Source organism: Haliotis asinina, chromosome 6 (assembly GCF_037392515.1).
Source record: "Haliotis asinina isolate JCU_RB_2024 chromosome 6, JCU_Hal_asi_v2, whole genome shotgun sequence".
NCBI lineage: Eukaryota > Metazoa > Mollusca > Gastropoda > Lepetellida > Haliotidae > Haliotis > Haliotis asinina.
This window is the reverse complement of record NC_090285.1, coordinates 2,761,054-2,882,949: the sequence shown is the minus strand read 5'-3', so window position 1 is coordinate 2,882,949 and position 121,896 is coordinate 2,761,054. Positions and strand designations below refer to the sequence as shown.

General features: G+C 39.9%; 2 protein-coding genes across 3 annotated transcripts; one reads left to right on the top strand and one right to left on the bottom strand.

Annotated features, from left to right (window-relative positions):
* Positions 1 to 13,567: 13,567 nt before the first annotated feature.
* On the bottom strand, positions 13,568 to 16,813 carry LOC137288231 (soma ferritin-like). The gene is made up of 4 exons (XM_067820676.1): positions 16,474 to 16,813; positions 15,198 to 15,344; positions 14,434 to 14,559; positions 13,568 to 13,974 (listed from the first exon to the last, which is right to left on the bottom strand). Exons 1-4 carry the CDS (start codon positions 16,573 to 16,575, stop codon positions 13,837 to 13,839), a joined length of 513 nt encoding a protein of 170 aa, XP_067676777.1. The 5' UTR covers positions 16,576 to 16,813; the 3' UTR covers positions 13,568 to 13,836.
* A 17,503-nt stretch (positions 16,814 to 34,316) lies between these two features.
* LOC137286236 (neuronal acetylcholine receptor subunit alpha-10-like) lies at positions 34,317 to 78,395 on the top strand. Of its 2 annotated transcripts, none has more exons than XM_067817966.1 (7): positions 34,317 to 34,505; positions 68,522 to 68,676; positions 71,104 to 71,258; positions 71,980 to 72,437; positions 73,066 to 73,152; positions 74,405 to 74,523; positions 75,151 to 78,395. In XM_067817966.1, the coding sequence occupies exons 1-7, from the start codon at positions 34,454 to 34,456 to the stop codon at positions 75,502 to 75,504; spliced, it is 1,380 nt and encodes a 459-aa protein (XP_067674067.1). In that variant the 5' UTR covers positions 34,317 to 34,453; the 3' UTR covers positions 75,505 to 78,395. The 2 variants fall into 2 exon arrangements, with proteins under 2 accessions (XP_067674067.1, XP_067674066.1); XM_067817965.1 differs by having other exon boundaries at positions 34,399 to 34,505; positions 68,522 to 68,688; positions 75,151 to 78,388.
* Positions 78,396 to 121,896: the final 43,501 nt, after the last annotated feature.

The following is a 121,896-nucleotide window of genomic DNA, read 5'->3' as shown; positions in this document are numbered from 1 at the left end:
AACTGTAGCAGGTTCTGGACACCGTGTCGCTCACTCGAAATGATGGTTTCATTATACATTACAAAAATATAATGTAATGATTATGAGCTTGATATTCTGTGTGAAATCCTGGCTTACCACATTTTCTGGACTTGCACGGGCTTTCTTGGATGGATTTGTTTCCGGGTTTGCATGACAGACACGTTGTGGGGAATAGCTGGGTGTGTTACTCACTCATAGACTGAGTCCTGCGGGTTGTCTACAGTGACTATGAAGGGCCAGTGCTTGATCTCACAACAGACATAATGAGCAGTTAAACATGGTTGACAGTCTGCAACAACTAAATCATGTTCACACTGAACTGTGGAATGAAATATTTAATGTAACTGAATCATGATAAGCTACCGTCTTCTTACAAATTACTGTAATCAGATTACTGACGCATTTCCAGTTACATCGCATACAGGGAACATGACAATGCAGTTGTGGAAATAATGTCCTTATTACCCATCCATCCATCACACTCACATGGTGTGTCACGTGACATGCTCCTATTGTTGGCTGCAACTTCCTTATCGTGAGACTTCTTGCGTGATAAGCCCCGGATATATGTTTTCTTATCAGCAGAGTTTTTACTCTTATCCTTTGTCGATACCTCGAGGTATTCAATCTGTTCTTTACACCCATGTCTCCACTTTAATGTGTATTCACTCTGTTCATTACTCTCCTGTTCCCAGTTTAGAGGGCATTCAATCTTTTTTAACACCCTTGTCTCCAGTTCAGTGTGTATTCAACCTGTTCATTACACCCTCGTCTTCAGTTCAATGTGTATTCAATATGTCCTTTACACCCCTCTCTCCAGTTTAATGGGTATTTAATCTGTTCTTTACACCCTTGGCTTCAGGTGGAAGGGTTTTCAATATGTTCTTTACACCCAAGTCTACAGTGTAATGGGTATTCATAAATGTTCTTTACACCCTTGTCTTCAGTTTAATGGGTATTCAACATGTTCTTTACACCCTTGTGACCCGTAAAGGTACGGGTTAAAATATTGGCCTTCATTAACCCATGCTTCTCATCAGAAGTGATTATTACAGCAACCTATTGTCAGGTTCGCTGACTTGGTTGACAGTTGTGCTGACTGATGCTCATGCTCTTGATCACTGGATTGTCTGGTCCAGATTCGATTATTTATAGACTGTCGTCATATAGCTGGAATATTGCTGAGTGCAGCGTAAACCAACTCACTCACTCACTCACTCACTTGTATCAAGTTTAATGGGTAGTCAGCATGTTCTTCACACCCACATCTCCAGTTGACTGGGTATTCAATATGGTCTTTACCCCGTGGGTTCAGTCTTTTAGCGATTGGATGAGTACACGGAATGTTGTTTTACTGCAGAAATTGTGGAATTCATGCATATTTTACAGATAAGCAGCAACAAACTCTTATTATCTAGAGCTCTGTGAGTAATAACGAATTGGCAGAAACAATTGTCCTCCCACCAGTGCCTGTTTTCGTGGCTAATTATTATGTGGATGGTGAATGACCGACTGAGATTGGGAGATTAGAGATGAGATCGGGCATCATGTGGTGAGATGCTGTATAGTCTGTGCTTATAGATGACATAGAGACGTTCACTGATAAAGCCAGGTGATTATATGAGAGGTTATCGTGTTATCACATCAAATGACTGAGGCCAAGGTTTTCTGTCTTGTCACCTCTGGGAACACCTATGCTTGTGTCAGAATCCCCAAATTTAGCCGATCGTGATGCAGGTCCACGCCCGACGTCCACCTTTGCAGTTAACGTTATTCGCTTGCAGAAGATGAAACGATCACCAATAATATACAGTCATTTGGGTGTGAGTGCTGAGTCAGACTCACAGAGCTCTAACATCGTTTGTTGTTGTGAAAAGTAGCAAACCTGTCTAAGCCTCAGCTTATATGAAGAAGGTGAAGAGAATTGAAGATATACTGAGAGAAACAAATAAAGCAACACAGGAAAGATCAAGTGTTCCTTTGATATTTTCCAGTTTTCATCACCCGCTTTGAATAGTACTGTGTGGGGAATCCGAGAATAAAAGAATCAGTACTGCCCCAAAATGGTGTTCACTTATTTACTTCCCTCAGTATGTTAAGAGTTGACGGTGATATATTTGGGTGTGGTCACAGACAGGGGTCAACAACTGCATGTACAGCCCCTTCAACATTTCAAACAAAACGAGGGCAGATTTGTCTTCTGCAAACAGAGTTAATGGATCGAGTACATAATTTATAGAGAATCTCAGTCTCAAATATATCACAACGAATTTATAGCTTTACAAATATCCGAGACTTGCGGAGGATATTTTTACTTTAATCAAGGAGAGCTGCTATATTTGGCATCAGCAGACACGAGGGTGAGATTTTACTTATCATAAAAAATCACTCTTCATTATTATTCAATGAGAAATGTTCATTTCTGAACACGGCATTACCATTAGACTTTCAAAGCAGTTATATCATAGCATTGTGACGCCATAAGCTTTTTGACGTCACAGGATTGTAAGTCATCTCATTGTGAGTTTACTACCTAAATGTTGGTGTGTCCCGAGCGAAAGCGAAAACGGCATTTAGGCACGAATGTGTATTACCGAAGTCGCTGAGGAAAGTTAAGGAAATAAACCCAAATCTACTTTCAAACATGAGAACAGAAGAAATGTGACGTCATGGCATTATTCATGACGTCACGTTACTATGACCTAGGGATATTTTGGCCTAGGGCATCGTATGGAAAATATTAAGCCCGATATGTTCCCCCTCATAGGTAATAATCAGGAATCCATGTCCACGGATACCACATCATGTAAAAGCATTAATCTCTCCTTGATATCGGGTGGCCGTTATTTGCTGACACTCTGAACTTGATCATTTTGAACTACCGATTATCGGTGAACAGTTTACTGACATGATGAAGCAGGAACCTGTCAGTAGTGATCTCCTACTGTTGCCGAGCCTTCATGCTTTAGACGGGTGTAAGGATAAAGGATAAGGGTAGACCTGATACCGCTCAACAAACCGACCCAGCGAACTGTCACGAGAAAAGGCTTGGGTCAATAAATCTCATGAATTCTTTCACAACACACTTTTATTATCTGTTATTCAAATGCTATTAATATAGCAAATTATATTACTTACATGAATATATCAGTTAGCAGTTAATCTTATTTCGCATGTTTAAAATTAGAAGTGTCCACACAATAAATAGCAATCTAATTCTGTCAGTTTTCCATGCAGTACTGACAACACAGACATGTGTCTGTATTAGACGCAGTACGCTTAACACAGATGTAATATTTTCACTATCACAGGGCAATACATGTAGTGAGTGAGTGAATTTATTCCAGGAGGTCAGCGATCCTGGCCCCCTCTCCCGTGAGTCGTCTCCTACAAACATGGGTTACAGAACTCCAATATTCTACCCCGGACGTACCCGATAACAACACAGAGGCGAAAGGTATACTGACGACACGTGTGTGTGTAATGCATATTGCTGTCTGTATGGTGGACACAGGTGTCTGTAGAATGCACGTGGTTTTGCGTAATGCAAATGGGTTTACGTACAATGCATGTAGTTATCTATGGGAGTGGGATGAACAGTATCAGCATTTCCTCCCTTAACGTTGGCTGTTACATTCAACACTTTGTTTTATATATTATCTCCCGGATGTATGTATAGATCGTGCTGTTCTTATGACACTTACAGACATAGATGGAGATATTCTCTGTTTTAAACATTTTTATTTCCATAATATATACTCGAACTTGATAAGTACGTACATCGATAACGCTCTAGTATGCACACATTAAATCAGAAACGAAAAATAGTGAAGGCAAGGTAGATGTAAAAAACCAAATAACACCAAAGGATATAATCAAGGTGTGTCGGGTATGATGAATAGGTCACACACACACACACACACACACACACACACACACGCACGCACGCACGCACACACGTACGCACGCACGCACGTACGCACGCACACGCACGCACACGCATACACTCATGCACTCGCTAATGAGACATTTTTGTCAGGAATGAATTTCAAAATTGATTGCGTGATTAACATTTGCAGTTTCTATGAGGGTACATACAAATTTTTTAAAGTAGTATTATCTATTTATTTTTCAGATTTGGTTTCGAATGTCAGTAAATACTATTCATCCATTGCTTATCATGCGGCCTCACCTGTAACGATTCTAGTTAGACCTAATATTCAGTAACCCATGCTTGTCCTTAGAGGCGACTGAAGGGATCGGGTGATATTCAGTAACCCATGCTTGTCCTTAGAGGCGACTGAAGGGATCGGGTGATATTCAGTAACCCATGCTTGTCCTTAGAGGCGACTGAAGGGATCGGGTGATATTCAGTAACCCATGCTTGTCCTTAGAGGCGACTGAAGGGATCGGGTGATATTCAGTAACCCATGCTTGTCCTTAGAGGCGACTGAAGGGATCGGGTGATATTCAGTAACCCATGCTTGTCCTTAGAGGCGACTGAAGGGATCGGGTGATATTCAGTAACCCATACTTGTCCTTAGAGGCGACTGAAGGGATAGGGTGGTCAGGCTCACCGACTTGGTTGTCATCGGTTCCCAATTGCACAGATCGATGTTCATGCTGTTAATCACTGGTTTGTCTGGTCCAGACCATGATCACTTATGGACCGCCGCCATACGGTTGGAATAACGATGAGAACTAAAGTCACTCACTCACTCACGACCGACAGTCGCCTGGGTATGTCTCACACATTCCTTGGTATTACAGTTCTTGTACAGTTTTTGTGAGGAGACGTTATCACCCAGATGACGTCATCCACCACAGACAGGTGAGACTTGGAGCGGCACATGATCATGATGTCACAGATGCATTGCTGCATGGAGGTGAAGACAGACCCTGCTTTTGCATACAACGAAGTTACGCTCTCAAAGTGAAGGTTTGCTAATGACATTTTTAATGACATTTCAAGCGATATGCGTACAACCTTCTGGTTGTCAGCTACCATGATTTACAATGATTTGAATACAAACATACAGATTTACAACATGGTCTGCAACTAACAATGAACAACGCACTCAGCATATGATAAACATATAATTAGACACTTGCAGAGTAAGTGCATGTCACCGGAGACGCTGAGGCTGATGAGACATTTCCCTTGTGGTAGCTCCACCAGTACACGGAGTCAAGAATCAGTCTTATTGTCTTGCCTAGAAACGGTTTTCAAATCTTGTTCGTTAAATGAAAGGGTGAGACGTTGGAAAGTTGGTGCGAAAACATGACGTGATGATGCATTTGTACCAGTTATTTAGGGTACATTTAGCAGAATTTAATATAACTGTTACCAATTTAAAAGGTCGCGGTATTCTTAGTTTATTTATTTCAAATGAAAAAAACTCACCTCGGGCACTTATATAACTTCTTATACAAGTAGCGGACTTTTCAGCAACGAAAGAGGACAGCTAAGTGACCGTTATCTTATCCGAACAATGGTGTCTTTCATCACAGGTGTGACTTATGCTTTTAATATCACCTGGGCCTTCTCCCCGTGGGAAGCTGATGTATCAAGTGTTGATACCCATGTTTAATCGGTGACCTTAGATATGAAGACCACAACAGACCGTGGCATCACTGATGTATCTACTCATTATTAGCGTGCGTACGACGTGAACATGTGTAGAAATCAACATGTCAGAGAGGTGGACAGTCTGCTGGGGGTTGGATGATATGAATTAAATGTTTTGTGGACTTTCAATGAAAATTAAGTAAAACATGGTCTATATGTGTCGCGTTGTTTTAAGTTTTCAGTCACTAGAAATTCTCCGGAAATGAAATTAAACACGGTATATATGTGTCAAGTTCTTTAAATGTTGACCACACTCAAAACTATTCTCATAGCCAAATTTGTTAAGCATGTGCAGAAATATGGTTTATGTTTAGTTAGCCATGGAGACCAACATGGACGATACTATTCCGAATTCCGTTATAAATTAAAGTTCCCCCTTTATAAGACCATTTCCGTTTGACCATTGTGGTAAAATCTCTCAAATTGCAGCTTAATTCTGTATAGGTGAACATCTGAGACACCGCTGGATACATGCTGTCGAAACTGTAAGTTCATATTACTAACACTATATGAGTATCCATTCTCATAATGCTGTGTTCTGATGCATTGTTGTTTGTTTGTTGTTTAACTCCTCACTCAGTCCAGCTATATATGGCAGCGGTTTGGAGATAATCGAGTCAGGAGTAGAAAATTCAGTCATCATCAGCATGAACATCGGTCTGATGTATCGTTGCAAGAACGAGCACTGTTCAGATGTACCATTTCCAGTGTGACTCGTGGTTGGGTGGGTTCCTGTGGTGAGGTAACAGTTGTTGTATCCTTGTTAGGGTGAGTTCGGTTCTTGTGCAAGTTTTTCGGGGTGAGTTCTGTTGGGATGTATGGTCACCACACGGTCAGTTTACCTATACATCAACCTCCAAACAAACTTTAAGTGCACTGAAGTTTGAAATTTATTTTTTAATCATGTTTCGCAGATATTTCAGACATGTTCAAACACAGACCTTGGCCTCAATTAGAGATACAGAGGTAACGTGTTCGTACACGTGGCATGTTGTCTGCAGATGACTTTGGTCTGTATAATTGATAACCTTCACCAGATCTGACACAGTCAAGTATATGTGATCTTGGACCACTGCAACTGGGTCAAGCAGCACCCTGTTGTGTTACAAGGACAAATCAGTGACACTTATAACTATATTTATAATCGGGCACAAAGTATCGATGTCAACATGTCCAGTGTTCTTGTGTTCAGTTGGTGACATAGACAACCTCACTCGAATCAAACACAGACACCAATCACGGAGTCAGTGGATTATCAGCACTGTGAAGCTTCCCTTACCCGTTAGCCGTTCGTGGGCTCGTGATCAACCCGCTTGCTTTTGTTACATTCTACCATTGTTGTCCAATGTGTGCGTGCGTCAACCCATAGTAAACAGACACAGTGTGAACCCAGTTCACATTTTATGCTTATCTATGCATTGTGTTGTAATGACGAGGGAACGCCATCAGCTACTGGTCACAGTTATGAACTTATATGTATTTTTCTATATCTAAATATATACACTGGACAAAAATAGTTAGGGATATATGTAAAGTTTGAAATTATGACTAATTATCAAGTTATTCATTGACATACTGATGAAATATACACATAAGCGTTACTTAAGCACCACCAAAAACAATTGTCGATTGTAACAAAAAATGATCAAAACAGAGACGTCAGCCAGTTATATCTAAATACACATGCAGTTAGCATGAAATTCAAGTGCTGACTCAAATACATGCTTTTCATGCTAAAGTTCCGTCATGGTACAAGCGACTGAGGGGTATAAAAGGTGAAATGAAGTATCCTCATTGCTTTCTTACTGACGCATCAATAAGCGAACAGTGCTGAAACTGGACTTTTTGTAACATGCCGAGGCGTAGGCTTTCTGAAAGTACCAGATGGCAGATTATTGGTATGCATGAAGCTGGTTTGTCCTGTCGCAGCACTGATAGACACTCACTGATAGACACAAGGCTCAACGTTTGGCGTGGTGTAATCAACGGCAAAACCACAATCTGAGGACATGGTGCAGGATCCATTGGTCCTGTGAAAGCCGTTTTCTTCTTTGCGTTACTGATGGCCGTTGACAAGTTTGGAGAAGGAGTAATGAGGTTAATCAACAGCGGATGATCCATGCAGCTGAACCCTTTGGTGGTGGTCCTGTAATGGTGTGGGGGTGTATCTCCTATGACTGTAAGCTGAATCTTATCAATATTCAAGGGACACTCAATGGTCAGAGATACCAACAGGAAGTACTGGAAGCTGCTGTTGTCCCGCATTTTGATAACCACCCCTCGCCAATCGGCCAGTATTTATGGACAATAATGCTTGGCCCCATCGTTCCAGAGCTGTTATCGCATACTTGCAGAACAACGCAGTTGACAGATTACCGTGGCCTGCGAGAAGCCCTGACCTCAACCCAACTGAGCATTTATGGGACCATCTGGGGCGTCAAGTTCAAGTAAAGGATCCACTTGTTCAAAATCTACAGGGATTAGCACAGGTTCTTCATGAGGAATGGCAGAGGATTCCAGTGATGCACATTACAGTTGACTTAGGATTGAACAGTGAATGTTTTTGAGAACTTTGTATACGTCTGACCACAGACATTGTCTGTGTGACCATAGTTTTGGACAGGGTTATTAATTTATAGGATATTAAACGAGCTTCCCCTTTCATATCAAGTTTATGTCCCTCGTGAAATACTTGTCACGAGCTTTAGTGAGTGACAAATCAAAATTATTTCACGAGGGACATTTAATTTGGAGCGGCAAACTCAACAGCAAAGATGAACGTGAATAACAGGGAACTGTATGTCTCAAATAGTTGAACTTAATGTTCTTCATCGGAGGACGAGTTACTGTAAATAATTTGCCGACGCTCATCTCGGCTTGGAATTCCCACTTGTCGAGATTCGATGTTTATGTTGAAGACTCCACCGAAAATTGGGTCTGAAAACACAGCCTACAACCTCGAACGAAGACGATTTCAAGCCTATTGTGTTCAGATTCTGGGAAGTGGTTTTGAACCCCTACATAAGAAACCACGGGAGGCATGGCAGTGACAATATGTTTGTGCGGAAGGACGCGAATGGATGCGGCTGACAGTGGCAGTGATAGAGATACAAGAGCGCCGCTCGTCTTTTGATGTTGTGTGTTACTGTGCAGTCCCGACAACATACACGCAGAAGGTATTCAATCTCTTGACAGCATTTACAACTCTTCCAACCAACTGTCCGTCAATTTTGACGAAATCAATCTTTTACGGGCGACGCCATATTTGTTTACACTCATGAGAGGCCTGCTAGACGTATTTGTTTACGTATGTTTATAGATTGTTTATTTTCGTTTTTATTACAGAAACTTGAGTTAGCATAGAATTGAAAATAATGCCAGTAACCACAATAAATGAAATAAATTTTATCTAATTCCATAGAAGTGTTTTCGTTTTACATGCTCTCAGGTGTGAAAACGTGAATGAAAAGCATGAATGAATGAGTGACGAAAGTAGTACCAGTAACGTCAAAGTTCACGTATTAACCAATCAAATCTCTCGAAGGTGTTATGACACATATGTTATGAAACACCTTTACGAAGTACCACGTGGGTAATAAAACCCCCGTATGACCGTCAATAAAATACAGTTAAAAGTAGCGGCAGTGTTGGTAGTTTATGGATTGACACTTCAGATGGTTCAGTTAACGAAATTATAATTCAAACAATCCAGAATGCACACAATGAAGAGTCTACATATCCAATCTTATGAAGTGAAACCACTTCAAGGTAACACTCTGTGTGCATTGTTCCGTATAATCTTTGTCAAGCTTAATTTCCCGTTTACACTGTCCAGTAGATAATGCATCTTCATTGCGTGAATAAGGATTGGTGAAGAAGATGTTACAGCTAATGAGGAAACATAATACGGACTGCTACACATACACATGTATACATAGCAGTTTCCAGCTGCATATCGAATCAGGAATACATAAAAATAGCTACAGCTGACACGTGTTGTGTGTAGTTTTTATTTCCCTCATCACAATATATAGAATCTGACACGAAGCAGTGGACATAATGTAGATTCTGAATGTCTACCTTTGTGTTCCTTGTGACATATTTGTCGTCAGAAAAAACAGAATCTAAGGTGAAACTGTAATAGTAAGAACACGGTTTTGTAGATTTAAGTAAGATTTGGACAAATAAGAAAAATGAAAGCAATCTTCATATTAATGGCCACAGGAGTAGTCCGGGTTGAAAAATATGGGTCGAGAGGCATTCTCGGTCAACTAAATATCCATATTAAATTTTACCGTGGTTTAGTAGCAGCAAACTACAGAAGTATGCCAAATATATGGGCATTTAGATCATTACAGCCGAGTTGTATTATGTGGAGGAAGCTAAGATGAAACTCTGTCTCTCTCTGTGTCCCTGTCTCTCTCCCCTATCTCTCTGTGTCTCTGTCTCTCCCCTCTCTCTGTCTCTCTCTCCTCTCTCTCTGTGTCTGTCTCTCTCCCCTCTCTCTCTGTCTCTCTCTCTCCCCTCTCTCTGTGTCTCTGTCTCTCTCCCCTCTCTCTGTGTCTTTGTCTCCCCTCTCTCTGTCTGTATCTCTCCCCCTCTCTCTCTGTGTCTCTCTCCCCTCTCTCTCTGTGTCTGTCTCTCTCTGTGTCTCTGTCTCTCTCCCCCTCACTCTCTGTGTCTCTCTCCCCCTCTCTCTGTCTCTCTCCCCGTCTCTCTCTCTCTCCCCTGTCTCTCTGTGTCTGTCTCTCTCCCCTCTCTGTGTGTGTCTCTGTCTCTCTCTCCCTCTCTCTGTGTCTCTCCCCCCTTTCAACCCATTCTAGTATGTCTCAGTCTGGGATCGACCGCCGACTGTCCGTCCTCAGGTGCTTAGGCCACCACACCAAACAGGCGTTATCCTCATCGGCAAAAATGATCTGGTGAGCTGACACCCCAAATTATAATATCAACAAGTGGTACAGTTCTAGCCGGCGTCTAGGTGATTGGTGCAATAAATGGACACTTATCATATCTGTATACTGTATATGGAATGTATACACACATCGAGTCCAGGCGTCAATGTCTCCCAGTCACTATCTGTATGCTGTAAATGTGTTTCGTTATGAAATATTGTCCCCCTGGCCACTTGTCAACCTGTCTCTCTGCTATGACGACTATGGAGCTGCGGAGTTTATTGACAACACAGGGACATTGTCAGGACTCCGTGTTGAACTGATCCTTATGTATTCTGGAAGATGTTTGCACATTTTCACACACTGTCACTTGTTGTATTGTTGTTCTGTGGTCGTCAGGTACATCAGTCGTTAATGCATACATATAATAAAAATATAATGTGCCAAGTCATCAAGTGTATGACAGGCACATGTACATCCACAACCATGGCGTAGACGTCACACACGTCAAGACATCGACACACACCAAGACGTGCATACTCGTCACACATTGACGTGCACGGTCCTCACCAGCACATGTACACACACACACAAGACGTGGACGTGCAGGTGCCCACACATATCTGCCATAGTGCACCTAAAGTGGCCTAGGTGTTCACCTGGGAAACTAACACATGTTATCATGCAGATGGCTTGGCAACTGGAACTCGCAGAACTTTTCATTTGAGCCTTTATAATATAACAGCACTCAAGATTCCAGTTATTCGGGAGCGTTATGTAAATAAGATTGATCATGATCAATATCATGAGCCACGTACACCATGTCGGGTTAAGATAATCCGCATACATGTCCCCGACACCGAGCGCTCCATACATTTAGTCTTCTTACGACTGTATCAGCTTATTGTAAAGTATGATTAATCTCTAGTATGATATTATGAAAGAGGTGAAACCAGTGTGTGACAAAGGCGATGAGCGAGGTCACAGGAGGAAGTTGTGTTAGGTGTATTATTCACACGGAATTGCAAATGTGCTCACAGTGAGTCTTTACATAATACGTCATTTGTGGCGTATGAAAATAGGATTCATATCTAGTGATATAAATGTTGATTTAATGTACTGTACTACATCTTTATGAGGTCAAATCCCCCGGAGTTTCAATGGACGTATTGATAACGCTAGACAATTATGTATCATCACACAAAGTTATGTGTAATCAGGCGACACTGATTTGGACATGGAGTAGATGGACAGGGCCGCCCACGAGACGATTGTGATGATTTCACAAAAGTTTTAGTGACAACATGAAGGTACTAGAGCACCAAAGGAGCGTCGACGTAGTAACATGCGACCCTACGTGGACGATTTTTTCTAACGACCTTCCTCCACCTGAAAGTGATGTAATAGTAAGATGGTGCTGACCAATCTTGCCACCGTTTGCTATGGAAGACAACTCTTCTTTCTGATCTTGAGGTCAAAGTCAGGGGGAGGGGGGCAAGGATTTAGTGGGATAGCCGAAGAAAGGTCTCCCTTAAACCGTTAAAAATTAGTGTTACAAGTCTCACCACGATGCAGATAGATAATATAACTAATATCTTCGATACTGGCTAACTACAACTCCATACACCAACACCATTAGCGGCAGAAAGGGCAACTTCACAGCGAGGTAATTGCATGCATGGCTGCGGATGCCGTCACGTGTCCTGTATTCGTTAGCGTCAATACATACAGGAAGGTGTTGGTGTTTCGGGGTTATTCATAATCATAGTGTAATCTGTTTTACCACAGACCACTAGGATTAAGTGGTAAAAAAGATAACTGATAATAACCGATATGATATTAAAATGCCACTTAAAATATACAGTCCAAAATATAGAGGCGCATAGAAGCAGCGTTACATTACACTTGAAAGCTGCTTTATTGTTCAGCTCCCTGATATGTATATAACGATGTCATACCTAGTTGTAATAATCTTACATTTGTAATCTATATTTCAATCTGAATAGAGAACCTTCACAGTGAAGCTTGAAATGTGAGCATAGAGTGTAAGGCGAAGAGAGCTGAACGCCGAATGCAAAATGTAGAATGCAGACAGTTGACAGAACAAAGGTGCACATATGCCAGGGATATCGCCGCGCATTTGTCAGTGATGTCCTCTGAAATGACCATTAGCTCCTGGAGCAAAAACAGAGTGAACATCTCTCTGTACTCTGCTGACCATACCGCTGATGATGACGTCAGCTTGAGAAACCTATTACCGGATGTAATGGTTTCCTGAGGGTTATGACCCTTGACCTTCGGGTACAGCCACGTGTCTGTTCTGTTTGTTAGAACCGTAATGGAAAACTGCTGATAATTTGTCAGAAACAGTCCAACAGGATGCTTAGGTGTCTCTTTCGCTGCGCTACGCTTTTAGTTAATTATTTGAGTCCACTTATTCAATCGTCATATCAGCTTTACAGAATCCACACACTCGTCACACATATACAAATTAAGAGTTTCACCACAATCGTAGTAACCCGAATGTTTACAACAGAATACAGAAACTCAGAAAGCAGAGAGTGTAATGTAGAGCGTTGAATGTACGGTGCTGAGGTGCGGCAGACGTCCTCTGCGAACATCGTAGATCGATGCTCATGCTGTTTATCAATGAATTCTGTGATCCAGACTTGATTATATACATACCGCCGCAATATGGCTAGAATATTGCTGAATGAGGCGAAAACTAAAGTCAACCTGGTATTTTCCACTGTGAGGCCTTAGGGTTGTCTGGTGTTTAAAGTATTAGCTCGTCACGACGAAGATCCGGGTTCGATTCCCAATATACATACAGTGTCTGAAACCATTTTGTTGTGTCCCAACGCCTGGATATTGCTGGAATATTGCTATTAGCAAAACTAAACTCACCCATTCCTTTCTGACGAGTCCTTCTGTAGGAGGTCCAGGGAGACCACCACGTACGATGTGATTCCATGCTTACTCATGGTACATCACTGAGGATGTATACAGAAGATGAACACGTCCATTCACATGCTTGGGTTTATTGCAGATGTTCTTTTCCAGGAGTTGTTTATAAGGAACATTAACAAAATTCAACAAATAAAATATATAAAAAATAAGACACGTATAAAAGTTAAATGTTTCATCTCATTTTGGAATTCATGTCAGTTGTCCCTGGATGAAGGGTGCCTGTTACAAGATTTGGGTTCTTACAAGAAAGTACTGGATATAAGCGGTTGGCGTTGTCGGTCGTTAGCATCTGTTACCATGGTGACCGGGAGGCCGGGAACCAGTTTAACTGAGGGTCTCGTGGTCAAACTGGTACTCTCCGAGACCTGGTCCAACCCGCTTCAGGTTGGTCACGTGATCGGAGAGCTTCTTGATCATCTCCACCTCTTCTTCCAGGAACTCACTTTCCAGGAAGTCCATCATCTGTGGCAGTAAGAGGACAGAGACTTTGTTGATTTGTGGAAAAGGAGAAAAATCATTCATGGGATGGAGATTTGATCTTGTATCGATCTGAGTCCATCATGGTCGACACACACTAACCGACAGTTTGGGATCTGACTTAAAACGCATTCTTATGTATCTTGACCATATCGACTTCCCCCTCTACCTTTACGATGTTTTTGCCTGATATTTAATCGTTATCCCCTCCACCCTTTACGGATATTTGACCTGACACTTCACCGTCATCTCCTCCACCCTTTACGGGATTTGACCTGACCCTTCACCGTCATCTCCTCCACCCTTTACGGTATTTGACCTGACCCTTCACCGTTATCTCCTCCAACCTTTACGGGATTTCTTTTTCTTACTGTACTGAAGTTGACATTTCAACGTCATCTCCTCCCCACGCGTTCCCCGGTCCCTGCCTGTGACAGTACGCACCTGTGGGTCAGTATTGGAGTCGGCGATCTTGTGCAGGTCCAGGAACTCCTGGTTGACGCTCTTCTCCAGGGCCAGGGCAGATTGCATCACATCCAGGCCCGTCCCCCACTCATCCTGGCGCGGCTTCTGTAGCAACAGGTTCCCATGTATGTGACTACATCGACATCGCATAATGGTAAAACGATTCAGTCTGGCTACATTGTCTGAAGTCTGCTCAGATATGTTGAGATATCAAGAGGTTTTAATTTTCTGAACTTATCAAATGGTGAATTGGCAAGAAAACATCACTAGGTGTGAAATGATATTGCTTTGATGTTTACGAAGTTTCCAGAAATAGTACACGTGGCCACGTATGAATCTGTTTCCTGCTAATGTTGGCAGCACTTCGACAGGAATGTCAATATAGGAGAGTGAAGGTAGTTGTGTATAATGGCATGCGTCTCTGTTGCACTTGGCTGTGAAACTAGGTCACATGTTATCATTCACAGTAACCTTTGCACCAACGATGTTTTCTGTAGCCTAGTGGTTAACTCAGATATCTGTGACCAAGATCACAAATGACATTCATTATCTCTTCCCCCCCCCTTCAAGTAAACGAGATGTTGTATAGACCCGTGTTAATGGCGACGTGGATGTCAGACCTCAGTGGTGATAGGACTCATGGTAGCCTCACCATGTGGTTAATTGAATGGACGTTAACTGACGGGTTAGAGCAAAACCTCAGTCTTAAAAGTGATACTCTGTAACCCAATACCGAGGCTTACCTGGATGTCCTGCAACACGATGCGGCCACCTCTCTTGTTCTGGTACTCCATCAGCTTGTTGGCGAACTCCCGCTTCTTGCAAGAGGCATCCTTGAGGAACTCGAAGAATCCCTTCAGGGCCACGTCATCCCGGTGAAAGTACCAGGCCTGCAGACAGAAGATGATACCCAGGATAAGCGGATAAATCGAACAATATGCAGAACCTCCAGTCTGATTAATATGACGTCAAGTTGTACTTTGCTGTTTATGACAGAGAAGTCAATTGCAAGACAATGTGAACATTAAGTAGAATATCGTAAATCACCATCATAGTCCTCTTGAACCACATTACTTCCCCTTCAACCCACCCCTTTCTGTAATACAAACGCTCTACATAAATCAAACCTTAACGTCTCAGGATCTGCATTTCTGATCTGAATCATATACATTTTAAATGTATTCTATATAATATATTTCTATATAATTTAAACATTTTGAGTTTTCAGTTTATCTTCATGTGTATAGTGGAGTAATATCACACGCTGAGACAGACACGTAGTTGACAGACAGCCAGTGTTACAGTCATACTTGTATCTAACAAATACTGAGGTTGAAGGTTGAAGGGCTGTTTGTCTGAACTCTGTGAGGGTAGCTATGTTGTATTGGCTGGTAGGTTACATATTACCCAGCAAACTGTTGACGATGCATTGCGGGTCACCTCACCCCAGCCCACGTCGGGACGCGTGCACTGTGACTACGAAGCTCAAGGAAAGGAGCGTTTCTGCCGGGTGGGGTCTGGCCAAGGTGTGTGTTTGTGTTTGTGTTTGTGTGTGTGTTTGTGTGTGTGTTTGTGTTTGTGTTTGTGTTTGTGTTTGTGTTTGTGTTTGTGTGTGTGTGTGTGTGTGTGTGTGTGTGTGTGTGTGTGTGTAATAATGAGATGGGGTGGGAGCAATATCATGATGGGAAACTATGACACTCACCATGGAATAGTAGCCATAGCAACAGGTGTGACACCCAGAAGGGTAGACATAGTCATAGACGTGACATCCAGACATGGCAGACATAGCTTATAGGCGTGACACCCAGAATGGTAGACATAGCTATAGGCGTGACACCACAGCTATAGGCGGTACATACAGGCTTGACTTTCTCCATAACATGGTAGAAACAATATAGTCGTGACACTCACCATCGATCGGTAGACAGAGATAGACATGACACTCACCATCGATCGGTAGACAGAGATAGACATGACACTCACCATCGATCGGTAGACAGATATAGACATGACACTCACCATGGATTGGTAGACATAGCTACAGTTGAGCAACACGTTGATTTGTTTGTTGACGCCTGCCTCGCTGTTGACGTGGAAGTTCTGACGTACTTGACTCTGCATGGTGTCAAATTAGTTCTCTTCTGATATCTGAATGTAGATGAAGATTTGACGTCCCGTCTTCCTGCCCGTACGCACACTGACGCAGCTAAGCAAAGAATAGACTGGGGCCACTGTGCTCGCCTGCAGTTTATATACCCATCCTGAAGCTATCTCTGATCACGTGGTGTTCCCGGGCCTAGATGACGACTTGCTGACGGGAACCAATGGCTGTAACAAGTCAAGGTGCACCTTGCACAGTGAATAGAACACGACGGTGTTGTGTCATCTTGACATCAAGACAACACTGGCGTGAGGGAGACGTTTACACCACGTAGCATTTTACATGTTATGCATTTTCCCAGTTTGTGTCTGGTTAGGACCTATGCTGTAAACTATCCCTACTTTGAGACAGACATACATTGTGCTCGCGAACTCGCAATAAATATGTGCCGTTGTGCTGTTATAGTGCGGGTGTATGGATGACTGCGTGAGTTGTTCCCATGTCTTACTGTTGTGGGATTATTTCTACCGGAATGGCAAGTCAGTGTTTAATCGTAATGAGTGTGTGTGTGTGCGCGTGTCTGTGTTGACGTAAGTGTACGTGCGCACGTAATTTCGATGAAGTGTACACGTGTCTTTGAGCGTTAGTCTGTGGGGAGAGGTGGGATTGAGCAACTATTAGTGTTTGCGATATTACATATCAAATGCATATCAAACATACCAAATTGCTCTGTCACGTGAATGTCCTGAGCCTTACAGTTGCGATTCACAATTACCATTCATGCCGTTATGCCTAATGGAATGATTGCATTACCTACTCTTTAATGTCTCCACATCTGTGGTGATGTCATATTACTATTCAGGACTCGTTCACGTGAGCGACGTGTTTGCCAATTTAATCCGTGACACATTTATGAAAATGGAACATGATGATGCATAAATTATTTGTTTTGTACATTTAGTGAGTTGGAGTTTACAGCGGCCTTAGCAATGATTAAAGACGTGCTGCTGATGACACACTCAGTGATCTTCCCGTCCTGTGCCATGTGACAGCCCTGGGCGTGAACAGCTTAATCATTACGCCACCCACCGCGTGTGCTGTGTTGAAACCTTTTAGCACCTTGTGTACACGAAACAAAACCAAAACCAAAACCAAACAAAAACACAAAAACAAAACAAACAACAACAACAAACAAAAACAAAAAAACCCAAAACAAAACAAAAAAACAACAAAAAACAAAAACAAAACACAAGCAAACTAAAAATATCCGGACGAAACCATTTAAATAACCACAGATTTGATGATACCATGGGCTGGTAGTCAGATAAGAAGCGACAAGACCAAATCATCTGAATTCAGTCCACAAGATAATGACAATCAAATAACAGATATTGAGAAATGAAAAGATTTTAGATAAATTCTGGACTCAAATACAAGTGTTGGCAATTCATTTTAACATTCATGGCACACAACAGGACTGGCGGTAAAGTCGGATAAATAGATACGAATAATATAATTATGAAAATGACATTTATGTAGCACATGTACTATCTAAGTAAAGTACAAATTCCGGTACTTTTCGGGTAGAATCCATGAATCTTTCGAAACCACACATACAGATTCACCCACCCAATCACCAGCACAGTCTGTGATCTAACCCACTAAGCCACCTTAGCTTCCGCGAAATGGAAATGTGACTACTGGTAGTACATTGTTTACCCCTATCGATAAACGTAACGCCTTAGTTTTTATAACGTGGTTATGACCAGGAGAAGGCTGATTGCGTCTTTATTTACAAGCGTGTGAGTCGTATGACACTATTTGAAATCCTAGAAGAAAGATATGTGAGAGGGCCCCAAAAGGTTATGACGCAACAGGTTGGTGCTGCTGGAGTATATTGTCGCCCCGAGGGACAATTGACTATTGGAACTGTACATACAGCCTAGTAGATACTGGCACGCTGCATCTTTACAGATCTACATGACGGGAGGTGTCTTCTTTGACCTTCCTGTTATTGTTCAGGTGTGTAAATATAGGAGCATTGGTTTCCCTCGGGATTGAATGATATCAAACAATTGAATACAGGAATTTCGGTTCAACAGCTCCAATTTTCACACATTCTGCGGTCGATTTTAAAAGCATTATATGAAAGATCCCCTATGTGTAATGTAAACTAGTAATCTATTTTTTCACAGAGGTATGGAATTACAACATTCTTTGTAAGGAAATGGTACTCCACTTTCGTCCACCTATAGGGCTATGACGTAAGTGAATGTTGATCACTAGTTCTACACGTTGACACAATCTCACAATGCATTTTCTTTAGACAAAATAATTTATATGCTTGAAAATTTCGATCGTTAGTGAGTTCTAAAGGAAGATTGTTCTGCAGAGGCCAATCTATTGTAGCAGAACGTGGGGTCATCAAACAGACAGCTTGCTGACGGGGTTAACCTCCTGGGTCATGTGGCATTTAGAAGGGTCGTGGTTCGAATCCCAGGACTCGAATATTCTATGGCCGCAATAGTATACATTTGAATATTCACTGAACATTGACAACTGACTTAACTGAATATTCTTTCTGTTTTCAGACAACCTTTACTACGTTTTATAGATAAACGTAACCTCGCCCACCCACCCACAAGTAGATGTGGTGAAAACAAGAACGTCATTTGTCACTATTCACTATATGATTTAGAAGCTGAAATGGTTGATAATAAACTCAAACCTGAGCATGGTATTCGAGGCAACGTACGAACAATGGGGACGTAAATGTGCCTTTTCCCGATAGTTCTGTTGTTGTAGTTATATCTTAACATTCAGTGAGGCGTAACTTGATAATCCCCGTGCTACAGAAACAGTTGACAGGTGTAAAGTTGCAATTTACATATCTGTATAAATGTCTAGTTCCAAATGTTTCGGGTCTTTGTCAGATGGACGATTGACTCGCCTTTGCATGTGTTTCTGACATGTAATACCCATGAGACAAGTAAAACATGTCTTTTGCAAACACCTGGTATCATTGCAATTAGACAATGATTTATATTACATGTTCCTGATACTAAACGCACTATGAGACTCCTAACACTAAAGAAATGATATTCGTTATTATTTGAATTGTAGTATCTATTTCAAGCATAACCCGTTACCGGTTACAACGATTTCTAGATATAAAGACCTTGTTGTGTGGTCAGAGGTATTACAGAATGCCATGTATCAAACATGTTACTTATTTTACTGATTTGTTGTCAGGGTACACCAATCATCTGTAGGAGGTATGGTCACTTTAATAACTTAACCAAGGAATTATCAGAATAATGCAATAATTGTATTGCGGAATTGCCAGAACACAGGTTAGGAAAGGTAAGTGTAGTTGTCATACCATCAGTTTCGTGCTGGAGAATACTGAAATGTGATGGTGAATATTCTATGTGTTGTCACACTTAAATACTCATAGGAAAGTAAGGGCATTTATGTGTAAAATACTAGTATCAAAACAATTTAAAGAAGATATTCCTGAAGCTTAAGTTTAACTTTGTATGAAACAATCTTTTCTTTATTGAATTTGTCAATCTAAGTAGAACTGCCGATTGATGTGTGACAACTGGAGCCCATCCTGCCTGCATGTGTGATCCCAAGTTGGCCACACAATGCTATTAGTGAGGCAAGCAAGGCTTTCACACATTGTTTTCTCAGTGAACTTCAGATGATATCACTTTTATTTCTGACAAACTGCCCTTCACCTGTGAAGACAGCTATATAACCATATATACGGCCAACAAGTTAAGTAACAGTTTATGGATCAAGGCATTAAGTTCTTGAATTTTGTTCGATTCTGAGACTGCAAATATTCGAGTAAATTCTTTTAAGGTTTTGAGAATCTGTATGGTTCTAATTCAGATTTTCCATAGTCGGTGATTGTAGCATAAATAAGGGTTAAAAACGTTGCCCCATGCATATTGGACATCTACACCATCGTGCACAAAATCTTGTCTTCATTTCGATTTCTCCGGCAAACACACATGTACACCCAGTACCACGCAGAGAGACACTCATGATCACAGACAAACATAAAGACTGATAACAATAGGTCTTGAATAGCTGTTATGACTTGATAGTGAACTATATACGATATCAATGACCAACGAGCTGACAGACTGTCATGTTTACTGGAGACAGAACTGTCACCTTCAACTGATCAAGTCTTGGACTATCAACCTGAGACAATCACATATGACGTCATAGATAGGATGTTGCTGGTGTCTAGTGGCATGTACCACCAGGATCGTCGCTTAACCAGAAATAGTATCTGATATTGATAAGGTGTTCACAAAAATAAAATGAACAGTTACGCGTGCAGGAGTGTAACATCGTAGTTTTACGCACATGTAATGTCACAGCTCACCATAAATCTAATGTCATTGCTTAATCTACTTGTAATGTCACAGCTCACTATATATTTAATGTCATTGTTTACTCTACCTGTAATGTCACAGCTCACCATAAATCTAATGTCATTGCTTAATCTACTTGTAATGTCACAGCTCACTATATATTTAATGTCATTGTTTACTCTACCTGTAATGTCACAGCTCACCATAAATTTAATGTCATTGTTCACTCTACCTGTAATGTCACAGCTCACCATAAATCTAATGTCATTGCTTAATCTACTTGTAATGTCACAGCTCACTATATATTTAATGTCATTGTTCACTCTACCTGTAATGTCACAGCTCACCATAAATCTAATGTCATTGCTTAATCTACTTGTAATGTCACAGCTCACTATATATTTAATGTCATTGTTTACTCTACCTGTAATGTCACAGCTCACCATAAATCTAATGTCATTGCTTAATCTACTTGTAATGTCACAGCTCACCATATATTTAATGTCATTGTTTACTCTACCTGTAATGTCACAGCTCACCATAAATCTAATGTCATTGTTCACTCTACCTGTAATGTCACAGCTCACCATAAATCTAATGTCATTGCTTAATCTACTTGTAATGTCACAGCTCACTATATATTTAATGTCGTTGTTTACTCTACCTGTAATGTCACAGCTCACCATAAATCTAATGTCATTGTTTACTCTACCTGTAATGTCACAGCTCACCATATATTTAATGTCATTGTTTACTCTACCTGTAATGTCACAGCTCACCATAAATCTAATGTCATTGCTTAATCTACTTGTAATGTCACAGCTCACTATATATTTAATGTCATTGCTTAATCTACTTGTAATGTCACAGCTCACCATAAATCTAATGTCATTGCTTAATCTACTTGTAATGTCACAGCTCACTATATATTTAATGTCATTGTTTACTCTACCTGTAATGTCACAGCTCACCATAAATCTAATGTCATTGCTTAATCTACTTGTAATGTCACAGCTCACTATATATTTAATGTCATTGTTCACTCTACCTGTAATGTCACAGCTCACTATATATTTAATGTCATTGCTTAATCTACTTGTAATGTCACAGCTCACCATATATTTAATGTCATTGTTTACTCTACCTGTAATGTCACAGCTCACCATAAATCTAATGTCATTGCCTACTCTACCTGTAACGTAACAACTCACCATAAATCAAGTGCCATTGTCTACTCTACCTGTGATGTCACAGCTCACCATAGATCCTATGTCATTGCTTACGCTACTTGTAATGTCAAAGCCTACCACACTTTTGGTCGTGATGGTTGTAGATGCTGACGGGCTAAGACCAGGCGAGTTATCTCTCTTGGTTTGTACGATCGCCGACAGTGGTCAACATGTCTCGCCTTTGGGCCTGTCTCTCCTGATGGAAAAGTGAAGAATCCGTTCTGGCAGTTCTGTTACATAAATATGCACATTTACGTCAAACGAATTAGGACTTGGTTCTGCTCACTACATTTAACTCAATATCAGGTTCAAACTACTTGTGACAACACATAAGTATTACTTTTTTATTGTGTTTATTCAGAAATCTGTGAAAACAGATGTCTTCATACAGTCAGCCCATTTCTGGTATCCCCCGCACTTGATATTGCTGGAATATTGCTAAACGCGGCGTAAAACTGAACTCAGTCACTCAAACATCGACTTTCCGAGGGATGAGTCTTTAACTGGTCCCCACCCCCACCTCCAGTCCACGCCCTCATTACAGGTACATAGCCCAGGTTATTGTTGTGTGATGTAGACGAGCAGTAATCTGAATCGGCGAATTGTAATCGTGCTGACAGATTACCGCTGTCTGTTGTAGCTGTCACAAATGACGGTTTCACTGAACATTTGCATAAACTGTGCTGTGCTGAAATATTGATTTCCTCACCGATTTTGTTCACATTTGAAATATATGTTATTCATAAGATATAAAAACAATTGCAAAAGTGTACATTTGTATTTTCTAAAATTATTGCCAAAACAGAGATTCGAGCCCTTGTGATACTGGATCTGGCAAATTCTAAAGGGACTGCAAGGTAGCGTTCGTTCGTCCAGGCGTCGATTCCCCGCAAATGTGTCCATTTCTGGTGTCCAAGGCCTTGATATTACTGGACTGATAATATAAAAACTAAACCCACTCACCAATGAATGCAAAAGTTTAAGTTCTACACAGGATAATGGATTAGCGAATCATATAAGTAAAACGTTTTTAAGGACCGGCGTGAAGCAACAGCCGTGATGTCATTGATTACTGCTATTGAAATGATGCATTGTTCACGTATTTGTTAATGAGATTCATGTACTGTGGCAGATTATTTTATGGAGGTTAAGTAAGTTATATTTGCATTGAACATTGAAATCAGAACTCAACACGCAACGTTAAGATTCAAAAGCAAAACTAAGCGAAGAACCTGCCTCTGGCTCTATGTAGCAGTAAGCTAACTACTCTTCTTACTTGCTATAGTCTGTTAAAGTAAAGAAAGAAGGAGGCCGCACTGACATTGTTTGAGCCTTAATCTTACCACGCATAACTAATATATTTCTATGTAGTTGTTGGGGAGTAGACCGCACAGTTTGCTTAGTTTTCATGTTGTAAAAACGCTCAGTATGAGTGAAAATGCATAGAAGAATAGACACGGTCAAAGTTGACGATCAGGTTCTCGTCAATATGACGTTTAGGTTCTCGTCAACATTCCCAATGGAATACAACATGGATCCATTCTTTCTAACGCTAACTAATATTCATCAAAGCGGGAGTAAAATATCCTTGTTTTGTCTTTACCCTTGAGTACCTGCATGGTAAACTGACTTCAAGCAATGAGAATCGCATGGATCAATGCTACAGATAGCGTTGTATCCCAAATACCGTGATAATCTGTTCACATAGGTTCACCTGGGACACATCATGGACACTGACACAGACTGTCCACCAGTCTACCTGGGACACATCATGGACACTGACACAGACTGTCCACATAGGTCCACCTGAGACACATCATGGACACCGACACAGACTGTCCACATAGGTCCACCTGAGACACATCATGGACACTGACAAAGACTGTCCACATAGGTCCAAAAGAGACACATCATGGACACTGACACAGACTGTCCACCAGTCTACCTGGGACACATCATGGACACTGACGCAGACTGTCCACATAGTCTACCTGGGACACATCATGGACACTGACACAGACTGTCCACATAGGTCTACCTGGGACACATCATGGACACTGACACAGACTGTCCACATAGGTCTACCTGGGACACATCATGGACACTGACACAGACTGTCCACATAGGTCCACCTGAGACACATCATGGACACTGACACAGACTGTCCACATAGGTCTACCTGGGACACATCATGGACACTGACACAGACTGTCCACATAGTCTACCTGGGACACATCATGGACACTGACACAGACTGTCCACATAGGTCTACCTGGGACACATCATGGACACTGACACAGACTGTCCACATAGGTCCACCTGAGACACATCATGGACACTGACACAGACTGTCCACATAGGTTCACCTGGGACACATCATGGACACTGACACAGACTGTCCACATAGTCTACCTGGGACACATCATGGACACTGACACAGACTGTCCACATAGGTCCACCTGAGACACATCATGGACACCGACACAGACTGTCCAGATAGGTCCACCTGAGACACATCATGGACACTGACAAAGACTGTCCACATAGGTTCACCTGGGACACATCATGGACACTGACAAAGACTGTCCACATAGGTTCACCTGGGACACATCATGGACACTGACAAAGACTGTCCACATAGGTCCAAAAGAGACACATCATGGACACTGACACAGACTGTCCACCAGTCTACCTGGGACACATCATGGACACTGACAAAGACTGTCCACATAGGTTCACCTGAGACACATCATGGACACTGACACAGACTGTCCACATAGGTCTACCTAGGACACATCATGGACACTGACACAGACTGTCCACATAGTCTACCTGAGACACATCATGGACACTGACACAGACTGTCCACATACGTCCACCTGGGACACATCATGGACACTGACACAGACTGTCCACATAGGTCTACCTGGGACACATCATGGACACTGACACAGACTGTCCACATAGGTCTACCTGGGACACATCATGGACACTGACACAGACTGTCCACATAGGTCCACCTGGGACACGTCATGGACACTGACACAGACTGTCCACATAGGTCTACCTGGGACACATCATGGACACTGACACAGACTGTCCACATAGGTCTACCTGGGACACATCATGGACACTGACACAGACTGTCCACATAGGTCTACCTGGGACACATCATGGACACTGACAGACTGTCCACATAGGTCTACCTGGGACACATCATGGACACTGACACAGACTGTCCACATAGTCTACCTGGGACACATCATGGACACTGACACAGACTGTCCACATAGGTCTACCTGGGACACATCATGGACACTGACACAGACTGTCCACATAGGTTCACCTGGGACACATCATGGACACTGACACAGACTGTCCACATAGGTCTTCCTGGGACACATCATGGACACTGACACAGACTGTCCACATAGGTCTACCTGGGACACATCATGGACACTGACACAGACTGTCCACATAGGTCTACCTGGGACACATCATGGACACTGACACAGACTGTCCACATAGGTCTACCTGGGACACATCATGGACACTCACAGACTGTCCACATAGGTCTACCTGGGACACATCATGGACACTGACACAGACTGTCCACATAGTCTACCTGGGACACATCATGGACACTGACACAGACTGTCCACATAGGTCTACCTGGGACACATCATGGACACTGACACAGACTGTCCACATAGGTTCACCTGGGACACATCATGGACACTGACACAGACTGTCCACATAGGTCTTCCCTGGACACATCATGGACACTGACACAGACTGTCCACATAGGTCTACCTGGGACACATCATGGACACTGACACAGACTGTCCACATAGTCTACCTGGGACACATCATGGACACTGACACAGACTGTCCACATAGGTCTACCTGGGACACATCATGGACACTGACACAGACTGTCCACATAGGTTCACCTGGGACACATCATGGACACTGACACAGACTGTCCACATAGGTCTTCCTGGGACACATCATGGACACTGACACAGACTGTCCACATAGGTCTACCTAGGACACATCATGGACACTGACACAGACTGTCCACATAGGTTCACCTGGGACACATCATGGACACTGACACAGACTGTCCACATAGGTCTACCTGGGACACATCATGGACACTGACAAAGACTGTCCACATAGTCTACCTGAGACACATCATGGACACTGACAGACTGTCCACATAGGTCTACCTGGGACACATCATGGACACTGACACAGACTGTCCACATAGTCTACCTGGGACACATCATGGACACTGACACAGACTGTCCACATAGGTCTACCTGGGACACATCATGGACACTGACACAGACTGTCCACATAGGTTCACCTGGGACACATCATGGACACTGACACAGACTGTCCACATAGGTCTTCCTGGGACACATCATGGACACTGACACAGACTGTCCACATAGGTCTACCTAGGACACATCATGGACACTGACACAGACTGTCCACATAGGTTCACCTGGGACACATCATGGACACTGACACAGACTGTCCACATAGGTCTACCTGGGACACATCATGGACACTGACAAAGACTGTCCACATAGTCTACCTGGGACACGTCATGGACACTGACACAGACTGTCCACATAGGTCCAAAAGAGACATATCATGGACACTGACACAGACTGTCCACATAGTCTACCTGGGACACATCATGGACACTGACACAGACTGTCCACATAGTCTACCTGAGACACATCATGGACACTGACACAGACTGTCCACATAGTCTACCTGAGACACATCATGGACACTGACACAGACTGTCCACATAGGTCCAAAAGAGACACATCATGGACACTGACACAGACTGTCCACATAGGTCTACCTGGGACACATCATGGACACTGACACAGACTGTCCACATAGGTCTACCTGGGACACATCATGGACACTGACACAGACTGTCCACATAGGTTTACCTGGGACACATCATGGACACTGACACAGACTGTCCACATAGGTTCACCTGGGACACATCATGGACACTGACACAGATTGTCCACATAGGTCTACCTAGGACACATCATGGACACTGACACAGACTGTCCACATAGGTTCACCTGGGACACATCATGGACACTGACACAGACTGTCCACATAGGTCTACCTGGGACACATCATGGACACTGACACAGACTGTTCACATAGTCTACCTGGGACACATCATGGACACTGACACAGACTGTCCACATAGGTCCACTTGGGACACATCATGGACACTAACACAGACTTCTGTCACGCAGAAGGCATGCTGCCATTGACGAGAACACTGGGACATTTATCTGAGACCTTGGCTGAAAGAAGGCTTTTGTCGGACACGCTGGAGTAGAAAAGTGAACAGAATCTACCGGAGCTTATTCTTTATTACGTGTGGACTCTCAAGTTGAAACATATTATCCTGGAGTCAGTTTGTAACTGAGATAATCAACAAACAGATGTATTGTGAGATGAGAGTCAAGAGTTGCGTCCCTCTATAATTCTGTCTGAGGCAGTTGATTCTTCATCGCACTCCTTGCAGCACTAAACATTGCAAAACACTGTCCATTCCTGAATCAACAAGTGCAATTTAAAACAAATGAAATATTGGTGCACAACGTTATAACACTTCTCATTATATGCCTAATGTGGGTGTGATATCTGGAGTGGCACATCAGGTCGACTTGAACATGAAAGCACATACCCCTCATAATAGTTCCGGGTAAAGGTTTTGGGACATTTAGGAATTCTGCTGTCCAAGATGACCGCACGCTTCACTCTTATTGATGCCTCGTGGAAGCAGTATGAAGCAAGGGATCCTGCTTGTTGAAACTGTCAGTCGTGATGCATAGGTAGTCACTACACACTTGCCCGTTCAACCTTCAGTAAAATCAGAAACATCACATCACTAATTGACCTTGTATTCCATTTGGAATGGTTCTATTAATTCTGTATGACGCGAACGCAGAATGTTAGTGCAAAGCAGACTTTTAAATGACATTTCCTGAACATTAATTAATTACTAGAACCATACCGAGCTTTCAAACTCTCTGTTTGGGGTTAAGCACACTGACTGTTTGTCGCACTATCAGTCAATACCCAGCGTCAGGACGTTGTGTCGAGTAATGATGTCGTTGTTTGCCGACGGTATGAGTTGTTGCTAAAGTAGAACTTGGTCTGCATACAGGTAGCAGTTACATTTCAGGAATATTATAACATCGGTGTTTAACCCCATTTACTGACTGACTGACTGACTCACTCACTCCACACGACTCTACAGATACTTCCAGATGATACTATACACTACCAGCCATAAATCGAGTGTTACCTGTTTTGAGTTGAATGTAGACAATGTCTTGACATCGCAATGTTGTTAAGTTCCTCGCCGTAATGTTCCTGGAATATTGCTAAAAGCGGCGTAAAACCATACTCACTCGACGTAATTGTCGGCTATATCCTTGTGGTATGGTGGCAGTCTGTCTAAGCAAGGCAATACGTAGACGTTTATTTTGCATAGACTCTTTATACACTTTCACCGACACATGGACACTGTATACACTTTCGCCGACACATAGATACTGTATACACTTTCGCTGACACATAGATACTGTATACACTTTCGCCGACACACATATATTGCTAAATGCGGCGTACAATCTTACTCACTCTCTCTTCTGCGCATCAATACTTGTTACATTAAGTGCCCAACAACCTAACTGCTAACATTATTCCAATCAGCCGCTTATCTTACCGCTAATCAATCTTAACTGCTTATGTTTTCCGGGGAAACGTCGGTGGAATATACCTGCAAAAGAACACTGACATAGAGCATCTCCAACACCACTGTAATTTAAATGCAATTTAAGAAATCTTTGAATCACCGTGATTCATAATGATTCATGCCAAGTTAAACGTCTCGGCAAGAGCTGGACAACACACCGCTGAATCAGAGATGGCCAAGGTCGAATATTGACTCACAATGTATCTTTATCAGGAATAATAGGGGAGTCTTTGCAAGTCTGGCACTGTCTATGTGACCTTTCCTGTAGTTGGGTCATATACTGATGAATTAAATAAATCGTGTATTGTATTTTAGTAAGTATGTAATTAACTAAATATGAGATGACGTGACAAAGTGCTGTATATGATTCGATGTCAAGAGTCGAATCCGCTGAATCAACCTGATGATCACCATTAACTCAATTTTATGTTTTCATATTAAGGCTGGTAGCGTCAGTCGAATGTCAAGTCTCGTGGACGCCCGCTGCAGGTGGTTTACGACCTGTCAATAAATTAACTGATTAAAGGGCAAATGACAATATTAAACGTCAGTCAAACGTGTTGAACGCGTGGTATGTAACAATGTGGGCGGATAATCCAATCTAAAGTCACATGTTACCTGATACTGTCAAATTAGTGATTCTCTTGAGTTTCCCAGACTCTCTTTTAGTTTGTTGTTCTGAAACATGCGGATATTGAAGCTCTTCTGTTGATTCGTTGTAGGATTTTGAGTATGCGAAACACGTATGATTTGTCTTCTGTCAAAGCTGATAGTGTCTCCCAAAATGTGATCGTCTCCCCGTCTGTCTCTCCATAGGGATTCCTGAGCTGAATGTGCCCCTAAACGTCCATGTTTGTCTCTCTCTAGGGCGTCCTGTATGTGCTCCCTAATGTCTCATTTTTTCTTTCTCTAGGGCCTCATGAATGTGCCCCTAAATGTCCATGTTTGTCTCTCTCTAGGGCGTCCTGTATGTGCTCCCTAATGTCTCATTTTTTCTTTCTCTAGGGCCTCATGAATGTGCCCCTAAATGTCCATATTAGCCCCCATCCCCCAAGGTCTCCTGAATGTGCCCCTGAATATCCATGCTTGTCTCTCCCTATGGTTTCCCGAATGTGCCAGTAAATGTCCATGCTTGTCTCTTCGTATGGCTTCCTGGGCAGGATGTGTCACAAAATGAGTCTGTACACAGTGCCAACATCACGTAATGATAGAATAGCTATGTGATCTGGGTGTCGCATATATACTGAATCTGTTTTACATGAAGAGTTCACTGAAGGATTTCAGCTCCGTTTATTCTTTCAATGGACCATTTCATACAAATACGTAAAAAATATCCTCTTTTCTACTGCATGTTCAAATCCCACTGAAAGGCATTACAGATACCGTCGCGACTGTATATTTACTTGCCTCGTTATCCTTAATATCCCATACGAGTACGCCTGTCGCACATCTCCCTGTCGTTTGCCAAGAGTGTTGCCGTATTATGACATAAAAATATACCTGTATAATGCCACTTGCATGATTGGACTCACGGAGACCGGGACAGGCTTATTTTGGTCTGTTCATGTAATTTTCACCATTATTGTGCTTGTCATCACATATTGATCTGTTTTGGTAGATAACCAGGACTGACTATGCTCCAGCGTTGACGTGATATATGTTTCTATGTGTTTCTTTCATTATTACAGCAAGATATGGTGTAAACCAATGTGCCTGTCTTTATATCATGTATTTCACTCATTACAAAACCCAGGAGTGTGAAGAGTTTATTTAGTGTGAGAGGGACTCGTTTCACTTCTACACAGAGATATAAAATGGTTTGGTTGAGGAATGGAGAGGGTATATTGATCTACTGACGAAACCGATAGCAAAATCTCTCAAAATCGGTAATAGACAGTGAAAGGGGGAGTACTTTCGTCCCTGATGTGTCAGTTGTGAAAATGTCCACCAGAAAAAGATTAAAGCTGAATATTGAATTGATTTGCCATGTTCAGATACTTGTGAATCGCGTGACGTTTTTCGATTTTCATTGAAAGTCAATATTCGATTGCACCTGCAAAACATAAGCATTAGGTAATCGTGCTGCCGGAATGTTTCCCAGCTTCCTTACTGTGTGTAAGGATGACAATGCAAGTCAGAGATATCTAATCTCTAGTCACTGCGTTAAGAAAACATTGTCGCGTAGGGTAGACACATTTCCCACCGTTTGTTTTGTGAGATTGCTTCAAAACCAAACATGTTTTTGAAATAACTTTGTTGGTTTCTGTGATTGCAAAATCGGATGAACTTTTATACATTTACTTTGATTATTTTTAGATTCGATATAGTATTATAAACGTTGTCTCAAATACGGCATGTATTCTATGAATATACAGACAGTTCGTTCTTGATTGTACTTAATGTTATAATATTTTTCATCTTTGAAGCAAGGGTTTGGTGGGATATGTTGCTACATCCAGCAATATGTACATAATGACATTAATAAGTAACACACCATCCATACACCTGTAATTCTGTGATTTAAGAAAACAGAGCCTTTTCCTGAATGATTTGTTATTTGTTAATGATTTATGTCGTGTTGTGTATATTGATTTTTTTTAAGATATTTGAATCAAGTGCAACTGCATGCAATGTTCGTAAAATGTCATATCCCAACACTGCTGAAATCACAGTCACATGCTCTCCTATCAATTTGGAATGAATACCCAGTATCATGATTGCCATCAGGGGCTCGTCACAGGCTACAAGGTGGCACATTACTGGCAAATACAGAACTGGCTCTCAGATAAATGGGACATACAGTTGACCGCAATTTCAAGAGTCTTGGACAAACATAGGTCTACCAGTAAAATAGGACCTTCCAAGACTTGACAGATCCCGCAAGACATCAACAGGAGAGGACAGATCATTGTTGTGACTTGTTAGCTGCCGTTAATTCAGTCAAAACAAAGCATCCCTGCTTACCAGATAGAGCTAGTTCACAAGCAGCATGAATTGCCTGGTGTAATCATGGTACAGGGATACATGTCCTTGGATTGCAAGATGGATATCTTTACCAATCGAGGTAACCCTGATGGGTCTCGCTATTAACGGGGGATCCTTGAGAGGGTTGTTGCCCCACATTTAGTTAGTCATGCCACGAGACTCGTGAAGGTCCGGAGTAGAACAGACCTTCAGCAACCCATGATTGTCATAAAAGGCGACTATGCTTGTCGTAAGAAGCAACTAACGGGACCGGGTGGTCGGGCTCGCTGACTTGCTTGACACGTGTCATCGGTTCCCAATTGCGCAGATCGATGCTCAGGCTGCTCATCACTGGTTTGTCTGGTCTAGACTCGATTCTTTACAGACCGCCGCCATATAACTGGAATATTGCTGAGTGTGGTGTAAAACCCCCTCACTCACTTTATGGATGACAATGCCTGGCTTCATAGAGGACGAGCTGATAATAGAACGCTTAGACCTAGAACATTGAGACCTTTCTCAGACTATCAATGACTCCAGATCTCAATCCCATTTGGGCATCTCTGGGTCATTTTAAGCCAGACAGAGACCCACCTGTCCAGACGCTCAATGAATCGACTGCAGCTTTGCATCAGGAATGGAACATGGATTCTTGGAATCGAAGGATTGATCCAAGGATTGGTGAGACGTCTTGAATCAGTTCTTCGTGTGCAGGGAGGTTTCACAGGTTACTGATGGAAGGTCAGTATTTGGACTTGCAAGACTTTATTCTCCAATTCCGTGTTGAACACCTGGCGCTTGGTAGTGCCGTCAGTGTAAGATAAGTGAAATTCTTAATGTTTCTTTGTATGAAATGACGTCATTTTCCAAATCTGTACAATCTTAAATTAAACCGCATTATGTCATCGTAGGCTAGGCTATTGTTGTTACCAATCTTTTCCTTTCATCAAAATTGATATGTTTTGGAAATCTGACACATTTTATTCACCAGTTCGATGAAGTTGCTCAACCTGAGAGAACTGCTGCTTAACTATTTTCCACGAATATATCTCCATTGTAAACAGGTTTCAAGTCTCGGTTTACTGATTTTTGGTCACTGTACTGTACAGTACTGTACCGTACTGTACCGTACTGTACTGTACTGTACTGTACTGTACTGTCCGGTAATGTGTTTTGTTCTTCATCAATAGAAAAAAATGTGATAGAAATTGTCTCTTTGACCATATCTGACATGCGGGATAGTAGAGTGCAACACAGAAAAATCGGGAGCATTTATCCTGGCTCGTTTCCCTGCTTGTATTACTTTGATTTTCGGATAATGATTAAATGCACTTGTTCCACAAACTTTCTGTGAAAATATCAGTCCATCCTTCCCGAACACGTGGTGTCACCAGTGATTTACGTAGGTCCACTGGTCACACAGTAAGGTTAAGGTTGCCTCTACGTCATAAGGAATCTGTTTCGGGTAAAAATCATCCTGGTGATCGTATTAAGGATTACAGTTACCGTCTAAGCAGGAATTTGGGGACACATTTGCTGGATCCATCAAAATATCATTTCAATTTATTTTCAATTTTGCTGACTGTTTTATCATTACATCTGATTTGTATTTTGTTTTTAAGGAACTTTATCAGTATGTTGCCCTTGTTGCACTGTTCATACACACAGCATAGTTTCATCAAGGTGATTTGTTGTATTCATAATATTTGATGTGAATATGAGTGATTCGAACATGAAAATTGTGCTTTTTGAAAGTTTTCATTTTGAGAGTCAATAGATCCGTAAAGCAACTTTCAAGAACCACTAGTAGTATTGTTTTCATAATATTTAGGAAGCTGGGATATCTTTCATTCATTTTACTCGTACATGTGTCTATGTCACGTAAGAACCCAACAGTGACACAAAAGTGAAGATCAACTCTTACGGACACAGGCCATTTTTAACTTACTGCACATACACCTACAGCACCCCAGAAATGTCAATTTCTCCAAACTACTTTTACGCGTAAAGAGATAAAACAAATCAATATTTACATTAAAATTGTATTAAATACTGCAGTAAACGCACGAGCGGATTCGTCTTAACATTATCACACATATATTGAGCCAACTAGAGAATCATCTCTCGATGGTAAAAATAAATATAATCCAGCTTCGCTGTAAACCCAGTTCGTCTCCATTTAGCCTAAATTTGAAGCCTGGTTCCATTCCGTTAACTTTCATCCAGTATTTGCATTGATGCATTTGTATTAACCGATTAGAAGATGAAATTCGTCAAATTTTGACGTCTGCTGTGAGAGCTCGCTCGCTACAAGAGCTCTTGTCGTCTGCGCTAGCGATTGGCGGATAACGAGCTTCATCCTCGTCTTTCGCCTTGCTGCGACCTCCTGCTTGCCAACATTCAATTAGACAAGCCACGACGCTCGCGAGTGTGACCGACTGTTCGCAGTTGTGGGACTTTCCTCTTGGAATGTGCACATAGTTATTAAAGCAGCATGCTGCACGTTAGACTCCTCATCATTCTTCAAGGGATGTTATGCATTTCAGGTAGGCAGTCATTTCCTCCGCTGCATATCTCATCACATATATGATTGTTTTGTTTCAAAGTATATTTCTTTCTACAGGCCATAAGTCCATCTAGAGTTAGGTCAGAGTGCTCTCGAAGGTCAATCTCAAAAGTAGTAGAGTACGAACTTATGTAGGTCAACTGTGTAAGCGGCTGTATCTATGTCTACCACGGATGGCAGTGCCGTCTTTATCGTGGAACTTATGACTTGCGAAGTCATCTTCAGTACTCCCGAACCTGCCTGTACTGATGTGTGCATGCCACTACGATCTTGCATGTGGGTTACTTGATGTTACTACCTGTTACTAAAGTTGGCAACAGGTTATGTGTCTGAGTATATTATGGAACAATTCGACCATTTCTGAAGTGGCGATAAAGAACCGACAAGAAATGTATGTCCCCATCTTCCTCGTCATCGCCACAGAACGAATAATACCCATTGCCAAAGTGACTTGAACCCATAAACAACATTGAAGATAGTGGGAGAGATGGATGCAGGTTGTTGCTTAGGTATAATGTTATGATGATGATGATGATGATGGTGATCATTGTCAACAATGTGTTATTGCTGCTGTAGTCACAGCACCATACACGGCTATAAAGCTGACAACAGGCTAGTACACAGATATTTCCGTGATCCAACAACATTCCCATGTATGGACCATAAACGTCCGTGACATGCCAGGTTTTCTTACGGTGCATTTTCCCCATGCTGCCCTAATCAGTGTTATTGTATGATGGGCAGTAGACGTCCACTACACCGTCTATGGGACTACAGGCATGGTGGGCTTCTCCTAGAGGTTGTGTAGATCATTACAACACGAGACTGCCACAATCGATCAGTTCTCACGAGGCAGTTCTCTCAGGAATTTCTGCTTTCCGATATCTACATAAACATTATGCAACACGGCTTTTGCAGTATAACAATATCGTGTTGTGTTAGACTGAACTTTCCTGGTAGAGTAACATGGGACGCTTGTGTAATGGGGAGAAATGCTCCTACCATACTGGCAACAGTGTGGTTTCTTAACACATTCATACAGTGACTCAACAGACTACATGTCATTAGGTGTCGAATGTAAAGGTTCAGCCCAAAATAACGTCTTTGGCTTTCACATATTAATGAATCCAGGACGCTTTAGAATAGAATACTGAATAGACAACGAAACAACCAAAGAAATACTTCATAAACAAACAGTAAACAATATACTTCAAGTAAAATCAGTCGCCATCTCAACACCACCCGTCAGAGAGAGAGAGAGAGAGAGAGAGAGGGAGAGAGAGAGAGAGAGAAAGAGAGACAAAGATGAAGAGAGAGAGTGAGAGAGAGTGAGAGAGAGAGTGAGTGAGAGAGAGAGAAATACGAAGTAGAATGAAGGAGCAAAGGGCCAGTTGTCTCTGAAACAGGGTACTCGGCTTCCTGCATGTGGATCTAAGTGGATCTTTTGAAATGTGTCAAGTAAGTAGAATACCTCACCAGGATGTTATCACAGTGTTAAGCTAAAATGCTCTTGTGGGACACTATGTAAGACGGAAAAGCTATTACATGCAGCAGTGTGGACTAAAACACGGAAAACAATGCCATATGTGATGCTAAAGGATAGGAATGAGTGAGTGAGTGAGTGAGTGAGTGAGTGGATTTGGTCTACACCGCTGTTAGCAATATTCCAGCAGCAATATCACAGCTGTGTGCTGCGTTTAATGAGGGTACATGCCATCGAGCTGTGTGCTGTGTTAAATGATGGTACATGTCATCATGCTGTGTGCTGCGTTAAATGAGGGTACATGTTACCATGCTGTGTGCTGCGTTTAATGAGGGTGCATGTCATCATGCTGTGTGCTGCGTTAAATGAGGGTACATGTCATCATGCTGTGTGCTGCGTTAAATGAGGACACATGTTACCATGCTGTGTGCTGCGTTAAATGAGGGTACATGTCATCATGCTGTGTGCTGCGTTAAATGAGGATACATGTTACCATGCTGTGTGCTGCGTTAAATGAGGATACATGTTACCATGCTGTGTGCTGTGTTAAATAAGGGTACATGGCATCGTGCTGTGTTAAACGAGGGTACATGCCATCGTGCTGTGTGCTGTGTTAAATGAGGGTACATGTCACCTTGCTGTGTGCTGTGTTAAATAAGGGTACATGCCATCGAGCTGTGTTAAATGAGGGTGCATGCCACCATGCTGTGTTAAATGAGGGTATATGCCATCATACTGTGACCTGTGTTAAATGAGGGTACATGTCATCGGGTTGTATTCTGTGTGAAATTATGGTACATGCCATCAGACTGTGTGTTGTGTTGTATATGAGTACATGCCATCATGCTGTGTGCAGTGTTAAATGAGGGTACATGCCATCGGACAACGTTGTGCATATGTTACTATTGTGTTGAGTTACAAGATGGACATGACACAAGAATTGAACATGACTGTGTTAAATCTTGGAACTGGGAATGAATCGGCGCTGTCTAGGGTTCGTGGTAACATGGTGATTTTCTTATTATTTTGATGTGTCCTCAGCTCATACAATTACAGATGATTGATTATTACATTTAAAATGCAGCAAGGTTGATCTTGATAGCCCCGCTGGCGCTGCTTACAGACGTGATCCCCATGTAGACGGGCCATCAGGATGGGATTACATGTTGATGGCATGTTTTCCTGATCGGATATCCTGCTTGTGTCTTAAACTATCGTATCGTCATTATGTTTCGTTCATCCTCGAGGTATCATGTTTAGTACGTGTTGTCTCAGCCCCAAGTAATGCCAGCTGGCGGGATCGGACCGGTGATTGGTGTACTGTTCGTGTCTCGATATTCACTGTCACACTTGGTTATATTCATTACATGAACGATAGAGGTGCAGGGGCGGGGTATATTGACAAGTGGGACATAGTGACCATGTATTTTGTGTGTATATACATGACACATGGAGACAAATGGACAACACTGCGAGCAGGAGCGGGTGCGGGGGTGGTGGTTCACATCCAGTTCGTTTTTCACCCGTTTTAATGGTCATTTAAGAAGCTGCTGGCTTGCTGACATATTGGATGCATAATCGGTAAACAATCTCCTAAAATAAAGGACATAATTAGCATAGACATTGATACAAATATTTGAAACAAGATATATTCTGACGATAATTACCGTCCTGTAGTCTGTCGCAACAGCAGGGCCACGTTGGGTTGATTGGTCTTATTTTCAGCGAAGGTCGATCAAACTCTCAGAACCTTTATGTCTGTCAATGTTATGGATTACTGAACAGTTTTGATTTACTTGATTTCATTCATTGACTGTTTTTTTGGCGATGCTACATCTGAAACACAAGGAGCACCTGCAGGATAGTCAGAAAGCCGGGATGTACCAGATGTTGAGGTGAAGTGTGTATTAAGTTCAGTGTTCCACAGCTTGTGGTTAGAAGTCTCAAGAATACGTAACAACTGTTGACAAGTTCAGGGCGGTCCAAATCAGCGACAAGAGAGCAGGATCGACTGATCTGCATCCGGGCTATTTTAGATCGTCTTGCCGCCAACTTTCACCTGGCTATTTGAGTTATGGACTAGACAGTTAGACATCGTCTCAGTACTGTTCATCTGTCCTCTGTGGTATACACAACGGCGACACTGCAGTAATGGTCGCTAGTCACGTGGTTTCTGATTACTTGCCTCTTCTTTGGTTTTGTCTGGCACTGTCGAAATGAACAATTCAAGGTCAACCTGAGCGAACCCTACCCCTTTCTGTATACGTAAAGGAGTCAGTGGACAGTATTGTACGGACGGCTTACGGACGCCAACTTCACCAGTTTCACCCGTGAAGATCCGGTTTAGGAATGGCCTTCAGCAACCCATGCTTGTTGTAAGAGGCGACCAACTTGATCGACATATGCCATCGTATCCCAACTGCGTAGATGTTCATGTTGTTGATCACTGGATTGTCACCCATCTTGTGTCAAGGCCTTTGTCGGTCATATTGCCACACTTCATTGGCGCTTGTATTGTGTCAGTTTCGTTAATGTGAATGCAAATATTTCTAGATGCCAATAACGGATGATACGTTGGATGTTTTAACTTGTTTCCATCAATCCATGGATTGCCAGACAAGTTCACTTGTCGTATTTAACTTTGTATACGACTATGATAACGTGACACATACAAAGACACATATGTCAAAGCGCAATTTATGGTCATGTTTTAGCTTAAGCGTGCTGGATTCTCCTCCAGATATTTGGTCATCACCTTCTGCTTGCCACAGGAAATCCCGCAGGGGTGAAATCAACAAAATAACAGAATAGTGTTTAGAATAGGGAAAATACAAAATAACTTATTGAGTGGTACTGAATTTGTCGCCATTTTGTTATCATTTTCTTATCATTAAATACTGTGAAATGTTTTTGGGTGTCGATCTGTCTTCTCGTGAAGGTCCGGGGTAGAATACTGGCCTTCAGTAACACGTGCTTGTTAACGGGATCGGGTGGTCAAGCTGACTCGGTTGACGCATGTCATCGGTTCCCCATTGCGCAGATCGATGCTCATGCTGTGGATCACTGGATTGTCTGGTCCAGACTCGGTTATTTACAGACCACCGCCATAGAGCAGAGTGTGCCACGTTAAACTCAGTACTCGGGCTATGCTTACAGAGCACTAGCTATTTGTCACAGATCGATTTGTGTAATGGTGTTTCAGGGGTGTCCCAAGTTTGCCAGCAGGTATTGTTCAAAGGTTCCAGATCACTGGATCGTGTTAATCTCTTAAAACAACAGGTGATGCACTTTTAGTTACCCCTGAGCTGGGTGAACACGGTACACCTTACCACTGAAATAAGCTGGTGAACTCAGTTCACCTGAACTGAAACTAATACGATTGAATGATTGGATTATATGTTCAATCCATTGCATTATGGCAAACGTACTAGTTCAACACATATACATCCCGGTTGCCAGAATTTACTATATGATGGACACAAGTTCCGAGTGTAAATCAGAAGACGAGAGACTGTGAACTGGAAGTGTTGTCTACACAATCCCATTTAGATAGTACCTTTTTTTAGTTGAGTCCCATCCGAGATTCGTACTAAAATTTGTTCTTTTCTAAGAAAGTGTAATCCCAAATGTAACTTATGGTCCTGGAAGTGGAAATGTTGTAAGGCTGGATGACCTGCAACAATCAACACTGCCAAGAACATTATCACCACCTTCTAGAACACCATCCACAACCATGTCCCAGATCCTGCATATCAGAAATAACATGCCATCTTGCCAACATGACAGAAATAGTCAAAGTGGATCACAAATCAGTACTCACTATCTACGAAGAGGAAATTAATGTAGCAAAATTGTATATTTTAGCAAAAATAATGAGGGAATATCTGTTTGATTTCCTAATATATGCCTCCTATAAATATCCAAGCCAGTAATGATGCATGCATGCGATACTTTGTAATAATGTGATACTTTGTAATAATGTGATACTTTGTAATAACGTGATACTTTGTAATAATGTGATACTTTGTAATAATGTGATACTTTGTAATAATGTGATACTTTGTAATAACGTGATACTTTGTAATAATGTGATACTTTGTAATAATGTGATACTTTGTAATAATGTAACATGGTGATAATGCTAATGGTTGTATTTCATGAGATTGTTCATCAGATGAATAATGATAATATACCCTTCAAAAAGTAGTGGATACTTTTATCATTGGATATCATTGGATATCAATGGATATACAAGATTGATAAAATTCAAATGATGACGCCCAGGAGGAAGTATATGATGAAGAGATATTAAAGGAGAAATGTGACAATTTATTCCAATCCTTTGGAAATGTTTCATATGTGTGGACATATATTGCTTTTTCTCACATGCACTGGCTATTATTGGCATGCTCTCAAGATGGAATACCCTCTTCTTTTTTAAATGGTATGTATATGTTGAAATAATTGAATTAATGAAGTCACAGTGTCAGTTTTATGGGTAGCTTAATTACCCCGGGCCACATTACACAGGGGACAACTTGCCCTGCGCGCTCATGCGCGTCCACTAATCCCAGGAAATCCCCTGATGGCCGCTGGCAAACTGGGGATACACCGGTGTTTCATACAAAGAAAAGCATCATACAGAGATGAATGAAGATCATATGGAGATCTACATGAATGTTACACAGAAAAGAATGAAGGTATCATGAAATGAACAGTGAACATCATGTTGTATGTCAACATCACGTGTTGTATTTAGAGATATGAAGGTATTATATCGTAAAGGTAATAATGCATTAATATAGATGAATGATGTGATATAGAGAGGAATAAAGGTGTCAGACACATATAATTCATAGTCAGTTATAAACACCTGCTCATGATACAAACGGAATCGTAAAATCGACTGAGCGTTTAGCAGAAATGTCAGACGGATGAAGAGAACATTTTGTCTCTTCTGTTCGCATTTCATTTAGCTCTTCATCGTATATCCTGTTGTTGCTCTTTCAGAGAAGATTTATACGGAAACTGACGGCTCTTTATGAGTTGCAGTGACTCCTACCCTGTAAGTAGAAATAGCTCCCAAGGAACAAGGTACATACAAACAGAGAGACTGTGCTAACAGATATGGAGTTGATTGTCCAGAGAATCCCAGCCGTCAGCAAGAAAATCCGAATTATCTACCATCTTGGGGATCATTATGCATTATATAACACAGCCTCCCAGTCAACCTCATCCTTGACCTTTTCCCGTGGCTGAGTGATGACAATAGTCTGCTCCCGACTGTCGACAATCACCTTCTCTTCTCCCCAATCATCAGCCAGGATTCCAGTCCGTTTCACTACACTCAGATGTAGCCGTAGCTGGTTTCTCTCACAGTGTTTCTCTGTAATACCCTCAGTTTGCTGTGTCTGATCACGTATATCGACCTAACAGTGATAGATTCATGTTAGGTAAAGCTCTTGATTATACAATTTGAATATTCTGTTTGACGATAATTAAAGCTGAGGCCGCTCCTGACCTGTTCAGTTTATTCATATGTTATTTCCCTCCACTTTAATCATTCGATACAACCTGGGAGGATTGATTTGCTGGTGAAAATCAATGACATGTTACGCATTCAGGAAACTGTTTAGAGTGATGATTTGCCCTTGTTGACTCAATGTATGAATCGCAGCGTCACCTATTTCCTTGTCTGCATCCATTCTGGTAACACCTTATAATTGGTTAGGCTCTGTCAGTTGGTTGATAACGCTGAACCTTTACCACAAGATATACCACTGGTTTTCTTGTCCCAGACTCGATCAGTCCGCTGCCAGGATGTGTACTGCTGTATCAAATAGTGTCCAATGACTGTTTTAGATAACTTACTTGAGAGGCATTTGGAAGTTGGATCACTAAGGGAGGATAAGAATGCATGGATGGAGAACGTCTTTATTACGGTGAAAGGGACGTTTCGGTGTATTTTCTAACGCCGTTATCAATCAAGTGAACATTGCGCAGACATAGATGACAGCGGAGCGACAGAATGACAGCGGGAAACATATATACGTTTCCTCACATTTGTGTATATCTCCACTCTCATCTGAAACTGACCCATTTGTTCTCCTCTTATATGAATCCGCTGATTTCAGAAGAAGCGCCTCACATCTGCTCGTTATTTTACGCTGAATACATCGCTAATCCTGCACATTCAGACGGGAGATCACAACAACAAATCGACTGTGTAGGCAGTTTCTTTGATAAGTGGAGACTGAACCTAAATTTGGAAAAGTCCAAAGAGTATCTTCTTCAGAAATACAAATATTATCAAGCCAAGCAGACAAGGTATGTATACTTTCTTATAAGCTACATAAACGAACCAGCGGTAGACCAGTCTCTACAACAGCTAAACTCCTCGACAGCATATTCTTGCTTATTGCTCAGTTCGGCGTAGAAATTTGGGGATTCAGCAATATCGATATATTGGAAAGCGTTCAAACCAAATATTTCAAAAGGACTCTATATTTACCAATAATGACGTTCTAGAGGTGTGATGAAGACATGGAAAATACACTAACTGTATTTTTAAATGTTCCAAATCCTGGGCAAAAATATCACACATAGATATGTATGGATGTTTCAAAACGTCGGACAGATCCATGCATTTCTATCCCAGTTCAAACAGAGAGTGAGAGAGTTTGCATTCCAAACCTGGAACATTTTAATGAACGCAGATGCAAACATTCATCTTTATCGAAATTTGTATTTTTTCCATTTTATCATCATTCATCACAAATCCGACATCCATTTTTCATCCTTCTTATGTATCGTTGTCACTCAGTATGCACACAGTATGCAGTATGCACACAGTATGCAGTATGCACACAGTATGCAGTATGCACACAGCATTACCCTATTTTCTATGGACCAGCTTCAAGAAATTAACGTGTACTGTTGATATGATCAGATAGCCTTAAGATGCCTTATTTGTGTAGGTAGATAGTATACATGATCAGATGGCCTTACGATGCCCTAGTTGTGTAGGTAGATAGTATACATGATCAGATGGCCTTAAGATGCCTTAGTTGTGTAGGCAGATAGTATACATGATCAGATGGCCTTAAGATGCCTTAGTTGTGTAGGTAGATAGTATACATGATCAGATGGCCTTACGATGCCCTAGTTGTGTAGGTAGATAGTATACATGATCAGATGGCCTTAAGATGCTTTAGTTGTGTAGGTAGATAGTATACATGATCAGATGGCCTTAAGATGCCCTAGTTGTGTAGGTAGATAGTATACATGATCAGATGGCCTTAAGATGCCCTAGTTGTGTAGGTAGATAGTATACATGATCAGATGGCCTTAAGATGCCCTAGTTGTGTAGGTAGATAGTATACATGATCTGGTAAACGTCGGTGCCACCGTGGGAGTAAAGTGACGGTTACTGTATCACGACAAGCGACATCTTCCTGCAATATCTTACTGGTTTCTATTATGGACATGGGCGTAACCCATTGTACCTATGTTTGGAATCAAACCCGGAATCAAAATTTTTGATCACTTTACAGCAACCACTCACTCGCTCATCCAAGCACCCTTTCACTCACTCGCGTTTTCACTTGTGTCAGAGTGAGTAAGTCATGCAATGCAGTAATACAAATTAAATGATAAAATTTAAGGTAAGCCTTGAGCTGAAGAGATGAGAAGTTTGTATGTTCATTGAAGCCCTGAAAGCCCGAACTCCAGTCCCTTCTATAACCACAGTACCCTTGGTCCCACACCACAAGGGAGTGTTGTAGTATCGTACCAACTCAACCCGTAGCCCCCGTCGTAATGCGTGTGTGCTGAATGGAGCACACTGACCCAGCACAGCACTTTAACATGCTGCTAATCGTAGCGCCATCATGACCCGCCCAAGATAACCAGGAAGTCCAACAGTGTTTCATCACAGTGGCGCTATCTAGACAGGTACTCCCAAGTGGAAACTGCCTCAAAGTGCTTACGGCTCTGCATGTGTTATATGTACGTACCTTGCATTACGACCAGTATCTCGCTAACTCGATGTTATTTCACAGTGAGTGTTGTTTCAAGTGATTCACAAGTAGGCAGTTTGTAGGTTCGACGGTAACCTGGCTGGAGGGAACATATATCATCTCACATCACCTTTGGCATGGAGAGAGACATATTTACGTAGTTACGTCTTAAAAGTGCTTCTTCAATCTTTTTAACAGGCACTTAATATGTCAGTTAAGTGGATTTTTGTCCGAGGAGTATCGTGTTTGCTGTTTAACGTCGTACTCATATCACACCGGCCTGTAATAATCCAGTTTTGAACAGACGGTCTAGTAATTGACATCATGAGAACCGATCTGCTCAGTGCGAATACGCTGACATGCACCAAGTGAAAGAGCCTTGCCCCACGAGCAGTTGCATCTTACAGTCAGCATAATCACGTCTTGTGACAATTGCTCACTATATCCTAATCTCCTTACGGGTAGGACTGTTTGATCATTACCCTACTAATATGTACCGTCGTGTCTGTGATGATATTGTTGATATAGCATGTTCAACGACTTCCTATAAACATGGGGTAGGGGTGCCTGATAATGGTTACCTGCCCTTCCCTGTCGCCAGAGCTGCTGTGTGTCCAGTAGGTGACGCGGCCCCTTGTTACCATGTCCAGTAGGTGACGCGGCCCCTTGTTACCATGTTCAGTAGGTGACGCGGCCCCTTGTTATCATGTCCAGTAGGTGACGCGGCCCCTTGTTACCATGTCCAGTAGGTGACGCGGCCCCTTGTTACCATGTTCAGTAGGTGACGCGGCCCCTTGTTATCATGTCCAGTAGGTGACGCGGCCCCTTGTTACCATGTCCAGTAGGTGACGCGGCCCCTTGTTACCATGTTCAGTAGCACTACAACTTGTGGAATCACGATTAGTGACCTCTGTCGTGACATTGTTAGAGAACTGACACTCACCCTTTGACCTTTTAAAGATTCTACAACCAAGTCTCGCGGCGGCTCACACAGACAAAGGCCTTGGAACCTCCTAAGGAACCGTAATTTCGATATCGATTGTATTTTAATCGATAATCTCCAAATCTGTGAAACCATTTCACTGAATCCTAGGGTAGCACAGTGGTTCAAGTTCTGGACTGGACATCTAAATTAAGTAGTTTGGTCCTTGCTTAAAGTTTATCTTCCCACAACGAAATAGGAAGTTGTTATCTTCACCTGGAGTAGCGTAACTGATGGTTACATACCAGAAATACACGACATGTTAAGTGTTTATCCGGAAACACAGAAATTTGAATCTAGGTTTCAGTACCATCGATGGTCTGATATCGTGCAGTAATCGCAGACCAACCAACCAGCAGACTCTTCTTCCAAACACGCAAACTGCGTTTGTTATAAATGTTTGATGAGAAATATGCTCAAATATCTTCATAATGTGTTTATGGTTGTCACCATGTCTGGCTGTCATGGTGTAGCTGTCATGGATCTTCCACACTGTAGAGAACATGGGCCTTCTAATGTCATGATACCCATACTGCTCATTAGAAGAAATCACAATATTTTAACATTGTTTCCAGTTCACTTTATTACGGAAACACGGAATTTGAATCTAAGCTTCAGTACCATCGATATCGTTTAATAATGGTGGAACAGCTATTTATCTTCCTTCCATTTACGTACCTACACTAGAACCCACTGGTTCATATGTTCATATTATTACCTCTGATGGAAGTCTGAAGTGGCAACAAGAGCACTACTTTCACGAATGTTTGACAAGATCGGGAACTTCAATTTCCCAGCTGTCAAGTTTCCTCTAATCGGAAGCAATATTCCAGTTTGTCCCAGCCTTTGGTCTCTGAATTGAGCAACTATTGAAGCACAATCGAACATGCGTTTTCAACAAGGGATTCAAAAAGCCTGACGTGACTTTGGCTTGGATGTTGTTTGAAGATAACTACAACACTAATAGCCACCAAGGTTTCTTGGTCCACATTTGGCAGAGCGTTCCCAGTTTGAGGCATCAATAACAAAAAAGATATTTTTCTGTTCTGACGTTATGATTATTTACAACGCGTGCCACTTTTATTCCACATTTCCGTATATCCCAGCCTTCCATCAGTCCTTATGGTATATCTTCATGTAACATTAGATCTCATTCTGAAATATGTCTACGAAAGCACCAAAAGCTGACGTCTGGAATACATGGGGATGACCATTGAAAACGACCTATTATTAGAAATGCCTTTGAAGCACAAATCAGAAATGGACAGAGGAGATGAACCTGTTGTTGAATGTCTGTAACAGTGGGTTAAGTCAGTGCGAGAACCTTTCATTGGTGGAATGCGCAAAAAAGAGGATTCAGAATTAGAATAAATCTGTCACGTTCCAGTCTGGAGTCATTTGTTTGAAATGGGTAATTTTATTTGCAAAATTTACATGGTACAAATTCCTCCTGTTTCTGATGCTTTTTCTCATTTTGTGCCTCAAAACAATCCAACACCTGATTGTCTGGTTGTTTACAGGTAGCCGTCGGTACTGCTGTGTGGCGTAAAACTGCTTCCATATCAGACATATTTTGAGACTGGTGGGTACTGCCGCTATTGCAGGACATACTTGACTTACGATTGTAAGTCAACTGATTTCCGATGATTCAGTCACTGCAGTGTTCTCGTTTACACCAGCGGAATTTTTTTTACAAGGATAGTTAATACTTCTGCACTAATGTGCTATACTGTAAGATGTTCTATGTAGTGGTATTTGAAGTAACACCCGCCTGCATATAGCACTAATGTCACAAATATATTTGGAAACCTATTGCACAAAATCTACTTCTAATATTGGTGTAAGCCACGAGTAGAGGTAAGGAGATGGTTTAATCTATAACATAAGATGGGATTCGAACCCATCACAGCGAATTACTTGTCTTCTTGGTCCCTCTCTGTTTCCGTAGTGTAAATCTGACGGTCTTGTTTCAGTTCGTGTAGTCGGCCATCAAATACAAATACTCTCAAATACTCTCCAGTCAAAATAGTAGAAGTTTCACTCTCTCCTGTCACTCCAAATTGTCCAGAACGGCGTCTAACATTAATGAACCAGAACCTTGCAGACCATTTCTGTTCGCTTCCATGCTGCAGTAAAGGAGGGATATTTACATTATTAAATGCTGAAAGAACCCATCGATTACTTAAGGCATCAGCGGGCTTATTTTCAACCTTTCCATCCAGCCACACTTCATGCCGCCCCAGCTGAGATCTTCCAGGTTTTCAAAATCTGTATTTATTGCCAAACCAGTAAAACATTTTGTTGTATCCAAAACATAAAGGACAGACAGGTTTAGGCACTCCTGTCGCAGAGGTAACGCGGCCCGCCGTCATTGGAAGAGCAGCTCTCTTTAAGAAGTCAAACGATCTGAGAAACCCTCTTTCTTCGCCATCACTGGTTTTCAATCTCTCACTGAAGCTGATTACACGGAGGTATGTAGTGTGCCTGTGTCGTATCTGGGATTTGATGAGGAAACGTGTCTGAAACTTGTCTAGTTACTGTTACGAATCGCGTACATGTCAGTCAGGTGCAGAGAAAATGTCTGAGAAAAGAAAACACACACGAAGAAGTACATTCTACTCTGGATGAACAACTTTAACCGAAAAAGACCCATGTGATGCCAAATAAAGTGATGTCGGCATGTCGGTTAGTAAGAGTTTATGACGACTAACAATTGACCATTGTCATGGTGAGACGGAGAGAAAGACATATTATTTCGGATTCCGATTACTATGTCTTTTGTTCTTATTTCGCAAAGCACACGTAGTTTGATCCTGTGTTACATGCATAATGACCACCCTTGTAGTTGTGTCATACGCATAACGATTACATCAATAGCCACAATCACTGGAAAGGATAATATATAGAGCTGGATCCAGTGCCACATGTATAACGATTACTCCAATAGCCACAATCACTGGAAAGGATAATGTATAGAGCTGGATCCAGTGCCACATGTATAACGATTACCCCAATAGCCACAATCACTGGAAAGGATAATGTATAGAGCTGGATCCAGTGCCACATGTATAACGATTACCCCAATAGCCACAATCACTGGAAAGGATAATGTATAGAGCTGGATCCAGTGCCACATGTATAACGATTACCCCAATAGCCACAATCACTGGAAAGGATAATGTATAGACTTCCATTTGTTTTATGATATTATTACAACTTACAGTCTAATCATCGTGACGTCACTTCTATATATATATATATGCTAGAGCGACGTATGTCAGCAGAACGTCGGCATTCAATGACAATTACAAGCCATTGATGTTATATTTTATTTAACAGTTTCCAGTAGTTACACTGAATCAATGAAACGGGAGTGGGATATGAAATTCAAGAAGTCTATGAATCTATTTGAAACCAGAGCTCTTGTAGGCGATGTTGATAGTTAACGTCACATCGGCTTCTTGCAAGAGCCAACTAGATATTTACAACTCAGCGAAAATAAAAACTTGACACTCACTATTTTTTCAAATAGTGTTTTGAAACTTTTCTTGAAAGAGTTCTTGTTGTGATTATGGTTAAATGCATTGTAAAGGGCATTACGTCACACATTCATTCTACTGGTCGGGCCTAAGTAGCAAGGGTGAGAGCACTGCACGCTAAAATCACTTTTCGACGTGTCACACGTTACGTGACCTATTGATACACGTGCAATTGACCTCACGGTAGCAGAGTAGAGTGTCATCTTAGAAAAACACAATTATGTGGTTAATTATTCGTTATTTTGCAATGCCACGACTGCCAAACATTCAGCGTGAACGTGCCATGCATGCTGACATGCTGAATACGGGAACGCCCGTCACTGATGTTGCGAGGGTTATGGGATGCAGTCGACAGACCATCCATAATCTCCAGACACGTGTCCATCAAACTGGCCCACAGCTGACCGCCCCCGTTCTGGTCGACCACGTGTGATGTCACACGCAGATGACCGACGTCATTTATGTAATCGGTTTGTCGCTGCCACATCCTCTGGGAATGTATCGTTTGGAGGTCGAGTGACTGCCTAAACCATTCGAAATCTCCTGCGCTCTGCACGTTATTCATGCGTACAGGAAGTGGATCCATTTGGGGGCGGTAGTGTTATGGTTTGGGGTGCTGTCGACGGTCATGCTCGATCCCGACTCATTCTCATCCAGGGAAACCTTAATGCGGCAGCATACAGGGATCAGGTGCTCGTTCCAGAGCTTTTGCCATTCATGGCAGCCCATGGCCCAGGACCAACGCCAGACCTCATACGACCAATTTAAGAACGAATTTCCTCAGGAATGCTGGCACCAATATCATGGAGTGGCCCTCAAGATCGGAGGACACACCCGATATTGACATGATTTCATTAAGTTGTGACTCACAGTTTTTGATCATGGACATTGTAATCGCATTTCCAGTGGAACCGATTCCATGACAAACATGATCTGTATGCTCTAGCATCTTTAATGATACGAGAATTGAGTACAATCGTTATTTCAAACCCATTTTCCAAAATGTTAAAATTATTGACCTTCAAATTAGTGTTAGTTTTTGGTTATATCACTTCAGAGACTGCCTGTACATAATTGCGTTTTTGTTTAACCTTTCAGTCAGCAATATTCCAACTATAGTGCGACCCACATATCTGTAGGGGTGGTAGTGTGACTCACATATCTGTAGGAGTGGTAGTGTGACTCACATATCTGTAGGGGTGGTAGTGAGACTCACATATCTGTAGGGATGGTAGTGTGATTCACATATCTGTAGGAGTGGTAGTGTGACTCACGTATCTGTAGGGGTGGTAGTGTGATTCACATATCTGTAGGGGTGGTAGTATGACTCACATATCTGTAGGGGTGGTAGTATGACTCGCATATCTGTAGGGGTGGTAGTGTGACTCACATATCTGTAGGGATGGTAGTGTGACCCACATATCTGTAGGAAAGGTATTGTGACCCACATATCTGTCAGGGCAGTAGTGTGACCCACATATCTGTAGGAAAGATAGTGTGACCCACATATGTGTAAGGGTGGTAGTGTGACTCACATAACTGTAGGGATGGTAGTGTGACTCACATATCTGTAGGAAAGGTATTGTGACCCACATATCTGTCAGGGCAGTACTGTGACCGACATATCTGTAGGAAAGATAGTGTGACCCACATATCTGTAAGGGTGGTAGTGTGACTCACATATCTGTAGGGATGGTAGTGTGACCCATATATCTGTAGGAAAGGTATTGTGACCCACATGCAGTGATGCGTCCAAACTAGAACTGTTATCACGAGAAGACTCCGTTATATGACTCTAACTGTGTCTTAAGCATGTGTTTTATGAATCGAATGTGAAGACATTATTACGTGTGCAGATCTGAGGGCAGTCATTTAACCAAACATTAAACGTATATATGACATTTTCAAATTACTTCCTGTACAACACTTGGCTGGTCGCGTTATATCAACCATCTATTAGCAGGATGATATTTCACTATTTGAAAAAGTTCGTTATTACGTTCTGTTACATTAAGTGAGGCGAAAGACGCTTGTAAACGTGTTTGGGAAATATGATTGCTTACTGTAGAGGTGAACTCAGTGACACTTTGTAGGTGTAATACACAGGTTCTTTTTGGCGTATGTTGGCCCGCGAAGCGTCTGGACTAAGAACCTTGTCGGTGACTTAAATTTGTGTTTGCCACGCGTCACATTCAAATCATATAAAGCAAGTGTTTTACAACGGGATTATATCAAACTTGCCTTTGGAATAACGACCCTGAAAAACTTAAGATATAGATGAACTAAAACATTCGGAGTAACGTTCGTATATTTATTCAGTTTCTCAAACACTTAAAACATTCCTATACTGTTGACATTTGATCACTTAAAATGAAATAACAGTTATAAAGCCATTCAACATGAGCGTGATGACGCCTGCATAAAACATACAGACATGCGACAATCTCTTTCCGATTTTTTTCAAACGATAGTATTCTAAGAATATTCAGTATCTGTGTAAGGACATTTAGAAACACACGGGATAACTTAACTGTAAGTTTTAGTTTACTAGTTTATCATCACCATTGACAGATTATGTCTTGATTTTGTCCTACATCGTGTCAGTCCGAACCTTTTCTGGACTGACAGTTGTTCTTCTTCCACTTCTTCCTGATACCGCCTCCATACCAGGACCATCCACGTCTCACAAGTCATCGACTTCAACAAGCACCCTGTCGAGAAATCCTTCTAGCAACAATGTAGGCGAAGACCTCTTCTTCCCTGACACCATTACCCACAAGAGGGGGACTACGTAGCTTTCAGTGTTGTTTGGTCCTTGTTCTGTCTTTGACTTTGCGTTTTCTTGACTGGAAATGACTGTTTGGCATTTTCTGTCCAAATCGATGGGAAACTTTCCTAAATGATCAGTAGTCAGCGTAATTTGATATGCCTGCGTTATTAAGGATAGTTAGAAACATTGTCGCATCTGGTTAGGGTAGTGATTAAAGCCTTCGTTACCTAAGCTGAAGCTCCATGGACAGCTCCAGACATTGGTACTGTGTATGAAGTCCGGTCGTAGACTCCCTGACTTGTGTGATATAATGCAAACAAGGGTTTTACATCTCGCTCAAATTGTCTGCAGGCACCACTGAACTACATTCTCCGTATGGGGGATTTGCACTGTTGTACAAGAAAGGAATAACGTGAGGGAAAGGACGGATTAGTTTTGATTATTTGAACATAAATGAATCAGTTTTTCAAGGATATCCTCACAAAGAATCAATGAAAGACCCTCTTATCTATTTCGCTGCTTCACAAATGCCGAGCAGCAAACGCGTGGACCTCACAAGAACGTGCTAGCCTTTGATGTGCAGATGGAGTTACCCCAAATAGATTTAACATTATAAATCTGTAATGTCAAACCACTGAATATTAAGTTGACTTACAGATAAGGAGAGAATCACATTGATTTCCCATTTTAAAAGTGCAGTGCCTCACATCAGCGTTAGCCTAGCGCATCAGCACCACATTTGTGCCTAATGGTTCGTGTGACCCAGCAACACATTGAAAGACACCCAGTGACCACTTACTGCCACGTGCACCATATCATGGAGGGGTCCCTTGTTGCCATCTCGTTTCCATAGTGATTAATAATACACATGCTCCGGCATGTTGTTATTTGTGAATGTTTATTCAGATATCTGTTAAGGTTATGTAGCTACCCCCGTGCCCACCCTGGTAGAGGATGATGCGATGTTTGTCTCACTTGTTGTGATACTACTAGGTATGCTGGTATCCTGCTTTATATGATATTGTCCCACTAGATACGATATTGCTGACCAACACTCGTGTGTTAACATCGGCATATTGTTACGAGGGTGTATTTTCTGTAAATTGTATTATTGATTATGTGATGATTTGTATATGTGTGACAATGTTTAAAGTTCTGAGTGTTGATTGTAATGGGTCGTATCATGCATGTTTAGTGATTTTCGTACTTTGGCAGCCGACTTTAAGGTAGCGCTTTAGAGTTAAATCATGTGTTTTTTTGTGTGTGTGCGTCCTTCCGGGAGACTACGAGAGAATTCTACGTTAATGGCGATGGTCGTATTGTGGTCGAATGTTCAGGAATCAGTGACTGTGTATATAAAGGCTGGTTGTTGTGTTGATGAGACCGGACACACACAGGGATTAACTGGAGCACGTATACCTTCCAGCCTCTCCGACAACGCTTGACCTACATGCCCGCATCCTGACCGTTAGCCGTGTTACATTCAATATTACTGTTTCTCACTCTCAAACCAACGCTTTGTTGAGTTGTTAATATATTTGTGACCCATTACCTTAGATTTGACTCAGTTGCATTGTACATGAAACCTCTACTGTGAATCTTAGTATCTTCGTCTTGTTTGCTGCATACATATTACTGAAAATTTAAGACTTTTCAGTGTTTTATTTTGTTGGTTCTGAGTGGATTTCTTATCCCTTTTGTCACTGTAAATTTTTAAACGTAACAATATCCGATGGACATTTCGATGTCTTTCAAAGTAAGACACCCTAGATATTAAACTGATGTCTTTCCGACTGTAGTTTGTGTTCTTTATAAGATCAGTGTAAGTAGTCAATGTATATTATGTATTTTACATGTGTGTGTATGTATGTATGTAGGTAGGTAGGTGTCTATCTATATATCTATCTATCTATCTATCTATCTATTTATCTATATGCAAGCATTGCTAATGTTCGTTTGATGGCTCCCCTATCTATTCCTTACTGCCATCATGGACAGGTTCTCGTCACTATTTAAGTGGAACTAAGTGACCGTCATCACAACAGCGTCAGGTTTCACCACATACTCGTGCTATCTGAAGTGGTCACTTATGTGTCACTGTAACATGTCATTGTTACATTTTACAAGGCACACGGGTTTAAGTCAACCGACATCACCTGACAATGTCACGTTACCCACACATCTATGTACATGTATTTCCAAACTGTATAGGACATCGATTCAGAGCTGTAAATACATTAGATGGTTTTTACTAGGTTATTTCGTCTCCCTTTAGACCCAAGACAACCATGGAAAGTGTGGAAGCAATAAGATACGACCCTGCAAAATGTAAAACAGTTATATGCACTGATGGATTGATCTGTGCATTCAGTGCACTTCGTCTGCATTGAGCGCGACTTCATTGCAACACTTTTATTAGGTTTGAGCGGAGTGCTCCGCGGGTGTGGATCCAGAAGCACTTCTCGCCTGTTCCAGACTTGATGAGACCTTAATCCTCTCTGAGTCTGTTAACCAGACGCCATGTGTAGACAGAGATTAGAGGAGAACAAGCCGTGTTCACTATCTATCTATCTATCTATCTATCTATCTGTCTGTCTGTCTGTCTGTCTGTCTGTCTGTCTGTCTATCTATCTATCTATCTATCTATATCGGCCATATACATCTATATCGTCAATACTATATATAGTATTATATATAGTATTGAAATGATTTGGGACTTGTTGGGGAGTGTACCCACAACCCACAGGAAGTTTTGAGGTGTGTGAGATGGGGAAAAGGCGGAATAATCTAAGAATTCAAAATAACCTGTCAGATTACATCTCCATTGTGAAGTACTAATATATCTTCTGACGAGTGTAGCTGACGTCATGTAAATTCACTGAGAAGTACTTCCGGTCATGCGTGTAGAGCCATTGTGTAAAATTCATTGACTAAGTCACTCATGTACTTGTACAGATGTAGATGCTTTTATCACCAATGCTTTTAGTGTAAGCAGCCAAGGCTTCTTCAATACACGTATACACGTCATTACGCAGACTATCTATCACTTCCAACATTCAGTTTAGAGAGACTGTTGACATTAAGAGTGCAGGCCAGAACCCAACAATCGATCAAAGACACATCGGAGATTTCCGCAGTAGGAGAAGACACAGCATAGCACTCGCGATCTCGACCTTCCAGGTGTTAGTTAATGCTTAACCAGTATAATTGTAGATTCCCGTCAATACGTTAGGGCAGGATGAGCCGAGCTGAAGCTCCGAGATCCTTGTCCTCTATTGAAGAGCATCTCTCTTCAATAAGTCCACCGATCTGAGAAACACTCTTTATTCTCCCTCACTGGTTTCCAATATGACCTTTCAATTCATCAGCATCATTTGTGTTTTATGGATAATGTCTGGCTCGGAGTTTCATGGGAATTTAATATGTAGTCAAAACGTATACGTGATGCTGATTTAGTCTTCTCATCTTTGGTGTTATCTGTCAAAGTCAGCTTGCATTGATTCCACACTAACGTAGGGGAACATCTGTTTCAACACAGTGACAGAAGTGTTCCTGATTGTATCTCAAGTTAACGTTTGCTAGAATACAATCTTTATCAATGACCTTGTCTGCAGCGTCAGTTTCAGCCCAACAGTAACCGCAGATGTCAGTAGCATTGGGGTAGCCTAGTGGTTACAGCGTCCGCTCGTCACACCGAAGATGGGTACAAACCTTGTGCTCCGTGTCATCCACATATGTACAATGTGTGAAGCACTTTTCTGGTGTTCCGCGTCGCGATATTGCTAAAAGCGGCTGAAACTAAATTCACTTATACATGACATACAGCGACTGAGCATGACTTGTTTTGATACAATAGCAAAAGTTTTACAAAGGCACATTTTTCATATAGCATACATTCTTCCTGAAGTCTTCCAGCCAGACATTGCAGTCGTGCTCCTGTGTGGACACCGCTTCGGCCGCTCCACACAGTAAGACATTAACATAAGGTAACAGGTTAGCAGGATGACGAGGTTTGATGTTCATGCTGTCCACCTTTTGCATGACATGACAAATCATTTATTCACTCTGTCTGACTCACTCACTGCGGTGTGAATACATCGGCCCTTTGTGGATATTTTAGTTATGTACGAATTAAAATTATATATACAATTTGAACCATATAGAAACGAATCTGACGCTTGGAACGTTCTATGTTGCTCTCATGATGCTCAGAAGGGATGTGAATGGTTCTGTATAACCGAAATCACTCTGTAGAGGTATAAGTCCAGCATCCCCAAGCATTTGGTCCTGGTTATAGAAAGCCCAAGGCGAGGCTTCCTGCTACAGATTCCAGTAATGCTGGGATTGATCCTAAATCTTACTGAGACGTGAAACAATCAGAGGATGCGTATTGCGTATAATGTCGTATTGATTGTGGCTATATTGTCACTCATCTTCTCCTGGTTTATAATGTCCCCCGACTCGACGTGGTCCTGTGTTCCCCCGAGTATGGGGGACCAGTCGGTTAATGAGCATCCACATCGACAGGACTACTGCAAAGAGTTATATAAAGATATACCCTCTAGTAATACCGTGAATCAGTCGGCATTACCTCGGAAACAAAAACATTCATACGTCATATTGTATGAAATATTTGATGTAGAAGGCTATTATAGAACGTAACAGGTGTTTACGTACACGGGTTTCCTGATGTTGTACAGTACATAGGAGCTGATGTGAGGTTTTAACCACAGTGTTACAGGCAAATCTATGCACAACCACAAACTACCTGTAACATAGAATACCGTGTATAAGCAATGTTTGATATTATTTATCTGGTTTACTGTTCAGCCTATGATACAAAACCATGCTTGTCTGCACTTACTCGGCTCCTAGCAGCTCCAAGATAACTAATAAGCATACCGGCGATAACTGTAAATATCAGTCGGTGGAGTAAAACAACATTCATTCTGGTGTGTGTCTGTCCGTCTGTCTGTTTGTCATTGTGCCAAAGCCTGCAAACTATCCTCGGATCAACATTATCTATGGCAATGTCAAAGCTTTGTTAATGTTCCCACCATATATTTCCTCTTTTTATTATTAAAATGCTTCCTCTACATGAGGAGTCGTGGCACTAGGATGCAGGTCAGGTGAGGTACTGTGACTTCAGTAAGATCGAGTTAGTTTGAGGCACTAGGATGTCATGTCAGGTGAGGTACTGTGACTTCAGTAAGATCGAGTTAGTTTGATGCACTAGGATGTCATGTCAGGTGAGGTACTGTGACTTCAGGAAGATCGAGTTAGTTTGAGGCACTAGGATGTCATGTCAGGGGAGGTACTGTGACTTCAGTAAGATCGAGTTAGTTTTAGGCACTAGGATGTCATGTCAAGTGAGGTACTGTGACTTCAGGAAGATCGAGTTAGTTTGAGGCACTAGGATGTCATGTCAAGTGAGGTATTGTGACTTCAGGAAGATCGAGTTAGTTTGAGGCACTAGGATGTCATGTCAAGTGAGGTACTGTGACTTCAGCAAGATCGAGTTAGTTTGAGGCACTAGGATGTCATGTCAAGTGAGGTACTGTGACTTCAGGAAGATCGAGTTAGTTTGGTGCACTAGGACGTCACGTCAAGTGAGGCACTGTGACTTCAGGAAGATCGAGTTAGTTTGAAGCACTAGGATGTCATGTCAAGTGAGGTACTGTGACTTCAGGAAGATCGAGTTAGTTTTAGGCACTAGGATGTCATGTCAAGTGAGGTACTGTGACTTCAGGAAGATCGAGTTAGTTTGATGCACTAGGACGTCACGTCAAGTGAGGTACTGTGACTTCAGGAAGATCGAGTTAGTTTGGTGCACTAGGACGTCACGTCAAGTGAGGTACTGTGACTTCAGGAAGATCGAGTTAGTTTGAGGCACTAGGATGTCATGTCAAGTGAGGTACTGTGACTTCAGGAAGATCGAGTTAGTTTGGTGCACTAGGACGTCACGTCAAGTGAGGTACTGTGACTTCAGGAAGATCGAGTTAGTTTGAGGCACTAGGATGTTATGTCAAGTGAGGTACTGTGACTTCAGTAAGATCGAGTTAGTTTGGTGCACTAGGACGTCACGTCAAGTGAGGTACTGTGACTTCAGGAAGATCGAGTTAGTTTGGTGCACTAGGACGTCACGTCAAGTGAGGTACTGTGACTTCAGGAAGATCGAGTTAGTTTGAGGCACTAGGATGTCATGTCAAGTGAGGTACTGTGACTTCAGGAAGATCGAGTTAGTTTGATGCACTAGGACGTCATGTCAAGTGAGGTACTGTGACTTCAGGAAGATCGAGTTAGTTTGATGCACTAGGATGTTATGTCAGGTGAGGTACTGTGACTTCAGGAAGATCGAGTTAGTTTGGTGCACTAGGACGTCACGTCAAGTGAGGTACTGTGACTTCAGGAAGATCGAGTTAGTTTGAGGCACTAGGATGTCATGTCAAGTGAGGTACTGTGACTTCAGGAAGATCGAGTTAGTTTGGTGCACTAGGACGTCACGTCAAGTGAGGTACTGTGACTTCAGGAGGATCGAGTTAGTTTGAGGCACTAGGATGTCATGTCAAGTGAGGTACTGTGACTTCAGGAAGATCGAGTTAGTTTGATGCACTAGGACGTCACGTCAAGTGAGGTACTGTGACTTCAGGAGGATCGAGTTAGTTTGAGGCACTAGGATGTCATGTCAAGTGAGGTACTGTGACTTCAGGAAGATCGAGTTAGTTTGATGCACTAGGATGTTAGTAAGATATGGGCACTAGGATGTCATGTCAAGTGAGGTACTGTGACTTCAGGAAGATCGAGTTAGTTTGATGCACTGGGGTGTTAGTAAGATATAGGTGCTAGGATGTCATGTCAAGTGAGGTACTGTGACTTCAGGAAGATCGAGTTAGTTTGATGCACTAGGACGTCACGTCAAGTGAGGTACTGTGACTTCAGTAAGATCGAGTTAGTTTGAGGCACTAGGATGTCATGTCAAGTGAGGTACTGTGACTTCAGGAAGATCGAGTTAGTTTGATGCACTAGGACGTCACGTCAAGTGAGGTACTGTGACTTCAGTAAGATCGAGTTAGTTTGATGCACTAGGATGTTATGTCAGGTGAGGTACTGTGACTTCAGGAAGATCGAGTTAGTTTGGTGCACTAGGACGTCACGTCAAGTGAGGTACTGTGACTTCAGGAAGATCGAGTTAGTTTGGTACACTAGGACGTCACGTCAAGTGAGGTACTGTGACTTCAGGAAGATCGAGTTAGTTTGAAGCACTAGGATGTCATGTCAAGTGAGGTACTGTGACTTCAGGAAGATCGAGTTAGTTTGGTGCACTAGGACGTCACGTCAAGTGAGGTACTGTGACTTCAGGAAGATCGAGTTAGTTTGAGGCACTAGGATGTCATGTCAAGTGAGGTACTGTGACTTCAGGAAGATCGAGTTAGTTTGGTGCACTAGGACGTCACGTCAAGTGAGGTACTGTGACTTCAGGAGGATCGAGTTAGTTTGAGGCACTAGGATGTCATGTCAAGTGAGGTACTGTGACTTCAGGAAGATCGAGTTAGTTTGATGCACTAGGAGGTCACGTCAGGTGAGGTACTGTGAGTTCAGGAAGATCGAGTTAGTTTGATGCACTAGGATGTTAGTAAGATATGGGCACTAGGATGTCATGTCAAGTGAGGTACTGTGACTTCAGGAAGATCGAGTTAGTTTGATGGACTGGGGTGTTAGTAAGATATAGGTGCTAGGATGTCATGTCAAGTGAGGTACTGTGACTTCAGGAAGATCGAGTTAGTTTGATGCACTGGGGTGTTAGTAAGATATAGGTGCTAGGATGTCATGTCAAGTGAGGTACTGTGACTTCAGGAAGATCGAGTTAGTTTGATGCACTAGGACGTCACGTCAAGTGAGGTACTGTGACTTCAGTAAGATCGAGTTAGTTTGATGCACTAGGATGTTATGTCAGGTGAGGTACTGTGACTTCAGGAAGATCGAGTTAGTTTGGTGCACTAGGACGTCACGTCAAGTGAGGTACTGTGACTTCAGGAAGATCGAGTTAGTTTGATGCACTAGGACGTCACGTCAAGTGAGGTACTGTGACTTCAGGAAGATCGAGTTAGTTTTAGGCACTAGGATGTCATGTCAAGTGAGGTACTGTGACTTCAGTAAGATCGAGTTAGTTTGGTGCACTAGGACGTCATGTCAAGTGAGGTACTGTGACTTCAGTAAGATCGAGTTAGTTTGGTGCACTAGGACGTCACGTCAAGTGAGGTACTGTGACTTCAGGAAGATCGAGTTAGTTTGAGGCACTAGGATGTTATGTCAAGTGAGGTACTGTGACTTCAGTAAGATCGAGTTAGTTTGGTGCACTAGGACGTCACGTCAAGTGAGGTACTGTGACTTCAGGAAGATCGAGTTAGTTTGGTGCACTAGGACGTCACGTCAAGTGAGGTACTGTGACTTCAGGAAGATCGAGTTAGTTTGAGGCACTAGGATGTCATGTCAAGTGAGGTACTGTGACTTCAGGAAGATCGAGTTAGTTTGATGCACTAGGACGTCATGTCAAGTGAGGTACTGTGACTTCAGGAAGATCGAGTTAGTTTGATGCACTAGGATGTTATGTCAGGTGAGGTACTGTGACTTCAGGAAGATCGAGTTAGTTTGGTGCACTAGGACGTCACGTCAAGTGAGGTACTGTGACTTCAGGAAGATCGAGTTAGTTTGAGGCACTAGGATGTCATGTCAAGTGAGGTACTGTGACTTCAGGAAGATCGAGTTAGTTTGGTGCACTAGGACGTCACGTCAAGTGAGGTACTGTGACTTCAGGAGGATCGAGTTAGTTTGAGGCACTAGGATGTCATGTCAAGTGAGGTACTGTGACTTCAGGAAGATCGAGTTAGTTTGATGCACTAGGACGTCACGTCAAGTGAGGTACTGTGACTTCAGGAGGATCGAGTTAGTTTGAGGCACTAGGATGTCATGTCAAGTGAGGTACTGTGACTTCAGGAAGATCGAGTTAGTTTGATGCACTAGGATGTTAGTAAGATATGGGCACTAGGATGTCATGTCAAGTGAGGTACTGTGACTTCAGGAAGATCGAGTTAGTTTGATGCACTGGGGTGTTAGTAAGATATAGGTGCTAGGATGTCATGTCAAGTGAGGTACTGTGACTTCAGGAAGATCGAGTTAGTTTGATGCACTAGGACGTCACGTCAAGTGAGGTACTGTGACTTCAGTAAGATCGAGTTAGTTTGAGGCACTAGGATGTCATGTCAAGTGAGGTACTGTGACTTCAGGAAGATCGAGTTAGTTTGATGCACTAGGACGTCACGTCAAGTGAGGTACTGTGACTTCAGTAAGATCGAGTTAGTTTGATGCACTAGGATGTTATGTCAGGTGAGGTACTGTGACTTCAGGAAGATCGAGTTAGTTTGGTGCACTAGGACGTCACGTCAAGTGAGGTACTGTGACTTCAGGAAGATCGAGTTAGTTTGGTACACTAGGACGTCACGTCAAGTGAGGTACTGTGACTTCAGGAAGATCGAGTTAGTTTGAAGCACTAGGATGTCATGTCAAGTGAGGTACTGTGACTTCAGGAAGATCGAGTTAGTTTGGTGCACTAGGACGTCACGTCAAGTGAGGTACTGTGACTTCAGGAAGATCGAGTTAGTTTGAGGCACTAGGATGTCATGTCAAGTGAGGTACTGTGACTTCAGGAAGATCGAGTTAGTTTGGTGCACTAGGACGTCACGTCAAGTGAGGTACTGTGACTTCAGGAGGATCGAGTTAGTTTGAGGCACTAGGATGTCATGTCAAGTGAGGTACTGTGACTTCAGGAAGATCGAGTTAGTTTGATGCACTAGGAGGTCACGTCAGGTGAGGTACTGTGAGTTCAGGAAGATCGAGTTAGTTTGATGCACTAGGATGTTAGTAAGATATGGGCACTAGGATGTCATGTCAAGTGAGGTACTGTGACTTCAGGAAGATCGAGTTAGTTTGATGGACTGGGGTGTTAGTAAGATATAGGTGCTAGGATGTCATGTCAAGTGAGGTACTGTGACTTCAGGAAGATCGAGTTAGTTTGATGCACTGGGGTGTTAGTAAGATATAGGTGCTAGGATGTCATGTCAAGTGAGGTACTGTGACTTCAGGAAGATCGAGTTAGTTTGATGCACTAGGACGTCACGTCAAGTGAGGTACTGTGACTTCAGTAAGATCGAGTTAGTTTGATGCACTAGGATGTTATGTCAGGTGAGGTACTGTGACTTCAGGAAGATCGAGTTAGTTTGGTGCACTAGGACGTCACGTCAAGTGAGGTACTGTGACTTCAGGAAGATCGAGTTAGTTTGATGCACTAGGACGTCACGTCAAGTGAGGTACTGTGACTTCAGGAAGATCGAGTTAGTTTTAGGCACTAGGATGTCATGTCAAGTGAGGTACTGTGACTTCAGTAAGATCGAGTTAGTTTGGTGCACTAGGACGTCATGTCAAGTGAGGTACTGTGACTTCAGGAAGATCGAGTTAGTTTGAGGCACTAGGATGTCATGTCAAGTGAGGTACTGTGACTTCAGGAAGATCGAGTTAGTTTGATGCACTAGGACGTCACGTCAAGTGAGGTACTGTGACTTCAGGAAGATCGAGTTAGTTTGGTGCACTAGGACGTCACGTCAAGTGAGGTACTGTGACTTCAGGAAGATCGAGTTAGTTTGAGGCACTAGGATGTCATGTCAAGTGAGGTACTGTGACTTCAGTAAGATCGAGTTAGTTTGGTGCACTAGGACGTCACGTCAAGTGAGGTACTGTGACTTCAGGAAGATCGAGTTAGTTTGAGGCACTAGGATGTCATGTCAAGTGAGGTACTGTGACTTCAGGAAGATCGAGTTAGTTTGATGCACTAGGACGTCACGTCAAGTGAGGTACTGTGACTTCAGGAAGATCGAGTTAGTTTGATGCACTAGGATGTTAGTAAGATATGGGCACTAGGATGTCATGTCAAGTGAGGTACTGTGACTTCAGGAAGATCGAGTTAGTTTGATGCACTGGGGTGTTAGTAAGATATAGGTGCTAGGATGTCATGTCAAGTGAGGTACTGTGACTTCAGGAAGATCGAGTTAGTTTGATGCACTGGGGTGTTAGTAAGATATAGGTGCTAGGATGTCATGTCAAGTGAGGTACTGTGACTTCAGGAAGATCGAGGTAGTTTGATGCACTGGGGTGTTAGTAAGATATAGGTGCTAGGATGTCATGTCAAGTGAGGTACTGTGACTTCAGGAAGATCGAGTTAGTTTGATGCACTGGGGTGTTAGTAAGATATAGGTGCTAGGATGTCATGTCAAGTGAGGTACTGTGACTTCAGGAAGATCGAGTTAGTTTGATGCACTGGGGTGTTAGTAAGATATAGGTGCTAGGATGTCATGTCAAGTGAGGTACTGTGACTTCAGGAAGATCGAGTTAGTTTGATGCACTGGGGTGTTAGTAAGATATAGGTGCTAGGATGTCATGTCAAGTGAGGTACTGTGAGTTCAGGAAGATCGAGTTAGTTTGATGCACTGGGGTGTTAGTAAGATATAGGTGCTAGGATGTCATTTAGGAGGAGGCACTAGTATGTCAGTAAGTTCGAGGTATTAGGATGTCAGTAAGAAGGAGACACGAAGGTGTCAGTCAATATGAGGCACTTGTATGTCAGGAAGATCGAGGCATTAGAATGTCACTTAGATCAAGGCACTAGGATGTCAGTTGATCGTGGTATTAGGGTCTCAGTAAGATCGAGACACGAAGGTGTCAATTAGTTTGAGGCAACAGGATGTCAGTAAGATCGGGCCCTAGAATTGAAGTAAGACCACGACACTTGGTTCTCAGTTTTACAGGGTCCCCAGGAAGCAAGTGGAGAGAATGCCATACTGGGGCACAGTATAACGGACTGGATCACTTGGATGTAAATAAGACAAGCTAGGGTTCCAAGACGCCCTTTAGATCGGTGCAGTAACATCATTTAGACAGGAGCAACACCTGATGCAGATATCTCACGTTTAAACTTAACAACGTGGAACTGCTTCGCCAAATACTATTATCCCTACAACTGGTTCCTTGACGTGAGGTCAGCAGAAGTCAGCAGCTGGACTATAACTCTTAGATGACATCCACCGACATCTCTCTCCGACATTTCCTGGGGGAATGGGAGGTGTTTGAGGCTCTATTGATTTAATCAGCCTTACGTAACATGAAGATTCGGCCAATGTTTGGTTACAGTTCCATTGTCCCAGGAGTGTTGCACTGTGTTTTCATGTTATTAGGGTGAAGACACCGAGAAGTGATCGAACGTTGGATGTAGTCAGATAGCGATTTCGTAGTCGCTGTTGAAGGCTAGGGATACTTGGGACACGTGAACACACATTAATCTGGAGGCACTGAAACCGAATAAACACGCATTAAGTTCAGGATAACTCACAATTGAACGTTCCTGCCAGCACGACAGGGGCTGTGGACTAGCCTAGTGGTTAAAGCGTTCGCTCGTCACACTGAAGTCCCGGGTTCGACCATCCATATGGGTGCAATGTGTACAGCCCATTTCTGGTGTCCCCCGCCATGATATTGCTGGAATATTGGTTTAAGCGGCGTAAAAATGAAATAAACTCACTCACTCGCACTACACCAGGAAAGCCTCTGAATGCTTGATAATCAGGTGTTAAATACAATAACTAAGATCATTAAGTAAATGAAAATGAATGTTTAAAATTCAGACACATAAAATATGTTATGGATCTGTTAATAATCAAGCCTGGATCAGACAATCCAGTGACCAGTATCACGAATATCGATCTATGCAAATCAGATGTATCAACAAACCTGATCGATCACCCGATCCCGTTAGTCGCCCCTTGGTTGCTGGAGACAAGTACTATCTCGGATCTACACGAGTAGATTCTGCTTTGGATGCTTTTATCACATCATCGTTTATAACACCTGAGTGATAAGGGTATCTGAGGGTGAAACTCTAGGATGCGTACGTGGGAGCCGGTGGTTTTGCTAACGCGTCCAGTCACTGCGTTGTATTCCAGATGAGGCTGTCACCATTATGGAAATGAAGCTATAAACTCTCTCACCTACTCCTTGAAGTACATGTTCCAGCTTGGTCCTGTATAGCTGTTCACCACTTTGATGAATACCTACTTATGGGAAACGGGAAAGAATAAATATGACTTTACTTCCTTTCTAGAAATATTCTAGCAATATCGTCATGGGATTCACACGTCGTGCTGATATTCGAATCACTCAAGCTCTTACCACACAGAAGGGTATCTGAGTTTGAAAATGATCTTCTTATAGAAAACATATCAAGATGGTTACCATCATACGGCGCACTGGACAGGTGTCTTCCTTACTGCGTATTGGACCTAGATGGCGTCTTTCTTACTGCGTATTGGACCTAGATGCCGTCTTCCTTACTGCGTATTGGACCTAGATGCTGTCTTCCTGACTGCATATTGGACCTAGATGGTCAATCCCTGAATGGTGCCTTTCTCACCGCCTTTTTGGCCTAGATGGTGATTTCTTGACCGCGTACTGACCATATATGGTGACTTCATGACTGTGTATTGGACCTAGATGGTGACTTCCAGAACTGTTTGGATTTGATAATATACTCGTGTACAGTTTAAGATTTATGTTGAATGAGATTGGCAGTGCCGATGAAAAGAGAAACAGCAAAGATCCTTGTGTTGATTACACACTTGCTCTGTGATAAAGGGGTTAATGCTGTCTTCCCATACTCTGAACTCGTAGATGAGGTGCAAGCCCCTTTAGCTGCACATGAATTAACAGTGCTTCAGCATGAATACACAATGCCAATTAGAAAGTGGTGAAATGTAACGCATGTTACATTTTGGATTACATTTTCTCAGTAAAGTACAGTTTCTAATACATTAGTCCCATAGAAGCCGCGGTGGCTGCGTGGATTAGGTGCCTGACTCTGAGAGTGTTAGTTCGAATCGACGATGCTACTTTACCCGTAAAAGTTCTAGAATCAGAATCAGTACTTGACTGAGAAAGTGTAATTCCAAATATAACAGAGCATTTTTTCTGAGGTGTACGAGGAATCTTTGTCGTCACTGAACCTATGTCTGGTCTCAGTGCAGTTATGTGTATATAACACAGGTACCAATATAACCCACGGGAAACCAATCCCGGTTACCCAGTACAAGGTATAGCATCTTCACACATAGTATCAGCAGCCGCTTGTGCCTTCTATCTCCGTATCGAGATAAACTACGTAGACCTCGTCCTTTATCTACTTAAGCAACACTCTCTGACATTATGGGGAAGACACGAATGCTAACAACAAGCTGTTGTAACCAAATTTGATGTGAACGTTAGCATAATGAAGCTAATGCTTGGTTACATTTCACAAATCAATCTTATCTATTACATTACAGCCTACAAATCTAGTTACCTCGGTTTAAGCTGACTCTCGAGCTGTGTTGTCGCGTTGTGTTACAGCGACGTCGCGGTAGCCGTGCCGAGGCGGGCAGCTTGTTTGCGGCACGGACGTGTGATCGTGTTTCACGCCTTGAACGGATATGTAATCTCATCATACTCTCATTTAATGGAAGGACCGTTGGGGTCAACTTGTGTTACCACGAACTTAACTGAATATCACCGCATTTTGTCTCTTGTATCAGAATAAGCTAGCAAGATATTCACTGATAACCTCGGTAAGCAACTGTGTGTTTCTTTAGTGATTCTTAAATGCATATTACCATAAGCGTTTGATCTCTGTTTAGTTTGGATTAGAAGATTGGCATGTTTTTTAACAGATTATCCACACCAGATTGTATCAGTAGGGATAAACTGTATTATAATACAGACGAACTGATCAGTTCACGCCTATGAGACAGAAACTGTAAAGAGGAAGTAGTCCGTTAAAGATGGAAACCGGTCTTCAACATCATGGGTCCCGTTCCCTTTTGTCCACCAGTCTGTCTTTTCCCCAAACAATCCTGGTGACAGTTGTACTGCCTGTCACACACTGTGAAATTGCATTGTGCGTTGTGTGAAATATATAGTGTATAAAATAAAATGCACTGCCTATACTTTGTCAGGGGAATAATATCGATAGGCCTAACTTTGGTGTAGCATAATGAGAGTAGGATGTGATATAGATAGGCCTCAACTTGAGAGTAGGGTAATATGGATAGATCTCAACTTGAGAGTAGGATAATATGGATAGGTCTCACCTTTGAGTAGGATAATATGGATAGGTCTCACCTTGGAGTAGAATAATATAGATAGACCTCACCTTGGAGTAGAATAATATAGATAGACCTCACCTTGGAGTAGAATAATATAGATAGACCTCACCTTGAAGTAGAATACTATAGATAGACCTCACCTTGGAGTAGAATAATATAGATAGACCTCACCTTGGAGTAGAATAATATAGATAGACCTCACCTTGGAGTAGAATAATATGGATGAGGATAGACCCCACCTTGGAGTAGAATAATATAGATAGACCTCACCCTCGGAGTAGAATAATATGAATAGACCTCACCTCGTAGTAGAATAATATGGATAGACCTCACCTTGAAGTAGAATAGTATGGATAGACCTCACCTTTGAGTAGAATACTATAGATAGACTTAACCTTCGAGTAGAATAATGTAGATAGACCTCACCTTGGAGTAGAATAATATAGATAGACCTCACCTTGGAGTAGAATACTATAGATAGACCTCACCTTGGAGTAGAATAATATGGATGGGGATAGACCCCACCTTGGAGTAGAATAATATAGATAGACCTCACCTTGAAGTAGAATAATATGGATAGACCTCACCTCGGAGTAGAATAATATGGATAGACCTCACCTTGGGGTAGAATAATATGGATAGACCTCACCTTGGGGTAGAATAATATGAATAGACCTCACCTTGAAGTAGAATAATATGGATAGACCTCACCTTGGGGTATAATAATATGGATAGGTCTTACCTTTAGAGTAGAGTGATATGGATGGACCTCATCTTCTGAGTAGGATAATGTGGATAGGCCTGACCTTGTGAGTAGGATAATATAGCTGATTCTCACTTTTTGCGTAGAATGATACGCATAGGTGTCAGCCTTTCAGCAAGAGATAGATAAATGAGTCAAGTATGCCTTTGCCAACATTCGTGTATTTGTCAGTATCTCTAATGTACAAACGTGATAAGCGTTGTTTGCCCATGACGCCTTGAGACAGCGGATATGACGGCTGCTGACAGGCTACGTTGAATCAGCAGTCACAGACTGCATCTGTTCCCTGCCAGCCTTGCTTGGACCCTGCCTGATCCCCTTGATGACATGGCCAGCCATTCTGGCTCATCAAGGTCATCAATGTCTGAGACATTGTCTACACGTCCACATAGTCAACTTCGGCTGGTGACCCCCTCTCCTGCACGGCCTCCTAGGTGTTTCCTCTGAGAGATGTGACCAAATGTTTTTGTTGAAATAATGATATCTTTAAAGCCAGCGTTAAAAATGTCATGCTCATCATTAAAGAGCATGTGTTGACCTAAATCCGATATTGCCATAACATTAGCAGAAACGTTTTCTTCATGCAACTAAATTACAAGAAGTTATTTTTACACTTGCTCTTCGAAGTAGAAAACCTGCAATATCAGGGAACAATAGCTACTGACTCATGCAAAAACTGCTTTGGCTGATTATCACTTTTGGTTTGCCTCCGACAACGTTTAAGGATTTCATCAAGGTAATACAACCTGGTTTCACTGAGTGTGATACTGTTTCTGGGTTTATCTGCATCACACCATGTTATTGGGCTGATCACACCAGGAGACATCGGAGCAGGGTGTCATTTAACACGGTAAGTTATACTTATAGCAACCAACGTCGATATAGTGTTGACATTCTGTCCCTGCACTGTTAAAATTTCAGCTTTACCATTCACCGTCTCGTCTGTATCTGAGTTTTGGGGTAGCCTAATAGTTATATCGTTTGCTCATCACGCCTGGGTTCAATTCCTTACATGAGGATAATGTGTGAAGCCAATTTTTGGTGTCCCCCCCCCCCCCCCCAAAGCGATATTACTAGAATATTGCTAAACGCAGTGCACAACCATACTCACTCTTGTCCCTGTATGGACATTTAGTATATGTTGAGACTAAATGAACTACCGCACTAGATATGTACATGGTGTATGTTGTTTGTACTGTTGGCAGCCTTCAACCGGTCGGCCTACCCGTACTTGGCGTCAGAGCAGCAGCTGATGAGGGATCTCCTGGATGACTACGAGGCCTCTGTGAGACCGGCAGAGAATGCTACAGAACCAATACAGGTGTCCCTTGGAATCATCATTGTCAAGATCCTCGACCTGGTCAGTCTTCTGGTCTGTCAGAATAGTAGTCTTCATAAACCTTTTCCCCTCTTTGAGTTGCCCTGGAGCTAGGTTCAAGGTGACTCTAGAATTGGTGTCAGACAACAGTTTACTTATAAGTGATACATTGCTTAATTGTGTACAGGTCATAACATGCAAACAAACACTTTCCTTCAGGGCTAATGACCCTTATAACATTTTTTTCACAACCTTAGCATCTCTATATTCCAAGCATGTATATAATATAAATTTGCTAGACATTTAGATATTATATACATCTTATTAGATGTGTAAATATCATTAACGTTATAAGGGTGTGCGATTTCCAGATGCAGTTTGCAAAATCTTCCATTTATCGATGTTCTAAAACTCAAAGCTTAACTTACTGAAAGGTAATTGTATTTGGGATGTGTTCATCTGACGTTGTTGAGAGTGATGGGGGGGTTGTGCTAGATGTGATTGCTTGTTTCTGACAATGGTCGGTCTATTTTAGGACCATAAGTATCACTGCGACAAAGAGCTAAGTTGTGACTCGTTAATAGGGCCACGTAACCACCATAAATGAGGTAAATCTAGCAATCTATTACTATTTGTAAGGGCACTAAGACAATATAAGATGAAATAGCCTGGTATAAGATGTAGTCATAACGTCGTTAAGACTAGCTAAGTTGATTAACATGGCGCTGATACATTGTCAACTTGGTAAGGCCGTCGACCATGTTGTTACCTCGACCCAGGCGCCAATCCTGGTTACGCTGACCTTGCCAATATCGTCACTTAACGAAACTGGGCGGTCGAGTAGCTGAGTGGTAAAAGCGCCCGCTAGTCACGACAGACACCCGGGATCGATTCCCCATGTGTGAAGTCCGTTTCTGGTGTAGCCCGCTATGACCTTGCTGGAACATTGCTAAAAGCAGCGTAAAAACAAAGTCACTCACTCACTCACGAGTCACGGTTTCCAGTACAGAAAGACTTCATAGCGGGGGTATTGGACTGACACCACATGGGGTGTTTAAAGGATATTTATAGCAGTCTGATTTATATGAAAGACAGCGTGGAATGTTTAACAAGTGGTCAGTGTGTTTAGTGTGTGGTAGCCCTAACGTTTTCTGAGGTATCTTTGGGTGGCCTAGATAACTGACGGGAGATGACCTGCAGATTGAGATCATGAGATTACTTTGAATCTGTGAACCTGCAAAGGGGGACTTGATAACGGATAATCACCTTAATTATGCTGACGAACCAGATACATATGCTTGCTGTAGGCTTTGAGCAAATACATTTGTATACTGAGAAGATAACGAGAAAAACATGATTAAATGTGAGGTTACAGGGGGTTTATCGCGATATGCATTTAAATAACACGCTCAATTCACAATAATAGTGCAACTATGACAATGCTTATATATTCGTTTGTTTTAGTGGTGTCACGTGTTCAGAATATCCTATCTTACTATCTTGTGATACTGTGAGGGGATATATATGGAGAGAAACCACTCCAGCAACTGAACAACAACACCATGTTTTTTTGCATTAATCAGTAGTGGGATCACTGGAATCACACTTCCTTCTTTGAGCAACATTTTACCAGCGCTTCAATCATATGCTGCCACTGTAATCACGACAAGAAGACACATATAAAGCAATATGCGATTTATTGCGTTTGGTAATTTAATAAGCGCCCACATCTGTATCCATAATTAATGTGTTATTTTTTTGTTTTGCACAATGAAGCATCATAAACAGTGTTAGATGATTTGTTGGTTTCGGTGAATTTGTAAATTGACGGTAATATCTAAGCATTTAAAAAAACTTTCAAAGTGAATCACGGCTTACTCATGCACGCCTGCAACAAAAACGATAGTTAAGAAGCGGCATTGTTATCTGTTTCGCATTAAAACGTATTCTGCTAATAGTTACCTTGTACGAGGATTGTATCTGGCAATATCTACAAAGAATAACACAGTCAAATGCGTCTGCAACAGACACAGTTACGTGTCCCATGTCTGTGAATGTATGCAATGTTTAGGGATAATTTATCAGCTGACCAGGTAACTTTGTTTCAGGTTTTTTGATGGGTCACCCGAGATAGCGGGTCGGATATCTGTGTTGCTAATGTTCAAAGTTCTTTTGAAAAAAAAACAAACTTCATTTAGTTAGACAATCACACACAACAGGCACCTTGCGACATGATCTGCATCCGCCGTTTTTGTCTGCTTGTTTAGGTTAAAAGAAATGAACCTTATGGTATCTGTTTAAACATTGTCTATACTATATTATGTCTTCTGTAAATTTACAGACAGTTGTCCAGCCTCATGGAACACCCTGTTTCATCCGCATTCGAATTGTCTCAGGGCAGTGCGTGGGAGTGTAGGACTGGCGGACTGACGCCTTAGAATACTGTCCCTTTAACTGTTTGTGTTTTAGAACGAGAAGAACGAGTACCTAGAGATGTGCGCATACCTGAGAAAAAACTGGCACGACCTCCGTCTAAAGTGGAACAAGAAGGACTACAGCAGCGTGGACAGCATCAGCATCCCCTCCAACCTCATCTGGCTGCCTGACATCGTCCCTTACAACAAGTAGGTAGAGTGTTACATGGTGCTCAGTAGACTTAATGTTTTTCCATCAAGATACTAGGAAAGAACCAGGTACACCGAGTAAAACAGATAATCTCGTTTAACCAAAGTTTGCCATTCATTTTGCACATTTGTCTTCCTCGTTGCCGTTTTTGTCAAACGTTTCTGTCACTGGAATAGACCCATGACACTGGGCTACAAACAACAGTCCACAGTAAAATAGAGCAGCTTCGTTATGTGTTCATACTGTTTTGAAACGTTTAGTCAAACCAGAAGAGATTTTCATAAATCTGAAATAACTGATTGCGAATTTTGCGAATTGATGCTTTAAACGTAATTAACATTTTCAGTTTAAAAAGTATTTCCATAAACGGTCCAGAGGAAATCCCGAGAACCACTCAGTTTCATATTCCTAAAAGACCAGCAATCCATCCAGGTTGTTCCCTGTAGGTTCTTGTTGTCGGGCGTGCTATACCACTGTCACCAAGTCTGGTCAAAATAATCACACTTGTTGGTGACAACCATTGTTTGCCAAGTTTGGATCAAGATGTAACAACACTCTCCCACCAGATTCCTCCAGGGCATACAGGTTCTACATATTGATGCTGTCGAAGCTTATGCCCCAAATGTGACAATCAAAAGCTATTAACCTATTGAATGTGTTTTGAAGGGGGTGGAGTTTTTTAATTGCATATTATATCATGACTTGTATATATTGTTTCAGTGTTGAATCACAGTTCGACATTGTACAAACAATGGTCCGGGTGTACGCTTCCGGTCACGTGAATTGGATGCATCCGGTACGATTGCGCACATTATGCCAAGTTGACCTGTCCAAGTTTCCATTTGATGAGCAAGTATGCAGCATACAGTTGTCCAGTTGGACTTACAGCGGGATGGGGATCAACATCAGTTTGTGGGGAGGATCTGCAGACCACGCCATTGATCTAGGTGGGGGGTTGCTGAACAGTGAATGGAAGATCATCAGTTCCACAGCCACCGTGAAGCAGACTCATTACTCGTGCTGCCCAGAACCCTATCCCGACATGATGGTCACCTTGACACTGAGACGGAGTCCAGCCTACTACGCCCACATATTCGTCATCCCTGCTCTGCTCCTTGGGGTTCTTGTGCCTTTTCAGCTCCTTCTCCCACCAGAGTCGAAAGAGAGGCTGACTTTAGGTAGGATATCTGTCGCTAACTGAGATCCATACCGTTTATCTTGCATTGTATTGTATGCAACTAATACGACATGGGAACACCCAGAATGAAGAGAGCTTTAAAGAAACTGATACACATTAAGTTTTTGGGAATAGTGAATTAAAAATTATGTACCGTACTTGCTTCGGCCTTCTAGAGATCTTTGGATCAGATATATACAGGCTCAGACGTATCTGAGCTAACAAACCTGTACTCCCAGTGAAATCGATTATAACACTGAATTCAGGAAAACATGGCAAATATGCGGACCTCGCTTGCGAAATGTCAAGCTTGCATCTGCAGTGCCTACTCCCTATTGTTCTCTGTGTCGTAGGTTTGACTTTTCTCTGACTGATACCGCGAGCGTGCTCTTTCAGACCCTGCTGCTGGCGTCGAAGGCATTGTGGGGTCTTCCTCTCCTTTGCACAGCTCTGAGAGGGTTGACTCATGCAGTGTATCCTTGGATAAGGTCCCTGTCAATGCTAGGTCTGATTGTAAAGTGCATGGGCCCAGGGCGGATGTTAAGCCTAGCCAACTTCAGTGTGTCACGACCGCTCAAATCTTTCCTGTATACAGTATGAAAGATATTCTAATGATGCTATTTGTGCAGGTTCAGTGTTGATCCTGTCGGTGTTGCTCCTGAGTATGAAGCTGCAGGACGTCCTCCCAGACTCTGTTGCCACCATCCCCGCCATAGGTCAGTGACAGTACCGCGTAGAATTCACACTATAGAGATGGGTGCGATGATATAGTAGAGTATTTCAATCAGTGTCACGATTAGCAATCCCACGGAGTATTATGTTCATGGCTCAATAGGCAAACCATGAACATATGATTATGGCACTCCCTCGGAACGCAGCAAGAACTGGGCAACTTTCCCTACATTGTTAATATAAGCCTTCCACAAATACTGTAGGTTTATCGTACATAATGCAATGTTGGATGAGTTAGTTTGGTGTAGACCAGCCTCACTGACTCTTTTGTCACTGCTAACTTGTGAGATGGTGATCAATTGCAGCCAACTCTTTACAAAACAAACTATGACACCCAAAGATGGTGTTCGAGAACGGTGGTCAACCAGGCCCTTTAGTTTCCAAGACATGTCACCCAATGATAGTGATCAACCGGTCCCCTACACTACAAGCCAATGTCATCCAGTGGTCGCTAGACAAGACTAGCCACAGAAGTGAGCGTTCATCGTGGGCTACTAAGTGCTCTTTATCAACATTTTGTCTAATGCATCATCTGTAATTGGGAAGCTGCTCGACTCCATGTTTCTAGTTGAACCCATTATCGGTCGTCTGGGGCCAGTTTTTGCTGTTGTGTATGGATGGAACGAGTCGTATATCTGGGTCTACCCTGTCACCGCTGAGCCAATCACGGTGATGTATGACCAGCAGATTCCGACTTGTTGCAAGTGTGTAATGTCAGTCTGTCCGATATGTTATTGGGAAGTACCATAGCGGACGTCGCCTGACAAGAAAGTAGCACCTGTACCGGTATTAACTATGTAATGGCATGACTGAAACGACGGTTATGTATTATGCTTGTCAAAGATACTGATCCTCGTGTTTATTGTGAAATCTTTTTTGAAAACATATAGATGTTCTGGCGTCATTGAAGGTCACTTTTCACATCAATAGGAATTTCTTTTGAAAGCAAAGTAATCTATCTTTCCTGATGTTACAAAAACATGTTCAATAAGTAGTTTTTTTGGTAATGAATGTACTATAATCTGGTATATATAAAGCCGTTATTTATCAGCTTTTGTTAACTTGTACACGTTTACTTCCTTAAATGATCAGATTTTACTTCACTTCATTTTCGAAATTCACGAGCCTCCTCCAAAGTACACCCTGCCATAACCCCGCTCTATAACTCCCCATACACGCAGACTCCTGTCAGCTGCTAGTCTCCACCATATGTTACTATGGTGTTTTCTGTCGCAGAGATGTATTACATGCTGACGCTCATCTGGGTGGTGATGTCGATGCTGTCGTGTATCTGGGTTCTGAACGTGCACAACCGAGGACCACGTCGCGGGAAGGTGCCTGACATAATTCGATGGGTAAATAACATCCTGTCACTATTTATATTCATGTTTCTGCAGCCTACGTCTCATAATGTTAATCGATTTGTGACAAACTATAAATAGGTAACTGACAGGTTAATATAAACTGGCCCCAGAATCGCAAACTAACCAGAAATTAGTCACACAACATCCTATTTGCATAATGTAATGGTGACGTCACTAAAAAATTGAAAACGATGCCGGCTTACTTAAATGAGACTATTAGTTTCAAAATATGTAGAGGCGGTGGGGTAGCATAGTGGTTAAGGCGTTCGCTCGTCACACCGAAGACCCGGGTTCGATTCCCCACATGGGTACAATGTGTCAAGCCCATTTTCTGGTGATATTGCCGGAATATTGCTAAAAGCGGCGTAAAGCTTAACTCACTCACTCTCTCACTCACTCACTCACTCACTCAAAATATGTATCTCCCCTAGAATTATTACGCAACCATGCAAAGTAAACTACATATCTTTAGAAGGCTTTTGGAATATCGTCCCTATTCTTCACTTAAGAGTAAAGAGTTACGATGGTTGTGATGATTTTGTGATTACATATCACGTCTTGTATCATTGTAGCCAGGAATCACGCATGCCTGTGCTTAACAATGGCCCTGATTTACAGATATTCCTCCGGAGTCTGAAACGGCTCGTATGTCTGGGCAGTGACAACTACTACCCTCTGGACGAGATGGAGACCATTACGATGAGGGGACTCGACAAATCCGCCACCGTTGGGATGTCAAGCCTTGGGGACGGGCCAATGGGCAACCAGGACTCACGACCCCCTACGAAGCTGGAACGCGATGTGGATGAAATTCTGAAGCAGGTTCACCTGCTGACCACACGGGCGGCCATTTGCGAGGCTCGACAAGAGATGCTGAGTGAGTGGCATCAGGTGGCCCTCGTCATGGACAGAGTCCTCTTCTTCCTCTTTATGTTGATATTCCTCATGTGTAGCGTTATTCTTCTCACGTAACCAGCTGGCTCATTCACATGTAATCAGTTACACTCCTTATTACATTATGTATGGGTATCAGTTGGTAGTTAACGGGTATTCTAGCTGTCAATGACAAATCGATCTTGGATAAAGCTTGACTATTGCGTTCACAATAGTGAATTGTATGAAACTATAGGTAGCAGGGAGACAGGATGAGAACATAACACCTTTGAATGATTTAAGTCACGTCTGATTTGATCTCAGGATAGACTCGTGGTTAGAATCACATAATCACACTATTATCATCAACGCATGGCCTATAACACACTTTCTGTCTTCGTGGGACCATGGTTTGGCAAAAACACATTCTCCTTAAATTTAAGACCTGTCAATCCATATCTTCCACACAGACAAAAGTAAACCCAGTTATCGGGTGTTTAAAACGTTTTTCGCCATGTTAATAGTAATCACTGACTCTAAGTACAATTAGCAAACAAATGATCTCACCTTCAGGTTAACCGTTAAGTTCATGTCCAGTGTCATATCACCATCCCTTCCATTGAGCGAATAACGGTACAACAGTTTCCAGTTAGCTGCAGTTTCACTGAGTCTATCAATATACAGTTGTTTGTCTACACTTGGAGCGTGGCGGAACGTTTCCAGCTGTAGTTCCTGTACTGACATCACCTTCAGTTGGAACATGTCAGCCTCATGTCATGACCAACAGGAACATTCATATATCTGTATGTGTCCCTGACCCACACTGTGTATATACTTGACTGTGACTCCTCTAGTCGGAGCTCCAGGCAGGAACAGTTCTATTATCAGTGTTGTCGCTGTATATTGAACACATGTGATATGTATTATGAATATTGTATTGATGCTATTTGTTTTGGATATCCAACCGATATATGTGTTACATCACAGACTTGACTTGAGATGTTTCACGACTATTTATCTCGTTCCATTACCTTGTAAATATCAAGAATATATACCTTTCAACGCTTGTCTGGACAATGTGTCATTCTATATATGTTACATTTACATAAATAATACATTCGGTGTATCATGGATTACAATGAATTACATCCCTGTCAGGTGTTTAATGTCCATATCATGTTGCTGTATCAGTCGTTTCGTATTGGATATTAACTCAGTTGTAACGACTGTCATTTACAGTGGGGTAAATAGTCTCAAATTAACACATATTACAAGAATATTGTGTTTATGCATTATACTGTGGCTGCAGTTTACAATCATCATTTCATTTCATGTAAGACATCTATATTGTCAAGGTATGTCATGCCAATGGCGCTATTTTTATCATTTAAAATCGCTAGTGGAAAACTTGTGTTTCTAAGTTTGGAAAGACCCCGTATTAAACATCCACCCAGAACTGCCCGTGTATAACGACACCTAGTAACACATTTCCTAGTAACAAGCAATATACACCCAATGAACTGCTGATGATGAACGAGTCGATAAAGATTCTTGTCGGGGGAGTATTCTATCATCTGTAGACAGGAATGAGGACTGCTATTGTCGTTAGTTCATGTCTGTATACCGATATTTACCAATATGTAATTTATATATTTTGTTGTAAGATCCAGCAACTATATTGTATTTGAAACTATATCTACAAGATATTGTCATGATTAAAACTCGGCATCTTTCTTGTTATGTTTGTTGAGAATGCAAAGTTTTCAAAATGAAAGTAGAATTTTGTTTCTTTTCGTTATAGGTTAAATGTTATGCACACACACATATATGTGTGTGTGTATCTATATCTACATCTATATATCTATATATCTATCTATATGTATACACGCATACATACATACATAATACATACACACACAGACAGACACACACATACATACATACATACATACATACATACATACATACATACATACATACATACATACATACATACATACATACATACATACATACATACATACATACATACATACACACACACACATACAATGTTTCTGCTATTTGCAAACAAATTACTAAGTTGGTCAGCAGTAAATGACAGTATTTTGTTTTGAGATTATTGCTTTCTCTCTCCCTCAATATGTAACATGGCCGTGAATAGTTGTTGTTGTAAATAGACGGTCGTTATGACTTGTGCTTGAATTTATATTTTCTGTATGTTCATTTTTCTAACACTGTACATCGTTGGAATATGATGTTTTTTAATAGAGGTAATTGTTGCATATTCATTTATAAAAACACAGATTGTGGATATAAATTTCCTTCCAATGGCATTTTGTCAGTGCCACATGCGTAATATATTGATGTTCTCCGCGATTTCACGGAAGGCACGCTCAAGGCCATGTCAAACACGCACATTAATGAGTTATGCGCCATTTTTCAAGTCCTTTAAATGAAACTTATACTTGACATGTTATAATGATGACTACGGTAATAGTAGACTTGTGTTCGTGTCAGTGTAACACCATTGTCTGCTCTCATGTGAAGTTCAATACCGTATATCCATGTCTGTTGGCTTCAGTGTGCTACACATGTCAGTACTAGCCACTCCGGATATGACGAAGTCTATATGAAGAATATTCGGTTATAAATCAAATCCGCAACAGTCGCAAGTAGCATAATGGCAGGTGGAAAGTTCCAACTCCGTCTTAACTAACTTCAAACAACAAACCTGGGCATAACGAAAAGCTTTAACGAACTGTGACAGAAAATTTCGACAAAGCAACATAGGGCATATCGGAACGATATGACGTCATCGAATTTCGGCTTAAGGTACGAGCATATTTCGAGGGTGCTTTCAGTTCGTTATATCCAGAGGTGTGTGTTTGTACAACTGTCAGATCATTCAACGTTTATACATTCTAGATGTCACAGTAGATGCCGGACGTATACTTTGTTGAGTTGTTAGAAATAAACTTGAAAACCATCTCGGGAGTATGTGTTGATTTCAAAACACAATAGATCATACCAAACAAGTATACTGTAGTGTATGTTTACATGGTAACCACCACACATGAACCACCCCGTATCAAAACACAGCAGGCTTGTGACTAGCAAACATATCTGAGGACATACATTAGACCTCATTAGGTGCGTAAAACAAATACCAGTGTGTGTCTTTGTGTGCACCGGTGTATTTTTATGTATATATGTCAATCTGTCTGCCTCTTTCGCTTCTTTCTCTATCACTCTCTCTCTCTCTGGGAGTGTGTATGTGTGTGTATGTGTGTGTGTGAGAGAGAGAGAGAGAGTGAGTGCGTGTGTATGTGTGTGTGTGTGTGAGAGAGAGAGAGTGAGTGAGTGTGTGTGTGTGTGAGAGAGAGAGAGAGAGAGAGAGAGTGAGTGAGTGCGTGTGTGTGTGCGTGTGTGTGCATGCATGTACGTATTCCGTGTGTATGTGTATTGTGTGTGCTTATGGGTATTGTATGTGTGTATGATGGTGTAGCTTTGTGTGAGAGGATATGAGTGTGTGTGCATGCGTTTGAGGTTTGTATTTTTAGGTCAGTACGACATCACTCTGATGACGACAGTTTCCAGGGTGCTGGCATCAATTTCACTATCAGGGACACGTATTCCCAAACACAAGATTCCTGCTATCACTATAGTGCGAGTTAAAGTATTGCCGTATTCCCTGTATATTTGGTTAGGAAAAGGAAAATTAATTTATTTTCAAAATGCAGCAGTATTTCCCCGTTTCGCGACAAACTACCTTCATAACAAATGCGTAGATTTGGAGAGTGAGTGAGTGAGTGAGTTTAGTTTTACGTCGCACTTAGCAATATTCCAGCTATATGGCGACGGTCTGTAAATAATCGCGTGTGGACCAGACAATCCAGTGATCAACAACATCAGCATCGATCTGCGCAATGGGGAACCGATGACATGTGTCAGCCAAGTCAGCTAGTCTGACCACCAGATCCCGTTAGTCGCCTCTTACGACAAGCATAGTCACCTTTTATGGTAGATTTGGAGAAGAGAAAGCGGCGCTTGAACCCTGCAATGGAAAACAGACAGTGTGGTTACAGATTTGGATATTAGAACAAACTCCAACAGCCCCCGCGGTTCAGTTAGCAAGGGGAACTGCTGTACAAACGACTGTGTTCAATGAACATGGAATTCCATTGACCTTTTAGAGTGTGGCTTCATTATCTGGTTAATTTCATTCTTATGTGAGATATGTAAAATGAAACAAAAGTCATGCAATTAAATAATATTCAAATATGGCATGACTAAAACTCATGAACTAACATACAAAGGCGCTATATGTTCTGTGAACATGTGATGTCGTTGCTCTGTGACTGTATGACTCACTAAATGTCCATTGCCATTCTTATTCATATTTAAAAGGAATAAAACAACTATCCAGTTATCTATGTGCAGAACTTTGTCATCAGGAAAACACATTAAATATGGTAAATATACTGCTTGGTAAATATACTGCTTGGTAAATATACTGCTTGGTAAATATACTGCTTGGTAAATATACTGCTTGGTAAATATACTGCTTGGTAAATATACTGCTTGGCAAATTTGAAATTTGATTTGAACAGATGCTACACTCCTACAGATGTGTAAACGTAACGTAGTGTTAACTAAACACTGTATCCAACACATAACCATCGAATAAGGAGTTTCTGACTGTTTCACATTTAGACAGTATGAAGAATTGGTACACACGTCCTTTCTCTGACAGTTTATATACATTTATTGTTATTTGGGGCACTATAGACTCTCATATGTTGCTCTTAATCTGGGCATCAGTTGGACAATGACTGACCAGGGTCTCCTTTCACGAAGCAAATTTTTGTCTAAGGTTAACCTTAACTCCCATTCTTTAACATTTCACTATGATTACCATGGTGATTTACGATCACTTTTGTGCTTAGTGTACGGACTGTGGTAATTATCACCAACTGGTATGTCTGGTCCAGATTCGACCATTCAGTAGATGCGGCTGTAGATGCCAGCAGCAACAGCTGCAACATTATCACCATGATCATCCCTATCAACACCACCACCACCACCAAAAACAACACAAAACTCGTCAATGATCGGTCACATGAGAGGACATTTTTAAATACATATTAAAAAGGAAATGTACTTCATCAGCTCAAAACACAGGACAGAACATCATAGAAAGCACCATCACAGATCATTAACTTACTCAACACACCTTCAGAACAGCGCGAACGTCAGTAACCCAAGACCTGTCGAAAATTTATTAACCGTGTTGACTCTTTATGACAAGACTCACTCAGAGAATATTGCAGCGATCAAGAATGTCAGTCTCCAATCGACCTGCTTACACACGTCTGGTAGTGACGGGACTCACGGCCGGACTTGTAGAACATCGCCCATCTTGAGACGCGTGCCGCGGTGGTGAACACACACTTTATTATGGCACTCCGTGACAGGCAGTCAGACACAGGTACCTACGCTTCTCCATCCTTCACTGCTTGCTGTCTGTCTCCCTACCACAGGCACTTAAAACACGACCTGGATAAGTCACGGGAAGAACGTTAACATTACGAAGAAACGACGAATGCACTGGATTTACCTTGGTATATATCAGTCATTATCATGTCCACTTGTACTCTTGCACTTGGAGGGGAGTCGTTGAGAAGCCATGTATATATGTTTCAGTGTGTTTGCATATCATGTGTCGATGCCTGCAATCATTTTACCCTCCTGAAGAATGAATATACATGTACTACTCAGATGCAGATGTTTGAAAGATGCTCCTTTAGGTGCGATAGTTTGCGCTATCTTTCATTTAAATAGAACATGCATATACACAAATAAATTCACATTCTTTACCCAATCGTATTTATCGACTTGAGTAACATTGGTTGCTGCGAAAAGGGATGATAGATAAGTTAGCAAGCATAATGCACGTCGATCTGTTTTGTACCGCCATGCATTGACTTCCCAGGGCAAGCTGGTCCCACAGGGAGATAACCGATAAATGGAAATCGAGTCCTTGCGTTAGACGCTGTTCAATCATGGTGTGCTTCAATTGATCTCAGCTCCTCCAAGCCGCTTATGGGATTTCAGCATGTTCTCAATTGTAGTTATTAAACTTCAGCAGGGCAGCTTTACCCTGATGCATTGTGGCCCATCTCTCACAGACTGTAAACGTTTGTTGGTCTAGTAGTCAGGTTTTCCGAGGAGATTCCCCAGGGACGCTGAAGACAATTTCGGGCAATTGCATTTGTAAAGTTTACAGCAGTAGATAAACACTGTGAAGCCAAATTAGATAGGGAAAGAAATTTAATTGTAGCAGTTAGGGATTTTCTAATCGCATCCATTATTCGTAAAGACTGAAACGTATTTATTTTCAAATTGTCCTTACTGTTTTTCTTTTCAATAAAATTTTTAGATAATTTCCGCCATCTTCTTTCCATAGCTACAGCTGCCCGAGGGTAAAGAGAAAACCTTGATTCAGTAACTTGGCTCACGGTTCATCGCTGCGGCTGTGGGGGAACACTTTAACCGACACTGCGGAAGGGGGTGGGGTGGGGTGAGGTGAGGTGAGGTGGGTGTTGTTTGACACCCTATATTCAACAACCCTGGGCTGTGGGTTGCAGGCAGTACCCCATGAAGCAGCTACAGTCTTTCAGAATGTTTCTGAAAATTAATGTTCACTCAGCTTAATCTCACAGGGAACAGTATTTCAGGAATATTTTGTAGAGGCTTAGCACAATATGTCCCTAATGGAACATGTCAACTGAATTGTAGTGTGAAAAAAACATGTCAAACGCTGGGCGTCCTCCTGATAACATCAATGAAAAACGTTGGATGTAAATATTTTGACAATAGGCTTCCCAATGGGTATCCTCTGTGCTACACTCCTTGTCATAAAAGATAAGATAAGATAAGATAAGATAAGATAAGATAAGATAAGATAAGATAAGATAAGATAAGATAAGATAAGATAATACTTTATCATGTCGAAGGAAAGTTTGGTTACATCGCTAAACACATGAGACAAAACAAAACAAGACATCACATTTCGGTAAGCAGATAGAGATAGTAAACAAGTAAACAGATAAGAGCACTAAAACAGGCGAGGAGAAGGATATAATAAACTGAAATGATGAGGTACGAAGCGGTAGTGTAAAATGGTATACCTGATGGTAAGATGATGAGTATATATACTGAGTATTAACTGTTGATAAAATAATGAATACCAGCTGGTACAAAAGAGTGACGGAACCTGTGTGTTCTAGTCATCAGCATGCATGGTGACCTGGTGTAAGAATTTCAGTCGTAAAAAAACATTAGAACAATTTTCTGTATTTTTTGATGATTTGCTGCTCGTAGGCCGACATGTGTTATTGATTCCGTGCCAATGTTTTTGCATACTTTGAAAACAACTTTGTTGAGTTTAGCTGTATTTTGAACAGAGAGATTGCCAAACCAACAAAGAAGGTTAAAAGTTAAAATGCTTTGTATAAATGTTTTGTAAAACAGTACCATAAGGGAACAATGTAAAAAGCTGTTTAAACGACGTAAAAATACAGTCTCTGCTGGCCTTTCTTGTACAGGTAATCAACATTGTCAGTCAAATTAGGTGTACAATCAGTGAATGTGCCTAAATACAAGTATTTCCGTACAGTTTCAATTTCAGTTTCCTCGTTGTTGATTCCAATAGGGTCCAAAGAGATGTTTTCCTGAAATCTATACTCATTTCTTTTGTTTTCTTAGCATTTAAAACAAGAATGTTTTAAATGCTTTTAAGATCTTTACACCAATTAGTAAAATTCCAGACTGCATTTACATAATCAAGGTCTGCAGATTTTAGACGTGAAACAATTGCTGCGTCATCGGCAAATGTGATAATGAAACTGCTTTGCAGACACAATTGTTGGTATTAATGGTGAACAAAATGGATGACAAAATACATCCTTATGAAACCTCAGTGGACAGGTTGGTAACCGAGGGACCGTTTCCATTGACAGTAACATACAGAGGTCTGTTACTCATGAAAGGGTCTATCCATCTGATCACTTAACACTTAAGTTTGTTAGTTTTAAACAGAAGTAAATGTGGCTGAATGGTATTGAATGCGGAGGAAAAGTCAGCAAAAAGAATTCTCACATATGATCCATTTTGTTCTTTGTTCTTTATATATAAGACGGATACGACTCGCACATGGGTACAATGTGTCAGGTCAATTTCTGGTGTCCTCTGATTTTCCTGAAATATTGTTCAAAGCGGCGTAAAACTAAGCTCACTCCTCTCCTCGTAGATCTTCTTTTTCTGCGTATAAATAGGGACTTCTGCTGGAACAGAACAACCACAGGCTGGAAGTGGTGGAATATCGTCGAAGGCAAGGGAAGGTTGACCATGGAAAACGGTGAAACAATTCCCTTGTGGAGAGTTTAGTTGATACATTTTCCGTTATGAGGGGTCTCCTATTTCAAGTTGAGGTGAGTAAATCAGTGGAGGGGAGTGTCTGGCCGTCATTGCGCGATATCAGATCATCGATACAGCTGAAGCTATACAAAGTAACGATGGACCAAATTCTATTGTTTTCGTGTTGCTAACACGAACAGAAACGCCGGTTCTGAAGAAAGAGATTAACACGAGGAGCACAGTTGGTATCCACATAGGTTGTCTGCTTCTTAACTAAATCTGTCATTGATCAAGTGAACTAGGTTTTATCTTGAGTGTACAGTCATACAAATCATTGGGACTTCTCAATATCTCAAATATATGAATTCTCATTAGCAGAAATACTAGTCGGGGGCATGCAGACTTTCCTGTGCTACTTCTGGTTTTCATCCCAGACCAAACAGAAACTCTATGAGTATAAGGCTCTCTCACACTTAGTAATAAAAGTTTTAAACGAGATACTGTATTTTAGTTAACTGACTGTAAGACGAGACACATATATTTGAAAGAATATCATGGCTTGCGTTTTTATGCTCAATTATTTCCCATAAACCGCTTTTAAAAACGAGGAAGATTTCTGTATAGTCATTACCTAGCCTACACATATAATAGTCTTCACTCAGTTTTGTACCATGCTTCATATAATCATCTCAAAAAGGAGCACTCGGTTTGGGGAAAAGGTTTCATATTGATTGTGCGATTCCCAGGCATGTATAGGAAAATATTAAAAAGTAAATACCTTGGGGATATTTTATGTGCTTTTCTCTAAGAGATGGACATGACAAATTCAAGCACACTTACATGATTATACTGTTGAAATGTGTAAGGATACATGTAGAAGTTCCACGCGTTACTATATGTATGATATATATGGTAGTTCCACATGTTGATGTGTGTATGATGTATATGGTAGTTCCACATGTTGATGTGTGTATGATATATATGGTAGTTCCACATGTTGATGTGTGTATGATATATGTGGTTGTTCCACATGTTGATGTGTGTATGATACATATGGTAGTTCCACATGTTGATGTGTGTATGATACATATGGTAGTTCAATATGTCGATGTGTGTGTGATATATATGGTAGTTCCACATGTTGATGTGTGTATGATACGTATGGTAGCTCCACATGTTGATGTGTGTATGATATATATGGTAGTTCCACATGTTGATGTGTGTATGATATATATGGTAGTTCCACATGTTGATGTGTGTATGATATATATGGTAGTTCCACATGTTGATGTGTGTATGCTATATATGGTAGTTCCACATGTTGATGTGTGTATGATATGTATGGTAGCTCCATATGTTGATGTGTGTATGATACGTATGGTAGTTCCACATGTTGATGTGTGTATGATACATATGGTAGTTCCACATGTTGATGTGTGTATGACATGTATGGTAGTTCCACATGTTGATGTGTGTATGATACATATGGTAGTTCCACATGTTGATGTGTGTATGATATGTATGGTCGTTCCACATGTTGATGTGTGTATGGTATATATGGTAGTTCCACATGTTGATGTGTGTATGATATATATCGTAGTTCAGTATGTCGATGTGTGTTTGATACACATGGTAGTTCAATATGTCGATGTGTGTTTGATATATATGGTAGTTCCACATGTTGATATGTGTATGATATATATGGTAGTTCCACATGTTGATGTGTGTATGACATATATGGTAGCTCCACATGTCGATGTGTGTATGATATATATGGTAGTTCCACATGTTTATGTGTGTATGATATATATGGTAGTTCCACATGTTGATGTGTGTATGATATATATGGTAGTTCCACATGTTGATGTGTGTATGATACACATGGTAGTTCAACATGTCTATGTGTGTTTAATATATATGGTAGTTCCACATGTTGATGTGTGTATGATATATATGGTAGATCAAAATGTCGATGTGTGTTTGATACATATGGTAGTTCAATATGTCGATGTGTGTTTGATACATGTGGTAGTTCCACATGTTGATGTGTGTATGACATATATGATAGTTCCACATGTTGATGTGTGTATGATATATATGGTAGTTCCACATGTTGATGTGTGTATGATATATATGGTAGTTCCACATGTTGATGTGTGTGTGACATATATGGTAGTTCCATATGTTGATGTGTGTATGATACACATGGTAGTTCAATATGTCGATGTTTGTTTCATATGTACGGTAGTTCCACATGTTGATGTGTGTATGATATATATGGTAGTTCCACATGTTGATGTGTGTATGATATATATGGTAGTTCCACATGTTGATGTGTGTATGATACACAAGGTAGATCAGTATGTCGATGTGTCTTTGATATATATGGTAGTTCCACATGTTGATGTGTGTATGATATATATGGTAGTTCAATATGTCGATGTGTGTATGATATGTATGGTAGCTCCACATGTTGATGTGTGTATGATATATATGGTAGTTCCACATGTTGATGTGTGTATGATATATATGGTAGTTCCACATTTTGCTATATGTATGATATATATGGTAGTTCCACATGTTGATGTGTGTATGATATATATGGTAGTTCCACATGTTGATGTGTGTATGCTATGTATGGTAGTTCAACATGTTGATGTGAGTATGATATATATGGTAGTTCCACATGTTGATGTGTGTATGATATATATGGTAGTTCCACATGTTGATGTGTGTATGATATATATGGTAGTTCCACATGTCGATGTGTGTATGATATATGTGGTAGTTCCACATTTTGCTATATGTATGATATATATGGTAGTTCCACATGTTGATGTGTGTATGATACAAATGGCAGTTCCACATGTTGATGTGTGTATGATATATATGGTAGTTCCACATGTTGATGTGTGTATGATATATATGGTAATTCCACATGTTGATGTGTGTATGATATATATGGTAGTTCCACATGTTCATGTGTGTATGATATATATGGTAGTTCCATATGTTGATGTGTGTATGATACAGAAGGTCGTTCAATATGTCGATGTGTGTTTGATATATATGGTAGTTCCACATGTTGATGTGTGTATGATATATATGGTAGTTCCATATGTTGATGTGTGTATGATATATATGGTAGTTCAACATGTCGATGTGTGTATGATATGTATGGTAGCTCCACATATATATATATATGCATGTTGATGTGTGTATGATATATATGGTAGTTCCACATGTTGATGTGTGTATGATATATATGGTAGTTCCACATGTTGATGTGTGTATGATATATATGGTAGTTCCACATGTTGATGTGTGTATGATATATATGGTAGTTCCACATGTTGATGTGTGTATGCTATGTATGGTAGTTCCACATGTTGATGTGAGTATGATATATATGGTAGTTCCACATGTTGATGTGTGTATGATATATATGGTAGTTCCACATGTTGATGTGTGTATGATATATATGGTAGTTCCACATGTTGATGTGTGTATGATATATATGGTAGTTCCACATGTCGATGTGTGTATGATATAAATGGTAGTTCCACATGTTGCTATATGTATGATATACATGGTTGTTCCACATGTTGATGTGTGTATGATATATATGGTAGTTCCACATGTTGATGTGTGTATGATACATATGGCAGTTCCACATGTTGATGTGTGTATGATATATATGGTAGTTCCACATGTTGATGTGTGTATGATATATGTGGTTGTTCCACATGTTGATGTGTGTATGATACATATGGTAGTTCCACATGTTGATGTGTGTATGATACATATGGTAGTTCAATATGTCGTTGTGTGTGTGATATATATGGTAGTTCCACATGTTGATGTGTGTATGATACGTATGGTAGCTCCACATGTTGATGTGTGTATGATATATATGGTAGTTCCACATGTTGATGTGTGTATGATATATATGGTAGTTCCACATGTTGATGTGTGTATGATATATATGGTAGTTCCACATGTTGATGTGTGTATGATATATATGGTAGTTCCACATGTTGATGTGTGTATGATATGTATGGTAGCTCCATATGTTGATGTGTGTATGATACGTATGGTAGTTCCACATGTTGATGTGTGTATGATACATATGGTAGTTCCACATGTTGATGTGTGTATGACATGTATGGTAGTTCCACATGTTGATGTGTGTATGATACATATGGTAGTTCCACATGTTGATGTGTGTATGATATGTATGGTCGTTCCACATGTTGATGTGTGTATGGTATATATGGTAGTTCCACATGTTGATGTGTGTATGATATATATCGTAGTTCAGTATGTCGATGTGTGTTTGATACACATGGTAGTTCAATATGTCGATGTGTGTTTGACATATATGGTAGTTCCACATGTTGATATGTGTATGATATATATGGTAGTTCCACATGTTGATGTGTGTATGACATATATGGTAGCTCCACATGTCGATGTGTGTATGATATATATGGTAGTTCCACATGTTTATGTGTGTATGATATATATGGTAGTTCCACATGTTGATGTGTGTATGATATATATGGTAGTTCCACATGTTGATGTGTGTATGATATATATGGTAGTTCCACATGTTGATGTGTGTATGCTATATATGGTAGTTCCACATGTTGATGTGTGTATGATATGTATGGTAGCTCCATATGTTGATGTGTGTATGATACGTATGGTAGTTCCACATGTTGATGTGTGTATGATACATATGGTAGTTCCACATGTTGATGTGTGTATGACATGTATGGTAGTTCCACATGTTGATGTGTGTATGATACATATGGTAGTTCCACATGTTGATGTGTGTATGATATGTATGGTCGTTCCACATGTTGATGTGTGTATGGTATATATGGTAGTTCCACATGTTGATGTGTGTATGATATATATCGTAGTTCAGTATGTCGATGTGTGTTTGATACACATGGTAGTTCAATATGTCGATGTGTGTTTGATATATATGGTAGTTCCACATGTTGATATGTGTATGATATATATGGTAGTTCCACATGTTGATGTGTGTATGACATATATGGTAGCTCCACATGTCGATGTGTGTATGATATATATGGTAGTTCCACATGTTTATGTGTGTATGATATATATGGTAGTTCCACATGTTGATGTGTGTATGATATATATGGTAGTTCCACATGTTGATGTGTGTATGATACACATGGTAGTTCAACATGTCTATGTGTGTTTAATATATATGGTAGTTCCACATGTTGATGTGTGTATGATATATATGGTAGATCAAAATGTCGATGTGTGTTTGATACATATGGTAGTTCAATATGTCGATGTGTGTTTGATACATGTGGTAGTTCCACATGTTGATGTGTGTATGACATATATGATAGTTCCACATGTTGATGTGTGTATGATATATATGGTAGTTCCACATGTTGATGTGTGTATGATATATATGGTAGTTCCACATGTTGATGTGTGTGTGACATATATGGTAGTTCCATATGTTGATGTGTGTATGATACACATGGTAGTTCAATATGTCGATGTTTGTTTCATATGTACGGTAGTTCCACATGTTGATGTGTGTATGATATATATGGTAGTTCCACATGTTGATGTGTGTATGATATATATGGTAGTTCCACATGTTGATGTGTGTATGATACACAAGGTAGATCAGTATGTCGATGTGTCTTTGATATATATGGTAGTTCCACATGTTGATGTGTGTATGATATATATGGTAGTTCAATATGTCGATGTGTGTATGATATGTATGGTAGCTCCACATGTTGATGTGTGTATGATATATATGGTAGTTCCACATGTTGATGTGTGTATGATATATATGGTAGTTCCACATTTTGCTATATGTATGATATATATGGTAGTTCCACATGTTGATGTGTGTATGATATATATGGTAGTTCCACATGTTGATGTGTGTATGCTATGTATGGTAGTTCAACATGTTGATGTGAGTATGATATATATGGTAGTTCCACATGTTGATGTGTGTATGATATATATGGTAGTTCCACATGTTGATGTGTGTATGATATATATGGTAGTTCCACATGTCGATGTGTGTATGATATATGTGGTAGTTCCACATTTTGCTATATGTATGATATATATGGTAGTTCCACATGTTGATGTGTGTATGATACAAATGGCAGTTCCACATGTTGATGTGTGTATGATATATATGGTAGTTCCACATGTTGATGTGTGTATGATATATATGGTAATTCCACATGTTGATGTGTGTATGATATATATGGTAGTTCCACATGTTCATGTGTGTATGATATATATGGTAGTTCCATATGTTGATGTGTGTATGATACAGAAGGTCGTTCAATATGTCGATGTGTGTTTGATATATATGGTAGTTCCACATGTTGATGTGTGTATGATATATATGGTAGTTCCATATGTTGATGTGTGTATGATATATATGGTAGTTCAACATGTCGATGTGTGTATGATATGTATGGTAGCTCCACATATATATATATATGCATGTTGATGTGTGTATGATATATATGGTAGTTCCACATGTTGATGTGTGTATGATATATATGGTAGTTCCACATGTTGATGTGTGTATGATATATATGGTAGTTCCACATGTTGATGTGTGTATGATATATATGGTAGTTCCACATGTTGATGTGTGTATGCTATGTATGGTAGTTCCACATGTTGATGTGAGTATGATATATATGGTAGTTCCACATGTTGATGTGTGTATGATATATATGGTAGTTCCACATGTTGATGTGTGTATGATATATATGGTAGTTCCACATGTTGATGTGTGTATGATATATATGGTAGTTCCACATGTCGATGTGTGTATGATATAAATGGTAGTTCCACATGTTGCTATATGTATGATATACATGGTTGTTCCACATGTTGATGTGTGTATGATATATATGGTAGTTCCACATGTTGATGTGTGTATGATACATATGGCAGTTCCACATGTTGATGTGTGTATGATATATATGGTAGTTCCACATGTTGATGTGTGTATGATATATGTGGTTGTTCCACATGTTGATGTGTGTATGATACATATGGTAGTTCCACATGTTGATGTGTGTATGATACATATGGTAGTTCAATATGTCGTTGTGTGTGTGATATATATGGTAGTTCCACATGTTGATGTGTGTATGATACGTATGGTAGCTCCACATGTTGATGTGTGTATGATATATATGGTAGTTCCACATGTTGATGTGTGTATGATATATATGGTAGTTCCACATGTTGATGTGTGTATGATATATATGGTAGTTCCACATGTTGATGTGTGTATGATATATATGGTAGTTCCACATGTTGATGTGTGTATGACATGTATGGTAGCTCCATATGTTGATGTGTGTATGATACGTATGGTAGTTCCACATGTTGATGTGTGTATGATACATATGGTAGTTCCACATGTTGATGTGTGTATGACATGTATGGTAGTTCCACATGTTGATGTGTGTATGATACATATGGTAGTTCCACATGTTGATGTGTGTATGATATGTATGGTCGTTCCACATGTTGATGTGTGTATGATATATATGGTAGTTCCACATGTTGATGTGTGTATGATACATATGGCAGTTCCACATGTTGATGTGTGTATGATATATATGGTAGTTCCACATGTTGATGTGTGTATGATATATGTGGTTGTTCCACATGTTGATGTGTGTATGATACATATGGTAGTTCCACATGTTGATGTGTGTATGATACATATGGTAGTTCAATATGTCGTTGTGTGTGTGATATATATGGTAGTTCCACATGTTGATGTGTGTATGATACGTATGGTAGCTCCACATGTTGATGTGTGTATGATATATATGGTAGTTCCACATGTTGATGTGTGTATGATATATATGGTAGTTCCACATGTTGATGTGTGTATGATATATATGGTAGTTCCACATGTTGATGTGTGTATGATATATATGGTAGTTCCACATGTTGATGTGTGTATGATATGTATGGTAGCTCCATATGTTGATGTGTGTATGATACGTATGGTAGTTCCACATGTTGATGTGTGTATGATACATATGGTAGTTCCACATGTTGATGTGTGTATGACATGTATGGTAGTTCCACATGTTGATGTGTGTATGATACATATGGTAGTTCCACATGTTGATGTGTGTATGATATGTATGGTCGTTCCACATGTTGATGTGTGTATGGTATATATGGTAGTTCCACATGTTGATGTGTGTATGATATATATCGTAGTTCAGTATGTCGATGTGTGTTTGATACACATGGTAGTTCAATATGTCGATGTGTGTTTGACATATATGGTAGTTCCACATGTTGATATGTGTATGATATATATGGTAGTTCCACATGTTGATGTGTGTATGACATATATGGTAGCTCCACATGTCGATGTGTGTATGATATATATGGTAGTTCCACATGTTTATGTGTGTATGATATATATGGTAGTTCCACATGTTGATGTGTGTATGATATATATGGTAGTTCCACATGTTGATGTGTGTATGATACACATGGTAGTTCAACATGTCTATGTGTGTTTAATATATATGGTAGTTCCACATGTTGATGTGTGTATGATATATATGGTAGATCAAAATGTCGATGTGTGTTTGATACATATGGTAGTTCAATATGTCGATGTGTGTTTGATACATGTGGTAGTTCCACATGTTGATGTGTGTATGACATATATGATAGTTCCACATGTTGATGTGTGTATGATATATATGGTAGTTCCACATGTTGATGTGTGTATGATATATATGGTAGTTCCACATGTTGATGTGTGTGTGACATATATGGTAGTTCCATATGTTGATGTGTGTATGATACACATGGTAGTTCAATATGTCGATGTTTGTTTCATATGTACGGTAGTTCCACATGTTGATGTGTGTATGATATATATGGTAGTTCCACATGTTGATGTGTGTATGATATATATGGTAGTTCCACATGTTGATGTGTGTATGATACACAAGGTAGATCAGTATGTCGATGTGTCTTTGATATATATGGTAGTTCCACATGTTGATGTGTGTATGATATATATGGTAGTTCAATATGTCGATGTGTGTATGATATGTATGGTAGCTCCACATGTTGATGTGTGTATGATATATATGGTAGTTCCACATGTTGATGTGTGTATGATATATATGGTAGTTCCACATTTTGCTATATGTATGATATATATGGTAGTTCCACATGTTGATGTGTGTATGATATATATGGTAGTTCCACATGTTGATGTGTGTATGCTATGTATGGTAGTTCAACATGTTGATGTGAGTATGATATATATGGTAGTTCCACATGTTGATGTGTGTATGATATATATGGTAGTTCCACATGTTGATGTGTGTATGATATATATGGTAGTTCCACATGTCGATGTGTGTATGATATATGTGGTAGTTCCACATTTTGCTATATGTATGATATATATGGTAGTTCCACATGTTGATGTGTGTATGATACAAATGGCAGTTCCACATGTTGATGTGTGTATGATATATATGGTAGTTCCACATGTTGATGTGTGTATGATATATATGGTAGTTCCACATGTTGATGTGTGTATGATATATATGGTAGTTCCACATGTTCATGTGTGTATGATATATATGGTAGTTCCATATGTTGATGTGTGTATGATACAGAAGGTCGTTCAATATGTCGATGTGTGTTTGATATATATGGTAGTTCCACATGTTGATGTGTGTATGATATATATGGTAGTTCCATATGTTGATGTGTGTATGATATATATGGTAGTTCAACATGTCGATGTGTGTATGATATGTATGGTAGCTCCACATATATATATATATGCATGTTGATGTGTGTATGATATATATGGTAGTTCCACATGTTGATGTGTGTATGATATATATGGTAGTTCCACATGTTGATGTGTGTATGATATATATGGTAGTTCCACATGTTGATGTGTGTATGATATATATGGTAGTTCCACATGTTGATGTGTGTATGCTATGTATGGTAGTTCCACATGTTGATGTGAGTATGATATATATGGTAGTTCCACATGTTGATGTGTGTATGATATATATGGTAGTTCCACATGTTGATGTGTGTATGATATATATGGTAGTTCCACATGTTGATGTGTGTATGATATATATGGTAGTTCCACATGTCGATGTGTGTATGATATAAATGGTAGTTCCACATGTTGCTATATGTATGATATACATGGTTGTTCCACATGTTGATGTGTGTATGATATATATGGTAGTTCCACATGTTGATGTGTGTATGATATATATGGTAGTTCCACATGTTGATGTGTGTATGATATATATGGTAGTTCCACATGTTGATGTGTGTATGATATATATGGTAGTTCCACATGTTGATGTGTGTATGATGTATATGGTAGTTCCATATGTTGATGTGTGTATGATACAGAAGGTCGTTCAATATGTCGATGTGTGTTTGATATATATGGTAGTTCCACATGTTGATGTGTGTATGATATATATGGTAGTTCCACATGTTGATGCGTGGATGATACGTATGGTAGTTCCACGTGTTGATGTGAGTATGATGTGTATGGTAGCTCCACATGTTGATGTGTGTATGATATATATGGTAGTTCCACATGTTGATGTGTGTATGATATGTATGGTAGCTCCACATGTTGATATGTGTATGACATATATGGTAGTTCAACATGTTGATGTGTGTATGATACGTATGGTAGTTCCACATGTTGATGTGTTTATGATACGTATGGTAGCTCCACATTTTGATGTGTGTATGATATATATGGTAGTTCCACATGTTGATGTGTGTATGACGTGTATGGCAGCTACACATGTTTATGTGTGTATGATATATATCGTAGTTCCACATGTTGATGTGTGTATGACATATATGGTAGTTCCACATGTTGATCTGTGTATGATATGTATGGTAGTTCCACATGTTGATGTGTGTATCATACGTATGGCAGTTCCACATGTTGATGTGTGTATGATATATATGGTAGTTCCACATGTTGATGTGTGTATGATATATATGGTAGTTCCACATGTTGATGTGTGTCTGACATATATGGTAGTTCCATATGTTGATGTGTGTATGATACACATGGTTGTTCAATATGTTGATGTGTGTTTGATATATATGGTAGTTCCACATGTTGATGTGTGTATGATGTATATGGTAGTTCCACATGTTGATGTGTGTATGATATATATGGTAGTTCCATATGTTGATGTGTGTATGATAGACAAGATAGTTCCACATGTTGATGTGTGTTTGATATATATGATAGTTCCACATGTTGATGTGTGTATGATATATATGGTAGTTGCACATGTTGATGTGTGTATGATATATATGGTAGTTCCACATGTTGATGTGTGTATGATATATATGGTAGTTCCACATGTTGATGTGTGTATGATATATATGGTAGTTCCACATGTTGATGTGTGTATGATATATGTGGTAGTTCCACATATTGCTATATGTATGATATATATGGTAGTTCCACATGTTGATGTGTGTATGATATATATGGCAGTTCCACATGTTGATGTGTGTATGATATATATGGTAGTTCCACATGTTGATGTGTGTATGCTATATATGGTAGTTCCACATGTTGATGTGTGTATGATACATATGGTAGTTCCATATGATGATGTGTGTATGATACACAAGGTAGTTCAATATTTCGATGTGTGTTTGATATATATGGTAGTTCCACATGTTGATGTGTGTATGATACATATGGTAGTTCCACATGTTGATGTGTGTGTGATTTGTATGGTAGCTGCACATGTTGATGTGTGTATGATATATATGGTAGTTCCACATGTTGATGTGTGTATGATATATATGGCAGTTCCATATGTTGATGTGTGTATGATATATATGGTAGGTCCACATGTTGATTTGTGTATGATATATATCGTAGTTCCACAAGTTGATGTGTGTATGATATATATGGTAGTTCCACATGTTGATGTCTGTATGATACATATGGTAGTTCCACATGTTGATGTGTGTATGATACAAATGGCAGTTCCACATGTTGATGTGTGTATGATGTATATGGTACTTCCACATGTTGATGTGTGTTTAATATATATGATAGTTCCACATGTTGATGTGTGTATGATGTATATGGTAGGTCCACATGTTGATGTGTGTGTGATATATATGGTAGTTCCACATGTTGATGTGTGTATGATATATATGGTAGTTCCACATGTCGATGTGTGTATGATATATATGGTAGTTCCACATATTGCTATATGTATGATATATATGGTTGTTCCACATGTTGATGTGTGTATGATGTATATGGTAGTTCCACATGTTGATGTGTGTATGATACATATGGCAGTTCCACATGTTGATGTGTGTATGATATATATGGTAGTTCCACATGTTGATGTGTGTATGATATATATGGTAGTTCCACATGTTGATGTGTGTATGATATATATGGTAGTTCCACATGTTGATGTGTGTATGATACAGAAGGTCGTTCAATATGTCGATGTGTGTTTGATATATATGGTAGTTCCACATGTTGATGTGTGTATGATACGTATGGTAGTTCCACATGTTGATGTGTGTATGATACGTATGGTAGCTCCACATGTTGATGTGTGTATGATATGTATGGTAGTTCCACATGTTGATGTGTGTATGATGTGTATGGTTGCTCCACATGTTGATGTGTGTATGATATATATGGTAGTTCCACATGTTGATGTGTGTATGATACATATGGTAGTTCCACATGTTGATGTGTGTATGATATATGTGGTAGTTCCACATGTTGATGTGTGTATGATATATATGGTAGTTCCACATGTTGATGTGTGTATGATACATATGGTAGTTCCACATGTTGATGTGTGTATGATAGACAAGATAGTTCCACATGTTGATGTGTGTTTGATATATATGATAGTTCCACATGTTGATGTGTGTTTGATATATATGATAGTTCCACATGTTGATGTGTGTATGATATATATGGTAGTTCCACATGTTGATGTGTGTATGATATATATGGTAGTTCCACATGTTGATGTGTGTATGATATATATGGTAGTTCCACATGTTGATGTGTGTATGATACATATGGTAGTTCCACATGTTGATGTGTGTATGATATATGTGGTAGTTCCACATGTTGCTATATGTATGATATATATGGTAGTTCCACATGTTGATGTGTGTATGATACATATGGCAGTTCCACATGTTGATGTGTGTATGATGTATATGGTAGTTCCACATGTTGATGTGTGTATGCTATATATGGTAGTTCCACATGTTGATGTCTGTATGATACATATGGTAGTTCCACATGTTGATGTGTGTATGATACATATGGCAGTTCCACATGTTGATGTGTGTATGATGTACATGGTAGTTCCACATGTTGATGTGTGTTTGATATGTATGATAGTTCCACATGTTGATGTGTGTATGATATATATGGTAGTTCCACATGTTGATGTGTGTATGATATATATGGTAGTTCCACATGTTGATGTGTGTATGATATATATGGTAGTTTCACATGTTGATATGTGTATGATACATATGGTAGTTCCACATGTTGATGTGTGTATGATATGTGTGGTAGTTCCACATATTGCTATATGTATGATATATATGGTAGTTCCACAAGTTGATGTGTGTATGACATACATGAAAGTTCCACATGTTGATGTGTGTATGATATGTATGGTAGTTCCACATGTTGATGTGTGTATGATATATATTGTAGTTCCACAAGTTGATGTGTGGATGATACACATGGTAGTTCAATATGTCGATGTGTGTTTGATATATATGGTAGTTCCACATGTTGATGTGTGTATGATACATATGGTAGTTCCACATGTTGATGTGTGTGTGATTTGTATGGTAGCTGCACATGTTGATGTGTGTATGATATATATGGTAGTTCCACATGTTGATGTGTGTATGATATATATGGTAGCTCCACATGTTGATGTGTGTATGATATATATGGCAGTTCCATATGTTGATGTGTGTATGATATATATGGTAGCTCCACATGTTGATTTGTGTATGATATATATCGTAGTTCCACAAGTTGATGTGTGTATGATATATATGGTAGTTCCACATGTTGATGTCTGTATGATACATATGGTAGTTCCACATGTTGATGTGTGTATGATACATATGGCAGTTCCACATGTTGATGTGTGTATGATGTACATGGTAGTTCCACATGTTGATGTGTGTTTGATATGTATGATAGTTCCACATGTTGATGTGTGTATGATATATATGGTAGTTCCACATGTTGATGTGTGTATGATATATATGGTAGTTCCACATGTTGATGTGTGTATGATATATATGGTAGTTTCACATGTTGATATGTGTATGATACATATGGTAGTTCCACATGTTGATGTGTGTATGATATGTGTGGTAGTTCCACATATTGCTATATGTATGATATATATGGTAGTTTCACAAGTTGATGTGTGTATGACATACATGAAAGTTCCACATGTTGATGTGTGTATGATATGTATGGTAGTTCCACATGTTGATGTGTGTATGATATATATTGTAGTTCCACAAGTTGATGTGTGGATGATACGTATGGTAGTTCCACGTGTTGATGTGTGTATGATGTTTATGTTAGCTCTACATGTTGATGTGTGTATGATATATATGGCAGTTCCACATGTTGATGTGTGTATGATATGTATGGTAGATCCACATGTTGATATGTGTTTGACATATATGGTAGTTCCACATGTTGATGTGTGTATGATACGTATGGTAGTTCCACATGTTGATGTGTGTATGATACGTATGGTAGCTCCACATGTTGATGTGTGTATGATATGTATGGTAGTTCCACATGTTGATGTGTGTATGATGTGTATGGTAGCTCCACATGTTGATATGTGTATGACATATTTGGTAGTTCCACATGTTGATGTGTGTATGATATATATGGTAGTTCCACATGTTGATGTGTGTATGATACATATGGCAGTTCCACATGTTGATGTGTGTATGATATATATAGTAGTTCCACATGTTGATGTGTGTATGATATATATGGTAGTTCCACATGTTGATGTGTGTATGATATATATGGTAGTTCCACATGTTGATGTGTGTATGATACAGAAGGTCGTTCAATATGTCGATGTGTGTTTGATATATATGGTAGTTCCACATGTTGATGTGTGTATGATACGTATGGTAGTTCCACATGTTGATGTGTGTATGATACGTATGGTAGCTCCACATGTTGATGTGTGTATGATATGTATGGTAGTTCCACATGTTGATGTGTGTATGATGTGTATGGTAGCTCCACATGTTGATGTGTGTATGACAAATTTGGTAGTTCCACATGTTGATGTGTGTATGATATATATGGTAGTTCCACATGTTTATGTGTGTAAGATATTTGGTAGTTCCACATGTTGATGTGTGTATGATATATGTGGTAGTTCCACATGTTGATGTGTGTATGATACACATGGTAGTTCCACATGTTGATGTGTGTTTGATATATATGGTAGTTCCACAAGTTGATGTGTGTATGACATATATGGTAGTTCCACATGTTGATGTGTGTATGATACACATGGTAGTTCCACATGTTGATGTGTGTTTGATATATATGGTAGTTCCACAAGTTGATGTGTGTATGACATATATGGTAGTTCCACATGTTGATGTGTGTATGATACATATGGCAGATCCACATGTTGATGTGTGTATGATATATATGGTAGTTCCACATGTTGATGTGTGTATGCTATATATGGTAGTTCCACATGTTGATGTGTGTATGATGTGTATGGTAGCTCCACATGTTGATGTGTGTATGATGTATATGGGAGTTCCACATGTTGATGTGTGTATGATATGTATGGTAGCTCAACATGTTGATATGTGTTTGACATATATGGTAGTTCCACATGTTGATGTGTGTATGATACGTATGGTAGTTCCACATGTTGATGTGTGTATGATACGTATGGTAGCTCCACATGTTGATGTGTGTATGATATCTATGGTAGTTCCACATGTTGATGTGTGTATGATGTGTATGGTATCTCCACATGTTGATGTGTGTATGACATATTTGGTAGTTCCACATGTTGATGTGTGTATGATATATGTGGTAGTTCCACATGTTTATGTGTGTAAGATATTTGGTAGTTCCACATGTTGATGTGTGTATGATATATGTGGTAGTTCCACATGTTGATGTGTGTCTGACATATATGGTAGTTCCATATGTTGATGTGTGTATGATACACATGGTAGTTCAATATGTTGATGTGTGTTTGATATATATGGTAGTTCCACATGTTGATGTGTGTATAATGTATATGGTAGTTCCACATGTTGATGTGTGTATGATATATATGGTAGTTCCATATGTTGATGTGTGTATGATAGACAAGATAGTTCCACATGTTGATGTGTGTTTGATATATATGATAGTTCCACATGTTGATGTGTGTATGATATATATGGTAGTTCCACATGTTGATGTGTGTATGATATATATGGTAGTTCCACATGTTGATGTGTGTATGATATATATGGTAGTTCCACATGTTGATGTGTGTATGATACATATGGTAGTTCCACATGTTGATGTGTGTATGATATATGTGGTAGTTCCACATATTGCTATATGTATGATATATATGGTAGTTCCACATGTTGATGTGTGTATGATACATATTGCAGTTCCACATGTTGATGTGTGTATGATATATATGGTAGTTCCACATGTTGATGTGTGTATGCTATATATGGTAGTTCCACATGTTGATGTGTGTATGATACATGTGGTAGTTCCATATGATGATGTGTGTATGATATACATGGTAGTTCAATATGTCGATGTGTGTTTGATATATATGGTAGATCCACATGTTGATGTGTGTATGATACATATGGTAGTTCCACATGTTGATGTGTGTGTGATTTGTATGGTAGCTGCACATGTTGATGTGTGTATGATATATATGGTAGTTCCACATGTTGATGTGTATGATATATATGGTAGCTCGACATGTTGATGTGTGTATGATATATATGGCAGTTCCATATGTTGATGTGTGTATGATATATATGGTAGCTCCACATGTTGATTTGTGTATGATATATATCGAAGTTCCACAAGTTGATGTGTGTATGATATATATGGTAGTTCCACATGTTGATGTCTGTATGATACATATGGTAGTTCCACATGTTGATGTGTGTATGATACATATGGCAGTTCCACATGTTGATGTGTGTATGATGTACATGGTAGTTCCACATGTTGATGTGTGTTTGATATGTATGATAGTTCCACATGTTGATGTGTGTATGATATATATGGTAGTTCCACATGTTGATGTGTGTATGATATATATGGTAGTTCCACATGTTGATGTGTGTATGCTATATATGGTAGTTTCACATGTTGATATGTGTATGATACATATGGTAGTTCCACATGTTGATGTGTGTATGATATGTGTGGTAGTTCCACATATTGCTATATGTATGATATATATGGTAGTTCCACAAGTTGATGTGTGTATGACATACATGAAAGTTCCACATGTTGATGTGTGTATGATATATATGGTAGTTCCACATGTTGATGTGTGTATGATATATATTGTAGTTCCACAAGTTGATGTGTGGATGATACGTATCTTAGTTCCACGTGTTGATGTGTGTATGATGTTTATGTTAGCTCTACATGTTGATGTGTGTATGATATATATGGTAGTTCCACATGTTGATGTGTGTATGATATGTATGGTAGATCCACATGTTGATATGTGTTTGACATATATGGTAGTTCCACATGTTGATGTGTGTATGATACGTATGGTAGTTCCACATGTTGATGTGTGTATGATACGTATGGTAGCTCCACATGTTGATGTGTGTATGATATGTATGGTAGTTCCACATGTTGATGTGTGTATGATGTGTATGGTAGCTCCACATGTTGATGTGTGTATGACATATTTGGTAGTTCCACATGTTGATGTGTGTATGATATATATGGTAGTTCCACATGTTTATGTGTGTAAGATATTTGGTAGTTCCACATGTTGATGTGTGTATGATATATGTGGTAGTTCCACATGTTGATGTGTGTATGATACACATGGTAGTTCCACATGTTGATGTGTGTTTGATGTATATGGTAGTTCCACAAGTTGATGTGTGTATGACATATATGGTAGTTGCACATGTTGATGTGTGTATGATACATATGGCAGTTCCACATGTTGATGTGTGTATGATATATATGGTAGTTCAACATGTTGATGTGTGTATGCTATATGTGGTAGTTCCACATGTTGATGTGTGTATGATGTTTATGGTAGCTCCACATGTTGATGTGTGTATGATATATATGGTAGTTCCACATGTTGATGTGTGTGTGATATGTATGGTAGCTCCACATGTTGATATGTGTTTGACATATATGGTAGTTCCACATGTTGATGTGTGTATGATACGTATGGTAGTTCCACATGTTGATGTGTGTATGATACGTATGGTAGCTCCACATGTTGATGTGTGTATGATATGTATGGTAGTTCCACATGTTGATGTGTGTATGATGTGTATGGTAGCTCCACATGTTGATGTGTGTACGACATATTTGGTAGTTCCACATGTTGATGTGTGTATGATATATATGGTAGTTCCACATGTTTATGTGTGTAAGATATTTGGTAGTTCCACATGTTGATGTGTGTATGATATATTTGGTAGTTCCACATGTTGATGTGTGTATGATACACATGGTAGTTCCACATGTTGATGTGTGTTTGATATATATGGTAGTTCCACAAGTTGATGTGTGTATGACATATATGGTAGTTCCACATGTTGATGTGTGTATGATACATATGGCAGTTCCACATGTTGATGTGTGTATCTTATATATGGTAGTTCCACATGTTGATGTGTGTATGCTATATATGGTAGTTCCACATGTTGATGTGTGTATGATACATATGGTAGTTCCACATGTTGATGTGTGTGTGATTTGTATGGTAGCTGCACATGTTGATGTGTGTATGATACGTATGGTAGTTCCACATGTTGATGTGTGTATGATACGTATGGTAGCTCCACATGTTGATGTGTGTATGATATGTATGGTAGTTCCACATGTTGATGTGTGGATGATGTGTATGGTAGCTCCACATGTTGATGTGTGTATGACATATTTGGTAGTTCCACATGTTGATGTGTGGATGATGTATATGGTAGTTCCACATGTTTATGTGTGTAAGATATTTGGTAGTTCCACATGTTGATGTGTGTATGATATATGTGGTAGTTCAACATGTTGATGTGTGTATGATACACATGGTAGTTCCACATGTTGATGTGTGTTTGATATATATGGTAGTTCCACAAGTTGATGTGTGTATGACATATATGGTAGTTCCACATGTTGATGTGTGTATGATACATATGGCAGTTCCACATGTTGATGTGTGTATGATATATATGGTAGTTCAACATGTTGATGTGTGTATGCTATATATGGTAGTTCCACATGTTGATGTGTGTATGATGTTTATGGTAGCTCCACATGTTGATGTGTGTATGATATATATGGTAGTTCCACATGTTGATGTGTGTATGATACATATGGTAGTTCCACATGTTGATGTGTGTGTGATTTGTATGGTAGCTGCACATGTTGATGTGTGTATGATATATATGGTAGTTCCACATGTTGATGTGTGTATGATATATATGGTAGCTCCACATGTTGATGTGTGTATGATATATATGGCAGTTCCATATGTTGATGTGTGTATGATATATATGGTAGCTCCACATGTTGATTTGTGTATGATATATATCGTAGTTCCACAAGTTGATGTGTGTATGATATATATGGTAGTTCCACATGTTGATGTCTGTATGATACATATGGTAGTTCCACATGTTGATGTGTGTATGATACATATGGCAGTTCCACATGTTGATGTGTGTATGATGTACATGGTAGTTCCACATGTTGATGTGTGTTTGATATGTATGATAGTTCCACATGTTGATGTGTGTATGATATATATGGTAGTTCCACATGTTGATGTGTGTATGATATATATGGTAGTTTCACATGTTGATATGTGTATGATACATATGGTAGTTCCACATGTTGATGTGTGTATGATATGTGTGGTAGTTCCACATATTGCTATATGTATGATATATATGGTAGTTCCACAAGTTGATGTGTGTATGACATACATGAAAGTTCCACATGTTGATGTGTGTATGATATATATGGTAGTTCCACATGTTGATGTGTGTATGATATATATTGTAGTTCCACAAGTTGATGTGTGGATGATACGTATGGTAGTTCCACGTGTTGATGTGTGTATGATGTTTATGTTAGCTCTACATGTTGATGTGTGTATGATATATATGGCAGTTCCACATGTTGATGTGTGTATGATATGTATGGTAGATCCACATGTTGATATGTGTTTGACATATATGGTAGTTCCACATGTTGATGTGTGTATGATACGTATGGTAGTTCCACATGTTGATGTGTGTATGATACGTATGGTAGCTCCACATGTTGATGTGTGTATGATATGTATGGTAGTTCCACATGTTGATGTGTGTATGATGTGTATGGTAGCTCCACATGTTGATATGTGTATGACATATTTGGTAGTTCCACATGTTGATGTGTGTATGATATATATGGTAGTTCCACATGTTGATGTGTGTATGATACATATGGCAGTTCCACATGTTGATGTGTGTATGATATATATAGTAGTTCCACATGTTGATGTGTGTATGATATATATGGTAGTTCCACATGTTGATGTGTGTATGATATATATGGTAGTTCCACATGTTGATGTGTGTATGATACAGAAGGTCGTTCAATATGTCGATGTGTGTTTGATATATATGGTAGTTCCACATGTTGATGTGTGTATGATACGTATGGTAGTTCCACATGTTGATGTGTGTATGATACGTATGGTAGCTCCACATGTTGATGTGTGTATGATATGTATGGTAGTTCCACATGTTGATGTGTGTATGATGTGTATGGTAGCTCCACATGTTGATGTGTGTATGACAAATTTGGTAGTTCCACATGTTGATGTGTGTATGATATATATGGTAGTTCCACATGTTTATGTGTGTAAGATATTTGGTAGTTCCACATGTTGATGTGTGTATGATATATGTGGTAGTTCCACATGTTGATGTGTGTATGATACACATGGTAGTTCCACATGTTGATGTGTGTTTGATATATATGGTAGTTCCACAAGTTGATGTGTGTATGACATATATGGTAGTTCCACATGTTGATGTGTGTATGATACACATGGTAGTTCCACATGTTGATGTGTGTTTGATATATATGGTAGTTCCACAAGTTGATGTGTGTATGACATATATGGTAGTTCCACATGTTGATGTGTGTATGATACATATGGCAGATCCACATGTTGATGTGTGTATGATATATATGGTAGTTCCACATGTTGATGTGTGTATGCTATATATGGTAGTTCCACATGTTGATGTGTGTATGATGTGTATGGTAGCTCCACATGTTGATGTGTGTATGATGTATATGGTAGTTCCACATGTTGATGTGTGTATGATATGTATGGTAGCTCAACATGTTGATATGTGTTTGACATATATGGTAGTTCCACATGTTGATGTGTGTATGATACGTATGGTAGTTCCACATGTTGATGTGTGTATGATACGTATGGTAGCTCCACATGTTGATGTGTGTATGATATCTATGGTAGTTCCACATGTTGATGTGTGTATGATGTGTATGGTATCTCCACATGTTGATGTGTGTATGACATATTTGGTAGTTCCACATGTTGATGTGTGTATGATATATGTGGTAGTTCCACATGTTTATGTGTGTAAGATATTTGGTAGTTCCACATGTTGATGTGTGTATGATATATGTGGTAGTTCCAAATGTTGATGTGTGTCTGACATATATGGTAGTTCCATATGTTGATGTGTGTATGATACACATGGTAGTTCAATATGTTGATGTGTGTTTGATATATATGGTAGTTCCACATGTTGATGTGTGTATAATGTATATGGTAGTTCCACATGTTGATGTGTGTATGATATATATGGTAGTTCCATATGTTGATGTGTGTATGATAGACAAGATAGTTCCACATGTTGATGTGTGTTTGATATATATGATAGTTCCACATGTTGATGTGTGTATGATATATATGGTAGTTCCACATGTTGATGTGTGTATGATATATATGGTAGTTCCACATGTTGATGTGTGTATGATATATATGGTAGTTCCACATGTTGATGTGTGTATGATACATATGGTAGTTCCACATGTTGATGTGTGTATGATATATGTGGTAGTTCCACATATTGCTATATGTATGATATATATGGTAGTTCCACATGTTGATGTGTGTATGATACATATGGCAGTTCCACATGTTGATGTGTGTATGATGTATATGGTAGTTCAACATGTTGATGTGTGTATGCTATATATGGTAGTTCCACATGTTGATGTGTGTATGATACATGTGGTAGTTCCATATGATGATGTGTGTATGATATACATGGTAGTTCAATATGTCGATGTGTGTTTGATATATATGGTAGTTCCACATGTTGATGTGTGTATGATACATATGGTAGTTCCACATGTTGATGTGTGTGTGATTTGTATGGTAGCTGCACATGTTGATGTGTGTATGATATATATGGTAGTTCCACATGTTGATGTGTGTATGATATATATGGTAGCTCCACATGTTGATGTGTGTATGATATATATGGCAGTTCCATATGTTGATGTGTGTATGATATATATGGTAGCTCCACATGTTGATTTGTGTATGATATATATCGAAGTTCCACAAGTTGATGTGTGTATGATGTATATGGTAGTTCCACATGTTGATGTCTGTATGATATATATGGTAGTTCCACATGTTGATGTGTGTATGATACATATGGCAGTTCCACATGTTGATGTGTGTATGATGTACATGGTAGTTCCACATGTTGATGTGTGTTTGATATGTATGATAGTTCCACATGTTGATGTGTGTATGATATATATGGTAGTTCCACATGTTGATGTGTGTATGATATATATGGTAGTTCCACATGTTGATGTGTGTATGATATATATGGTAGTTTCACATGTTGATATGTGTATGATACATATGGTAGTTCCACATGTTGATGTGTGTATGATACACATGGTAGTTCCACATGTTGATGTGTGTTTGATATATATGGTAGTTCCACAAGTTGATGTGTGTATGACATATATGGTAGTTCCACATGTTGATGTGTGTATGATACATATGGCAGTTCCACATGTTGATGTGTGTATGATATATATGGTAGTTCCACATGTTGATGTGTGTATGCTATATATGGTAGTTCCACATGTTGATGTGTGTATGATGTTTATGGTAGCTCCACATGTTGATGTGTGTATGATATATATGGTAGTTCCACATGTTGATGTGTGTATGATATGTATGGTAGCTCCACATGTTGATATGTGTTTGACATATATGGTAGTTCCACATGTTGATGTGTGTATGATACGTATGGTAGTTCCACATGTTGATGTGTGTATGATACGTATGGTAGCTCCACATGTTGATGTGTGTATGATATGTATGGTAGTTCCACATGTTGATGTGTGTATGATGTGTATGGTAGCTCCACATGTTGATGTGTGTATGACATATTTGGTAGTTCCACATGTTGATGTGTGTATGATATATATGGTAGTTCCACATGTTTATGTGTGTAAGATATTTGGTAGTTCCACATGTTGATGTGTGTATGATATATGTGGTAGCTCCACATGTTGATGTGTGTATGATACACATGGTAGTTCCACATGTTGATGTGTGTTTGATATATATGGTAGTTCCACAAGTTGATGTGTGTATGACATATATGGTAGTTCCACATGTTGATGTGTGTATGATACATATGGCAGTTCCACATGTTGATGTGTGTATGATATATATGGTAGTTCCACATGTTGATGTGTGTATGCTATATATGGTAGTTCCACATGTTGATGTGTGTATGATACATATGGTAGTTCCACATGTTGATGTGTGTATGATACACATGGTAGTTCCACATGTTGATGTGTGTTTGATATATATGGTAGTTCCACAAGTTGATGTGTGTATGACATATATGGTAGTTCCACATGTTGATGTGTGTATGATACATATGGCAGTTCCACATGTTGATGTGTGTATGATATATATGGTAGTTCCACATGTTGATGTGTGTATGCTATATATGGTAGTTCCACATGTTGATGTGTGTATGATGTTTATGGTAGCTCCACATGTTGATGTGTGTATGATATGTATGGTAGTTCCACATGTTGATGTGTGTATGATGTGTATGGTAGCTCCACATGTTGATATGTGTTTGACATATATGGTAGTTCCACATGTTGATGTGTGTATGATACGTATGGTAGTTCCACATGTTGATGTGTGTATGATACGTATGGTAGCTCCACATGTTGATGTGTGTATGATATGTATGGTAGTTCCACATGTTGATGTGTGTATGATGTGTATGGTAGCTCCACATGTTGATGTGTGTATGACATATTTGGTAGTTCCACATGTTGATGTGTGTATGATATATATGGTAGTTCCACATGTTGATGTGTGTAAGATATTTGGTAGTTCCACATTTTGATGTGTGTATGATATATGTGGTAGTTCCACATGTTGATGTGTGTATGATACACATGGTAGTTCCACATGTTGATGTGTGTTTGATATATATGGTAGTTCCACAAGTTGATGTGTGTATGACATATATGGTAGTTCCATATGTTGATGTGTGTATGATACACATGGTAGTTTAATATGTTGATGTGTGTTTGATATATATGGTAGTTCCACATGTTGATGTGTGTATGATATATATGGTAGTTCCACATGTTTATGTGTGTGTGATATATATGGTAGATCTATTTGTTGATGTGTGTATGATACACAAGATAGTTCAATCTGTCGATGTGTGTTTGATGTATATGGTAGTTCCACATGTTGATGAGTCCATGATATATATAGTAGTTCAATATGTCGATGTGTGTTTGATACACATGGTAGTTCAATAAGTCGATGTGTGTTTGATATATATGGTAGTTCCACATGTTGATGTGTGTATGATACATGTGGTAGTTCCATATGATGATGTGTGTATGATATACATGGTAGTTCAATATGTCGATGTGTGTTTGATATATATGGTAGTTCCACATGTTGATGTGTGTATGATACATATGGTAGTTCCACATGTTGATGTGTGTGTTATTTGTATGGTAGCTGCACATGTTGATGTGTGTATGATATATATGGTAGTTCCACATGTTGATGTGTGTATGATATATATGGTAGCTCCACATGTTGATGTGTGTATGATATATATGGCAGTTCCATATGTTGATGTGTGTATGATATATATGGTACCTCCACATGTTGATTTGTGTATGATATATATCGAAGTTCCACAAGTTGATGTGTGTATGATATATATGGTAGTTCCACATGTTGATGTCTGTATGATACATATGGTAGTTCCACATGTTGATGTGTGTATGATACATATGGCAGTTCCACATGTTGATGTGTGTATGATGTACATGGTAGTTCCACATGTTGATGTGTGTTTGATATGTATGATAGTTCCACATGTTGATGTGTGTATGATATATATGGTAGTTCCACATGTTGATGTGTGTATGATATATATGGTAGTTCCACATGTTGATGTTTGTATGATATATATGGTAGTTTCACATGTTGATATGTGTATGATACATATGGTAGTTCCACATGTTGATGTGTGTATGATACACATGGTAGTTCCACATGTTGATGTGTGTTTGATATATATGGTAGTTCCACAAGTTGATGTGTGTATGACATATATGGTAGTTCCACATGTTGATGTGTGTATGATACATATGGCAGTTCCACATGTTGATGTGTGTATGATATATATGGTAGTTCCACATGTTGATGTGTGTATGCTATATATGGTAGTTCCACATGTTGATGTGTGTATGATGTTTATGGTAGCTCCACATGTTGATGTGTGTATGATATATATGGTAGTTCCACATGTTGATGTGTGTATGATATGTATGGTAGCTCCACATGTTGATATGTGTTTGACATATATGGTAGTTCCACATGTTGATGTGTGTATGATACGTATGGTAGTTCCACATGTTGATGTGTGTATGATACGTATGGTAGCTCCACATGTTGATGTGTGTATGATATGTATGGTAGTTCCACATGTTGATGTGTGTATGATGTGTATGGTAGCTCCACATGTTGATGTGTGTATGACATATTTGGTAGTTCCACATGTTGATGTGTGTATGATATATATGGTAGTTCCACATGTTTATGTGTGTAAGATATTTGGTAGTTCCACATGTTGATGTGTGTATGATATATGTGGTAGCTCCACATGTTGATGTGTGTATGATACACATGGTAGTTCCACATGTTGATGTGTGTTTGATATATATGGTAGTTCCACAAGTTGATGTGTGTATGACATATATGGTAGTTCCACATGTTGATGTGTGTATGATACATATGGCAGTTCCACATGTTGATGTGTGTATGATATATATGGTAGTTCCACATGTTGATGTGTGTATGCTATATATGGTAGTTCCACATGTTGATGTGTGTATGATACATATGGTAGTTCCACATGTTGATGTGTGTATGATACACATGGTAGTTCCACATGTTGATGTGTGTTTGATATATATGGTAGTTCCACAAGTTGATGTGTGTATGACATATATGGTAGTTCCACATGTTGATGTGTGTATGATACATATGGTAGTTCCACATGTTGATGTGTGTATGATATATATGGTAGTTCCACATGTTGATGTGTGTATGCTATATATGGTAGTTCCACATGTTGATGTGTGTATGATGTTTATGGTAGCTCCACATGTTGATGTGTGTATGATATGTATGGTAGTTCCACATGTTGATGTGTGTATGATGTGTATGGTAGCTCCACATGTTGATATGTGTTTGACATATATGGTAGTTCCACATGTTGATGTGTGTATGATACGTATGGTAGTTCCACATGTTGATGTGTGTATGATACGTATGGTAGCTCCACATATTGATGTGTGTATGATATGTATGGTAGTTCCACATGTTGATGTGTGTATGATGTGTATGGTAGCTCCACATGTTGATGTGTGTATGACATATTTGGTAGTTCCACATGTTGATGTGTGTATGATATATATGGTAGTTCCACATGTTGATGTGTGTAAGATATTTGGTAGTTCCACATTTTGATGTGTGTATGATATATGTGGTAGTTCCACATGTTGATGTGTGTATGATACACATGGTAGTTCCACATGTTGATGTGTGTTTGATATATATGGTAGTTCCACAAGTTGATGTGTGTATGACATATATGGTAGTTCCATATGTTGATGTGTGTATGATACACATGGTAGTTTAATATGTTGATGTGTGTTTGATATATATGGTAGTTCCACATGTTGATGTGTGTATGATATATATGGTAGTTCCACATGTTTATGTGTGTGTGATATATATGGTAGATCTATTTGTTGATGTGTGTATGATACACAAGATAGTTCAATCTGTCGATGTGTGTTTGATGTATATGGTAGTTCCACATGTTGATGAGTCCATGATATATATAGTAGTTCAATATGTCGATGTGTGTTTGATACACATGGTAGTTCAATATGTCGATGTGTGTTTGATATATATGGTAGCTCCACATGTTGATGTGTGTATGGTACGTAGGGTAGTTCCACATGTTGATGTGTGTATGATATATATGGTAGTTCCACATGTTGATGTGTGTATGAGATATTTGGTAGTTCCACATGTTGATGTGTGTATGACATATATGGTAGTTCCACATGTTGATGTGTGTATGATATATATCGTAGTTCAATACGTCGATGTGTGTTTGATACACATGGTAGTTCAAAATGTCGATGTGTGTTTGATTTATATGGTAGTTCCACATGTTGATGTGTGTATGATACATATGGTAGTTCCACATGTTGATGTGTGTATGATATGTATGGTTGCTCCACATGTTGATATGTGTATGACATATATGGTAATTCCACATGTTGATGTGTGTATGATATATATGGTAGTTCCACATGTTGATGTGTGTATGATACGTATGGTATCTCCACATGTTGATGTGTGTATGATATGTATGGTAGTTCCACATGTTGATGTGTGTATGACATATTTGGTAGCTCCACATGTTGATGTGTGTATGATATATATGGTAGTTCCACATGTTTATGTGTGTATGATATATATGGTAGTTCCACATGTTGGTGTGTGTATGATATATGTGGTAGTTCCACATGTTGATGTGTGTATGATATATGTGGTAGTTCCACATGTTGATGTGTGCATGATATATATGGTAGTTTCACATGTTGATGTGTGTATGATATGTATGGTAGTTCCACATGTTGATATGTGTATGATGTATGTGGTAGTTCCACATGTTGATGTGTGTATGATATATATGGTAGTTCCACATGTTGATGTGTGTATGATGCACATGGTTGTTCCAGATGTTGATGTGTGTATGATTTGAGTGGTAGTTCCACATGTTGATGTGTGTATGATGTATGTGGTAGTTCCACAAGTTGATGTGTGTATGATTATACATGGTAGTTCCACATGTTGATGTGTGTATGATGTATGTGGTAGTTCCACATGTTGATGTGTGTATGATATATATGGTAGTTCCACATGTTGATGTGTAAATGATGATGATGGTAGTTCCACATGTTGATGTGTGTATGATATATGTGGTAGTTCCACATGTTGATGTGTGTGTGATATATATGGTAGTTCCACATGTAGATGTGTGTATGATACGTATGGTAGTTCCACATGTTGATGTGTGTATGTTATGTTTGGTAATTCCACATGTTGATGTGTGGTATATATATGGTAGCTCCATATGTTGATGTATGTATGATACGTGTTGTAGTTCCACATGTTGATGTGTGTATGATATATATGGCAGTTCCACATGTTGATGTGTGTATGACACGAATGGTAGTTCCACATGTTGATGTGTGTATGATATATATGGTAGTTCCACATGTTGATGTGTGTATGATACGTATGGTAGTTCCACATGTTGATGTGTGTATGACATATGTGGTAATTCCACATGTTGATGTGTGTATGATACATTTGGTAGTTCCACATGTTGATGTGTGTATGATACACATGGCAGTTCAATATGTCGATGTGTGTATGATATATATGGTAGTTCCACACGTTGATGTGTGTATGATACGCATGGTAGTTCCACATGTTGATGTGTGTATGATATATGTGGTAGTTTCACATGTTGATGTGTGTATGATATGTATGGTAGTTCCTCATGTTGATATGTGTTTGATATATATGGCAGTTTCAGATGTTGATGTGTGTATGATATGTATGGTAGCTCCACATGTTGATGTGTGTATGATATATATGGTAGTTTCACATGTTGATGTGTGTATGATATGTATGGTAGCTCCACATGTTGATGTGTGTGTGATGCGTATGGTTGCTCCACATGTTGATGTGTGTATGATATATATGGAAACTCCACATGTTGATGTGTGTATGATATATATGGTAGTTCCACATGTTGATGTGTGTATGATGTACATGGTAGTTCCACATGTCGATGTGTGTATGATATGTATGGTAGTTCCACATGTTCATGTGTGTATGCTATATATGGTAGTTCCACATGTTGATGTGTGTATGATACATATGGTAGTTCCATATGATGATGTGTGTATGATACACAAGGTAGTTCAATATGTCGATGTGTGTTTGATATATATGGTAGTTCCACATGTTGATGTGTGTATGATACATATGGTAGTTCCACATGTTGATGTGTGTATGATATATATGGTAGTTCCACATGTTGATGTGTGTATGATATATATGGCAGTTCCATATGTTGATGTGTGTATGATATATATGGTAGTTCCACATGTTGATGTGTGTATGATGTATATCGTAGTTCCACATGTTGATGTGTGTATGATGTATATGGTAGTTCCACATGTCGATGTGTGTATGATATATATGGTAGTTCCACATGTTGATGTCTGTATGATACAAATGGTAGTTCCACAAGTTGATGTGTGGATGATACGTATGGTAGTTCCACGTGTTGATGTGTGTATGATGTGTACGGCAGATCTACATGTTGATGTGTGTATGACACATATGGTAGTTCCACATGTTGATGTGTGTATGATATGTATGGTAGCTCCACATGTTGATATGTGTATGACATATATGGTAATTCCACATGTTGATGTGTGTATGATACGTATGGTAGTTCCACATGTTGATGTGTGTATGATACGTATGGTAGCTCCACATGTTGATGTGTGGATGATACGTATGGTAGTTCCACGTGTTGATGTGTGTATGATGTGTACGGCAGATCTACATGTTGATGTGTGTATGACACATATGGTAGTTCCACGTGTTGATGTGAGTATGATGTGTACGGCAGATCTACATGTTGATGTGTGTATGACACATATGGTAGTTCCACATGTTGATGTGTGTATGATATGTATGGTAGCTCCACATGTTGATATGTGTATGACATATATGGTAATTCCACATGTTGATGTGTGTATGATACGTATGGTAGTTCCACATGTTGATGTGTGTATGATACGTATGGTAGCTCCACATGTTGATGTGTGGATGATACGTATGGTAGTTCCACGTGTTGATGTGTGTATGATGTGTACGGCAGATCTACATGTTGATGTGTGTATGACACATATGGTAGTTCCACATGTTGATGTGTGTATGATATGTATGGTAGCTCCACATGTTGATGTGTGTATGACATATGTGGTAATTCCACATGTTGATGTGTGTATGATACGTATGGTAGTTCCACATGTTGATGTGTGTATGATACGTATGGTAGCTCCACATGTTGATGTGTGTATGATATGTATGGTAGTTCCACATGTTGATGTGTGTATGATGTGTATGGTAGTTCCACATGTTGATGTGTGTATGATATATATGGTAGTTCCACATGTTGATGTGTGTATGATATGTATGGTAGTTCCATATGTTGATGTGTGTATGATATATATGGTAGTTCCACATGTTGATGTGTGTATGATATATATGGTAGTTCCACATGTTGATGTGTGTATGATATATATGGTAGTTCCACATGTTGATGTGTGTATGATATATATGGTAGTTCCACATGTTGATGTGTGTATGATATATATGGTAGTTCCACATGTTGATGTGTGTATGATATATATGGTAGTTCCACATGTTGATGTGTGTATGATATGTATGGTAGTTCCATATGTTGATGTGTGTATGATATATATGGTAGTTCCACATGTTGATGTGTGTATGATATATAAGGTAGTTCCACAAGTTGATGTGTGTATGACATACATGGTAGTTCTACATGTTGATGTGTGTATGACATGTATATGGTAGTTCCACATGTTGATATGTGTATGATATATATGGTAGTTCCATATGTTGATATGTGTATGATATAAATGGTAGTTCTACATGTTGATGTGTGTATGATACAAATGGTCGTTCCACATGTTGATGTGTGTATGATATGTATGGTAGTTCCACATGTTGATGTGTGTATGATACATATGGTAGTTCCACATGTTGATGTGTGTATGATACATATGGTAGTTCCATATGTTGATGTGTGTATGATATATATGGTAGTTCCACATGTTGATGTGTGTATGATACGTATGGTAGCTCCACATGTTGATGTGTGTATGATATGTATGGTAGTTCCACATGTTGATGTGTGTATGATATATATGGTAGTTCCACATGTTGATGTGTGTATGATGCACATGGTTGTTCCAGATGTTGATGTGTGTATGATTTGAGTGGTAGTTCCACATGTTGATGTGTGTATGATGTATGTGGTAGTTCCACAAGTTGATGTGTGTATGATTATACATGGTAGTTCCACATGTTGATGTGTGTATGATGTATGTGGTAGTTCCACATGTTGATGTGTGTATGATATATATGGTAGTTCCACATGTTGATGTGTAAATGATGATGATGGTAGTTCCACATGTTGATGTGTGTATGATATATATGGTAGTTCCACATGTTGATGTGTGTGTGATATATATGGTAGTTCCACATGTAGATGTGTGTTTGATACGTATGGTAGTTCCACATGTTGATGTGTGTATGTTATGTTTGGTAATTCCACATGTTGATGTGTGGTATATATATGGTAGCTCCATATGTTGATGTATGTATGATACGTGTTGTAGTTCCACATGTTGATGTGTGTATGATATATATGGCAGTTCCACATGTTGATGTGTGTATGACACGAATGGTAGTTCCACATGTTGATGTGTGTATGATATATATGGTAGTTCCACATGTTGATGTGTGTATGATACGTATGGTAGTTCCACATGTTGATGTGTGTATGACATATGTGGTAATTCCACATGTTGATGTGTGTATGATACATTTGGTAGTTCCACATGTTGATGTGTGTATGATACACATGGCAGTTCAATATGTCGATGTGTGTATGATATATATGGTAGTTCCACACGTTGATGTGTGTATGATACGCATGGTAGTTCCACATGTTGATGTGTGTATGATATATGTGGTAGTTTCACATGTTGATGTGTGTATGATATGTATGGTAGTTCCTCATGTTGATATGTGTTTGATATATATGGCAGTTTCAGATGTTGATGTGTGTATGATATGTATGGTAGCTCCACATGTTGATGTGTGTATGATATATATGGTAGTTTCACATGTTGATGTGTGTATGATATGTATGGTAGCTCCACATGTTGATGTGTGTGTGATGCGTATGGTTGCTCCACATGTTGATGTGTGTATGATATATATGGTAACTCCACATGTTGATGTGTGTATGATATATATGGTAGTTCCACATGTTGATGTGTGTATGATGTATATGGTAGTTCCACATGTCGATGTGTGTATGATATGTATGGTAGTTCCACATGTTCATGTGTGTATGCTATATATGGTAGTTCCACATGTTGATGTGTGTATGATACATATGGTAGTTCCATATGATGATGTGTGTATGATACACAAGGTAGTTCAATATGTCGATGTGTGTTTGATATATATGGTAGTTCCACATGTTGATGTGTGTATGATACATATGGTAGTTCCACATGTTGATGTGTGTATGATATATATGGTAGTTCCACATGTTGATGTGTGTATGATATATATGGCAGTTCCATATGTTGATGTGTGTATGATATATATGGTAGTTCCACATGTTGATTTGTGTATGATGTATATCGTAGTTCCACATGTTGATGTGTGTATGATGTATATGGTAGTTCCACATGTCGATGTGTGTATGATATATATGGTAGTTCCACATGTTGATGTCTGTATGATACATATGGTAGTTCCACAAGTTGATGTGTGGATGATACGTATGGTAGTTCCACGTGTTGATGTGTGTATGATGTGTACGGCAGATCTACATGTTGATGTGTGTATGACACATATGGTAGTTCCACATGTTGATGTGTGTATGATATGTATGGTAGCTCCACATGTTGATATGTGTATGACATATATGGTAATTCCACATGTTGATGTGTGTATGATACGTATGGTAGTTCCACATGTTGATGTGTGTATGATACGTATGGTAGCTCCACATGTTGATGTGTGGATGATACGTATGGTAGTTCCACGTGTTGATGTGTGTATGATGTGTACGGCAGATCTACATGTTGATGTGTGTATGACACATATGGTAGTTCCACATGTTGATGTGTGTATGATATGTATGGTAGCTCCACATGTTGATGTGTGTATGACATATGTGGTAATTCCACATGTTGATGTGTGTATGATACGTATGGTAGTTCCACATGTTGATGTGTGTATGATACGTATGGTAGCTCCACATGTTGATGTGTGTATGATATGTATGGTAGTTCCACATGTTGATGTGTGTATGATGTGTATGGTAGTTCCACATGTTGATGTGTGTATGATATATATGGTAGTTCCACATGTTGATGTGTGTATGATATGTATGGTAGTTCCACATGTTGATGTGTGTATGATATATATGGTAGTTCCACATGTTGATGTGTGTATGATATATATGGTAGTTCCACATGTTGATGTGTGTATGATATATATGGTAGTTCCACATGTTGATGTGTGTATGATATATATGGTAGTTCCACATGTTGATGTGTGTATGATATATATGGTAGTTCCACATGTTGATGTGTGTATGATATATATGGTAGTTCCACATGTTGATGTGTGTATGATATGTATGGTAGTTCCATATGTTGATGTGTGTATGATATATATGGTAGTTCCACATGTTGATGTGTGTATGATATATAAGGTAGTTCCACAAGTTGATGTGTGTATGACATACATGGTAGTTCTACATGTTGATGTGTGTATGACATGTATATGGTAGTTCCACATGTTGATATGTGTATGATATATATGGTAGTTCCATATGTTGATATGTGTATGATATAAATGGTAGTTCTACATGTTGATGTGTGTATGATACAAATGGTCGTTCCACATGTTGATGTGTGTATGATATGTATGGTAGTTCCACATGTTGATGTATGATTGATACATATGGTAGTTCCACATGTTGATGTGTGTATGATACATATGGTAGTTCCATATGTTGATGTGTGTATGATATATATGGTAGTTCCACATGTTGATGTGTGTATGATACGTATGGTAGCTCCACATGTTGATGTGTGTATGATATGTATGGTAGTTCCACATGTTGATGTGTGTATGAAGTGTATGGTAGCTCCACATGTTTATGTGCGTATGATATATATCGTAGTTCCACATGTTGATGTGTGTATGATATATATGGTAGTTCCGCATGTTGATGTGTGTATGATACGTATGGTAGTTCCACATGTTCATGTGTGTATGATACGCATGGCAGCTCCTCATGTTGATGTGTGTATGATATATATGATAGTTCCACATGTTGATGTGTGTATGATACGTATGGTAGTTCCACATGTTGATGTGTGTGTGACATATATGGTAGTCCCATATGTTGATGTGTGTATGATACACATGGTAGTTTAATATGTTGATGTGTGTTTGATATATATGGTAGTTCCACATGTTGATGTGTGTATGATATATATGGTAGTTCCACATGTTGATGTGTGTATGATATATATGGTAGCTCGATATGTTGCTGTGTGTATGATACACAAGATAGTTCAATATGTCGATTTGTGTTTGATGTATATGGTAGTTCCACATGTTGATGTGTGTATGCTATATGTGGTAGTTCCACATGTTGATGTGTGTATGACATATATGGTAGTCCCATATGTTGATGTGTGTATGATACACATGGTAGTTTAATATGTTGATGTGTGTTTGATATATATGGTAGTTCCACATGTTGATGTGTGTATGATATATATGGTAGTTCCACATGTTGATGTGTGTATGATATATATGGTAGCTCGATATGTTGCTGTGTGTATGATACACAAGATAGTTCAATATGTCGATTTGTGTTTGATGTATATGGTAGTTCCACATGTTGATGAGTTCATGATATATATCGTAGTTCAATATGTCGATGTGTGTTTGATACACATGGTAGTTCAATATGTCGATGTGTGTTTGATGTATGGTTGCTCCACATGTTGATGTGTGTATGATATATATGGTAGTTCCACATGTTGATGTGTGTATGATATATATGGTAGTTCCACATGTTGATGTGTGTATGATATATATGGTAGTTCCACATGTTGATGTGTGTATGATATGTATGGTAGTTCCATATGTTGATGTGTGTATGATATATATGGTAGTTCCACATGTTGATGTGTGTATGATATATAAGGTAGTTCCACAAGTTGATGTGTGTATGACATACATGGTAGTTCTACATGTTGATGTGTGTATGATATATATGGTAGTTCCACATGTTGACATGTGCATGATATATATGGTAGTTCCATATGTTGATATGTGTATGATATAAATGGTAGTTCTACATGTTGATGTGTGTATGATACAAATGGTCGTTCCACATGTTGATGTGTGTATGATATGTATGGTAGTTCCACATGTTGATGTGTGTATGATACATATGGTAGTTCCACATGTTTATGTGTGCATGATACATATGGTAGTTCCATATGTTGATGTGTGTATGATATATATGGTAGTTCCACATGTTGATGTGTGTATGATACGTATGGTAGCTCCACATGTTGATGTGTGTATGATATGTATCGTAGTTCCACATGTTGATGTGTGTATGATGTGTATGGTAGCTCCACATGTTGATGTGCGTATGATATATATGGCAGTTCCACATGTTGATGTGTGTATGATACGAATGGCAGTTCCACATGTTGATTTGTGTATGATGTGTATGGTAGCTCCACATGTTGATGTGTGTATGATATATATGGTAGTTCCACATGTTGATGTGTGTATGATACGTATGGTAGCCCCATATGTTGATGTGTGTATGATACACAAGATAGTTCAATATGTCGATGTGTGTTTGATGTATATGGTAGTTCCACATGTTGATGTTTGCATGATATATGTCGTAGTTCAGTATGTCGATGTGTGTTTGATACACATGGTAGTTCAATGTGTGGATGTGTGTATGATATATGTGGTAGTTCCACATGTTGATGTGTGTATGATACGTAGGGTAGTTCCACATGTTGATGTGTGTATGATATATATGGTAGTTTCACATGTTGATGTGTGTATGAGATATTTGTTTGTTACAGATGTTGATGTGTGTATGATGTATATGGTAGTTCCACATGTCGATGTGTGTATGATATGTATGGTAGCTCCACATGTTGATGTGTGTGATATGTATGGTTGCTCCACATGTTGATGTGTGTATGATATATGTCGTAGTTCAATATGTCGATGTTTGTTTGATACACATGGTAGTTCAATATGTCGATGTGTGTTTGATACATATGGTAGTTCCACATGTTCATGTGTGTATGATATATATGGTAGTTCCACATGTTGATGTGTGTATGACATATTTGGTAGCTCCACATGTTGATGTGTGTATGATATATATGGTAGTTCCACATGGTTATGTGTGTATGATATATATGGTAGTTCCACATGTTGATGTGTGTATGATATATGTGGTAGTTCCACATGTTGATGTGTGTATGATATATGTGGTAGTTCCACATGTTGATGTGTGTATGATATATATGGTAGTTTCACATGTTGATGTGTGTATGATATGTATGGTAGTTCCACATGTTGATATGTGTATGATGTATGTGGTAGTTCCACATGTTGATGTGTGTATGATATATATGGTAGTTCCACATGTTGATGTGTGTATGATGCACATTGTAGTTCCAGATGTTGATGTGTGTATGATATGTGTGCTAGTTCCACATGTTGATGTGTGTTTGATGTATATGGTAGTTTAACATGTCGATGTGTGCATGATATGTATGGTAGTTCCACATGTTGATGTCTGTATGATACATATGGTAGTTCCACATGTTGATGTGTGTATGATACATATGGCAGTTCCACATGTTGATGTGTGTATGATATATATGGTAGTTCCACATGTTGATGTGTGTATGATATATATGGTAGTTCCACATGTTGATGTGTGTATGACATATATGGTAGTTCCACATGTTGATGT

Coding starts and splice junctions, on each gene's coding strand:
- LOC137288231 (XM_067820676.1), bottom strand. CDS start 16,575: ATGCAGAGTCAAGTACGTCAGAACTTCCACGTCAACAGCGAGGCAGGC. Junction 15,345..16,473: donor GCTATGTCTACCAATCCATG/GTGAGTGTCATG, acceptor TTCTGTCTGCAG/GCCTGGTACTTTCACCGGGA. Junction 14,560..15,197: donor TCGTGTTGCAGGACATCCAG/GTAAGCCTCGGT, acceptor CTGTTGCTACAG/AAGCCGCGCCAGGATGAGTG.
- LOC137286236 (XM_067817965.1), top strand. CDS start 34,454: ATGCTGCACGTTAGACTCCTCATCATTCTTCAAGGGATGTTATGCATT. Junction 68,689..71,103: donor TCGACCTGGTCAGTCTTCTG/GTCTGTCAGAAT, acceptor TTTGTGTTTTAG/AACGAGAAGAACGAGTACCT. Junction 74,524..75,150: donor TGCCTGACATAATTCGATGG/GTAAATAACATC, acceptor CCTGATTTACAG/ATATTCCTCCGGAGTCTGAA.